The following is a 127,500-nucleotide window of genomic DNA, read 5'->3' as shown; positions in this document are numbered from 1 at the left end:
TAATGAATTGTAATTATATAAAGTCACAGAGAAAATACTTATTTGCAGTTTTTCCTTGAGGGTTAATGTTAACAGTTGCTAATGTAGGCCTGTAGCATTGATTCTATGGCCTTGCATTTCAGTCACAGCCACAGCCACAGTGTAATGCAATGTAACTGCCCAACCCCTGCTTGGATATAATCCAATGCTAGTTTCTGATATATTGCTATTACTATAGCTAACAATGGGTCATGATAATTTCCTGCCTACTACAGTCATGGACAAAAACATTGGATGCACTTCTGTCAGATAATGTCCCACTTCTCCTCTCATCATTCCACACAGAACTCCAACAATGGACTGGTCAAAATTGTAAGAAATAATTGTATTTCAAGCAGAAGTGCAAGGGGTGCAAGGGCTGACAATATTTTTGGCCATGACTGTATATTAGCTAACCGTGGTTTATGCGAATTTCTCAAGTCCTGCGGTCACCAAACAAGGGTGTCACAACATTTTCTACTCCCCTACAAAGTTGCTTACCCCGATGTCCCTCTCCACAGAAATGGAGGTCAAAGGTCATACTCAGTGAACAGCAGCCCTGCCACACCCGCAAACTCCAGGTGAGCGGACTTAAGACACATGCAGCTGGACACGATGTACACACTGTAGCATGAAACACACACATGTGTACGATGCACACCTTTTCCAGTATGTGCAAACACCCATACCCATACCCATACCCAAAACACTCTCTCTCTCTCTCTCTCTCTCTCCCCCACCTATCAGGCCTGCCTTGGGGGGTCTCCTCTCCTCCTCCTACAGACAGCACCAGGACTCCCTGGCAGCAGAGAGACAGCGTCGCCGCTCAGAGAGAGAAGAGAGACTGCAGAGGATAGAGAGAGACGAGAGAAACAAACAGAGGTACTTGTTTCAGTATGTCTTTTATTCAACTGCGGTTCCTTCCGCTCACGCCCACACATACAACATCCGGGTCGTACATGTAACATTATCAGGTCACCCCTAGGTGTAACACAGGCTACTAACATATGCCTATGTAACATCTCCTTTCCTTTAGCTGTTTGCAAATTACATGCTTGCATCTCCGTCTGCAATTCCATTGACAATAACAATCCCAAACAACAACAATAGCATTACAACATTGCATTATTTCCCCTTTTTTTTTTTTTCAAAGTCATAAGTCCAGTCGTTGTGGCGGCCGTGACAGGCGACCACTCCGTGAGTAGACACCCTGGCCTGCCGTGGCAGGATCCCCCGGCGTCGCCGGTGCCCTTGGTGTACGAGGATGTACCTCGCCGCCTGTCTCCCCCCGACTTGAGACAATCCGTGTCTCGGCTGAGGCAGTCTCCCCAGCGACCTGGGTCTGGTCAGGACTGCTCCGCTCAGGCCGTAGAATGTCTGTCTATTGCGCTTGAGCTGAGCGCTCTGCAACACGCAGATCCACTCGGTTGCGTCTGTACAGTGTGCCGTCCACATCCACCACGAACGAGCGGGGAGCGACTCTCTGGAGGCACTGGCCTCGTCGCCACCGCCCTGTGCGATCACCTGGCAGAGGCCTCATCCTAATGTGATCTCCAACATCCAGCTCTGGAAGGTCTCTGGCAGACGTGTCATAGAATGACTTGGCGACCCGCCGTTTCCACCGCAGCTTCTCTGCCACTCCGTCCACCACACGTGGTAGAAGCAGGCTGTCCGCGACGGGCAGTGAAGTTTTGAGCCTGCGTGCCATTAAGCGCTGGGCCGGGCTGCTGTCCAACCCCTGTGTGGGTGTGTTGCGCCAGTGAAGGATGGCCATCCACGCATCCGTGCCATCCAATTTCGCCCGCTTGCAGAGTGACTTGACAATCTTAACGGCCGACTCAGCCTTGCCGTTGGATCGAGGATGTCGGGGTGAGGATGTGACATGGGCAAACCCCCAGCTCGCTGCAAACTTCCTGAACCGTTCGCATGCAAACTGTGGGCCGTTGTCCGAGACCACCCTCTCTGGCTGCCCATAACGTGCAAACTGAGCTTTGCAGCGCGTGATGAGCGTGTCAGCAGACAGATCTGGCAGCTGGTCGATTTCCCAGAAATCCGAATACTGGTCCACAATGATGAGAAAGTCCTTGCCCGCATATGAGTAGACGTCCATACTCACTGCCTGCCACGGGCGCACCGGTATGTCATGCGACATCATCGGTTCCTTCTGCTGGACCCGTGCGTACTCATTGCATGCGGAGCAGTTCGCCACAAAGTCCTTTATCTCCGCTCTCATGTTCGGCCAGAAGAGCGTATCCCTGGCCCGTCTGTAACACGCCTCCCCACCAATGTGGCTAGCGTGTATGCGTTTGAGCAGCTCAGATCTCATGGCTTTTGGTATGACGACGCACTGTCCCCTGTACAATGCTCCGTCTTGAACATTCAGCTCGTCTCTGAAGGGCCAGTATTCCCGCACTGCCAGCGGAGTGTCCTCTTTAAAGTCTGGCCAGCCACTGAGGATCACAGATGCCAGCTCCTGAAGCACATCATCCGTCTCTGTGTGCTGCACAATCTGGTGGAATCTGAAAGCCGTAACGTCCAGGTGCTGCGCCTGGTCCAGCTGTGAATACCCGGCCTGGGTGCTGTTCACGGCGCACACAGCATGCTGCACGTACGGGGTGTCAGACCCACGGCACGGGGGCGTGGCCCTGCTCAGAGTGTCGCTGACATACATCTCGGGGCCCGGCTTGTACACAACATCCAGATTGTAGCTTTGCAGCTGCAGCAACATGCCTTGTAGACGTTTCGGTGCGCTCAGGAGGGGCTTCTTGAATATTGTGATAAGCGGCTTGTGGTCTGTTTCTGCAGTGATAGCCTCCCTGCCATACAGGTACTGGTGGAATCTCTGGCAGGCAAAGACTATGCTCAAACACTCCTTCTCAATCTGAGCATAGTTTTGCTCTGTCGGCGTTAGTGCCCTCGATGCAAAAGCCACCGGCTGTCCCCCTTGTAACAAACAGCCCCCCAGCCCGGTCATGCTGGCGTCGCTCTGGACCGTGACAGGCTTTGTGATATCATAGTACTTGAGGACGGGCGTGCAGGTGACCATACGCTTCACTCCGCGCACTGCATCTTCGTGTTTTGGCAACCAGTGCCACATGACGTCCTTATCCAAGAGCCTGCGGAGCGGCTCACAGACCTCCGAGAGCTTTGGCAGAAACTTTGCAAGGTACGTCACGAACCCAATAAAGCGCTGCACTGCTTTCACGTCGGTGGGTGTCGGCATTTCCAGCACGGCCCGTGTCTTCTCTGGGTCGATTTTCAGTCCCTCCGAGGACAGAATGTGGCCGTGGAAGTGTACGGCTTTGAGTTTGAACTGTAGCTTGCGTTCACTCAGCCTGAGTCCCACTGCTCTGCATCGTTCCATGAGAGCACTCAAGTTTCTGTCATGGTCCAGTTCGGCCTCGGCATCCGTATCGCCACACCCGACCACCAGGATGTCATCCGCGATCGGTTCGATGCCGGCCAGGCCCGATAGCAGCTCGTGTTGCTTGCGCTGGTAGATCTCAGGCGCTACTGAGACTCCGAAAGGGAGCTTGAGCCATCTCATCCGACCCCACGGTGTCCAGAAGGTCGTCAGACGGCTGCTCGCGTCGTCAAGCTTGCACTGTAAAAAGGCATCACGAGCGTCTGCCAACGTGAAGAGGCGAGCCTTGGGCAACTTGTACAACACATCTTCCAGCGTAGGCATATGGTAGTGAGACCTCAGCAGCGCTCGGTTGAGAGGCTTTGGATCGATACAGATTCTTATTTTCTCTGGCTTTGCGACAGTCACCATGTTACTTATCCATGCTGTCGGCTCAGTCACCGGCTCAATGTTGCCGACCTTGACATGTCTGTCCAGTTCCTCCTTGACTCTCGCCTTCAGAGCCACTGGAACATTCCTCGGCGCGCACTGCACCGGCGTCACATCAGGATCCAGCTCGAAGTGTATCTCGCCCGGGACTGACTCGATTGGGTCATTGAAGACGTCATGATAGTCTCTCAGCAGCTGATCTTTGGTGAGGGGCACAGATTGGCTTGCATCAACTGTGTGGAGTTCATCTGGAACGGTGAAGGATACGAGGCCCAGACGTTCGCATGTGCCCCCCCCGAGAAGAGGCTTTTGCTCTGTGTCGACTATTTCAAATGTGAGGTTGTGCTTTTCTCCCCGGATGACACATTCAGTGTGGAATTTCCCCAGTGATGGCATGATTTCCCCCGAGTATAACTTTAACTTGGCTGCGCTCGGGCCTAGCGCCGCTCTGGGTGACAGCTTCTCTTTAATCTTGCGGCCCATGACATTGCAGGTGGAGCCTGTATCCAGCTGACACTGTTGCCTTTTCTTATTCAGGCATAGATTCACAAACCACTTGCGCCCCTGCTGGGCCTTTGCAGTATTGACACATTCAGTTACTAGAAACAGTCTATCATCAGTGTCTGAGTCATCTTCTCTTTGCTCATCATTTTCAAGCACATTCACTTTTTTTATTTTGTCAGCCTTGCTGCCAGCCTGGCATACCTTGGCAAAGTGATTTGCTATGCCACATATCCGGCATGTCTTACCGTAGGCTGGGCACTGCTCCCTGCCCCGTTTGTGGCTGCCTCCACAGTATTTGCAGCTCCACTGTGGCTCACTCTCCGCTGGCGCTGTTTTCCTTTGATGTGCGCGCCTCTCACTCTGCCTGTCCGCGGCATTCACATTGTCCGTCTGTGCTAGCGGGGCCATCACTCTCATGTGTCTCTCGGTTAGCTCAGCGAGCCGGCAGATTTCAGTCGCTGTGTGTAACGTCAACTCACGTTCGCGTAGCAGACGCCTCCTGGTGCCCTCACTCGCAACACCCAGCACGAGCCTATCACGAACCAGCTCGTCCTTCAGCGCACGGTATTCGCATGACGATGCTCTCTCCTTAAGCCTTGTCAGGAAACTGTCTATTGGCTCATCAGCCTCTTGTTTGCAGCTTCCAAACATGTACCTCTCATAAATGACGTTTCTCGCCGGTTTGAAGTAAACCCCCAAAGCGTCCATAATCGCTTTTGGGTCCTTCTGTTCATCCTCCGTCAACGTGAGGCTATGTGTGTACACATGACGGCACTCACTTCCCATCAGCCGTCTCAGCGTGGCTGCCTTGACCAGCTTCGACTTCTCGCTCAGTCCGGTAGCGAGCAAAAAGTCCTCAAACTCCGCACGGAAGACTTCCCAGTTTTTCGCCAGATCACCAGCCATGCGCATACCATCGGGCGCGGGGATGCTGTTGCTTGCCATGGCGTTTTATTCCTTTAAGCGTCTTTATTTTATTTTTATTTTTACTTAGATCCCGCTTCTGACTCCATGTTTCAGTATGTCTTTTATTCAACTGCGGTTCCTTCCGCTCACGCCCACACATACAACATCCGGGTCGTACATGTAACATTATCAGGTCACCCCTAGGTGTCCCTGTAACACAGGCTACTAACATATGCCTATGTAACAGTACTGTAAGACTTTATTTCTCTCTTAAAATGAACTCGTGTCATGAGGGATGCTATTCTAGAGGTCCTGCAGGTGCTTGGATAGTGGTTTAACAACTATGGTTGTTGTTTTTTCTGTCTCTGTCTCTCTTTTTCTGTCACAGTCGGGACTATGGGGACAAAATGGAGGAGGCCAGGCATGCTCGTGGGGAGAGGTGAGTGTGTTCAACCTGCACACATAAGTGACACATTCTAATGCTTTGGTTCGGGATGTCGGGATCCGATGTAACTTTTCCTTCGAAAATGTTTCATTAATTTCCGCGTTGTGTTGAAAATCAATGACACATCGCTAGTCAGCTAACACAGCTTGTTCTGTGAGCCGACATGCGGACCATAGCTGTGTCAGCAGCTGGTGAAAGCGGGAAAAATATGTCCAGACTTTTATTCTGAAAAATGTAAATAAACGTCAACATTGTTGAAAATCAATGACACACTCCAAAATATTGCAATGCAATGGATTCGGTGAGTAATCCCAACTACTACCTAGTTAGTGGGTCAACAACATTGACATTTATTTACAATAAAAGTATGTACATTTTTATGTGTTGCCGACTTATTCCCGCTTTCAGCAGCTGCTGTCACATACGTTAATAAACAGATAGATACAGAGAGAGACAGAGGAAGGTATATCCAGAATAGGGCACAGTCATGTGAGCTTTGAGGTAGTATGTTTTTATTTTAGCCCATGGTTGGGGAGCTGTTTTTGCCTTATAATTGTATCATTGTTTTCAGGTGAAAAATAAATTATATCGTCCCTGTGCTTCCAGAGGCCCAGAGACACAAAACGATTTTCCTCACTTTGTCTGTCTGTCTCTCCCTTAAAGAAGCAGTATTTTAACTACAGGCTTTTGCCAGGGAGTTGATTGTGTTGGCTGCACACTGTGAGAAAACCAGACACGAGTATCCGTCAAGCTCTTCTACCCTGTCCCTAATACACACACACACACACACACACACACACACACACACACACACGCACACACACACACTCAGGATTTAGAATTAGACCCCCCTGCTCTGTTTGTCCAAAGGATTCCTATGAGAGATGGAATTGGCGCAGTGAATCCAGGAAATCCAGCTGTTAATGGCAGCCATAGCATTCATAGCCACATCTGGTTGGTGGCACCAACGCAGGCACAGTCCGTTGCTATAGTAAACGTGGCTTGCGGGTTATAAAATAAATAAATGGTCCCAGGGAGAAGACTACATATAATAGTAGGAAATCATAGAAATAATAGAAACCACAATCTATTTGGCCAGATGGAATAGGAAGTTTAACATTGGTTTCAATGGGAACACGTGCTTATTGGCACCAGTCATCGCAGTGACTTGCAGTACTCCCCATGTCCACACAGTACAGCCAGCTTCAAAATCCCTAGGCAGGATTGCCCTTGTTTGGATGTGAACAGGAAAGAGGAAGTCTGGGATTCTGTAAGGGGTCAGGGCAGTGGCAGTGACTGACAGAGATAAACAAGTTCACTTGTAATCACAGACACAGGCTGTATGTGGTGCAGGAGAACGATTCCAATGAAGCCATGTATCTGTGGTGTATTCATGCCTCATGTTTATCAGGGAACATGTGAGGGTTTGCATAGTTCTCCTCCCAGAGGGATAGGCCTGAAAAGATACAGAGTAGTGTACTACACAGACTGGCCTGCATCTGTTGGAAGACAATGATATACACACACAACCACTCAAAACCGGAGTGATTTATGACATTAGGATCGCTGATGATATCATACCAAACATACTATAAGATTATGGATGTGTTTATTTGGGTTAATCTTTTGATTTATAGACACACACAATCACAAAATGTGTGCGCACACACACACACACACACACACACTACATCTGTGTTAGTATCTAGTTTCATCAGAGCTCTGTGAAGTGGTCTGTAGTTAATGACTGTGGAACACAGAAGCACCTCACATTCGTGAGAGGAAGGAAGGGAGGGAGAGAGAGGGGGGGGGCGGGCGGAGAGAGGGAGAGAGAGAGTGTGAGAGAGGGACTCACTACTGGTCTGGCAGTTGGGCAGGTTCACCACTGGAAGGAGGGAGAGGTGGAAGAGAAGTACGGACGAGAAAGAAGAGGAGGGTGGAGGAAGGCACATCTTGAACAGGTTTAGTCTGATTCAGCTCTGATGTTCAGCCATCCTACAGCCAAGCCAAGCGAGACTTCTCCCTCTTTCTCTCTCTTTCTTTTTTCTCTCTGTTTTCCTCCTTTTTCCTTCCTCCTTCCTCTCAGTCTCTCACTCCCCCTTGTTGCATAGTTGGACTTCTGGTGATAACTTAACGCTGGAGAGGAGAGGGAGATGGTGCGTTTCTCCAGTACAGGAAACAAGTGATGATTTTGTAGAATGTGTTTTTGGAGAGGTAATGGGCCGTGGATGACGGAGAGGAGAAAGATGGGTTTATCTTGCGTGCTGAGGTGAGGGCGGATGTCAGTCTGTCACTGAGGACAAAGAGGAGGTGTGGTAGAGAGAGATAGATCTATTTGGGGCAGGAGGCTGCTGTATTGACCAAACCAGCATAGGGCATCCTTCAGAGAGGCAAGAGAAAAGGAGACGGCTGTCAGTCATCTTTTGAACACTTCTCTCTCCCTCACGAAACAGTTCTCTTTTATGCACAGTTTTCTGAACTATTTAACATTTTTTTAAACGTGTTCTCTCTAACTTTCTCCTCTCCCCTTTTCTCTCTTTTTGTCTGGCTCCTCCACTCAATCTTCTTTTCCCTCCCCTCCCCTCCCTCACCCTCCTCTCTCTCTCTTGCTCCCTCTCTCTCTATCCCTCCCTCTCTCTCAGGTATAAGCATGTGGAGAAGCTTGCGGCGGAAGAGTATGAGAGGGAGCGTGTGCGGGTATCGCGGACCCGAATTGACCTGAGTCTGACCTTAGAGCCCGTGGAGGCGTGGCGCTCCTCGTCACGCAGCAGCACCCCGTCCTCCTACGCCTCCCAGGAAGAACCCGAACCAGAACCAGACTTAGAACAGGAGTCTGAGACCTCTGTCACTCCCAACCTAACCTCAGAGACAGGTAGGAGGACAGAGAACACATACACATATGGCTTTGCGTTACAGAGGCTTGTATACCTCATGGATTTGAAGGCTCGAATGTTACTTTGACTTGAATCTTGAAACAGTAAAGGATGGCTTTATTCGGCTGGGTATGTACTACTTACAATATGTAGTTAATTCAATGAAGTGTATATTGTTTAACTTAACTTGACCAGCTGATCCTGACTTTGGTTATGTGTTCTAATGACGCATTTCAAGTGATATGGATTGTATTTGTATTCGAAGGTTGACTGGGTGTTTTTCCCTTCCATTGTAGTGTAGTTTCATTTTAGATTAGATAGCTCTGCAATTGAAGATTAGAAAAGACTCATGTCAATTGTGTGTGAGGTTGCTGTGTGTGTGTTACAGTTTGCCTGTACAGTACAGTGAGTAGAGGTTAGGAGTTAGGGGGATTTGGAATTCAAACCATAAGGTTTCTGGTTCAATTCCCAGCAGTGCACCCCAGAGCAATCATTCTTAACCTTTAATTGTTTCCGTTTGTATCTTAACATTTAAACTCAAATGCAGGTGTGAGGGAGAGGGGAAGAAAGAAAGTGTGAAATAAAGAGGAAGAAAGAGAGGAAGGATTTGGGTGAAAGGGTCAACATTTTTTTTTAAAGACCTTTTTGAATGTATGATGCAAAAACATGTGGGGTTAGAACTCAGCCTTGTATTCAATCTGAATCAATGCGTGGCCATGAGCATAGGTGCTTCAGCTGAAATAGGCCAGTGTATGAGGCCTCAGAAGTGCTCTCTGTTATTCTAGCCATGGCGACATCAGTGCATGGACTGTACTGTGTGTGTGTGTGTGTGTGTGTGCGCGTGTGTGTGTGTGTGTGCGTGCGTGCGTGCGTGTATGCGTGTGTGCGTGCGTGCATGTATGTGTGTGTGTGTGTGTGTGCGCGTGCATGCGTTCATATGTGTGTGTGTGTGTGTGTGTGTGTACTTGACTTGTGTTGATGTAAACAGCAACTTAATTCCTCATTTCCTGTTCCAGTCCTGGTCTCTGACAACCCACCTTTGTGTGCATGCCATATTGTACATGTGTGTTTTTGTTAGTGTGTGTATTCGTGCACTTAGGTGTTGATGCCAATGGGTATCGCACGCAAGTGAAAACAGAGGTCTCTTTAGATCAAAGTTTGTCATATAACACAAGTTATGTAAGGTACAGTATATAGTTACAGTGTTCTGAAAATGCAGTGTATTTCTATGCAAATGTTTATTTATATGTGTGCGTGTGTTTGACAGAGAGAAAGAGAGAGAGAAATAGAGAGAAAGACAGGAGAATGAGAATATGTGGTTATTTGTGTGCCTGTTCACTTCAATTAATCTGAATTTACCCAAAATTGAACAGATGCTGAAAATAGTAGAACCAAGGATCTTATAATTAAAGTTGTTTTCATCTGCAGAGTGTTCCCCTCTCTTCTCTGCCCTGCAGGAGAAACAGAGGCAGAGGACTCCAGCGCCAGTCTAGAACCGGAGGAGAAGGAGACGGAACCCTCTAGGCCTGAGGAGGAAGAGGAGCCCCAGCAGAAGAAAGAGGAAGAGGAGGAAGAGCAGTTAAAGGGAGTAGAGGAGCCTGCTCCTGAACAGGAAGGAGAGGAGGCGAAGGAGGAACCGGTCGTGGTAAACCAGGAAGACGGAAAGGAGGTACGAGAGGAGGAAGAGACAGAGGCAGAACCACAGCCAGAGAAGGAGAGGGAGGAGGCGGAGGAGGACAGCGGGATCTTGAGCGACAAGGAACGACAGAATGAGGAAGTGAACGAGAAGGACAACTGCTCTGCCTCCAGCATCTCCTCGGCCAGTAGCACCCTAGAGAGAGAGGAGAGAGGCAACAATGACAACGGTGAGAAAGGTAGAGGTCTTAACCACACATGTCATCAGGTATGGTATCAGACACACACGGTTTGATATCATTCCTCATTCCATTCCATTTGACAATGGACCTATCGCTAAGCCACGCCCCCTTTGAAAACTCAGACAAACAAACAACGCTTCACTGACAGTGACTGACTGACTGACCGTGATAGACATGTTTTTTAAAGATGACAAGAATATTTAATCTAGAAGCTTTTCACCATCAGATATTAGCGAGTTGATTGACCGAGTTTTCTGCCTGTAGTGACTTTTGCTGTGATATGATTGGACAATTTCTATTTTGGGGCGTGGCTTAACGATAGGTCCATTCTGCATGACAATGAGTCTGTCCTCTGATTTCTACCTCCACTAGCCTCCCCTGGTCATTATCCTGTATGACCTCACAACTAACTTAAGGTGTTACCCCGGCAATGAGATATGATGTGAAAGTGGTCCCTCTACCTCCTAACACTGTTTTTCCCCCCTTTCTCCAGGTCAGTGGACCCAGAGTGTTAAGGAGGTGGACGTCAACGAGCAGTGCAGCAACATCTTGAACAGCAAACTCTTCATGCTGGACATGCTCTACTCCCAGAACAAGAAGCCCAGCGAAGAGGAGGAAGAAGGTGCTGAGGAGAGGCAGAAGGCGATAGAGAAAGGAGAGGGTGAGGAGGTGGAGGCCAACCAGGAAGCCGATCGGCAAGCGGGCGAGGATGAGGACGGTGGAAAAAGCGGCTCCTCTGAGAATAATGAGGAAAAAACACAGGGGAACATTCGTGCCTTCGCTGAGCGTTTTGGGGACCTGGTGAAGGGACTGGGCATGCACCCCCCCACCCTGGACAGCCCCTCTCACAATGAACCCCCCATTGTGGAGAAGCCCCCACCACCTCCACCCCCACCTCAACCCCCAAAGAAGGAGTCAGACACCATCTGGGACCAGCTGCTTGCCAGCCCTCGGGAGCTCCGCATCGGGGACATCGACTTCACCGACCTGGGGGAGGAGGATGACAAGGACATACTGGACGCCGGTCTGATGGGGGGGTCACGGGACCTTTTAATCCCACCTCCCCCGCCCCCCTTCCTCCCCAACCTCTCTCACCCCCGCGCCCCCCCACCCCCGCCCCTGTTTGGGTGCCCCCCACCACCACCCGTCCCAGGGATGAGGCCGGGGATGATGCCCCCGCCACCCCCCTTCTCCCCTTTCTCCACGGCGGCCCCCGCACCCCCTCCACCTGAGCCTCTGTTCCAGAAAAAGAAGAAGACCATCAGACTCTTCTGGAGTGAGGTGGGTCACTGTAGACTGGTTTAGTGTGGCTTTAACTAAATCAAATCAGATCAAAGATTGTTTATTATTATATCAGATTATTTATAACACAAACAAGTGTGTGTGTGTGTGTGTGTGTGTGTGTGTGTGTGTGTGTGTGTGTGTGTGTGCGCGCGCATGTGTGCGTGTGTGTGTGTGTGTGTGCGTGTGTGTGTGTGTGTGATAAAGCATGCCTGTCAAATACAGAAACCAAATCACTCTCCCACTTAAGCTATGACCTCAGCCTAGACCCCTCTCATTCCTCCTCTCCTGAAAGCCCCATGGCTGGAAGAAACACCTGCAGACACCCATCCTGGGCCTATCTCGGGTGTGGGAAGCACTGTTATCATTCTATTTTTATTGTTACGTCCTGATATTTGCACTGTTGAGAGGAAGTTTACAACATAAGCATTTCATTGTACAATCTACATCCTGTATCCTGTGCATATGATCGATACACTTTGAGATAAACAGAGGGGGATAATAAGTATTACAGTCATGACAGTTCAAACGGTCAAAACAAAGATCAAAAGAGAGTTGAAGAGTCTAGTGTCTGATGTATTTTGTGCATGACCTGGAACTTAATCTACAGTAGAACTTAATCTACAGTAGAACTTAATCTTTCTCATTCTCCTGTCTTGAGATATTGTTTTTCATGGTTACATTTTTACTGAGATCAGATGAAAGACACTAAACAAAATGACAGTTTGGATTAGAAGACACCAAACTGGAAAGGGGAAGTGGCCTGATCATAATGTGTTCTTTTAATCAACATTTTGTAAGATTTAGACTGTTAGGAGATATGCTAATCATGCCAAGCATTTGGAACTGGTTTTTACAACATCCTGTGATGGTGAGTGATCAAATTAAGTGTGACAAGAACTATCAAACCAATTAACATACATATGACGTGAAGATGTTAATGCTATGTATACTGCTTTAGACTGGGTGATTTAAGGGTAACACACACTAAAAGAGGTGATTGTTCAGACCAGAGTATGGACTTGCTCTGCTGCCTGATATACATAAACAATTCCTTAAACACAGAAGTTGTCACTGCGATTTATTTTCTTACAATTCTAAAATGTTTGGGATGAATGTAAAAAATGCACTACTCTATTACTAAATCACTACCTATCATGTCTGTGAGCAGGTACGGCCATCAGACACGCCGGAGCGGGACCACAAGCGCAGTGGGGACTCTCTGTGGTCCAAACTGGAGCCCGTCAAAGTGGACACAGCAAAACTAGAACACCTCTTTGAGACCAAGTCCAAGGAGATCCCTGTCACAAAGGTAACCAACCAGACGGTTGTCCAGATGTGTGGGGAGGAGCCACTGAGTGAGGAGTCACTCAACATATTTAATGTTTCTGTCATTAGAGGGATATAGTGCATGATGGGTTATAATAATGGATTGTATTTACATCCAACTTTTACAGTATGTCACTACACTGTGTCTCAAAGCACTTACATACATACTTCACCTTATTATTTACAACCAATATAGCGCCCAATTCATGTTTATGTCAGTGCTATGAAGGCATTATGACTGTATTATGAAGGCTTGATGGCAGAGGACCTTAGGCCAAACCGTTACCTAAAGGGTTAACTGAGGTCAGCTCGCCGCTCAGTGAGATCAGACAAGAGGAGTGTGGAGACAGATCCCCTCAGGAGCGCCCATAAGTCCTGTAATAGGGAAGGTCTGGATCAGAGTGGCTGGGAGCTCAAGTCTGGCCTCTCTGGCACTTTGAACTGAAGCCACCATTGAAAGCCACAACTGTTGTTTAAGCCGTTACGATTGGAAAAACACTCCTGCCGGAGTTCCGTGGTGTACACACAGTCTGGTGGTGGTCCACACATGTTTCGATGGAAAGCCTGAGCTGTCGATTATCCGAGATGATCCAAGTCTGAGGCCCTCTGGGAATCAAAGAGACAGATTTCTCTCTGTGAACTGTGGACTTGTGTCAGGCCTTGGAGGTGGGTTCTAATGGCCTTGCTTTCAGCTTTATACTGGTATCATAGCCCACTGGCAGGGCTGGAATGACATCTCGACCCTTGTTAAGTGCCTTTAAAATAGTCAACTGGACCAAGGTTGATGGTGTTAGCGCCAGTGTTGTCGATTTGTTTTGGGAGTGCCTCAGCAGCTACCAGCACTCAGCACTCACCTTCCTCATAGTCTTCCACCTCCCAGCACCTTCCTCATAGTCTGAACCTGTCAGATTCACACATCATCATCACCAACCACAGGTCAGTGGTCATTCGAGAGAGGAGGCAACGAGAGGAGGCCATCTCAAATGATTGGGACACAGTCACGGTGGTGTCAGACTCATATCGCTAGGAGGAGAGATGTCGATGTGGTGTTTCTCTGGTTAGCAGTGTGCCATCAGGAGCAGAGACAGAGTGCGGTACAGACTGGTAGAGGCAGTAATCACCTCCATGTGGCGTCTCTCCTAGCTAGCGGCAGCGGCGGCTGGGTCTTAGCACCTGCTCTGCAGCTCTTTCATGTGGCAAAGCTGTTAGGACTTCCCTCTACTAATGGGCACGAATGTTCTCATGTTGCTCAAGTGTGGGGCTCTGTGAGTGAGGTCATGTGTACGCACACACACACGCACACACACACACACACACACACACACACTCACACACACACACATTCACACACACACACACACACACACACACACACACACACACACACACACACACTTTATAGCAATGACAATAAAGACCATTCATTCATTCATTCACACACAGACACACACACACACACACACACACACACACATTCACACACAGACACACACACACACACACACACACACATACACACACGCACACTGTGGGCGGCTATGGCACAGGAGGTAGAGCCGGCGTCTAATGATCGCAAGGTTGGCTGATCGGCGGTTTGAACCCCGACTGGCCCCCCAATGTCGAGGTGTCCTTGGGCAAGACACTGAACCCCAAATTGCTCCCAATGAGCGGGCCAGCACCTTGCATGGTAGCTTGCCGCCATTGGTGTGTGAATGTGTGTGTGTGAATGGGTGAATGAGAGGCCATTGTAAAGCACTTTGGAATAAGGTGCTACATAAGTCAAACCATTTACACACACACGCATAATACACACATAGACTCATTCACACTTAAACAAACACATACTGTACATGGCACACCCCTCGCTCTCCTTGCCACGCCTACCCTTCCGCACCACAGCTGTAATCAATTTCTTCCTGAATGCTGATCCCCCTAGATCCATACCATACCAGGCTGTAAACAGGCCCACACCGAGAGGAGGAGGAGAGAGAGAGAGAGAGAGAGAGAGAGAGAGAGAGAGAGAGAGAGAGAGAGAGAAAGAGAAAGAGAGAAAGAGAGGGGTGGGGTTGGACTCTGTTTTGTTACAATGTTTCTCGAATCTTGGTTTGCAAGTTTCCCTTCAACGACTTCCCTCCCAAGCTTACTGTCATTACTATTAGCCAATCCACTGATCTCTTGCACACCACTGAGAATCAAGTGATGCTTTGGTGATGTTGAGACACAGATGTGACCCCACTATTACTTGCAGGTGACCCACCACCGCGTACCTCCTTGTGACCTGTATGTGTCTCTCTCTCTCTCTCTCACTCTCTAAGAAAACTGCAGCAGACGGTAAGCGTCAGGAAATCATCGTTCTGGACTCTAAGAGGAGTAATGCCATCAACATTGGTCTGACGGTCCTGCCTCCCCCACGCACCATCAAAACGGCCATTCTCAACTTTGATGAGTATGCACTCAACAAGGAGGGGATAGAGGTGAATGATGATGATCATGATAATGATTAAAATGGTGATGATAATGATGATGAACAACTATAGACCGCTCATTGGTTCTCAAATTAATTGCCGTTTAATGTTTCTCTTTCTTCAGTCACCGTAGTCTTATATATATTATATATGATGTCCACAATCATGGAGCCTCCTGTTTGTTCTATCTGTGTGTCTCTCTCTCTCTCCCTTTCACTCTCTCCCTCCCTATCTCTCTCTGGTCATCTCTCTCCCATGTAGAAAATCCTAACTATGATCCCTACGGAGGAGGAGAAGCAGAAGATCCAGGAGGCTCAGTTGGCCAACCCGGATGTCCCCCTGGGTTCAGCAGAACAGTTCCTCCTCACCCTCTCTTCCATCAGCGAGCTCTCTGCACGCCTGCAGCTCTGGGCCTTCAAGATGGACTACGAGATCACTGAGAAGGTGTGTGTTGTCTGTGGGCGTGTGCAGGGCTGGTCCTAGGCATAGGCGAACTAGGTGGTCAAATGCCCCCCCCCCAAAAAATAATAATGAATTACATTTAAATAATTTATGTCTCTATGAATTTCATGTCTCTATGAAAATATGTCTCAGCCTACTGTCTATTTTTGTCTTGAAACCATTGTTGTCCATATTTTTACTGTTGAATGTGTGGGTGGTGATGAGGCAGTACTGGTGGCTTAATGTGGTGGTGGCGCCCCTAACATTTTGGGGGAGGGGCGGGGGCATCAAATCATACTCTCGCCTAGGACACCTAAATGCCTAAGACCGGCCCTGGGTGTGTGTGTGTGTGTGTGTGTGTGTGTGTGTGTGTGTGTGTGTGTGCGTGCCTGCCTGCCTGTGTGCCTGTGTGCCTTGGTAGATGTAGATGTAGATGTTCAAGGCAAAAGGGACAAATTATGGAAAGTTTGTACGCATTCACACACCAATTAGTATGAGTACTGAGGATACTGAGTCATTCATTCTGGAATCAGCACCTTGAAGAGGATGCAAGGTTCTGCACGGGGCTTTTACCATTTTAGTTTTACCAATGTATGTGTGATTCGGTATAGTTTGCATGTTCCTATACATACATACATACACGTCTCTGCGTGGTAACGACAAAAGATAACACACTAAACAAAATCTCTGTCAGATCATAAGAAAAACCTACCTTTAGTAGAAGAGCATACTCTTTTCTGGCAGAATGAGACATTTTTCAGTCAAACAAAGAATGTGTCCAGGAGGGGAAGTTCAAAGACAAAACCAGGGAATGGAAAACATGTTCTCTATCACTCTTTCCTGAGCTGTCCTGTAAATGTTACGGGTTTCCACAGGATGCAGTGTCTTTCATCTTTAAAGAACGGCAGAATTCCCGACCGCAGGTTCAGCTGAGCAGCGTTCCCCAACTCAGGAGGAGGATGTTTTAGTAGCGGGAGTTTTAATGGGGGGGAACATACCGTGCAGAATACACACACATACACACACACACACACACACACACACACACACATACACACATAAGCACTGACACACAAGCACTGACATACAAACACGCACACATGGACGCACACACACACACACAGGGATGCACAACACACACACACACACACACACACACACACACACATACCGTGCAAGAAACAAAGGATCACATAATCAGAACCACGTTTGGTAGCAAAGCCTTTAAACAACCTTTGAATGACCTTAAATAATGGCAAATGGATCATAGCAGTGACTCAGTGCACCTGTTCTAGTCTGTGGTTGACTGAATGACTCTACTCTAATGAAACAATGCTTACTTGTTAATGTGGCGTGCGTCTGTGTGTATGTGTGTGTGTGTGTGTGTGTGTGTATAACAGTTGTCATACCTGTGTGTGTCTCCTCTGTATTATTACAGGAAGTGGCGGAGCCTCTACAAGATCTGAAGGAGGGCATGGAGCAGCTGGAGAAGAACAAAACACTGCGCTACATCCTCGCCACGCTGCTCGCCATTGGCAACTTTCTCAATGGAACCAACGTGAGTCACAAACAAACAAACACACAGACACTCTCTCTCTCTCCCTCTCTCTGTCTTTCTTTATCTCTCTCTCTGTCTCTCTGTCTCTGACTTGATAGGTTTACATCATCAGGCACAGACAACGAGAGAGTTTTAGAGTTCATAATGGAAGTTTCATCGTCAAATGCTTTCTTACTTTTTGTCAACAATTGTTTCTGTCTGTGTTTGTGTATGATCCATCTCTTTAGGTTAAGGGCTTTGAGTTGAGTTACCTGGAGAAGGTTCCAGAGGTAAAGGATACGGTACATAAGCAATCTCTGCTCCATCACGCCTGTTCTGTGGTTGTGGAGAACTTCCCTCAGAGTACAGACCTCTACTCAGAGATAGGAGCCATCACACGCTCTGCCAAGGTAGAGTATCATCCAGAACTGAATGTGTTTGAAAGAGTTTCAATGTATTTGCGGCCCTTTCCTCAGCGTCCCAATAGAATTGATTGATTGATTGATTGATTGATCTATTGATCTATTGAGTGATCTCTTCATTCATTGACAAATGTGGTCTCTCTCTCTCAGGTGGACTTTGACCAGCTCCAAGAGAACCTGACTCAGATGGAGCGACGCTGCAAAGCATCCTGGGACCACCTGAAGGTGATCGCAAAGCACGAGATGAAGCCCACCCTCAAGCAGAAGATGTCCGACTTCCTCAAAGACTGTGCTGAGAGGATCATCATCCTCAAGATAGTACACCGCAGGATCATGAACAGGTAGAGGGGGAAGACAGCTAACCAAACAAGAAATGTGTGTAGCATTTGGAGGACCATGCCATGCAATGATGTACAACATGGCAGTCTAGACCTGCTCCTGTTTGCTAACAAGAGTGATTCATACAGTGTGTAGTACACCATGTACTTGGCTTTGACTAGCATGTGCCCTCTACTGCCTAGGAGGCCACATTACACCCATCCTCCTCTTAACAGTACTCTCTCTCTCTCTGTCTCTCTCTCCGTCTCTCTTTCTACACCTCCCCCCCCCCCCCCTCCACTTAGGTTCCATGCGTTCCTGTTGTTCCTGGGGCACCAAGCCTATAGTGTTAGAGATATCAGTGTCCACAGGTTTAGTAAAATCCTGAGTGAGTTTGCCCTGGAGTACCGGACCACCCGAGACCGCGTGCTGCAGCAGAAACAGAAACGTGCAGACCACCGCGAACGCAACAAGACACGGGGGAAGATGATCATCGATGTCAATGCACCTGTGAGTAATCTGTGTACCCATACTGTACATTCACAAACACATTAAGATATCGACACAGCATACTTTACAGTACACACACACACACACACACACACACACACACACACACACACACACACACACACACACACACACACCCACACCCTGGGTTCCCCAGTCCTGGTGACCATAGTCATGATACTGTAATATCTCAATGTACTCTGTATCTAACTCCTGGAGGTGTTCAACACTATCATTTGTTGGGTCTTTTGAAAAGGGTAGACCTTAAATTGCTCTTTAATTGTCATTAAATAAATGACAAGGCTCTTGTTGATTCGTTGATTTTAGTAACGGCTTGTTTCTAAGACTAGGGCCCTTAGGCCAGGATCAAAAAGCCAGGATCCATGCCGTACAGCTATCGAGCAATCATAGCAAATATCTTGATTATGTTGTCTTTTAACACTTCTTTGAAAACACAATATACATGTTCTTACTGTGACCGTTTTGGGGAGTGGTATCGTAAGAACTGCTGTGCATGTCGAGCCAGAGGGTTTTTATTTTAAATCCCAGGTGGGCATTTCTCTTGAATAAAGGCACTTAACCTCCTCCTGCCTCACTGAGTTTCCAGCTATACAAATACAATATCTGTCAGGGCATTCTCGAAGCGTTGTGATAATAATTACTTTTAGAGTAGTTCCACTTCCTGGTAAGCATATACCCTCTCTCTCTCAAAACACACATTAACCCACGTTTATAGGGGACATCATCACCCTACAGAGTTAAAAGCCTAGCACTAACCCCAGGGGGAAAAAACTGCTTGTTTCCAAAATGTTGGTTGTGACTTTAGATTAATCAAGTACACGCCCCTATAGAGCAGATACTGGGAAAACATCCATGGTGCCTTTGAATGTGCCCTGCAAATTAGGCCTTTCTCTCTAATCTGTAATTACTGTTAATAATTACTACACATAATTGAAAGCAAATGTTGCATTCACTGAGAAGGGCAGGAGGTGTGTGTGAATGTGTGTGTGTGTGTGTGTGTGTGTGTGTGTGTGTGTGAATTTAAACCTTGTTTGCAGAGTATAAGAGGGTACATCACCTGTGTCTATACAAAAGGGTCAGTTATAGGGGTGCTTTTTTGTTCCTTTCTTCGTTTTCCCCACTCTTTCGACTACTTTCTCCCAATCACTATTTATTATTTTCTTCTAATCTGCTCTTTATTCTGTACTCTCTCTCCCTTAGTCTGATGACGAAGATGAGAGTGAGGTACCACATTGTGTGTGTGTTCGCATGTGTGTGTGTGTGTGTGTGTGTGTGTGTGTGTGTGTGTGTGTGTGTTTGAGCCTCTGTGTGCACGTTAGACATCCTCTGAACCCTTGACAAAACACTGTTCTCTAACATTAATCTCCTGTCTTTTCTCACCTCTCCTGCACTGGACTGCTGTTTGGTTGTGTGCTCATCTAACATACTCTGAACAGTTGGTAATGTCCCTGCATGCTGTCGCACATCTATGTCAAACACAAACTGTGAAGCTGTGTGGAGTCCTTAGTGCTTGAGCATCCGGGACAGACTAACCGTTGTGTCTGTGAAGATCAACATAAAGTCGTACATTTTGTGTGAAATTTCTAATAGCTCTTTCACTCCCTTCCTCCCGCTTCTCTGCCCCTCTAGTGTGGAAAGTATGGTGGTGGTGGTGGTGGTGGTGGTGGTGGTGGTGGTGGTGGTGGTGGTGGTGGCGGCGGCGGCGGAGGCAGCGGCTCCTCTGGTGGTGGTCAGGAGAGTGCGCAGCCACAGGGCCTGGGACATGCTGAGGATGCTGCAGAACATGAGCACATGAAGGTCATACTGAAGACCAGCCTGCAGGGCGGCGACAAAGAGGCATCAGGGGTCCCGGGGCTTCGCGCCAGGACAAGATCACGCCCTGGTCGGGGAGGTGAGGGAGCGAGATCACACACACACACACACACACACACACACACACACACACACACACACACATACACACGCATACACACATACACACATACACACACACACACACACACAAACACACACACACACACTGCAGATAGAGGATATAGAGATATCAGTGATCCCAGGGCTGGGCCAGCAGAAGCACAAGCATCTGTGAATGGCTATAACCCTGGCCATGTCCTCTGTCCATCCTGTCTTCCGTCAGGCCGCATACAAGCGTGGACCCCGCCCACTGAAGAGGCTCAGAGCCCCGGGGATGACGCAGCAGATGAGATCATGGAGCGCATCGTTCGGTCAGCCACTCAGGGCCCGAGTCAGCCACGAGAGAGGAGGAGGTCACGGGTCAACCGCAAATCCCGTATGTCTTTATGTCGCGATCAGCCAATCATGTCTGATATTACTGTGTCACAGCCAATCATGTACGCTCCCTCTCACACCCCAAGCCCAGTCACAAGACTCTAACTGCTCTATTCCATTCATAATGCCATCTAACTGTACTTCATGTGATTCTACTCTATTCACAGTGAGGAGGACTCTAAAGAGTGGACTGACAGCAGAGGAGGCCCTCGCCTTGGGACTGTCCGACGCCTCCGAGATGCAAGTGTGACATCATCCTCCCCCAACATGCCCCACCTGACAACACGGGATTAGGATCACCATGGAAACACACCTCTGGAGACCCCCTCCCGGTCACGCTTCAAACTTCACCTCACCCTCAGATGTCCAAACAGCCATTCAGTAGCATCACAGTAGCCTGGTTATGCCGGTTTGCGAATCATGCGTTTGCTTCATGTGTCTGTGGCTGATAATAGCGTCATTGTTGTGGTGTTGTATTCTTAAGGGTCATGCGAAACACAAGCAAACACCCGTTGATGAAAAGGGGTGGAGGGTATAAAAGCTGAAAAGAGAGAAAGGGAACAGAATGAGAAAAAATAAATAATTAAAGGGATAGCTCACTCTTTTAGTAGTCCATTTGCCACCGCTAACAAAAAACAACAAATCACCTCAAATGAACTCTCTGACTAGGTTGGAAGTTCGTTTAAGGTGATTTTGCCACCAATCACTCCCATTGTTTTTTGTTAGTAGCGGCTACATTTAGTGAACTATCCCTTTTAAATTAGAGATTCACTTTACGGTCAAAGATGTAAGAGAAATGACAAAACCTGGTTTTGTGAAAAAATATATAAACTCAAGGTTTGTCTGTTTCAATGAATATTGTATTTATTTACATGTTGTAAATACATTTACAACTGTTACAGCCTATAGGCTTAAACAAAGGGAGGAGCTCACTGCAGGAAAATGTGTTACTCAAAAAAGACATTCAAATAGATCTTTATTTTATAAAAGCTGTGAAAATAAGACTGAATGAAGGATGTGAATACAGATAACGAATACAGGAATACCGTTTTATACATTTGTCCCTCAACTCAAGAATGTGGAAAAACTAGCATGAAGAATGACTAGTCACACTAATACAGAGTAATTCTAAAGATGGGTAATTATTCAATAACTGTAAGGGAGTTACTGAGGCATAAAAGCATAAATGAAAGCAGCTAGTGGCAATGTCAACTGATAGTGCCCATTCCAGGGGAGGCTGGTGGAGGGGGAAATCAGAGGACAGACTCATTGTATGGATGGAACAGAATGAGGAATGGTATCAAACCTTCCTCATTATATCCATGCATTACAATGAGCCCGTCCTCCGATTTCTACCTCCACCAGCCTCCCCTGGCCCATTCCTTCTCTCCACACAACTCTTGTAGCCCAATAGAAATCAACCTTCAGTGGCACAGTACTGTAGGACAGTTTGTGGTGACCCAAAGCAGACTGTCGGTCAGTGCTGTATTTACTGTATCTCTTCATGGCAGGGTATAATAATTATATTATAGGGTATTCATAATTAATAGGAACATGGAAGGTCCTCAATCTGATGTGTGCCTTTCATTTTAAAGGGACAGTACAGTACCTTTTCTGCCATGTCACCTTCTCTCTCTCTCTCTCTCTCTCTCTCTCTCTCTCTCTCTCTCTCTCTCTCTCTCTCTCTCTCTCTCTCTCTCTCTCTCTTTCTTGTTTTCATGTGTAGTACCAGGTACAGAGAGTGACTAGACACCCTTTCACCACTCACTGACGGAATATGACATTTCTTTGCCAGTTGTAGTTAAGGTACAAACAAACAGAAATTAGTGTTTTATTGACATTGTTTTCCTTATTTTTATTTTGAAGAAATGGTTTCACTGTTTTATTGTCTAATTTATAGCAAAGCTCTTATTCTCACACTCATCACTACTAAGACCTGAGAGCATAGACGATGGAAGCACTACGCAACAATCTCTCTATGAGCTTCAGTTGATTTGAAACAGGATACAGTTTTCATGTGTGAAATAGTAACATTCTGTAGTTCAGTGCTTGTCATTATTTTACAGCTTGACATTATTGCAAAAGGAGATGTGATTGATGAGATAATAAAGGAACACTTCAATGTTTATCTCAGATGAAATGTTTATAAATTGTAAAAAATGATCATAATAAAATAAAATAAACGTATTTTGATGGAATGCAGACGATTCTGTATAAAAATGTATAAATGCCCATGCCAGCTGCGGATTTCTTTTATGTCTAGTGTGTTTTATGTTTTGTATTATTTTTTCTAATTTTATGTAGAATAGTGTATTTTAGTCTGAAAGGAAAGACAAAGAGAAGCTATTCTGTGAATTGTAATTTAAATGAAAAAACGAAAAGCAATGCACGGCCACAATAATGTATATACACTTCTCGAGTAGAGGACCCTCACTCTGAACAGTTGATTTGGACCCCTGCTCCTTTTCTTGGTTTGGTTTAGGTGTTGAGTTTACACATATCGGCTCTACAATCTGGTCATTTTTCAGGATTGATTTGGGTTTGATAGAGCTCACTGCATCACCTTTGTCCATTTTGTAATGTTTCGGTTTCATTCTGTAGCCTAGTGCTGAACAACAATGGTATCCCTCTGCTGGAATACTTTACTTGACCTGAGCCCCAAACCCTATTTCATTTCACATGCTTCACCTTTCACCTGAAACGCTATGTATACACATCCTGCAATAAACAAACACACAAATAAACATTGTTCACTGTGTGTGTGTGTGTGTGTGTGTGTGTGTGTGTGTGTGTGTGTGTGTGTGTGTGTGTGTGTGTGTGTGTGTGTGTGTGCGTGTGTGTGTGTGTGCGTGCGTGTGTGTGTGTGTGTTGTTTGCTCTCATGTATAAATGTTGTTCATGCATAAAATGTATTAAGGTGAAAGACTGTGGTATTCGTCATCGTTGGATTGCTCCTTTTATTGTCAATGAGGTCAGCATTTATTAAACAAGGATGGATTCAATGACGGTGTGTTGTTGATTATAAAGGGGAGAATAACCTGCAAGAGAAAACGAGAAGCAACGGCAATTATACTATTGTGAATAGTATGAGCTGTTATCCTGCAGATGGCTCCATGAATAAGAATACATTCACTATTCACTCCCCTTCCATGCATTGTTTCGGTTGCTTGACATCTGACCCGGTAAGAAAGTAGGCGTGGCCAAATTTAAGCAATCCGGTAGAACCAACTGATATTACCGCCGAGCTCCCGAGGTCGGAGTTGAGTTGCCCACACAGTCTGAGTTCCACTTTCGTCTTTGTGCGCTTGCATCTGAAAACATGGCCAAGGAAATGACACTACTTTGGGGCTCAGGCTCTCCTCCGTGCTGGAGAGTCATGATCGCGCTGGAGGAGAAAAACCTGCAAGGCTACGAGCAGAAACTGCTGTCCTTTGAGAAAGGGGAGCACAAATCACACGAAGTTACGGAAATCAACCCGAGGGGACAGGTATGTGACCGGTCATCCAGAATAATAATATGTATTACAGATGATACCACATGTAGCCTATATGGGCAATTATATGTGTTATTATCGTACAACAGGCATTTGCCTATTATTTGTCTAATACAGTATATTCCTATATTATTTGGCTAATATTCTATGTAGACGATTCACTTTAGACTTGTACTTGTTGTTGTAAATCGCTTTGGATAAAGGCGTCTGCTAAATCGTGACGTTAGAATTATAAGGTTCTATCTCCATTTTTGTCAAAATTGAGTTTTTTTACATAATCTGATCCATTAGGTGTTTATTAATGCCTGGGTGGTGTTCTTTTAAAAATGTTGACATTTTTGAGTTAGTAATTCATAAAATAGGCTACTAAGGTTCCATCTCACAAAACATAATGGAATGTAAAAACTTTGACGCTCAATATCTCTGAACTACCCTAAACGGAGATAGAACCTTATAATTCTAAGCTCACGAAATGTCTAAATGTAAATAGTATTTGTTTAGACAAGACACACTCTTATAGAACAATGTCATGTTTTTGTTCATTCAAAAATGCCATGTCATACTCACCTCTGCAAATGTCCCTCCCAGCTCCCTGCGTTCAAACACGGAGACAACATACTGAACGAGTCTTTTGCAGCATGCATGTACCTCGAGGTAAGATGTGTTTCAAACCACAATGCTCTCTCTGTTTTCCCATTGCATTCATGAGCTATTCAACCTTTGCTTATGCCATTGCGCAGTGTAGGCTACCAGCTCAATTACACTACTTTGGAAATCACATACTACATATTGCTGTCCAATACCATATCATAGTACAGCCTACAGTATAATGTAGCTATGAATAGTATTTAATGTATGTGTGCTATCTCTCTTCTGACAGAGCCAGTTCAAGTCCCAGGGGACCAAGTTGGTCCCTGACTGCCCAAAAGAACAAGCCATGATGTACCAGCGCGTATTTGAGAGCCTTACACTCAGTCAGAAAATCGGTAAGATACACACAAACATTCAGAACTACAAACGCTGTGAAAGCTACTAGTGATTAGGGCTGGGACGACGCGTCGACGTAATCGACTACGTCAATACGTCGACTTGCGTAATGTGCGTCGTTGCGTCGCAAATAAACAACATGGCTGCGACCAGTTACGAGCGACGTGTCATTGATTTTCAACAACGCTTAACTCACGCTTTTATTTTGAAGACGCGAAAACGAAACCGGAAGTCTATAATATCAGAATGTGCCTCTTGTTGTCTTTCAGAGTCAGAGAGAACAGATACCAAACTGCCGGCATGTTTGCTGTAATTATATTACTTGGCAGTAGGCAGTCATCACTCAATGCTCGTCTCATTTACAGAACAGCATGGTTTGCTTGCACTGTTTGATCGCGTCATAAAAAATGTACGTCTCACATTGGCGAACATTCACACGGAACACGGAATGGCCGAACTCCGACTGTGCTGTAAAGTGGGTGGAGTGGAGTATGGACTCCGCACATGCGAATGTATATCTGTGTATAGATGTGTATAGTATGTATAGTAGTATAATCATGCGAGCTTTTATCGACAGGAGATCTCCGACACAGTCGTACATCAATGGCGCGGTTAAGGCTTATCCCTCTGAACCTGGCCGATCATTCGGTGCATCCCTACTCAAGTATTGTGATTTTCTGTCATTTTTCTTTTCCCTGTCAGTGTCCCTGTTAGACATGCCATCATTATGAACAGCTAAGATACTGTAACTTGTTGACCTCCTAACTGTCTCTCGCGACGCGCCCGCCCCACACTTTGAGAAATACTGACCTATAATAATAATAATAATAATAATAACCAGGAGGCAGGGGGGGGGAGAGAGGAGGGGGGGAGAGAGAGGAGCGTGGGAGGGGGAGAGCAGAGAGAGGGGGAGAATGTTATGAATGAGAACTTTTATATTTTATAATATTATATTTTATGTTGGACTGTAAGAAAGAGAGGATATTTTTTGTTGTGGAATATTGCCCTGCAGTGCAGAAGCCTAATATATATATTTGTACAAGAATAATTGAATAAAATACTGAAATGTTAATATGAGAAGTTTTTGACATTTATTTTGGGAAAATTAAGTGATACATTAATCGAACAGTCAAAAAAATAATCGTTAGACTAATCGTTAAATTAGTCGTTAGAGTAATCGACTAATCGAAAAAATTATCGCTAGATTAATCGTTAGAAAAAGTGTCGTTTGGGACAGCCCTACTAGTGATGCGCCTACAGTGGCCTTGAGTTTAAAGTGAGTGAAATGCAGGATTACTGCATTAGTTATGTCCTTTAAAAATTGTTTGGCTGAGCTGTTGTATTTTATCATGCTTGCGTGCATGATCCTGATGGGAACATTATAACTGACGCTGGGGTTATTCCTTAGGTGCGTTTAACTCCTACACATATCGTGTGCCTGAGGCAGAGAGACACGACTCTGCTTTGGAGAGAAACAGAGAGGCACTGGTCACTGAAATCAAACTGTGGGAGGGATACATGCAGAAGGTACACACACACATACACAATGTCACTCAAAACAAACTCAAGATCAAACTTCATTCTTATATACTTGCATGTTAACTGTGTCATAGACTAATAATGTTGGTTGTTGTCAAAATGTTCTTTCCTCTTGTCAGATGGAGGCAAGCTCTTACCTGGCAGGAAAGACCTTCTCATTGGCTGATGTTATTGTCTTTCCAGTCATTGCGCATGCTGTCCGCGTTGGGTAAGAGGGAGTGCACTCTGCTATGAATGAATGAATGAATGAATTAATCTTTTATTTCGAACATGATTTCAAAATAACAAAATAAAAACGAATAACTAATAATGAAAAAGTGATATACTATCACTATAATATATAACTGAATGAATGATTGAGTGAAGAAAGGGAAGGATAGATGGATGGATGGAGGGCTGAATGAATAGATAGATAGATGGATGGATATGAATGGTAAGAAGGATGGCTGGCTGGAAAAACAAAGATGGATGGATGATGGGGTGTAACGTGGACAGTGTGAGTGATGTGATGAGTGTGGTGGTCTCTCCTTCCAGGTTGTGTACCAAGCGTTACCCCAGACTGGGCCAGTATTACACCATGATGAAGGACAGACCCAGCGTCAAGGCCTCCTGGCCCCCACACTGGCTGGAAAACCTCAAGGGACCAGACACTCTGAAGGACATCTGAGTTAATACAATACAATACAAGCTTGTAAAGGGTCTCCTTTAAAAAAAAAGCACAAAAAGCAGACATTCACTGCAATCTATTATGTGTCTTTTCTTTATATTGCACTATATTTTCCTTTATTTTGTTTCCTATTTGAAATCAAATGAGCTCTCTTAAAACACTTTCTTAAGCACTTTGATTGTTTGTGATTTTGTTACAAATGCTGTTTTCGAATGTAACAAATCTGAAAAATTAAAGACAAATCTTAAAACACGTCCATGCCACAACAAGGTCTTGCTTTATTTGTGATTTTGTCAACAAAAATAATGCTGTTTTCTAATGCAACATTGGGGAAAACAAGGATTTCTGCCCGCATAATCAAGGAAAAAACTCTGGAGGGACTGATCTCAGTATGGTCCCAGGAGGAATTTGCAGTATTTGCGTGTGGCTATGCATGTATGGAGGACCAAGTCTGTCAAAATTAACAATATAGACACATAAATGAATGTATGAACAAATGAATGAATACACACAGTATAACGAAATACATTTCTATATTTATACATTCATTCTTTCTTTTCCACATTGTTTTCCACAGACTTGGTCCTCCATATGCATGCTGCATATGCTTTTGCTACAGTAGGCTACATACTGCCATTATTACCCAGCAGATGGCGCCATGGGTACATTCACAAATCATGTTGTGCGTGCCGCGTCGGACCTATCCTAGCGCAAGACAGGTCCATGTGGTACTACAAAACACCGGAAGTTGGTGGGTAGAATTCCACACACGTTGTCAAAACGATAGTTATTCGGTAATATTGTTGAAAGCTCCGTGTTTGAACCTGTAAAATATGGCCAACGACATGACGCTTCTATGGGGCGCAGGCTCTGTTCCGTGCTGGAGAGTCATGATCGCGCTGGAGGAGAAGAACCTGCAAGGCTACAACCAGAAACGACTGTCCTTTGAGAACGGGGAGCACAAGTCCAAAGATGTTATGGACATCAACCCTAGGGGACAGGTGCGCTTGGTTCATGGCATATTACAATGTAGCCTTAACGCATCCTGGGACGTGCACCTATAGAGAGCCCTCATCTTGAATCAAGGGTAGATTAAATGTTACTGTAGTCATTGGCAACACTGTTTTTGTCAAGGGGACTGGTGGACCAATATATATATATATATATATATATATATATATATATATATATATATATATATTAACCCAGTATTGATTTTTGAGAGTCAGTACACTGTGTAGCTTGGTTGTTGAACCATTTAAGTACACAAAGTGTTTGTTTTGGCCCGTAACCATAACACTATTTGATAGACCCACCCTACCTCATATACCAGCCTAAGTACCTATGTCTTATTTACATGGTCATTAATAGGGGGGGGGGGGGGGCAAATAACCTGCACCGTTAACCTGCACCGTTTGCCCTGCCGCTCACAACGTGGGTGCCCTATCGGGGGGAAAGCATCAACCCTTCCATAAATCTGTGCGCGTACTTATTGAATAAGTAGTTGAATGAATGGTCTTTATTGTCATTGCTATAGTACAGGTACCAAACAACGAAATTTGGGAGGGGTGGCTCCCCTGGTGCTAGGAAAGAAAAAAAAACAAAACAAAAACAGGAAGGGAAAGGAGCTGGTTTACATAAATAAAGGCTATGTACACTATCCACTATACTATACTGTACAGGTAAGACGACTAGGGTTGTCATATTGCACATAGTGTTATTGCACATTCATTTAAAGTGTCGCAGTTTGCAGGCTTGAAATGTACACAGTTGTGCCTCAGCACTACACCTGATTTTTTCAATCCAGCAGCTGCCATCAATCCGTCCAGACTGTCCAGGGCCCAGAACCTAGGTCTTTGCTGTGTTCAGGGCCTGGATGGCCCTGGGGTAGAAGCTGTGCTTCAGTCTGTTTGTCCTTGCGGCCATGGTCCTGTACCGCCTTTTCGAGGGCAGCCGGGCAAAGTGTTCGTACCCAGGATGGGTTGGGTCTCTGGAGATCTTGGAGGCCTTCCTGAGACAGCGTGTGTTGTACAGCTCTTCCAGAGAGGGGAGGGGGGCGCCGGTGATCTTCTGGGCTGTTCTCACGACTCTCTGTAGCGCATTTCTCTCCGCGGTTGTGCAGCTGGAGAACCAGTTGCAGATGCCGTAGGTGAGGATGCTCTCCACTGCGCCGCGGTAGAAGGCCACCAGTATCTCCTGCTTGTTGTGTTCCTTCCTGAGGACTCTCAGGAAGTAGAGCCGCTGTTGTGCCTTCTTGATGGTGGCTACTGTGTTGTTCTTCCAGGACAGGTCATCCTGTATGTGCACCCCCAGGAATCGGAGGGTTGAGACTAGGGCTGGGCAAACGAACAAAATTTCTTTTTCGATAATCGCAAGAATTAACGATCAATTATCGATTAATCGATAAGCTTTTTTAAAATAAAAAACTGGGGAAAAAACGTTATTTGTGTTGCTATTGCACACATTCATTCATTCACATTCAAACTAGACACTACAGTCAGATAACAATCCTCTCACAAGGCAGTGAGTAGCTTAAATTGTTTAACTTAAAAACACATTTTACGTTATAAATAAAAATCTAGAAAATAAGTAACTCACCATAGGAGCAGTAAAAAAACAGTTACTCACAAATAGGAGGATGACTGAAAACGTTAGTGTCCTTAAGAGCGTCCAGCTTAACTTAAATTTGAACTCCAGCGAGAGACTGTAGGCGGCAGGCCTACTGGTTCTTGTTCAGAAAGATGATCATGTTAACATGTTCAGGGGTGAGAGACGAACGCAATCTGGTGACACGTGGACAAACTAATTTCCATTATTATTATTATTATAAAAAATAAAAAAATATTAACGATTATCGAGCAAAATATTTTGGGATCGACCAAGATCCTTATCGATCAATTATCGATCGTCGATCATTGATGCCCACCCCTAGTTGAGACTCTCTCCACGCTCTCTCCGTCGATGAGCAGGGGCTGGATCTCAGATTTTTTCCTCCTGAAGTCCACGATGATTTCCTGGGTCTTTGACTTGTTCAGCAGCAGGTTGTTAACCTTGCACAGCTTGCTCAGCTGCTCTACCTCATCCCTGTACGCCGCCTCGTCCCCCCCCGAGATGCAGCCCACCACGGTGGTGTCGTCTGCAAACTTTACGATGGAGTTGCTGGGGTGGACGGGGGTGAAGTCGTAGGTGTAGAGGTTGTAGAGGATGGGGCTTAGCACGCAGCCCTGGGGGGACCCAGTGCTGAGTCTGAGGGCTGTGGAGGTGTGGGAGCCCACCCGCACCCTCTGGGGGCGGTCGGACAGGAAGTCCTTGATCCATGCACATATAGAGTGTGATAGTCCCAGCCAGGTCTAGTAGTTTGGTCACTAGCCTGTCTGGAAGGATGGTGTTGAAGGCAGAGCTGAAGTCCACAAAGAGCAGTCTCGCGTAGCTGTTTCCCCTCTCCAGGTGGGATAGAGTGGCGTGGAGAGTCGTCGCGATGGCGTCCTCTGTGGACCTGTGGGCTCTGTAGGCGAACTGGTATGGATCCAGGTTGGGCGGGAGGCGTGTGAGTATGTGGTCCCGGACTAGTTTCTCGAAGCACTTCATGATGATTGGTGTGAGTGCCACCGGGCGGTAGTCGTTTAGGCAGCTCACCGTGCTTTTCTTCGGGACTGGGATGATAGTTGAGGTTTTCAGGCAGGGTGGGATGGTGGCCTGGGACAGGGACTGGTTGAAGATGTTGGTGAAAACCCCGGCCAGCTGGTCGGCGCAGTCCCTCAGCACCCGTCCCAGGACGCCATCCGGCCCAGAGGCTTTCCTGGGGTCCACCGCCTTCAGCACGCGTCTCACTTCATGCTCTGTGAGGGTGAGGCTGCTGAGAGCTGGAGAGAGTGGTGTTTGTGTTGTGGTTACCTCCGTTCGCCCCTCGTCGAACCGGGCGTAGAAGGAGTTCAGCTTTTCCGCCAGCAGGGGGTCGTCCTCTGCGGCTGTGAGCCTGTTGGCTCTGAAGTTTGTCATGTGCTGAACCCCCTGCCACATGGGAAGCATTCCTCAATCTTCTCTCTGTGGTCTGCCTTGGCCTCTCTGATGCCGCGCTTTAGGTTAGCCCTGGTGGTGCTGTACAGCAGTGTGCCCTTCCCTGCGAAGAAGGCGTTGTCCCTCTCATTGATCAGTTTTTGGACCTTCCCAGTCATCCATGGCTTCGTGTTGGGGTAGACCCGGACCCGTTTGTCCACGGTGACTGAGTTGGTGCAGTTCACTATGTGGTTCAGAACCGACGACGTGAACTGTTCCAGGTCCTCATGCTCATATTCCTGCCATGAGGTGTCATTTAGGCAGATCTGCAGTGGAGCGGACCCTTCTGGCCAGGTTCTGACAGTCTTAGTGGTGATGGGAGCACTTTTCCTCATGGTAGTGTAGGCTGGGATCAGGAGGATTGACACATGGTCAGACATGCCTAGATGAGCTAGCGGTCTAGCCTTGTAAGCAAGCTTGATGTTGGTGTATACCTTATCCAGTGTTTTTTCTCCTCTTGTTGCACATTTAACATGCTGATAGAACTTGGGTAGTACTACCTTCAGGTCGGCATGATTAAAATCACAAGTAGTTGAATGGGCAATTGTAAATTCCTCGTTGAATAAGAGCGTTGGACGTTCTAACGGATTAGGTTGCGAAATAAAGTCTTATCAGATAATTGTGGGTATTGTTGACCCAAGCTCGCAAGATAATCACTTCACATTATCAATGTCATGGCCACTCAGCGAACCTTTCCTTCCAGCTCCCTACATTCAAACATGAGGACAACATAGTGAACGAGTCCTATGCGGCGTGCATGTACCTGGAGGTGAGTTGCATATACATAGTAGCTATCCTATTCAGACCGTTCTAAGTTGGTAACATAAAATGTATTTATTTCTCAGTTGACGTGATCTACTATGACTGGCTTGTTCCCGAGGCAGAGAGACATGACTCTGCATTGCAGAGAAATAAAGAGATTCTTGCCACTGAAGTCAAACTGTGGGAGGGATATCTTCAGAAGGTACACACACACACACACACACACACACACACACATACAAACTGCACTTGATTTTCATTGACTTCATGGAGTCTGATAATGTTGCTTGTTGTCTCCAGATGGAGACGGGCTCTTTCCTGGCAGGAAACGCCATCTCATTGGCTGATGTGGTTGTCTTTCCAACCATTGCATTCCTCTTCCACTATGGGTAAGAAAGAGAGAAAGCTTTCCTCCAATCTGGACAGATGGGAGAATAGCAGGAACGAAGGATAGAATAAGGGACAGATGAGTGAATGAGAGTGAGGGTTAGATGGCCAGATGACTGAATGGTTGGATGAATGAATGAATGAGTGAGTGATGTGATGTGATGTGTGGTCTCCACTTCTCCTAGGTTGTCTGTGGTGCGTTACCCCCAGCTGGCACAGTACAATGCCATGATGAAGGACAGACCCAGTGTGAAGGCAACTGTGCCCCCCGACTGGCTAGAGGAACCCCAGGGAACAGACACTCTTAAGGACCTCTGAGTCACACCCATACCCATAAAATAAAAAATAATCTATATTTTTATAGATTAATCTATATAATCAAATAAATAAAGTTGTGCACAGTATGTATGCATGCCCTACAGTGTTGTTTGTCTTGCGCTAACCTGAAAGAAAACAAGTATGTACTCCATTTTCATATTTAAAGTCAGATGTTTTAATACCTCAACATGTGTATAGTATGTGAAGAAAGTGCCTTTCACATTCTAATTCTGGATAAAATGCTTACAAAAACCCTAGCAGGGAAAAAAGATGGCTGATACTGTGTTGGTGTTCATGACAGTCAAATGTTGTCTGTCTTGAACATAATTCTTCACTCAAGCTCTTTTATTAGCAGTGTTTGCTCAGCAGAGGTCACTAGTGCTTGAGGAATCTTCTGGGTCCGTTCTAGAATGTGGGCAATGGAAAGAAATAAACAGTCCCAGGGTGAAGGCTACAGTACATATATACAGTAGTAGGAAATAATAGAAAATGAAATCGCAATCCAAAATGTGGCAAGATGGAATACAAAGTTTAACATGGGTTGTAATGGTGAAATAATGCTTTGTTCGCACTAGCTGCAGTACCCAGTATGGCCACATGGTATCACAGGCTACAAACTCTCTCAACAGAAATCTACTGACTGGTACCTTAGGATAAAACTCCTGGGGCCGGTTTCACAGACAAGGCTTAAGCCTAATCCTAAGACTAAAAAACATCTTCAATATAGATTTTACATTGAAAGTGTGATTTAGTCCAGGACTAGGCTTAAGCCTTGTCTGTGAAACCGGCCCCTGGTGCAGGGTTTCCGTTAACCGGTAATTACCGGTCTTTGTCCGGTAAAATTTATTGAAGTCCGACAAAATGAAAACTCGTCGGACATTTATGTCCGGTGAAAATAATTCCCTCTAAGCACAATTTGAATACAATTCGCTAAAGTTCACATTCTGATTCCTTCTATTTGAAAAAAGACGAATATATAGGCTATGTATTTCTTTTATTATGATATGATTTGACACCGGCATGATGATGTCTCCTAATGTGTAGGCTGCCTATGCGAAACAGCGGTTGTTTCCGGTGTGCGCTATAACTCGTGCACAATCGAGTCGAGGCAGAGAGGAGGATAGCGATGTTTCTCTCTGTGATAGTGTGATTATGCAAGCCTTTTCTGAAAGGGATGAGAACCCGATTGTTTCAGCTTCTCCCAGGGAGAAAGTGGTAGAGTTACCATCCTCCCCGAGTCCTACCATACCATCCGCTGACAGCCTATCTCTCCCGGTAACCGGCGAGCGATTGCGTGTCGCTCAAGTAGCTGATCAGTCATTAAACAAATGTTTTTTACATGCAGCTAGTGAGGAATCTGAAATAGGGGGCAACGTAGTTTATTTCCTTAACGATGGGATATTAATGCGTAAATGGTCTCCTCCTAATGCAAATGATTGTGAGTGGAATACTGTAAAACAAGTGGTTGTGCCTGTGGGTTATAGACAACAGGTGTTATCTGTAGCACATGAGAGCCAGTGGTCAGGACATTTAGGTATAACTAAAACTTATCAGCTGATATTGAAACATTTCTTTTGGCCCGGACTGAAGGCGGATGTTGCCAAGCACTGCCGCTGTTGCCATACTTGTCAGATGGCGGGTAAGCCTAATCAATCCATTCCACCCGCACCATTGCATCCCATTCCTGCTATAGGGGAGCCATTTGAACGTGTAATAATTGATTGTGTTGGACCTTTGCCTAGGACTAAAAGTGGAAGTCAGTATTTGCTCACTACTATGTGCGCTGCTACTCGTTTTCCCGAAGCTGTTCGGTTGCGTAACATATCAGCTAAACGAAATGCGTTCCCAACCAGCGAGACCTGGTTATAGAAATGACGTTGTTTTATTGATAAAAAAAGGGTCAAACTGGAAAGAGAAAATAGAAAACTCACATTAATCCCAAACAATTTAACAAACTTCAGTTAACGTAATGTGGAGTCCGTTCATTGATCGATGCTGTCTGTTCAGTTCCCAGAGGCGCCCGTTCAGCGCTGGACATATAGCGCGCATGCGAATCATGTTATATTATTATATATTGTATAGCTCGCATCTAATCGTATCGGATGAGAAATAGACATTAAATGGCATATATAGGCCGCTACACAACAGTAATCACCGCGACAAACAGCTATATTAGATTTGGAAGAAAAAAAAATATAATTTTGAAAAAAAATATTTTTATTATATTTTAATATGTCCGGAATATATCACGTTTGTCCGGTAAATCGAAATCTTCCCGGACACGATGTCCGGCGGCAATTTTTTCTAACGGAAACCCTGCCCTGGTGTCCTTTTCTTAATCTGCCCAAACAAATTCATTGCACAGATGAATGTAACATTCCCAGATAAACCATGAATCATATTGCCTTCACCTATGATTCTGTTGCCAGTTCAGTCAGTGACAGTGCTGATAAAAGGGAAAGGATTTAGCTAAACACTTCCATCCAGCCAGAGTTCAAGAACGCTGTGAGTGCAAAGTCCATTCTTTGCTTTCTGACAACAGTTGCAACAAAAGTGTTCCTGTGCCACAATAAAGAGAGACAGATAGAACAGAGAACTTGTGGGCACATCACTCATTGACTTCATCTGTCTCATGTCCTTGTTCAGCAACAACACAGTACAGTACAATGAGTTGACTTTCCCCTGTCTACTTTTTCAATGCTGTTTTATCAGTGCAAATGAAAGAATGGAGATGAGGGAGGAAAGCCAATCAACCCCCCTGGGACAGGTTAACCGTAACCCTCTGAACAATAATCAGGGCTTAAAGTTCTCCGGCACGGTGCCGGATTTCCGGCGCGGGGGGATTTTGAGCAATAAAATAAAATAAAATCACATGCTATTTTTTTACATCGTAATTTAAAGAGTCATCTTCAGCAAAGAGACAGTTCCGCCTACCAATGGTATCACATTGCTCAAGCCAACCAACGACTTCTAGCCAATCGGAGGCAGAGTAGTGGGGCGGGCCTTAAGAAGGCCATCTTCAATGGCCGACCGTGTTTGCGAGCAAAAGATCCGAGTGTGCGCGTTTATAGCTGAACATGATCTGTCTTTCACAATGGCTCAGCCACTGGTCGATTTGTGCAAGAAGCTATCAGAAGACAAAAATGCACTGATAAAGCTGTCCGTTTCCAATCAGCACGCCAGCTATTTAAACACACATGGCCTTTGTCCCGGAATTGAAAAAACGGCTGTGTGAAAAGCTTAAAAAAGCAACGTTTTCAATTAATATCGACGAAGCTACTAATCTTAACATGGACAAAATCCTCAATGTCCTTATTCGATTTTTTTTATGATGATCTGGCCAAAGTAACAACACAACACCTAGTCAGCAGGAAAGTAAACATCGCCAACTCATCAGCCCTCATGCAGGAGCTCAAAAGATATCCTGGAGTCCAATGGTCTTGACTGGTCACTAGTCATCAGTATTTTAATTGATGTAGATCTATTGATCTATTGTTATAGTGATAGTGGCTTAATAAGTGATGCAATCAGTTTGGCCTTAAGTGATTTAATCAGTTTGTTCTTTTAAAGACATCAAAATATATTATTTTATTTTGTATTGAGTATAAAACAGTATTAATGCATTTAAACATTGAGACAAGAAGCTGTCTTCTGTACCCGCTCTCCCAATATCTCAAACTGTGACCCCCCTCCCCAAGAAAAAGTTTCAGGCACAGGATTTTTTCCCACTTTAAGCCCTGGAACATGTTTTCCTGTACAGTCATTGAGTCATGTGACTACAGGCCATGTTACCATCTTACCTGGTGGAACCAGTGGATTGGTTCCTATTGGTTACGGGCCAAAACAAACACTTTGTGTACTTAAATGGTTCAAAGACCAAGCTACACAGTGTACTGACTCTCAAAAATCAATACTGGGTTAATATATATATATTGGTCCACCAGTCCCCTTGACAAAAACAGTGTTGCCAATGACTACAGTAACATTACGAATCTACCCTTGATTCAAGATGAGGGTTTATCTGCTGCTGGCTCCGCTCTTTGTCTGTGGGCTCACCGTCGTCAGTCAACGTAAGCTCTCTGGGTTGTATGTCTATCTGTCCGTTTCTCTTTCTCTCACTCTTAATTTATAGTATCTCTCTTTCTCTCTCTCTCTCTCTCTCTCTCTCTAAAACTTTACTACTATTTTTCAATAAAACGACAAGGGTTATCATACTGCTGGCTCCGCTCTTTGCCTGGGCTCTCTTTGCTATGTCTGTCAGTCCGCTTCTCTCTCTCTCTCTCTCTCTCTCTCTCTCTCTCTCTCTCTCTCTCTCTCTCTCTCTCTCTCTCTCTTTCTCTCTCTCTCTCTCTCTCTCTCTCTCTTTCTATATATATATATATATATTTATTCCCTCTTCTGACTGTGTGTGTGTGTGTGTGTGTTTTACTCTCTCTCTCTGCTCTCTCAAGATGGAGGCAGGTGAGGGCCAGGATATGTGATATATATATATATATATTAAAGAGGTCTCTCTCTCTGTCAGTTCCTGATCCACCCCTCCACTCATCATGTGTGAGTGAGCTGGAGGAAAACATTGACTTCCCGGGAAGTGATGTAACCCAAATCTTGTCCCCTGACGTGGAGCACTGTCAGTTGGCCTGCACTCAGCATCCCTCCTGCCTCTTCTTCACCTTCGTACAGCCTAACTGGACCGGAGACAAAAGGTCAGTACTGTAAACACAGACAACAAGCAAAGAGATGCAATTGGCATGGGATGTAAATATACAATAGGATGCCTCTTGAATGAATGAATGAATGAATGAATGGTCTTTATTGTCATTGATATAGTACAGGTACCAAACAACGGAATTTGGGAGGGGGGGCTCCCCTGGTGCTAGGAACAAAAAAAAATAAAACAAGAAGGGAAAAAGAGCTGGTTTACATAAAATAAAGGCTATGTACACTATCCACTATACTATACTATACAAATAAAACACTGTGCTGTACTCTATGCTATGCTATACCTATTCTAACATTTCCTATTCTCTGAACCTTATGTACCCTAGGGTTGTCATATTGCACATAGTGTTATTGCACATTAATTTAAAGTGTCGCAGTTTGCAGGTTTGAATTGTACACAGTTGTGTTTCAGTATTACACTTGATTTCAATCTAGTAGCTGCCATCAATTTGTCTAGATTGTCCAGGGCCTAGAACCTAGGTCTTTGCTGTGTTCAGGGCCTGAATGGCCCTGGGGTAGAAGCTGAGCTTCAGTCTGTTTGTCCTTGCGAACATGGTCCTGAACCGCCTGTTCTTTTCCACCATGCAGGCAGTACTTCTGCTACCTGAAGAACACACCGTCCAGGCAGCCAAACACAAAGAGAGCCATTCAGGGGGTGACATCCGGGTACTCTCTCAAAGCCTGCGAAACCACACCTGGTAGGGCCCACACCTACAACCCATTCAACATCACTCCCCTCAAACCCAGAGTCATGTTACACAGAACAGCACCAGCATTTTCAAGCAACAATACTTTCACTTTTCACTCGCACTCCTCTGGCTTAAGAATCCACTCTGGATTCTATGCACAGTTTCTTCACTCACTACTTTTAGAACTATAGACTGAAATGACACAACATGGTCCCGTAGCATCTCTTTAAGATAGAAATATGTGACAGGGTCTGATGAAAAAGTTCCCAAGTAGGGCAAGGTAATTTTTCAGTTTTTTCCAGATTATGAAAGGGATTGTAAGCTTTCAAATGATGTGTCATACATTGAAATCTGAGTTGAAGAAGTGATGCGTATTTGAATGTTGATACCCCCCAAATCAACAAACAGAGAAATTCACCCTTTTCACAGCCACTTTTCAGCAAAAAAGGAGTAGTTGAGTAGCCTGGAAAAGTCAGGTTTGGATATAGTATTGTTGATCTTCACCATCCTTTTGTCTGTCTGTCTGTCTGTTTGTCTCTGTCTGTCCGTCCAACAGACTTCTGTCCGACCAATGTGTATCATGATGTGGACTTCACTGGGTCAGACTTCAGCTCCATCTTCACAGCTGACTATGAAGAGTGCCAGCGAGTCTGCACCAACGAGCCAGGATGCAAGTTCTTCACTTACCTCACTGGAAGCTTTTCAAACGAGAAGCAAAGGTACAAAGGTTCAATTCCAGCACTTAAAGGTAGACTGGGATATGAAATCATAACTCCATAACTGCACTTCTACTCTACCGCCCCCCGAAGCCACACCCCTCTTTTCTGTCTGCCACACCCCTCTTTTCTGTCTGATCTTCTTCCCTTTCCACCCTCCTCCTACTCACTGGTCTGATAACTTCAATATCCATGTCGACCAACCTAGCTCCAACCTCACATCTGACTTCCTCTCTCTCCTTGACTGTTTCCACCTCACCCAGCACATCAACTTCCCCACCCATGTAAAAGGCCATACGCCCGACCTCGTCTGCTCTGCCTCCCTACCCATATTCACCCCCCACCTTCTTCCATTCCTACTCTCTGACCACTTACAGAAACACAACCTGAAACAAAAAAAAGTAGTCTGTGTGAGAGTGTCGTTACAACTTCTGGATTGCCTCTTGATATTTGATTGACATGGTTAAAATATTGTTTGTACTGTTGGATAAAGAAAATATGATACGAATACATTTATTCATCTATTCCTATCAAGGAAACACTCTCTCTTTTACAATAATAATACTGGATGTATGACATTATCTCCTCATAGATATAAGTGTTACCTGAAATACAGCTCCACTGTCCCCCGGCCGACATCAGTTAGATTGTACAAGGATGCCGTTTCTGGATTCTCCCCCAAAAAGTTTTCAGCCAATGGGGGAGACACAAAAGGTATACACACACCCACACCCACACCCACACACATACACACCCACACACACACATACACACACACACACACACACACACACACACACACACATACACACACACACACACACACACACACACACAAACACACACGTAAATTAATGTTCAACTGCATTTGCGTGTGTGTGTGTGTTTGTATGTGTGTGTGTATGTCTTTCTGTCTGTCTTCATCTGCGTGTGCCTGTGTGTGTGTGTGTGTGTGTGTGTGTGTGTGTGTGTGTGTGTGTGTGTGTGGGTGTGTGGGTGTGTGTTCGTTCTACAGTAGTGTGTCAGCGGCTGACTCTCACCAATACTGACATCCCGGGGAATGACATTGAGCAGGTGTTTGCTGCTTCACCTGAACACTGTCGGCATCTGTGCTCCGTTCATCCCCGCTGCACCTACTTCTCCTACCAGAGGTAGTGCGCACAATAGTGCTGATATCCAATAGCTAATACTAATAGACTCGATGAGGACCACTACTATGACGAGTACTCCAGTTCTAGTGCTACTGCTGCTACCACTCTGCTTCTACGACTCCATATACCATAGATACCTCCATCTCTGATAACTCCATCTTATTAATACTGAACACAATGGGCTCCAATTTGCTTCCGCTAAAGAGCGCTCGTGCAGAACTAGGTGGAAGCTGACATGGTCGCTCAATGGGTCATTTGGTTTCAGCAAGGTTTCAGTGAGCGTAGAGGCAGAGGGCAGGTGTCCATTGTCCTGGCCAATCAGGATTTCACTGCGAATGTCGGAATGGGTAATCATTACTTTTTGTGTTAGATAAAATGACCATGCCTGTGTACATTGCGCTACAGGAACAAGTGCTACTTGAAGCGGAACACAGATCTCATGGCAACTGAGGCGAAACAAGAGGTGGTCTCTGGGACACCGATGCGCTTCTGCCAGCTCCCAAATGGTAAGTATGTGATGGTCACTAGATGGTCATAATGTATATGTTACGGTACATGTGTGAATACGGTACATGTGGGAAAACTAGGGTTAGGGTTAGGTGCTACGTCGACTTCGTACATGCTGGCATGTCTAACCCTAACCGTAATCCTAACCCTAACCCTACCCCTAACCCTAACCCTAACCCTAAACTTAACCCTAGCACCCTAGCACCTAACCCTAACCCTAGTTTTCCCACATGTACCATATTCCCACATGTACCGTAACATATATATAAAATGTTTTACACCCTAAATGAGCTGTCTGGGGATTATTGGATAATCACTTGTTTCATAGGTGTTTCTTAAAAGACACTAGTCCATTCCTAAGGTTCCCTCTGTCCTTCCACAGACTGGGCCACAGTAGCATATGAGGGGTTAGACTTCCCTGGCTCTGACCGACAGAAAGTGCTTCTGGACTCCCCAGAGTTATGCCATCAGCACTGCGCTACAGACCCCCAATGCCAGTTCTACACCCACTACAGGTCTGTGGTACCAGCGAGACATGCACACACACTGACACTAAGTCGCTAAGTGAGGTGAATCCTGATGCAGACACACTGCCTCTCTATACTGTACTGTACGTACAAATGCAGGAGAGGATGCAGCTGTCGCGAGCACACACACACACACACACACACACACACACACACACACCTTGACAACAATTTGACAGTTTGACAGTTATTTTCTTACATCCATAAGAGTCCTTATCCCTAGCCTGCATATACACCTTCACACCCACTGACTACTTGTAACTTTACGATTATTATGTTGAAGTTGTGTTTGTGTTTGTGTGGGTGATTTTACAGGGGTGACTGCTACCTGAAACAGGTCATGACCATCCCCCTCCCTCCAAAAATGGTCAAGATGGCCAATGTAGTGTCTGGATTCTCCCTGGACTGTTAGAAGTCTGCAGCTACTGTATACACTCATAACATTCAATAAAAGATCTTTGATCAATAATGGTCTTGGGGACAGTTTCCTGAAAGCTTTGTAGTTTCATATGACTTCATTTCTCCTGACAAGCCAGCCACAAACACAGAAGTGTTAAATGCGTTAAATGAAGAACGGTGTTGGTCTCGGAGAGGTGTCGGCCTGAATTTCCAAAAGAGATCAAGTACTACTTTAGCCACGAAGTGTTCGTGAAACTGACCCCAGTTCAGTTTATAATATAGTGGAATGGCATATAGAATAAACAGATTGCATCTTATTGTGGAATTATTGTTTGTTTGTTTGTTTGTTTGTGTGTGTTTGTGTGTGTATGTCTGTGTGTGTGTGTCACCTCTCCCTCTGCTCCCCCCCCCCTCTCAATCCCCACAGCCAGTTGGTCTCACTTTCTCTCTGCCCCCTCCCCTCTCCCTTCTCTCTCTGTGCCTCAATGCCACTCTCTTCTCTACCACCCTCCCTTCTCTTGCAATCCTCTGTTTCTCTGTCCCCCTCCCCCTCTTCCCCCTCCCCCGTGGGAAAGCCAGAGCAGTGTGATTGTGGTTGTCCTTCCTGGAAGCTGTGGTAGCGGCTCTGGCTCCGCTGCTCTGAGGCCAGAATAGAGCCAGGCAGGCTCAGTGTGTGTGTGTGTGTGTGTGTGTGTGTGTGTGTGTGTGTGTGTGGGTGTGTGTGTGTGTGTGTGTGTGAGAGTTCCACAAACATTCCCCCGCCATACCGTCCGTCTGACCGCCAGCCAGCCTTGCACGAGAGCCACGCCGCTACCGCGGTTCAGCCCCGACGCCAGTCCCAAGGACTCACACACACACACACACACACACACACACACACACACACGCACACACACACACAAACACACACACACACACACACACACACACACACACCATACAACATAAATAAAACTCTTGCCACAGGACACACGCACACTCACACACTACTGCATACACTAACACAGAGTGCATACATGCATAAACAAAACACTACACAGCATGAAAACATACACACATACATGCGCACACACACACACATACACACACACACACACACACACACAGACATACACTACACATTCACAACTGACAATACACACACATACCACAGACCTCATAGATATTGTATCCTGAAGTAGATCAAAGTGTTTTCGAATAGTAAACACACACAAGTTTTCTTCTCCCTCGCCCCCCCCCCCCCCCTTCCCCTTCTTCTCTCATCCTCTTGGAGCCATTTTGGTGTAGTTAAGTACAATTATCATGATCTTCATGAGAAACAACTCGTTACAACTGTCAGTCATAATTATGCTTCTTAGACTGTTGTCTCAGTCTGTTGTGTATTCAGAACTCTGGGGTATTTACACCACACTCCACCATGTTCCTACCCTCACTCTCCCATCCCCACCCTCTCTTCTCCTTTTCACTCACTCTCATTCTTCCTTTGTGTCTTTATCTCTCATCCCTCTCTTTCTCTCCCCTTATCCCAGTGGGGGAGACAGTGGCATACACAAGCAGACAAACAGACAGAGAAGATATCCGTTGGTCGACCACAGGGTTGGAAAGAGACAGAGAGATAGATATGGTGTTAAACCTAATTATATGTTGTAGCAAATGAGAGGGCACAGCGATGGGCCTGTTTGCTTCCCCTTGGCGGCCCAAAAACACCACCCGCGCCGACCATGTTTATCTTCCGTGGCCCAGTACCGCAACTCCCATCAGCCAGCAGGAGAGATGCTCTGATACCACTGCTAGACATCACATGTATTTACAATTTTGTGTCTGTGAGGAAGCTGCACTTAGGCACAGATCTAGGATCAGATTACTCGTCCCTAACCTTATTATTAACCATTGGACAGAGGTGTGACACTGACCTCATCCTAACTCTTCTCCACTACTGCTGATGTTGCTCAAACTACAGTTTTTTTGGTTTAGCTTTTTTTCCCTTATAACCATTTATTTTGTAGCAGGGTGGATGAACCACAGAATAGGTGGAAATGGATGTGGATGAGGGAGGGATGGTTTTATGTATAACACTTAAGGGCACATTCTAAAAAACCTTCACCTCTTGCATGGATGCCACAGATGTATCGCTATACCAAGAGGACATCCTTGAGGTACAAGGGCTACATCTGAGTTTAGAAGTCGCCATCAGGGCTACCTCATCACAAGCGCGTGGTTCCAAATCCCCACTGCTACATTCATCTTTTAACCACTTTGATGATGTGTGTCATTCCTCGAAATAGCAACCTGTGGGTTGAAGCAATGACTCCCCCTTGTGGTTATGGGTAACTCACCCAGTGAGGAAAATGTGTGAGATGCCTCGCATTCTAGTCATATTTTGTCTCCATCACAAACTCACACTCACACTCCCAAACACACTCACACTTGATGAAAAGGTGAAGAAGAGACACAATCATATATGAACTTTTTCTTTATATACCATGTTTGTCAGACATTCAGTGTCAATTAAACAAAATCCTTCAAGGTAGTACAATGCATTTAAATGATTTCAATGATGAAAAAAATTCAATAGCAAAATGAGAGAAAAGCTCTGTTCATAAGAACAGTTGGAGAGGTGAAGTCTTTCTTGTGGAGAGACCCATTCTATTTCTCTACAGTAAAACTCATTGCATTTGGCTGTGTCTTCAGCCCCCTTTCATAGAGAATAAAATGGCGCGAAAATCCACCGAAAAAACCCGACATCCTATGTCAGTCGTCCGTAGCTCAAAATGTCCGCTGTTTAATTCACATTGGCATAGTATATGTATTCGTTCTCTGTGTTCTGCAGGGAGTTGTTTGGTTGTGGGTCTCAAGTGACTGAGCGATGCTGTGTACAAGTCTTTTTGTCAGTCCATTACGAGGAGAGATTGGGTGAGAAGAGTCTGATATGGCTTATGGCTTTAGAATCCCTCTCACTTAGAGACGATGACCTGCACAAAGATTGGGTCAGAAGGCACCAATCTCAAACTGTTTCTCCAAATGGCATCCTGATGACCTATTCCTATATAATGCACTATTTCTGACCAGAGCCCCAGTGCACTATATGGGGAATATGGTGACATTTGGGATGTGCATCAGAAGGCTCCTATTTCTGTCCCCCAGGCCTGTGCTGATTTAGCAGAACTCCCCATGCCCCTGCGCGGGCCCACGGGAGACCCCAGAGGGGCAAAGGGTCTGAAGGAGACTTGTGGAGGACCGGCCGAAGAGGAAGAGGAGGAGGATGAAGATGAGGAGGAAGGGGGGAGAAGAGGTGAGGCCCTTTGACCACTGGGGGTTTGATGGGCGAGTCTGTGAGCCGGGGAGGGGGCGAGGGCCGGGGGGGAGGGGAGGGAGGGCATCCTCCGCACAGACGCCAAAGTAGCAGGGGCAAGCAGTGCCCCCTGTTGGCAGCCCAGGGGGGCGAGACGCAGGGCAGCTGTAGAGGGGGAGGGATAAGCCCCCAGGAGAGCCAGCTCCCTCCTCCCCCCATGGAAGTGGGGTATGGAGGAGGCTGGAGAGGAGGGTGAGATCTGGGGGAAGGAGGCCCAGGGCCAGGGAGGGAAGGGCAGGGCGGTGGAGGGAGGTGCCTGGAGCAGCAGGGGGTCCAGCTCACTGGCACAGTGACTCAGGTGGGAGACCAGACGGGCCCCGATGGGGTCTGGGGATTCCACCCCTCCTTCCAGGGAGCTCAGGTACCGCACCACCTCGCCCACACACTCTCTAAACCCCAGGGTCCTGTAGTCCACTGCCAGGGCCCGCGCATCAAAGTATCCTGAGAGAGAGAGAGAGAGAGAGAGAGAGAGAGAGAGAGAGAGAGAGAGAGAGAGAGAGAGAGAGAGAGTGTGATGGACAACAAATAATTGATTATTAGATGACTTCAAATACACAGTGCTACAGACAGTGTTGATGCTTGCTGCTGACAAAGGAATGTGATGCCCAAGGGTCTCACCTTTGCCCCCCATGGTGTGCAGCAGTTTAAGGTGGTCCACAGTCATCTGTAGAATCTCAGCCTTCTCTAGCTTAGAGGAGCCCTAAACAATAGAGCAGGAGACAACATCATGATAGGAACATCACCAGGTGTGCTTTACCAGATTTTTTGACAGATGTTGTTAAGCTGGTTTCAAACAATGTCAATGTCTACGGTTTATTGGTTCTATTGATTGAGTGAGATGATTCATTGAGTGATGAATCAATTGTGACAGGGTCTGATAACAAAAGGAAGAAGATATGCTTGAGATGTTGATGTTGGTACATACATCAATCAAAACACACGCAAAACGGTTGCTAGTAGGCTAGTGCTAAAAAGGAACATTGCTACGAACATTTAACTGCATATTTAGCACATCACAATATGCTGACAGGACATTAACATGCTTAAAACTACACATAATTAGATGATCACACAATTCTTGCTTTTGAACATGTCCTAAAACGTAAGTTTGTTTATAAGCCATATATCACTTACCTAGTAGCCTATGGCAGACGAGACAGTGAAGCCAATTCGCAAATTATAAGTATTTATTGATACTAAATCGAGTGGGATCTTCATCACTTCAACTTTCGTAATATTATGCAAAAAAACAGAAAACATTTTTTTGGAAAAAAATACGCTTTTTGCTCATTTGCGCGACTTGAGAATTGCCGACATGCGGCCCTTTTCACCAGACCGTGTCACAATTGAGTGGTTGAATTTAAGCAGGGAAGCAGTCCTGCTACTCATTTAATGTGTATGCTATGTTGACTGTACTTATGTCAGGCTGGTTGATTGGTTAGTCTGTTGAGAGAGTCTCTCTGGATGTTGGTTACCTGTTTCTCAAAGGCGCTGGGCACCAGTCTCCTGAGCTCTGATAGGCTGTGGTTGATCCGGTCTCTGCGTCTCTTCTCAATGATCTGAACAACAGGAGCAGGGAGAGAGTAAGACAAACAGTACGTGGCATATTAATAAAGAGACCAATGGACAAACCCTGACTTTGAGATGAGTCACTTGGAACTTTTGCTGATAGACAATTCAAATTCAAGCTTGAAGTCAGACCATAGAGACACAACATCTCTACTATTTTGCATTTTGCTGGGTATGATACATTAAGGGCAATGTTTGGACTATGGAAAAGAGGATACAGTACAAGTAAATGAGATACGACTTACCCCTCTTCTCTTCTTCCGGGCCAGAATCTGAGACTTACTTCCTGGGGACATGGACCCAGTGACTGGGCTGTATCAGAGAGAGAGAGAGCGAGAGAAGAGGAGAGAGAGAGGGAGAGAGTGAAGGGGGGGGGGGGGGTAGAGAGAGAGAGAGAGAGAAGTACAGAGAGGCCGAGACAGAGGGACACAGAGAGAGGGGTACAAGAGGGATGTTTACTTTGATGTCATTGCATATTGTTGTCGTTATTCTCTCTAATACGATGCAGGGGCATGATGGCACGTCATCGCTCTCAATCTAATTTGTCGTTTGGGCACAGCGAGACACAGGGAGAGATTGTTTTGGTTTAACGTGTTTCTGGACATTAGTTTCAGTTGGATGACATGCTACGCTCCTTCCATCTTACCAAAGCATTTCGAGACAGATAATTATATATCCGGAGGGCATTGCTTTAGCTAGCAGCGGCTCCAACATGCAGTTTCTGGTCTGGGCTCTTCTGAACACAGTCACTCAATATGGATCCTGTTTGTGTGTGAGCTCTCGTTTTACATCTTAAAAGGGATTGACAACTTGCAGTCTTTTAAACAGTGCACTCTTCAGTTCATCAAAGACTTATTGCGTTTACATGAGATTCTAACATGCGGGCTGCCAGTTTTCCTGTATGTTTTTGTTTAGATTTAGGTTGTATGATATTTGTTCAGTCCTTGAAGAGAGAAGCTAGAGAGTGTTTACATGTCATGATGCAACATTACATAGATCACATTTGATCCATGCACATGCTTTTTAGCAAAAGATTTAGAGTGTCATGTACCTATATGAGTCTTGTTTATACTCTATAATAGTAATTGCAGTTTTATGGTAGACCGTCTTATATACAATAAATAACAACACTATGCTTTCCTTCAAACTACAGTCAACCTGGGTCTTCCGCTGTGTTTCATTGTACAACTTATTGTTACAGCTATATTTCTATCAGTTGAATTAATGCTGTGCGTTACATTCTTGGCAGGGTTTGTTTTGGTCATGTTTGAGTAATGAGGACAGTCAAGTTTATCTTTCTGTAGATTCTTAATATAGAACTCACATTAGTGTACACATGTTCCCATTTGTTGTTAGATCTCATGTCTCATGGCTACACTACATACAATATAAATGAAAATCCTCACCACCAATATGAAATGTGTTTTCAGAACTAATTTCGATCAAATTGGACTTTGCAAACAATCTGTCCTTTAAACCAGAAAGCACAATCTCCAGTTTCACAGTTTCCACGTCAGTTCCCAAAACGGTGATTTGTTTCCCCCTCCTTGCTTATAAAAAGCAGAGGGAAATCAAAGACTTTACATGAAACGGGACAAAAAAATGTAAAACAGCACCAAACTGGAACTATTCTGGGAGTTTAAACAGCATGTGCAAACAGTTTGTCAGGACCAAACACTTTAGCACTAAATGAAAACATCATAATAACTCTGATTTTGGAGACACAAGTCAAACAAAATCAACTTGAGTGTCAATCATTCATACTGCTTCACATGCATTCACAGGACACTGACATACAGCTATTGTATTTGTCTGTTACCACTCTGTCTCTCTCAGTCTGTCCATTTCTCGTAGGGATATGTGTCCACACATATAAGTCAATAGCACAACACAACCATAAAAGGTAACTAAATGGGTTGGTTTAACTGTCTGTTACAATCCCCTTCCATGGGCTACATGGATTGAAGATTGTCTTCCATTAATATCTGAATGTATTGTTGAGCTCTTAAAAGAGATTGACTGCTTTGGCACATTCTACTGTGTACATAGGGATCCTGTACATATGCTAAATAAACATTGAATTTATTTTATTTTATTTTATGTATTAACTCTCACGCCTATGTTGTTTCTGTATATTGAAACAGCAGCATACCACATGCCACACATGCATGTATTGTTACATTAATATGTATTGTTATCAACTCATCACATTATATTAGTCGTGTAAACAAGAACGCGTGTCTGCCGCACTACACAGTACAATTATTTAATGTGTAAACTTGACACCTGTTCAACGGTAGAGTGATTTTGAAAGCCTTGTAGTTCCTGTAAAGTATAGTACATAAATGCTTGGGTCAGCAAAATTCCATAATCTAAGGTATCCTTGCTCAGCCACCTACAGTACTGTACAACCTCAAGTGCGATTGGTCAACAATCAACACGCTAAAGTGGGATTGGTCAGTATCCTATTATTAACACAGGTGTGGGATTTTGTTCATGAGGTTTATTCAGGAGGGATGTCACATTCAGAATCACATAGAAATGTCATGTGCGGAACTGAACAGTGCACCCCCCAATGAATAAGGCAACTGATCAACATCCCACCAAAGTGGTGGGAAAAAAAGGTAGGATTGGTCAGAATCCTTGGTTGGTGGACTGTGCTCACCAGTAGTGGTCCTCCTGCCCCACATCGATGAGCTCATCTGTATCCGAGTCTGGAGAGCTGTAGTCATGAGGTCTCTTCATGTCTCCTCTTCTTGGGATGGATGAAACAGTGGATGGATGGATGGATGGATGGAAGGAGATGTGCTCGGAGGACGACGCGGAGCGAAAGAGACTGCGTTGGTCTTGTTTGGCGCTTGCGAACACGACACGCGCTGGAGACTATAGGGGCAACCTCTGGAGCCAATGCCCACCCTCTGAGCTTCTCTCTGTCTCTCTCTCTCTCTCTCGCTCTCTCTCTCTTTCTCTCTCTCTCTCTCTCTCTCTCTCTCTCTCTCTCTCTCTCTCTCTGTCCCTCTCTCACTCTTTCTCTTTTTCTCTTTTAGCCTTACTTCAAAAAATATTGTTTCCCCCGCCGTCCTTGTGTCGCCTTTGTACGTTTAACTTCTTTGTTTTATTTCTCCTTTGACTTTTCTCATTGGTTTTTTCTCTCTCTTGTCTCTCTTTTCTTCTCCTATCCCAGTGTGTCCTCAGCTGTGGCACTTGATCATCATCCAAAAGCCCATAGCTGATTTATCAACACGCTACTCAACTCCTTTATCCTATCAGTGGCATCCAACCACACTCCTTCAGTTCTCAGTTTCCACTTCTCTCTCTCTCTCTCTCTCTCTCTTTCTCCCTCTCTCCCTCTCTCTCTCTCTCTCTCTCTCTCACTCTCTCTCTATCTATCTGTCTCTCTGGTTACTATTCTCTTGGCTCCCTCTCACTGTCACAGTCAACCAATGACAAAACACGACTTTGGCACTTGGGCAGAGTTGCCAGTTTTGGCTCCCCCTCTCTTTCCCTCCCTCCCTCCCTCCCTCCCTCCCTCCCTGCCTTCATCTATCCTTCCTGACTTCCCTTCCCTCCCACCACCTCCTCATCAACCCTCCCCCTCTCTCAGTCATCCTTGCAATTAACCTCCTCTCTCTCCTCCCTCTCCTTCCTTTTCACTCTCCTTCTCAGTTCCTTTAATTACTCTTTCCCGAAAAGAACAATGAAAAAGATAGAGAGCGAGAGAGAGAGGGAGGGAGAGAGAGAGAGAGAGAGAGAGAGAGGGAGGGAGAGAGAGAGAGAGAGAGAGAGAGAGAGAGAGGGAGAGAGAGAGAGGGGCCTGTTTTACACATGCCTGTTTGCACATGTGAAGTCACACAGCACCTGCCTCCCATACACACCATAAGGTAACAACAGTATGGAGTAAGTTGAAGAGTGGTCCATTGGGAAGAAAGAGGTCGGTACATGTGTGTGAAAGAGTGTGACTTGTGCAAGCGTGTCAAAGAGAGCTGTCAGTGACAGTGTGTGTGATCAGAGGGAGACAGAGACAGGCAGTGAGTACAAGCTGTCTGAGCCATGCACCAACTAAAGTCACCATGGTCAGAAGCCCTGACTGAGTGTTTGTGTGTGTGTGTGTGTGTGCTTGCGTGCGTGCGTGTGTTTGTGCGTATGAGATCTTTCAGAGCGTAGGAGATCTAAGCGGAGGGACGGATCCTCTAGTTGAGCTGTGAGTCTGTCTGTGAGGACAGGAGAGGGGAGGGGACAGGCAGGTCAAGAGAGGAATCAGCCAATGAGTGTCTGAACAGAGGAGCTCTTCACTGGATAAGATAGCAGAGCCTATACACACACCAACTCACACACACAAGCACACACACACACACACACACACACACACATACACACGCATGCTTGCACGCACACCCACACACACACAAACATACACACACTGCCATCTCTATGACACTCAGCACTTGGTTCCGCTGCCACCGTGGGAAGAACTTTGCCATGGATATCCATGGCAACAGGAGTCCCAGGCGCCTGCTGTCAGGAGCGGTGCCTTACTGACCCAGCAGTGATTGTGTGTGTGTGTGTTTGTGTGTGTTTGTGTGTGTGTGTGTGTGTGTGTGTATAGGCCAAGCGGCATGCCCCCTTTCACACAATGCCTAGCTGGGCTCTTCTCTTCCTGCCTGGCAGACTTGGGTGTGTGTGTATGTGTGTGTTTGTGTGTGTGTGAGAGAGAGAGAGAGAGAGAGAGGGAGGGAGGAAAAAGAGAATGGAAGAGGCTTATGTTATGACTAAGATTTATGCATGTATTGTTCTTATGGGTATTCAAATGAGTGTACAGTATCTGCATTTGTTTATATGTCTGTATGTTCTATGTGTGTGTGTGTGTGTGTGTGTGTGTATGTGTGTGTGTAATGTCATCAGTAATATGTCAGAAAGGGTGCCACTGTGACCGTCGCCATGGGCTTATGGTGTGGTGTGTGAGTCAGGATGAGAGGAAAAGAGAGATCCCCCTCTCCCCCTTTCTCGGTCTCTCCCTCCACCCCCCATTCCCATCTCCTTTCATTACCAATCATTCTTTAATTCAGGTCTGGATCCAATTTCTCCCCCTCTCCATCAGAAAGAGAGAAGAAAGGAGTAGAAAGAAAATAGCCATCTATGAAGTCAGGCCACTGTCTACTCTTTGTTGTTATTTTTATCATTCCTGTTCTTCAAAGTCTTACTTTCTTCTCCACCAAATCACTCATTTTGTTGTCAATATTTTCAGTCGTACGACTTTTCCTTTTATGACACTGTATCCTCGTCAGGTTGAGTTAAGTGGCATGGAAAACACAAGAGGAATTGACAATTATTGAATGAATACATGAATAAATAGATACATATATTAAGTTAGGAAAAAATGCTTGGCAGAGGGGAAGTAGAGGGAGGGGGAGAGAACAAACAGAGTGCTGGCGCTGGATTGTTGGGGATTCTGGGAGATTTCTGGCGATCTTGGTCGGCCACTTCACTCCTCTCACTCCCCACCTCCCCTCCCCTCCCCTCACCACCTCCTCATCCACCCCCCACCCCCAAACCACAACAAGGCTGTGTCCTCTATTGAAATTAACAAGCTCATACTTTTACGATTCACACGCTCACTTGCTCTCTCTCATACACACGCTCCATATGAATGCACCCACACACAAACACACACACACACACACACATACACACATACGCATGCACGCATGCATGCATGCACGCAAGCACGCACACACACACACACACGCTCAGTTCACAAAACTACCACCAAATGAGGTTGTTATGATGTCATTTTTAGAAGAAAACATCCAATGCTCTGCTAGTATAATTTAGATGGATTTGATACTTTAGCTTCATTCCATTCTAGAACTTAGTCAGATTGCAACTTCATAGAAATGCACCGGTGGCAACATATTAAAAACGTTTGTAGCAAAGGGATTTGGCCAGCTTAGCTTGTAACATGATCATCTTGGCTTGTTACAATGTTTACAGTGCCCACTTTAGTTGCCTCCAGTGCTGCAGTGTATGAACATCTCAACAGGTAATTTAACCATGGCATTACCGTCCATTATATCACAGCATCAAAGCAATACTGTTGGCAGTGTGACGCAAAAACCCTTGAATTGATCTCTCCTACAGACATGCTAAGAATTCCCGAGACTCTAGGTATGTCTATCCACTCCAGAACCTTCTAGGAATCATCTGGACAGATCCCACTTTCCCAGGAATAGCCGGCTGGTCCGGCCTGGTTCAGGGTGTTCTTGAGATCCTCATGTATTCAGAGTGTGATAATTGTGACATGGTCCGGTGAAAAGGTCCAGATGTCTGCAATTCTCAAGTCGTGCAAATGACCAAAAAGTGTGTGTTTTCCATTTTTTGCATATTACGAAAGTTTAAGTGTTGAAGAGCCCACTCGATATAACAAACAACCGTTTTAGGATCACTAAATAATTATAATTTGTGAAATGGATTCACTGTATAGTCTGCCATAGGCTACTGTGTAAGTGATACATGGCTTGTAAACAAACTTACGTAGGACTGTGTGATCATCTAATTATGTGTAGCTATGTGTTTTTATGTTGATGTTCTATCAGCATGTTGTGATGTTCATAGCGATGTTTCTTCTTAGCAATTGTGATATGATGTGTGTGAAAAGATAGAGAGACAAGAGTCAAGATTCAAATGGCCTATCAGTGAGAGAAATAGGGATTGGGGTGAGCTTGTAGGGCGTCAAGAGGGATATATAGCTCCCTATGCCCCTTCGTCAATGAGAGAGAGAGAAGGAGAGAGAGAGGGAGGGAGGGAGGGAGTCCGCCCGCCTCATCCGGCTCTCCAAACATAAATGAAGAGGCATAAAGCTGAGGAGAGGAAGCAGAAAGGGGCCTTTGTGGCTCAGGGTAGGGTCTCTTTCATGGCTGTTCCCACAGTGCCAGTGCCACTGATGACATTCACCATGTCATACACACACACACACACACACACACACACACACACACACACACACACACACACACTGCGTCAGGGCCTCTGACTGCGGTGACTTTCGCTGGTGCCGGGCCCCAGACGGAGTGGCGAGGGCCCTGAGAGCCACAGGCAGCCATTGTGCTGTCGCCGCGGAAACCAGTCTCTTCATGTCAGACATGTTTTTCTGTTTGTTTTCTTTTTTATGTCTTTAATGTGGGCAAAGGGGAATGTTTCCCTTCTCTTCCCCCCTTCCCTTCATTTCTCTCCCTCCCGCCCTCTCTCTTTCCCTACCCACCCATCCGCATTTGTTTCTCTTCTCCCCCCACCCTATCTGATCCCCTCCCCTCGACTCTCTTCCTCTGTCAAGTTTGTCTCTCTCTCTCTCTCTCTCTCTCTCTCTCTCTCTCTCTCTTTTTCCCTGGGGATCGTCATTTGTAAAGCGTTTTAGCTGTAGACAGCCCCTATCTTTGTCGTGGTGTTGCGGCCTCTCCCTCTCACTCATTTCTTTTTTTATCTTTATTTTATGAGGTTTTGGCACAATCTGGTGCTTTTTCTTCCTGGGTAAAAAAAAACACATGCAACTTTAAAACAACAAAACCTATCCTGAAACAATTCTGCCTTTCCCACGCTAAGCCAACTTTCTTCTCAACATTAAACAAGCTCCAACAACAGAGAGAACAAGAACGAAAGAAAGAAAAGAAAAATAATCTGGTTATGATTCTAGTCTCCAAAAAACCAGTAGAGGATGCCCCACAGTTATCCAATGAGAAAAACAAATCAGAAAAAAGCCAACTGTTACTATTTTTAAGAGCTTAAAGAATGTTGTTCTGTGCCATGGCTCAAAGGCTAGCCGGCGCTCGTCCGTAATCAGTTCATTCTGCCTGAAGTCCTCCACCACATCACACACAGGACACAATCTTTTATGGGCCATGGAGAAAGGGAGAGAGAAAAGAGAGAGTGAAAAATGAAAGAGTTTAGGCTAATTCATTCTGTCCCTAAGCTCACACACGAGACTGCAGGATTTGCTTTAGTACTCTTACACTGGTTTAAGAGCAGGCTAATATTAGCAACAGAGAGGCCTACAGAAAAGTGGTTCTTGGGGGTTGATATTAGACTACTTCAAGATGACTGTCAATCAGGTTTATGGCATATAAACTCTGGTGCATTGAACCAATTTTGATTTTCGGCTTGTGTAAGGCTGGCATAAAGGACCAGATGGAATGCTGTTGTCCACATGACAGGTTGGTGGATGGATATGGCATATGGTAGGAATGAGTGATGCCTCCTGTCGGGAAGATAATGCCGTCTCCGAGTTTACAAGGAATTCAGACACCTTATGACACAGTTGTCTGACAGCCTTTCACTTTCCCAAATCCTTCTTTAGAGTGGCACCTCTGATGAGTGTTATCAGAGACCCATCCAGCCAACACCTTCAGGCACTTCAAGAGAGCAGGAATTAAGCCCCTAAAACCACCATAGAACCTGCCGTGGCTTTCCAGACAGCCAGGAGTTAATTTTAGAGTTCCTGGAAGGGGATTATGGTAAGTGTGCAGGAGGAGTGGAAGGAAGGTGGGTGGAGAGTGGGTGTCAAATAACAAGTATAAAACATCTGTTTTGTTCCAGAATCTACTGTAGGAATCTCTTTTTTTATGGCATACAGTACATTAGCATTGGCCTAGCCACGGGTGTGCCAGGGGCTGCCTGTGCCACCCAAAGAGGCAGCTGGCACGCTCACATTTTTTTTTCTTTTTTTGACCAGCGACGGAGAGCATCAACGGGAGACTAGCAAATAGAAACAATGTAACGCCTGCAGCTAATGCTAGAATATACCCCCCAACCCCCCACCCCCCCCCCGTCGACGACGAAACACAGTTTTTCTGATGCACACCCACTTGTTTTCTTCTGTCTATGCAACTGGGCTGGTGGTAAATGCATGGAATGGAATGAAAAAGGGTATCAAACAATCAAACACACGTGTTTGATGCCATTCCCTATTCCAATCCGTGCATTACTGTCCTGTCTTCTGATTTCTACCTCCACCAGCCACCCCTGCACTGTTTGATGCTAACTCATTTCAGTTCTGATGTGGGAAGGTTTGTGTGTTAAGTGTGTGTGTGTGTGTGTGTGTATGTGTGTATGTGTGCAGTACTCCTCCAATGGGAGGGTGATGGATGGATGACACAATTATGTTGAGAAGTCGTCAGTCTGCCATGTGGTGAGTCTGTGTGATAGCGCTGTATTTGGGCCTCCAGCCCAGGCCACCAGTCTGCTATGTTTGAACTTAATTACAGCGATGCCAGTCTGTCATTACAGAAAGACACAGGGACAAAACTATGGCTGGGCTTTAGGTAGGGTATTGTGATGGCAGAGGGACGTAAACACGCAGAGACACAAACAGGCTGACGGATACGAAAATGCAGGTGTGTGCAGTGAACCTGCAGTGGACACACACACACACACACACACACACATACGTCAGTTAAAGACTCACCTGTTTAGGCAGGCCGTTAGTCAGCTATAGCCATCTTATGTTCCTGTTTATGTTCTGTTTATGTTGTCCCTTCGGGGTGTTCCTCCGTTTTTGTTTTTAATCTCTTTTGATGATGTTTGATTGCGCCTTTCTTTTTACCCATGTTATCCCTTATTTTTGATGTAAAGCACCCTGTGCATCCGTGCTGAGAAGGGCGCTATAGTAATAAAGTTTTACTTACTCACTTACATAAACAAAGACAGTACAGAGTGACACGCAAACAAGCATGCAAAAACACAGGCACTCTCCAAAACGGGCAACCTTTCTTTCTCTCGCTAGCTCTCACATCAACAGACGAGCATACACATGGACGTACACACGCACGCACACATACACACACACACACACACACACACACACACACACACTCACACACATAAATTCTATGTGGATTAAGTAAGGTCAGAAAGGAAAGCCAACAACAAGCTTCCCAGGGCATGTCTACTGTTGTTCGCTCTCCCTAACAGTGACACTGTGACACTCAGTCCAACCCTGCCTCCATCCTCCTAACCTATTTACGGTCCTCTGCCACCGGAAGTTTGTGGTCTGGGACAATTCCACTTACTGCACTCCTCTTGGGCTAAATATAAGATAATAAAAAGGCTGACAGATTTATTTCTGGCACATGATACATTTCCTCCTCTGGAGAGAAAAGAAAAGACAAGGAGAAAGACAGACGTCTCCAAATGACCAAAGTACATTAAGTGGTAATTACAGGGAGAGAAAGAAGAGGTTTCCCCCCTCTTTCTTTTCCTCCACCACGACCACAGAGGAGAGTGGCGTCTTCGTACTAGAGAGGGGCGCCCCTCATATTAGCTTCTAAATGATTGGACACACACACACACACACACACACACACACACACACACAGACACACACAATTTCAATTTGATTTCTTTGAGATCCTGATACTCAAAGGCTTACAAAACATCTTGGGAAATACACAGAACAAAACAAACATACACTAACACATTGTCTCACTCTAAACATACACACACACACACACACACACACACACACTCCCCCATACAGTCCACCACCACACCACCGCACTGTGCTCTGAGTTCTTTGATCACTGGTCGAGGGTCCTCTCACTGGTGCCTCAGTCTGAATTCCTGAGATTCTGGGATAATTCAAACGTTTCACGGCACATATTTGGTCCCCCCATGAGACAGCGGCAGAGATGGAAAATGCCACCACGGTCCCCTGCTCCCTCTCCCTCCATTGTCCCTACTCTTTAATCAGGGACTCTCTGTGGCTCTCGCTGCGACCGTGATGTGTTGTCTCGGCCTGGGAAAATGCAGTCCTAAGTGCCTGTTATGTGCTGAAGCAGAGACCACAGGGACTCAGGGCTGCCTATGGTGGTCTGTGTGCCAGCTTATAAGGCCCCGAGGGTGACACGCCACGGTAGGGGTTGCAAACCTTGAGCCAGGATCCCAGGATTGAATCTGTCTACGTCTATGTTATGCATCACTGAGTTAGTCATTGATTGATCTGTAGAACAAGTCTAGGTGATCATCTGGCTGGCAGAGTTGAATGTTGAATGTTTCCATACTATATTTCAACTATTTTCATCATGATAACTGAACAAGGGCAATGCACAATGTTAATTTCCCCTTATACTGTAGGTCAGATGGAATATGTGAACATATAGTGAAATATAGTGATATGTATGTTATTGAAATGATCAGACGACCTTTCTAGCTGCATCACAGCACGCCAACGTTTTTGCTGAAAGCTCCACCTGATTTGCAGGAGATGAGCCTCCTCCTCTGGCCAGGCTCTTGTTTACAAACCAATGTGCACGCCTTGCACAAAACGAAAACATGGAGTTAGCTGAAGACGTTTTTGATGGGTGCGCCAGAACTACAGAACTGACAGGAATTGGAAAAAGGCCTGGTGCTCTGTTAATGAGTGACCAAAACAAAAGGCCCAAGTGTATCCCTTACTCAGCAAAAAAGGAAGGTCAAGGAAGCAAGGATACTTCTCAGAGTACTCAGTTCAACTTTGCCAGGCCTGTATTTTAGCACAGCCCGTCTTAGAGACTGGGTTGGTTATGACTCCATAGAACTGTTGATCAGGTCAAGTTTACAGGGATGGGGACACACCATACTGGTTTATACTGGTTTATATTTAGGGTTATGAGCATGAATGGAGTTTTATGGGGCGTCATAAATTTCATTTTCAAAAGGGGTGAGTATGGAGGCTCATGTACGCCTACCCTGCGGTTTCCACAGGCCACCACGAAGCCTTTGTGTTTTCTGGGTTTACCATGGGAAAATATCTGAAACAAATAAGTTGCCTGGTTGGTACCCCTCGGTGTAAAAAAAACGCTTCTGAGAGCTATGGATTGTGCTAAAAGGGTGCGGTGCAGTGTTAAAGGAACTGCTTGTTTACTTTCACTGTGTCCGAAAATAAAAAAGGAACTATTTTCTCTCCGGAACGAAAGGCAAATAAACATGCATTCTTTGTGTGGACAATGTGTGCAGGCGCGAGTCGTCTGTGGTCATGCAGCTGCACATTGGACACCAGGCACGTGAGGAAAGGGGCCCACTGTGGGGTTCCTCCTTTTCCTCCTCCTCCTCCTCCTCATCATCATCATCATCATCATTGCTCCAAGCCTTAACAATGGCGGCAAGATAAAAGCAGCCTGTTTTAAAATATGAACGGTGTAAATGGCGGTCAATTGCTCAATGCAATTCAATGCAATACAACTTTATCAACCTCCCTCGTTGATAAATGAAAATTATTGCTGAAGTCCATCCCATCAGCAGCAGCCTACATGCACAATTTGTAGTACAATCAGAGATTATCTAGGCTTTAGTACAACTTCATCCCGGGTAGGATTATGGGGACATACTATAGTCTTGATGATTTACATTGAAATTGAATTCAAGCCTCATAGCCCCCCAAAAAGACTTACACACAAATACCTAAGCTATGGAGCAGCACTTGTAGGTTCCAAGCCATAGCTTGTCAGACTATGGCTGTGATTGTATGCCCTCTTGTGATGATGAAGAAAACTACAAGTTACATTTTTATGAATCATTTAAACATTGTTTGTGCTGATCATGTCAGATCACAATAATTCTATTGATGCAGTTTGTGTGATCTATTGCTAAAATATAGATGGCTGATTTGAGTGTATGGAAAAAGTGAGCGTAGAGTACAAAGTATAATTTCGGAATGTCTGTTTACTACAGTACTCCCCTTGGGCCAATCAGTGTCATTGTGTAAACGCTGGATCTCGAGTCGTTTGAAACACGATTCTTCGCGTCCTACTGGAAACGTCACAGGGAAACGAGGAGAGGAATCGAGTATGAGCAGTTCGCGAACGATTCGTTCTTTCTGAACTACTTTTTACTCGAGAGCCACGATTCGTTTTCCGAGTGACTCTTCTATTTGAGTCGTTCGTTTGGGCTTGTGGTCGCAATGAATCCAGCAGGATGAATACGCGCTGCTCCGGTTCAACGGCTCGGAGGCGTGCTCTGACCACAAAACTGTCTAATTATTTCACACAGTAATGTGACTACTTCGTCCGGGAAAACTAGAACCTTCTACAATGAATCATTTGACTTTCGTTCGCCGTTTTCTGGAAGAGTGCATTATCTTAGGCTATTCGAGTTTTGGTCGCTGCTGCAACGAAGGAGTCAATGAACGACTCAGTAAAAAGAGTCTGGATCACACACTCGTCTCTCATTGGACGACACCGGGAGATCAGTGTCACACACTCGTCTCTCATTGGACGACACCGGGAGATCATTGTGGACACACACAGAGCAGGAATGATTCAGGAAGTGCTTGCTGACAGGCTACCTACAGCTTCTCGCTATCTGTCAGACACCTCTATGGCTGCCCCACTGACAGCTTTAAACGTTTAGACCAGGTAATGTATTGCATATGTACGATATGTTTATTTTGATGTCCTCTTATCGAACGATACGGGCATTTGGGAGCCGATTGTCTTAGCTAGCACGTTAGCTAGCTAGGTATTGTGTTGTGTTTACAGTCGGTTGGCATAGTCTTCACTAACCAATAGCGCTGCAGCTAGTCTGGGGTTTAACCCAAGGGGAAATTGCAATAGTAATCATTCACGTTTTTGTGTGATCCCTATTTGGACATCCAAATAACATATTAAAAGTCGTAGTATGTTATTACTTAGTATGTTATTGGATCAAGGTAAATTCAGGGGTAGAATATTTGGGGTCTTCGTGCCACATCGTCACAGAAAGAAGTGTGTATCTTTGCTTCTGAACATGCTATTTTCATCTAATTTATCTATACATTTGTAAGAATAATAATTTAAAAGAAATACAAGTAAAACAAAATAGTTATAGGGTGTTCTTTCTCGTGCAGACATCAGATATGACCTATTCTGAATGTATATGGGGGTACCCTTACCCCAACATTATCTTTTTATTTTATTTTATTTAAACAGTCAATCAAATTAGGTTATAACAGATTTATTGTCATTGACTGAACATACAGAAATGTAAATGTTTTTCCATAAAAACGATGTTGCATATCAGCATACAGATTAAAACCTTAAATGAGATAAATAAACCTTATAAACCTATAAACCTTATTAAGAACAGTATAAATAAAATATTTTATAAATGAGACCAAGCTTGAAATATGCCTTTACTGTAGGCCTACATGTAACCTTCACTCCATGTCCTCATCCAAATGTTGTGCCGACATATTCACGCACACCCCTCTGCATTCTAGGCTGCGGAGCAATCAAGTCCATTACGATGAGCGCGCACAAGCTTCAACAAGTATTGAGGAGCAGGGTCCTGGTCGGAATGGATCGGAATGAGGCATGTCTTGGATCCTCCACCCCCATTCCTCCGGTGGTAGCGAGTTTCCCATCCATTCTTGAACCTGATGGTACACTCTGAAGCTGTGAAGCATTGCAGACGACGATGTTGGTGGCAAGTTGCGAGGGTGGATAGCCGTTTGGCTGTCAGTCACTTTAGTATAGAAACTTTTCAGCCTGAGGTCATTGAGAGAATACATTTTTGCACCTTTGAAGATAAGTATCATTGCCCTTTCTCCAGCAGCAGCAATTCCATCCTTGGTAGCAGATTGTTTTTGAAAAATGCTGGCCTGTACTCTGAATGAGTCGCTTTCTCTAACCCGACACAGAGATACCCCTTTCCCAACTCCAAAGAGTCTGGATGTTGTATCACAGCCAAGCATGGCATGTGCGAATACGATGTTGTTGCTAACATCTTCACCCAACACATCTCTTGCTTGCCCAATGTTCAAAAACCTGTAACTTGACGAAGACAACTTCTTGGGCTCAGACATGAAGTGCAGCTTTCCTTGCTGATAATGGTGTAACAGAAGAATGAGGAGGTTGGTGTCGTCTCCAACAAGGACAGTTCCTTGTTTCAATGCTGCTGTCACTGCTGTTTGAACTATGAGCACATCAGCATCTCCCTGAGCATTGTGAACGTCAAACCCTGCAAGTGTTAGTCCCTCCCCAACAGGTTTATGAAATGTTGTTTGTTTTCATCGTTTGACATAAATTCCTGTTTTTTCAACCAGTGACATGGTTGATGTGAATGATGTGAACCTTCCGGCCAGTGTTTGTGTTCCTCCTTTTATGGGCACCATCCTTTGTAGATGGCTGTTAGCTGTACCCATCAAACACGATCACAACTGATTGCCCATAATGTTTTCAAACATAACCTATGTATGTTTACACTCTTGCTCCATATGTCTGTCCCAGGGTAGTCGGTGGAGGAGGGCCACTCCATCTAAAACGTACAGGATGTCTCTTTCTGGCACATCATCATGAGGGACTGCGTTCCATATTGCTTTTGCAATTTGGGGTTTGTTCGCTGGGAGAAACACTGTTTTCGTTTCGAAGAGCGCAGGTGGATACCCGCAGAGTTCATACTTGAAGGCTTCAGCTAACTAGACAGCTACAGTTATTTCGGGCTATTTGCGAGCATCTTTTTCCTGCCCTGAGTTTGGTTAACTGGCAAGAACATTAGTGTGTGTGTGTGTGTGTGTGTGAGTGTGTGTGTGTGTGTGTGTGTGTGTGTGTGTGCGTGCGTGCGTGCGTGCGTGCGTGCGTGCGTGCGTGCGTGCGTGCGTGCGTGCGTGCGTGCGTGCGTGCGTGCGTGCGTGCGTGCGTGCGTGCGTGCGTGCGTGCGTGCGTGCGTGCGTGCGTGCGTGCGTGCGTGCGTGCGTGCGTGCGTGCGTGTGTGTAACTCTTTCTGGCACATATGTGGCATATGACACCTACTAATGTAATTTCAATGCATTATAGACCTTTTCTTTACAACAAGCATAATGCTATTATGCCAATGTGCTGTGCCTATGCTTAACATAGAAATACACTGTTCCACAGGCTGATTTGTGCTAATAGTCGCGAGTTTTGACCTATTTCATATCGCATTCCTCCCCTTTGATGGCATATGATGCTATAGCTATGGCACTTATTAAACCAAAACACGCAATCTAATCCGAACAGTTGTTATTATGTAATATTATTGATGGGTTATATCATGATGTACTAACGCCGTGGACAGAGGCTGTTTCTCCAGTGTTCCCCTAGCTCTTTCCATCTTTCTCTTCACATGCAAAGATCGAGGTCCTGCACTATCAGTGCTTCAAACTGTCTCAATTCTCGCTCTGTCCCTCTCTTCCCCTTATCTAGTTCCCATATGTGGTGGAGATGGAGGTGCCAAGCTACCAGTCTAAGCTGCTATGTGAGCTCAACGAGCAGCGGAAGCGGGACTTCTTCTGTGACTGCAGCATCCTTGTAGAGGGGCGAGTTTTTAAGGCACATCGCAACGTCCTATTTGCTGGGAGCGGCTACTTCCGGGCGCTATTGGTACATTACCTGCAGGTAAGCAGAAGTGGAGGGAGGGGGGGCTCTAGTCATATAGAATATAGCCGACACAGTCCTGTCTTTGGAAATAATTGGAAAAAAACGTTTAGTTGGCCTATTTGTTTGAAGCTTTTAGATGAGATGAGATGAGAGATGAGATAACGTTTATTGCCATTATGCATACACATTAAGCATACACATATAGGAATTTGATTCGGCGTTACAGTATGAGCATTTCTACTTTTCTAAACAAATGCAATGCAAACAAACAAAACAACAGGACAGCAGTGCAGACAGAACACAACAAACTGTAAAACCGTAGCTGCCATGTGCGGCGCTATATATATATATATATATATATTTTACTCAAGTTGCAAAAAGCGTTCAGATTTAAAACATATTTTTCTATATGGCCTGTTAAAGGGGCAATCTGGAATTCAATCAACAACAAAGTGGGAACACCACCACTTTTTTTGGTAATCAGGCTAGGGCTGTGACCACTCTCAAATTCAAAGACCTATGGGTGGGATCAACATGGGTGGGATCAACATGTTTACAATTAGCTAATTACAAACAAAGGATTAAGAAATTTACATTTTCAGTTCTGATATGATAAGTCGGTTGAACTAAGCTCATGTATACGTTACATTTTTCAAGAATCAATGGCTATATATCATTCATTTAAAAGTCCAAAATGGATGTACCAACCCCAGATTGCTCCTTTAAATTGCATGATGCAGAAGGATTTTTGCTTGGTTGCTTTCATCACAGCTTTTTAAATGTATTATCCCTTCCCTGCAGGACAGTGGTCAGCGGCACAGCACAGCGTCTCTGGACATTGTTACAGCCGAGGCCTTCTCCACCATTCTGGACTTCCTCTACTCTGGCCGTCTGGACCTGTGCAGTGACAATGTCATAGAGGTGATGTCTGCGGCAAGCTACCTGCAGATGACCGATGTGGTCAGCTTCTGCAAGGGCTACATCCGCTCCTCCCTGGAGATCTGCAACAGAGAGAAGGAGAATGATAAAGAAAGAGAGAGAAACAGAGAGAAGGAGAGGGTGCAAGTGGAGGGTCCAGCGGACAGTGGCACCCCTTTCACGCCTCCCTCCAATGCCCCTGGAGCTGTAGCCTCTCCGTCTCTGGAAAGAGACAGGGGCCCCAGTTTGGAGCCCTCTCCCTCCACTGGGACCCCCTCCTCAGTGGCCGTCCCCACACCGCCTGGCCCCAGCAGGGACTCAGAGAGTGACTGTAGCTCCAGGGGAGACTTCCCCTCTGTGAGTGTGGGCAGGACAGGACACAGAGATCAGGTCAAGCCCCCCTCTTCCTCCTCCTCCTCCTCCTCCCCCTCAGGCTTGAAGCTAGCGGTGGTGCACCCCAAGATCGAGTACGACCCAGATGAAGAGACTGAGGGGTCCCCTGGTACTAAAGACCTGTCCTTGTTCACTGTCCCCCCCCTCCATCACCACCACCATGACAGGCTGATGTCCTCCAGCCCTACCCCCAGCAGCGGACACTCCTCCCATGCCTATGGCGGCTACCACGTCAAGCAGTTCATGGAGGTGCTATTGAGGGGAGGCTCCAGCCCCCACAGGGACAGAGGGGAGCAGGGCCAGTTCTTTACCCAGGGTTTGGGCCCCGGGGCTGGGGGAGCCAGGGTGGACGAAGGCTTGGGGCTGGGAGGGTCCTCCATCATGGAGATCCAAAGCGACTGGTATGGAGAGGACACAGGTAATTTGACAAGATTACTCTCTCCCCAACATCATTATGTTTGTTTCTTTTCTGTACTACTGTGGCTGGTGGCTGGTAAGGTTTACAGATTTACCCACCGATGTTAAAATCTACGCGCATTTGGCAGGTGTTCCTTTTTTTTTGCCATGTAACTTTGTCTCAAATATACCAGTAAGTCAGCTCACACTGACTTTATCACAATATTTAGTTGAATAAGCTATATAAACTTAAATACAATAAGTGATCTTAACCTAAAATAACATTACTGCTCCAGGGGAAGCATTTAAACAGTGTATTCCAATGGCTGCCCTGACTTCTTTTTTATTACCTATTGTGCTTGACCCAAACTTAGAGATATTGTCACATTTTTCTGACTACTGTAACACAATCATGATTTAAAAATGTTTCAACTTTGAAATCAAAAGCTTTTAATGGTAAGATATCCAGTTCAATCCTCTGCCATTTTTTCAAGTTGGGCATCTGTTAAGCAACTGTAATGCACACATTTCAAAATGCAATGTACAAATCTCGAAATGTAATGCACACATCTCAAAATACAATGTACACATCTCGAAATACAATGTACACATCTCGAAATACAATGCGGCTGTATTGATTTAATTTTGGCACAAATATTCTGTCTTTTTTCATTTGCATTTCGATACACGTATTTCATTTCGATGTGTGTATTGTATTTCATTGTAGCATGATCCGCCCTCCATAAGAAGTTGGCTGATGTGTTGGACTCTGCCTCCCCCTGCAGGTGACGGGTTGGTGGTGCCGGTGAAGTTGCACAAGTGCCCATTCTGTCCTTACACTGCCAAGCAGAAGGGCATCTTAAAGAGGCACATCCGCTGCCACACAGGCGAGAGGCCTTTCCCCTGCCAGATCTGTGGCAAGAGATTTACAAGACAGGAACACCTGCGTAGTCACTCTCTCAGTGTAAGATAGACAGAAAGGCTGTGTGTGTGTGTGTGTGCGTACATGTGCGTGTGTGCATGCGTGCGCGCGTACATTATTGTAAATGCGCGCGCGTACACGTACGCATATCACTACTGGCTGTAATGCATACAAAGGCTTTTACATTGCCAGGCATGAACGCATTGTTGACCTAAGCTACAGTGAGGCGACCATATCAGAAATCACATTTTCTACCGGTGTGTTTTGAAACCTTACACCTTGTGTGTCCATGGTGTTTGGCTTTGCAGTTTTTCTTTGCATTCCAAATGCCTGCCCATTTGTTGATGCTCATTTTATAAAATTCTGTCTCACACAGGTCCACCGGTCGAGCTGGCCTGTGGTGTGTAAGGGGTGCAGGCGCACCTTCACTGGAGCCTTATCTCACAGTCTGAAACGTTTCGGCCTCTGCGACAGCTGCACCTGCGTAACCACCACTCAGGACGACTCCGCCGCAGAAAACCTCGCCAACCAATCAGAGGCCATGGAACGAGGAGATGGCACTGTTTGGCCCGGCTTCATGGATGATGTCGATGAAGTGGAAGTTGGAGGCAGGGTGGAGGACTTACAGGAGAAACAGGAACATCACAGGCAACTGTCAGCCAATGAAGTAGGAGATATGGGCTGTGTCTCAGCAATCTCTGTAGCGTCCTTTTCAGGTCCCCTCTCCTGAAACAACAAGGGCATTATAGTAAATGTCTTAGGGCCAGTTTCACAGACAAGGCTTCAACCTAGTCCTCAACTAAATCACATTTTCAGTGTAAAATCTCCATTGAAGATGCTTTTTAGTCTAGGTTTAGGCTTAAGCCTTGTCTGTGAAACCAGCCCTCAATGTCTTACCAGGTTAAAGGACGATTAAATTGAGGTAGGGTGGAAATGTTGCTTTCACTTTAAGGATCCCAAAACAGGGCACATAACAGTAACTAATGGAAAACAATTACAGTTTGTGTCCCTATGAGGAGATGCCATAAAAGGTCAGGAGGAGGAGCTGCCATACAAGGTCAAACTATTTATAAGTTTCCATAAACTGTGGAATACAAAAGAACTTTGGAAAACAAATCTTTAACCTTAACTGTCTGCCAAATGCAGTAATGATTATGTGTATCATTGTACTCCCTGTGAGCCTTGGAAAGGAACTGTGTTTCATCCAACATCTCTAAATGACACTGTAAGAGTAGGTTATATGGGTGTCAAGGGTTTTTGATTGTCTTGTGAGGATAATGTCCATTGAGATTAATTATATTGGTTACATTTCAAATGCAGTATTATGATTTGTATCATGTCCCAATTTTTGGGGATTGTTTTTTTTTTAGAATCTAGCTCAGTATGAATATTTGTTGACACATTTGTACTGTTTCTTGTTATTTTGATCATGCATTATTGCTTCAGGCACTTGTTACTCAACAAGTCAGCAATATGTGTACCCCATACCATTCAGACCAAATAAAAATATACTGTGTGTATTTTCCTTTTAAATGTCCTCGGCATTGTTGTTCTCATTATTGTACAGAACAATGCTAAGGTGCTGTACAGTGATTTGCATGGAGATGTTAGCTGTGTCTTGTGTCAATGAACGCTAAGCACTATGGCCATATTTTTGCTAGTGTATGGGGTTATGATCAAGAGGTCATCTGATCAGACGAACCTGACTGGAAAGCCACTTCCAACACATTGTCTAAGTCCATCAATCATCATAAGAAAAAGAAATCGGTGCTAGGACCAGGCAATTGTCAGTCAATGCTAGAAGAATGAAGAATTACTGTTTCTTTTAAAAAACGAATTTATTGACAGTACAGAAACTCCAGGGGGTAGTGTGGACGATGAGGTCTTTGAAGAGTTTTCCATTCCTTCCTGGTATGGACTCAACCGCTGCAAGTCATATGACTACCTATGTACACACACAAGGCCATGACAATCATAAAGCGCGATGATAGCCTACAGCCATTCATAATCTATCATTCAGGAACCTGACCATGCGGACTAGTACGTGCTTAATGTTAGCGACTCCGCTACTGTTTGCACTACTCGCTGTGGTCCACGGAGAGAAGGAGCGATACACGGCAGACTGGACCAGTCTGGATGCCAGACCTCTGCCGAAGTGGTACGATGAAGCGAAAATCGGGATTTTTGTTCACTGGGGAGTCTTTGCGGTGCCAAGCTTCGGGGTGTACAGCGAATGGTTCTGGTTCAACTGGAAAGGCGAAAAGCGGGCGGCCGAAGTTGAGTTCATGAAGCAGAACTATCCTGAGGGTTTTAAATACGCTGATTTTGCGCCTGATTTCCACGCGCAATTTTTCAATCCCGACGCTTGGGCTGAGATATTTGAGGCTTCCGGTGCCAAGTAAGTATCCGTTGACTTGAAAATAATAGGCTAATATTAAATATCTCACCGGAATCTTTGGTGTGCATACACTTCATGAGTCGATAGTACATTTTTGTCTAAGTGAAGTGTATGCTCACCAAAGATCAGCCAAACTATTCATTAAGTGCATCAACCAAACTATTCATGAACACTAGCCTACTTTTAAGAGTTCGAGAGTAAAAATAATAAATAATTCTAACAGACTTATATAACAGGCCTATGTGCAGATTTGAGTCATTGTCTTCAAAATATGCATTACTAGGCCTACGCCTACCCTATTCCAATGAATACATGTACTTTAATAAGATAAGCCACACCTGCCCAGGAAAGCATGAGGAACTGCACTATACATTGGAATGATAACATAATGAAGTGTGTGTGTGTGTGTGTGTGTGTGTGTGTGTGTGTGTGTGTGTGTGTGTGTGTGTTAATTTAATTGCCAGGTATGTGGTGTTCACATCCAAGCATCATGAAGGGTTTACCAACTGGGGGTCTCGGAACTCCTGGAACTGGAACTCTGTGGACACAGGACCACACCGAGACCTGGTGGGAGACCTGACTACAGCTGTACGGAAGAGGTGGAACCCAACTGTTACTGGATCTGATAGTTGTAGTGTTTTGTTATAATGTATTAGTCTTTCACTTTCACATGAAAACACAGTAGGCTACACATGGCTCTACATGCAATATATTTACATGCCACACAATGTGCTGTCATAGGTCTTTGCACATGGGACTGTACCATTCCCTGTACGAGTTTTTCCATCCACTCTACCTGGCCGACAAATTCTCCGGCTTCAAAACCCAGGACTTTGTGTTTGAGAAGGCACTTCCGGAGCTGGTGGACCTGGTCAAGACATACAAGCCAGACCTGATCTGGTCGGATGGGGATTGGGAAGCTCCAGACACCTATTGGAACTCCACAGAGTTCCTGGCCTGGCTCTACAATGACAGCCCGATCAAGGTAAGGGAGTCTGGGGCATGTTTTTACCCAACAGGACAGTGGTCGCACATAGGTACTACATTAACCCTCAACAACCTCAATTCAGAACACTAATGGCTTTGGTTTGAATTAACGTCCTCAGGATGTAGTGGTGACCAATGACAGGTGGGGTGACGGCTGCTACTGTAAACACGGAGGCTACTTCAACTGTGAGGACAGGTACAGTACTCTCCAGATTCATACATAATCTCAACTTGGCACACATTTGTTTGTAGCCCATTAAGACTTTATGCTGTTAACTGCTGGGATGTATGTGTATTTCATATATTTCAGGTACACTCCGGGTCATATGCCCAACCACAAGTGGGAGAAGTGCCAATCCATTGATACCCAATCCTGGGGTTACCGTAGAAACATGAAGATCAGCGAGCTGCTGGACCTGCCCACCATCATAAAGGTGAGCGGTCACCGGAGGGGTCTCTCCCTCTCTTGAGCTCCAGTGTTGAACCGTGGTAGCAAAGACCTGTCAAGTGATCCCCACTCTCCCCATCTCTCTCTTCATTAGGACATGGTGTATGTAGTGGCCCTGGGGGGGAACTACTTGCTGAACATCGGGCCCATGGAGGATGGGATGATCCCTCCAGTGTTTGAGGAGAGGCTGAGGGGCATGGGCGCCTGGCTGGGGGTCAACGGGGAGGCCATCTACTCCTCCAAACCCTGGAGGGTCCAGTCGGAGAACAGCACTGTGCCTTTCTGGTGAGAGCTGGTGGTCTGGTATCAGGAGGAGGTTAGAAAAACAACAGATTAGAAAAACGACTTTAGCCAGCAGTAGTAAACGACTTAAGCCATCTCAGTAATGAAGTGGACACTGATATGTTACAGTAGCCTACTGTGATTAATGTGTGTTTGTGTCAGCTTAACAAAGATAGAGTAGAATAGAATACTAGTAGCCTTATTTTCCCCAGTTGGAACTACTGGTGTGGCATTCACATTAGACAGTACAATAAATACATTGCAGCATGTTACAAACAGTACATGGCTAATACAGACACACCGGCTACATGACTAACACTAGTCAATATTCATTTAAAAGTTGTGCTGATGCTGGCACAAAACTGCTAAGGGCTCTCTTGGTCCTGGGAGATAACAGATGAGGACAGGTTTGTCACACATTCAGCCTTCTCGGTTTAAAGGAAATAACCTGGGTTGCAGTTTTGAAAGCACATGCATACAGCTGGCTCCAAAGTTACATTTTCTGTCAGTTATTGTCGAGATTGATTCTAGGCAATCAACTCAGTAACTGGGTTAGGAGAAACACATGATTATATGGATAGCAGTACTCAGCAATACGTTCTTATGTTTATAATATTGTTATTACCACACAGCTTTTTTACAGCTTTTTTTTTGCTGCATGCAAAAGTGTCATGCACAGAGGATGCTTCGTGATAACTTAATTCACTGTCGGTGAGATCCTTGTCTTTGCTGGGTATCTAGCACATAGTGACCATGTTTATTGTAACATAGGTACACTGCTAAGGACACCTCTGTCTACGCCATTCTGCTTGCATGGCCATCCAAACAGATGTTTATTATGGAAACACCCAAAACGTCTGACGCCACCACTGTAAGTATAGTAGAGATAATGGAAATACAATTATTATAATTATAATTATTTTATCATAGAGTGGATCAATTGACAGATTGGAAATGGATCAAATGAAAACAATTGTCTCTGTCCATGTTCTTAGGTAACACTCCTGGGTAACCCACCCATGCCCCTAAAATGGGTGCCGTTAACGCCCTCAGGTTTGGTGGTGCTCATGCCTGAGATGCCAGAGTCCTTGGGACAAGGCTGGACTCTGAAACTGGATGGGGTGGAGTGACGGAAGGCAGTAATGACCGAAACTAGCAGTCACATACACTTGATGAATACATTCCTTCTCAATTCTCTATTTGTATTGAAAACTATCAGTAAATGGTATGTTGTTTTATGATTGGTTTTATTCCCTCAAATTGGAAAAATAATAATGTTTCTGTATATATTTTACTTTAAATAATAAAAATAAAAATAAATGTTTGAAAGAAGATCTCCAAAACATCCACTCTGTGCCATTCAATCTGGATGTCATTTCAATAACCAGTGTTTCTATATTCATCTTCTCTGGGTCCTTTTCCTTACCGGCCATCAGGGTAGTTTCTCTACCTCCTCCTCTTCCTTATCCGTAACCTTTTTGTTATCCTCTGAAAGGCCTCCAATTCCCTCTCATTTCCTCTTTCTTCTGTTTCAGGACCTTATTCTCCCTGCTGACCTTCATGACCTCTTGTCCTTGTCTAGCTTCATTGCCCTCTTCTTCTAGCTCCTACCTCATCATGTCAACTTTTTGACTTAAATGACAATTTATTTTTCCTCTTCAACCTTTTGTTTCTTCTGGTGAAGCTGCATTCTCTATTAGCTAGACCGAATTGCACATGGTCACACTGCTGTCCAGCAAACTCTAACATGATGTGCCACTAGTAGCAATTACTGAATGTAAGAATGCCAGCACTTTCTAGCAGTGAAGATTTCATTTACAATGTAAACACAATGTGATGTCAATGTGAATTATTATGCAAATTTGTCAAATGAAATAAATGGACATAAAAAAGGATAAAAAAACAACAACAACTTGTTATCAATAGATTATCCACATTATGGATTACGTGTGTGTGTATCTGTCTGTCTCTGTCCTGATTTTGCTTGGTGAATACCAAACAAAAAAACATAAATAGGTCTTAGCCGATATCTCTTGTCAACTTAAAACAAAGCTAACCATATAGTACTCTTTTCAGCTGTCTCCATAAGTGGCTTAGGCCTACATTTATATCGTACAAAAACAACAAGTGTCTTGAAAATAATGCTCTGTTTCTTAATTTTAATTTTTTATATATATATATTTATTTAAAATTTGATTCTAACAACTGATACAGGGTCAGTTATTGTTTTATATTCTTAACAGTCCCCCTTTGTATTGAGGGAAGAGCGGGTTTCAGATCTGTGCTTAAGCGCTTCTCCTTCGAGCGTCTTCTACCAGGAACAATGTCACGTGACTGTAGTCATGTGATAAGAACTGCATCTGAATTTATTCCACACAATAAAATAAAAAGCTCGCCTTCTGTTTACAACATGTAGGCGTATATAAATCTTTATTTATGTTTTAGTCTCAGTTTTCTGTCTTTTAGGCGCACAGGGGAATGCAGTGAAGGGAGACGTACATTTCCAAGGCAACAATACCCATCATGTTTGCTTCTGTTTTCCTGTTCGCTGCTTTACTGGTTCCCGATATCGGAGCGCGATACGCAGCGAACTGGGAGAGCCTGGATGCCAGACCGCTGCCTGCCTGGTATGATCAATCTAAGTTCGGCATCTTCGTGCACTGGGGTGTGTTCTCGGTCCCTGCGTTCGGCAGCGAGTGGTTCTGGTGGAATTGGCAGGGCCAGTCACCAGATCCCAAATATGAGCGCTACATGTCGGCCAACTACCCACCCGGGTTCTCCTATCCAGACTTTGCGCCTCAGTTCCATGCCCAGTTCTTTAAACCAGACCAATGGGCCGATATCTTCGAGGCCTCCGGTGCTAAGTGAGTTGCATTTCTAATACATTTTTTCCGTAGGCCTACCTCGAATACATTTTATGATCAATTAGTATTACTTTATTAGCATGTACGATCCACATTTCGTTGTATGGTACCTGTACTATATCAATGACAATAAAGACCATTCATTCATTAATTCATTATTTGCGTATATACATTCTTACGTCAGTGTATCAGTGATACATCTGTAATCCATTAATTATTATTTATCATATCAGGTATGTGGTTCTAACGTCGAAACACCATGAAGGGTATACCAACTGGGGGTCCCCGAACTCCTGGAACTGGAACTCCATTGACACAGGACCACACAGAGACCTGGTACAGGATTTGGGAGAGGCAGTGCGCAACAGGTAGAGGAACTAACTTGACAGTACACAGCAACAGCTTTGTACAATGGTGCATTGTGTTGAATCAGGTGAACTGCTACTCCCAAGTTCCTTATTGTTTGTTTGTTGATGATGTCTTTGTTTTTACATCTAGGTCACTCCACTATGGCCTCTATAACTCATTATTTGAGTGGTTTCACCCTCTCTATCTGGCAGACAAAAAGAATGGCTTCAAAACTCAGGACTTTGTGCTGCACAAGCTACTCCCTGAGCTTTATAACTTGATTGTAAGGTAAATAACACCCTTGTATTGCCCTCTGCAGACAACAATGCATGATTGTATTTGATTATTATGGGTACTGAACAAAATGATGTGCATATTGCTGTTGTGTTCCTGCCATAACCATATACTGTATATGGTAATAAAACCCATGACTGCACCATAAACAAATGAATAATGGTCATGGGTACACACACACACACACACACACACACACACACACACACACACACACACACACTCACCTGCAGAGCGCTACAGAGGGTGAGCTGAACTGTAGACAATTGACCATTTACTATTTACAATTGACTGTCATCTCCAAGCACATCCCATGTATACAGACTACCTTAACCTTAAGCTCACAGCCACTTTACTACTTGAACTATCTATTTTATTACTAGTTGTACTGCTAATTGTATCCTGTGTTATTTGTCACTTACTATTGTCACTTTTTTATCTTGAATTATGCCTATTGCCTTATTGTCTTGTGCTGCAATGTCAGGAACTGAAGCCTAAGGATTTTACTCTCATACACTTGTGTAACGTAACAATAAAACACACACACACACACACACACACACACACTATACTGTAACTTTGTCTGTCCTCTCCAGGTACAAGCCGGAGCTGATCTGGTCGGATGGGGATTGGGAAGCTCCAGACACCTATTGGAACTCCACAGAGTTCCTGGCCTGGCTCTACAATGACAGCCCTGTTAAGGTGAGCACTTACCAGTTACTGTAGGGATGTACACCTTGGGTAGAGCAACATTATGATATTCTTTACAGCAGCAGTACATTATTAATTAATTAGTGTTACGCCAATACACACATAATAATGTGAAACAGTACACCCATAACTAGGGATGGGAATCGATAACCAGTTCAAGTTGAGAACCGGTTCCAAATTGTTCGATGCATCGCAAACTTATGCCTCAGAGATGATCGATTCCTCTTATCAATGTTTTGCGCGTGCATTGACAGTTGCTCATTGCAAAAACTTGTGAGTCATGATGACGTCAAACTCTGGTCCAAAGCATGGCTTAATTTGACAAAAAATGACAACATTGCTACTTGTAACATCTGTAAAAGTAGCGTTAGAAAATTCTGAGCACTATGCTCTGGGAGCACTCAGAGCGCACACTGGGCGGTCTGACTGAGAAGACGGTTTGTCCGAGCGTTAACGTTAATGTTAAATTTACAATAACGTAAAATTGTTGCTTGTTATGTTATCGTTGTGAGTGCCATGTCTACAGTTACTTTGTAAAGACTTTTAACTGACTGTTCGTAATTTAAGTGATTTCAGAGCGCTCTATGGCGTTGAAACCAGGGCGCTCTGAAACTAGAGCAGAATTCAGAGTGTACGAACGCACCTGATGACAGACAGACTGTTGCTACAGATCCTCCCAGAGAAAGCAGAAATGCTATTTTTTCTGCAGAAGAATTGTTGAGTTTATCAGTTTTATATTTGTTTTCAAAGTTATAAAGGACCATTACATTTATTTTCCATTATTTAATTAATTATTTATTTATATTTATATTCAAATGTTATGTTCAGATTCAGAAAGAATCGAACCGATAAGCAGAATCGATAATGGATTCGGTATCAATAACATCTTATCAATTCCCATCCCTACCCATAACACCACTGCCATCATTTTACAACCTAGAAATGCCAGCAGTCCATTCCTCAGCAGTTCACAACACACTCTTGAGTCTGTGATTGGCTGTCATTCGGATTCTCCCTCTTCCAGGACACCATCGTGACCAATGACAGATGGGGGCAGGGGTGTTACTGCAAACATGGCGGATACTACAACTGTAAGGACAAGTACGATCCAGGGGTGCTGCCCAAGCACAAGTGGGAGAAGTGTCAGTCGATAGACACGCTATCCTGGGGCTACCGCAGAAACATGCGGATTGTTGAGCTGCTGGACCTGCCTAATATCATAGAGGTGAGGAGAGGTACTAAGCACCTTGAGTGTCTTACTGTCCGTAGTGCAGAAGAGATGTCTTTCTTCAGCCTATTGGCACCTTATCCCAGACGAGACAGCTCCGCCTCCAGACTCATGAAACCGTGATGTTTTGGCCCCTCAAGCACAACTCCTGCCCTTGCCTGACCTAGATTACTCTTCCTGCTAGAACTGATAAATTGATGATTCACTTGCTTAGTCAAATGTATCAATTGTAAGTTGCTTTGGAATAAGGCGTCTGCTAAATGCCAAAAATTTAAATGTAAATGTAAATGTAAATGTAACTCACCTCATCATTCTAAATGTAAAAGCGAATGTTGAGAGTCAGACGCCTCCATTCTCCCATCACCACCGAACATCCTCTTCCAACCCCCATGCAGGACCTGGTGCACACGGTGGCTCTGGGGGGGAACTACCTGCTGAACGTGGGCCCCACCTCAGACGGGATGATCCCCCCAGTGTTTGAGGAGAGGCTGAGGGGCATAGGCACCTGGCTGGGGGTCAACGGGGAGGCCATCTACTCCTCTAAACCCTGGAGAGTCCAGACGGAGAACGGCACCGCGCCTCTCTGGTGAGAGCTGGTAGTGCTAATAAAAATAAAGTTGTTTTCTTCAGCCCTCTTTGAATGCCTTTACGATGCATCCATCCTGGAAGGAATTACTTGTAATTGTATTGGCAGGGTTTTTATTGTTCTGTAATCAACCAAACATCAGTGATTTCCATAATCGGAAGGATGCATTTTTATGAGTGATTTTACTGAGTATTGTGATGCCTTGTTATGGAAATCAGAACAGGGGCAGATGTTGAGATGCGCTGATCTGCTCCAGTTTAGCAGAGGTCTGGTATGTTAAATCTCTCTGTTTCCTCTCCCTTGGCTCTAGGTACACTTCTAAAGACTCCACTGTTTATGCCATCTTTGTGACCAAGCCCACCCAGTACACCTTCCGCCTCTCTGAACCTCGAACAACACCGACCACAACGGTAAGTGGATAGCGGTATTTACTGTATGTATTTTGGGATCAATATTATTTATGCATGATGTACACAAACCGCCGTTGGTTGTCATGTTCTAATATGATTATTTCTGCTGAATATCACATGACAAAGCCACATCGTTTGACATGAACTGACAGGAGTGGTTCTGACTGTGATCTCAGTAGGGTTGGGTACCGGTTACTTTACATTCGGTATGTACCCGTACCGAATCGCAAAGGAGATTTCGGTACCTCATTTCGGTACTTTTCTATCTCGCCCCCTGGTGTCCGGTGTCAACTGGTGACTCGTGACGTCACATCGCCTGTTAAATTTCCACTCAGTGAAAGCAGCGAGTACGGAAGGATAACGAGAAGGTTGCTAATAGAAACTTCCGCTAGCGGGTTGGCGTAACGCGACGCTCGACTTATGGGTGCGTTCCGTAAACTCGTTCTGGAATTCTGATCACCACTCGTGGAATGCCTTCTGTCCAATCAAATGACTTGCTCCCCTTATGACGTCGGGCCCAGTGTGCGCTGCGACGCTCTCAGAGCGAGTTTACGAACGCAAGCCTTTGATTGGACAGTGCACTCCAGGATTCGACGCGTCTGTTGATGACGTAGTGCGGATGTGTGGCTGCGTCTCTGCGAGGTGGACAACATGATCGGGGATCTCCTGATATTCGGGTACTGTGTCAGATCATGTGTATATATATGTAGATATATCCTTATCCTACTACTGTGTCTGAAAAATCAGTCGTCATGATGACTCATGGACCAGAGAGGGGGAGGGGAGTAGTAGTAGCTGAGCGGCAACAGAGTTTGGATTTTGACGAGGCGGAGGGCTCCAGTTCATCAGAGTTATATTTCCTCTCGGTCTTCTTGGTTCTGGGGGCTATGCAGGCCTCTTCACTAGATCCCTTTTCTAAGAATATTCTGATGTCCTTGAGGGGCTGCCGAACAAGTGTGTACTCGTATTCGACATCAGTACCAACGATAGGCACCCCCAGCTTAATGGAGTCCCCAAGGCTCAGGAGTTTTATTTTCATTTATTTTAATTTGAGTGTATATTTAACTAATATATATTGTGCCTCAGCAATAAAAAAGTGAAAAGCTGTTTAATGTTGTCGACCGTGTTATTATTATTATGTCATTTAAAAAAATAAAAAGTACAGAATTAAGTACCGTTTTGGTACCGGTACCGTTTTTAAAGTATCGGTTAGGTACCGGTACCGGATAAAACCCAAACGGTACCCAACCCTAGATCTCAGTGGTATGACAGTGTGGAGGCCTGGAGGTTTGATAGGTCAAGTGTTATCCACTGAACTGTTGTCCTGGTACAGGTGACGTTACTGGGGAACCCTGTGCCTCTGAGATGGTCCCCCCTGCACCCTACTGGTTTGCTCATCCTCCTGCCAGAGCTGCCCCCCACCCCAGCCCAGGCTTGGACCCTCAGACTGGACGGGGTCCAGTGATCCAGATGGTACTACAACCAAAACCTGCCATATTACACAGTTTTAGCTATAATATAAGGAAGCACCAAATGTCCCATGACAACTAATTCAGATTATTCAGACCCACCATGGCTATTTACAATTGAAACATGCAAAGACTAGAGCCTTCAAAACAAGGGTACCAGAACTCTATAGATATTATGACTGAGGGGAGCACCTGTAGAAATGATCACACAACATATGGGTGAACCCTTTTGGAATCAAGTAGTCATACAATAGTCAAAACACAGCTCATATTTCACAAGTTGTACTTACCTCAAGTGCCCAGAGGAATTAATGGAAAATCGACTTCTGTTCTATTCTATATTTTTTGTTTTAGTCATTTCACACTCTCTAGAATAGATAAAAGGTTTTATGGTTGAGTGATTGTTTGTGATTAGTTATAATGAGAGGTTGGTTTTGAATGAAGAAGGACGTTTGTTTTCCCCAGGCTTGTGAGTTACTTTCAGCCTGCTTGTTAATTTCACTGCTGAATAACCTTTGATTGAAAGATTGATGTACTGTATTATGGGAATTATGATTGAAATAAATGCCACTCTATTTTTGTATGCTTTTTAAAAATGGCCAAATAAAGGAATATTTCATTAACCAGTGAGTGCTCTTCTGGTGCAAAGCACAAACCGAGGCACATTTAAAAATACTTTTTTTTTTAGCACAATTAGGATACTGTAATTACAGCTGGATTGAACATTGAGTTATGGTTTTAGAGAAGCAGACAGCCTCTGGGCAATCAAACACCACTCTAATTGTTGATATATTGTTCTATTCTGAATCCGTGGTGGACATATGCTCTCTAAACATATTATAGGCCTCCAGCACCTGCCATATAAGCAGTTTTCACATCAGTCATGGTCAACATTCCCTTGCAAATGTCCTGTAGCTATCTTTTCATGACTTTCTGAACCACCTTGGCCATTATGCTAGCTCTGTTAACTCATTATCAGCCATGCTAACATACAGTAAGCCATAGTGTGCAACGGTCACATGGTTTCTCATCCTCTTGTGCTGAGTCATATGAGATCAAAAATAACTGTACGCAGCGGCTGCACTACAATGAGATGGAGGTCATGAGTAATGCAGACATCTGAGGAGCTCTATCAATCTTAAGACATACAGACATACTGAATCACATCTTTTCAGCTCTATGCATATTTTAAAAAGATCCCCCTTTTATTATTGTCAAAAGTTAAATGTCTTACAATTTAAAGATACAAACAAAACCACCTGAAATGCATTATAAAACCTACCACAGCCTTGTTTGAAAGTCAAGCAGTTAAAAGTGTTTTATTCACATTTTTATTTTGGCCTTGTTATGTGAACCAGCTAAAGCAAGCCATTGAGAAAAAAACTAGTATACTCGACAAGGAAGATTGGTTTGAGAGGAGGACACTTTCTATCAATGTGTTCCACTGTCCTCTCTCTTCTGTCAATCTGCCTGGTCTACACCCTGATTACTTGCATGTGCAGCTCCCATGTGACACTACTTGGATTGCAAATCATCTACAGAGAGAGAAGACGGATGTAGAGAGCAGTGGCGACTGGTGGTGATACTGAGTGGGGGGGCCAATGCATTTTCACAATGGGCCACATGAGAAACCGGGACTATTGTGGAGGGCCGGACCAGTAGGCTGAACTTAATTCTGCTCAATATTACTTTTATCGCTTTATAAAAAGCAGTAAATGATATGGTTTTGACTAGCTGCTACTGGTAAGAATACATGTTATGATAAGGCTATGAAAATGTGGAGTAGGTCAAATATAGAAGAGCAAGAGGACTCATTTAAACACAGGGAAGTAAATGCAGCTATATTTTTGACCTTTTGCAACATCAGTTTGTGCCTATTATTTATTAACATTACATACATACAAGATTACGAGTCACAGTGAAGTATTTCTACCTTCTGAAATGAGCTAGGACTGGTGATATCAAGCGAAAGGTTCTTCATATACAAATCTGCTGACATACACTTGTGATCACTTTCTTTTTCAATAAAACGAGCTATTAGATATTCATGACTTTTTATTTTAATTTTATTTTGATTCTGCAACTTTTTTTCCGGACTTTTATTCTATTATCAGCTATAAAGCCCAATGCACACGGCGTGCGATTTTGTCGCATGACAACATTCGATTCTCAATTCACACCACCGAAGTGAGTGGGTGTGAATGGAGAATCGAATGTTGTCGTGCGACAATATTGCATCGCAATGCACGCGGCGTGCGATGCGATATTGTCACACTCGATTCTCTATTCACACCCACTCACTTCGGTGGTGTGAATTGAGAATCGAATGTTGTCGTGCGACAAAATCGCACGCCGTGTGCATTGGGCTTAAGCCTACAATATCAGAAAAGGTCCGCTATGCACTACTAAACGTGGTCCAATTGTAACATCTGCCAACAACTCAATTGGTGCTTGGGCCTACCTTATTTGAAGAGAAGCTCACATTGCCTTTCTAGGACGCAAACAGGTTAATCACCATGTCATTGAAGTCCGGTGATTTTTGGATGTAGTCCAATTGCCGCTTCACTTCACTACTCTTCTCCCCCCTACAGTCGGCCTGCCCTCACTGTACTGCTATTGTACTGCTACGCCCTGTCATTGGTCAAAAGTCAGCCTGATAAGTCAGCCTGATTTTTCGGGAAATCATGGTGGCGCCAAGACACCTGTCAATCACGATGTGACAACAATGATTGGAAGATGATGCTAGGAGTTTGGGCTGTAAAAAATCTGCCCATTTAGATATATCCTGAGTTTTTTGTGACTATTCAGTGCTGTTGCTGCTCTAGGTTCCACCAAAATCAATCAGTTCTAAGGTTTAACAATTATTATATATGAATTATATTATTCAACAATTATTATATTTTAATATTTCTATAATTTAATAACTTTCTCATATTTATTGTAAAAGACAGGGGGGGGGCTTAGCCCTGCTAGCCCATTGATACCAGCCGTCCCTGGTAGAGAGAGAGATGGGTAAAGTTAGTGCCTAAACTACATTGAAATGGAGTCAAAGTCAGGGAATTGACTAAAAGAAAGACACAAAGACACGTCATTTTTCATTTCACTCGCTAAAAATAGCTTTATAATAATCATATTAATAAGAATAATAGCCATTAGAAAATGTTTACAACGTTGACAGTGTTACATTCTGTGTTGGGTAAACCACGTCACAGTGTGCCATCTCTCTAGGTTCAGCGCTAGCAGATGTGGATCTAGACACATCTTTTCAAATTGATCATTGATAAATAATATGTACAAAATAAAAACCACAACAAACAAAATCATGATGTACACTTTCACTGTGCAACACCCATTCCCATTGGTTGGCAGTGGCACATATTTAGGCTCCACCCCCATATTTTTGTCTCGCCAAATCAGGATGGGTGTTTCCATGCATCTCTGTATCTATTGGTGGGATAGACAGCATGTTCTTTTTTTATGGCGTCACTATTGCTATATGCTCCTGTCAATCTACTGATCAAAATAAGATCATCAAATGATTCCAAAAGGAAATTTAAAAATGATAAACGTATTCCAGGTATGTGTGTATATATTGTACCTTGGCACTGTATAAAGCTGCAAGTGTATGCATATAAACAGAACATAAATGAGGGTCAGCACTCCAATGAGCTCAAAGACAGAAAAGCTCTCTGCCTCAGCCCATCCGTTTCAGAAATATGGTTTCAGTGAGAGAATGAAAAGAGAAAAGTGAGAGAGAAAGTAAAGTGGACACTAGAATAGTACACGACTGTATCTGTTGAAGTCCAGCTCTCCTGTTCTCCCCGGAGACAGAAAGGAGAGAGCAACCCAAGAGCTCTGCATGTTATATAATCCCATGGAAGAGCTCTTTGTTGATGATCTACAAAAAAAACAAAAAAAAACTGTCTTGCCTTCCTCTTTCTGTTTATCTGTCTGCAAACCTCTCATGCAACTTTCAGAGGAGAGACCAGATAGTGGTTGATTTTTTTCTAAAAAACACTTTCCGGATTTCCTGTTCCTCCTTTAAAGTAGCAGCGATAAAAGACTGATCTGCATTGATAATTATTTGTACTGTACATTACAAACTCGCCCTTGAATACAGAATAAGTTACCCCATAGCTATAATTGAAATGACAACACTATTCATAATTATGACAGTGATAGTAATAATCAATAGTAATTGTTGGAATAATAATAATCATACTACATAATAATAATCATAATAATAATAATCATAATAGTATTTGTAATAACAATACATGTAATATTAATAAGAGTTAAGTTCATTTGCAACAGGTATTTACATATAAGTAAACTTGAGAGTGTTTGGGTACTCGTAATTACACAGTAATTGTTCAGTTGTCGCTGACCCATGTGGTTCCCTGTGTGTCAGGTAGTGGAGGAGTTTACTACAGAGCAGGAAGTCGAAGTCACAGTGCAGTTACGCGCACGCACACACACACACACACATACACACACACACACACGCACACACACAGACTCTCTCTCTCTTTCTCTCTCTCTCTCTCTCTCTCTCTCACACACACTCACACTCACACTCAGTCACACACACACACACGCTTCTTTGCTACTAGGACACAATTGCCTCCCACTTGCTCCGGTACAATTGAGTTACAGAGAGATACAGTACATACACATTGGCTACTATTAAGTACTTCCTCTTGCCTTTCACTTCTAGAGTGTGTCGTGTACCTGTTTCAGTCAAAGTCTCTGAGACACTGAGGCTAGACCATGGCCACCACAGCTCTCTCTGCTCATTGGGAGAGTGTGGATATGGCACTCCGTTGAAAGGGTCTGTCGTTGTGTCTAGGGTCCACTGTTGTGTTGTCTGAAGAACCACTGAGGAAATGTTTCAAATTCCTGGGTAAGGGTATGAGAAACTGCTAGAAATTGAGGTACGCAGAGTTGGACCCCCTGATCATCCGTCAGGCTGTCTATGTTGAACTTTGTGTCCAGAGTTGGCTATCGTCCCAGAGTGTCTCTTGAGTGTCGGACTGAGTTGGCTTGACACCTGGATGCATGACCCAGGTGCAATCATTACAGAGAGTCTCTAAGCTCCTGCTCAGTCTGCTTGGGCAAAGGGAGTACCGGCAGATCAAACACACAGTCCACACTGTCTATGGCAAATGCACACAGCAAAAACGTGTTTACAATGGACCTGTTAAAGGCAAGATGGCCAGCTAACACCACAATTCATTTGGGTTTTGCTACCTGCCATTTAAGTCCCCGGAGTGAGAGACAAGGAAAGGGGAACGAATCGAGGCAGTACTGTGTCTGACGGGGAAAAGTAGTTCATGCTACTGCAGATGGACACCAGACCAAAGTTCTTGTTGAGTCTCTATGCTGTAAGGTGTGTCCATGTGTGGGGCTGGGCGATACTGAGGGTAGACTAGAGAGTCCTTCACAGTGGAAACAGGAGCAGTTCTTTGTGCTTGTTTCAAGAGGGTTGCGTCAAAGCAGATAACGAGACAACAAATGAAATGAATAATGGCTTTTCATAAAAAGGAAAAAGCCCAGAAAGATATTTGTGTCTGCTAAGGATTTTACTGTGTGGTTGATAGATGATAGAGTCCTGAATTAGTTCATCCTTTATGGGGGCATCATAAAAAAGCATGCAGGATTACAATAACATCCAAAGGAAAGCTTGAGGCCTCCGCCTGACCCAGCCAATTTACAGTAAAGTGTGTGAATGTGTGTGTATGTATGTGTATGTGTGTGTGTGTGTGTGTGTGTGTGTGTGTGTGTGTGTGTGTGTGTGTGTGTGTGTGTGAGAGATAAAGAGTAATTCCTGTATAAAGAAGATTCTACTTCGATGCAATAAAATATTTTTTTCTTCTTTTTTTAAATAAAGTATCATCATCTCCAGATAGGTCTACATATTTGTATATAATTTTGTATAAACCCCCACACTTAGCTGGTTAGGCACATGGATTTGCTTCTAAAAGGGGGGGGGGGAATAAATAACCCTTGCCAGTTATACCCTGTGAACTAGACCATTCTCTCATATTCATAACACTTGAACACATCTTTCTCATGTACCAAGTCTGGATATGCCACATAGCTGTAATATCACACAATGCTATATAATATAATACTGTATTTCACACCGTGTATTTCACAATACTGTATTTCACCTGCCTGTTTACATATATTCTGTACTCATAGTCTCTACTAATCTAGAAATGTACATAACATTATAAAATATACATCTCCCATTAAAATATTCAAATTTTAGCCTATTCCATTTCAGATATTAAAAAAGAAAGCCAGGTCATGCTAAGAGAATCGTCTGGTCTCTTTTCAAAATTGAAGATTGGAATTTGCTATATATTGGGCAGGAACACAAGTCCCCTAGCACACACTGCAAACACAGCCCTTTGTAATAACAAAAGTCATCCTCAGGGGAGTGCAAACACACACACACACACACACACACACACACACACACACACACACACACACACAAACACACACAGGGAGATAATACAGTCTAGATTTAAATGGTTTTCAAATCCATAGAACTATCCATAGACCCCTCTCAAGTCTTATGACGTCCATGCTACAGTGTGTTCAGAGAAACGGTCTCAATCATATTGTATACGTTCTCCTAGGAAACACAGAACATGGGCAACTAGCAAAACACATCTATTTCCTAGACCCTAGTGTGTTGGTCCTGAGTTTGTCACCCTAGTATCTAGGGCAACCAACTCATCAATAATGATGTTGTTACTACACATACACCATGTGATCTTGATTCAAACCACATACAGCATTGGCTTGTCATCTCTGTGTTTCCACCCCTAGTTCTAGAGAGAGAAACATGAAACGAATGTGGTTTCCGCTAACCGCTTCCTTGGAGGAGGATTAGAACCCAACTCAACTGGATTTCACTGTCTAGGCTACAGACAACTAGGCTTGGCCAGGGAGATAGAACAGGAGAGAAGCCCAACAAAGGACAAGCCTTATGTTTGGTCTTCTTTAGTGAAGGATCATCCCTCTCTCAGTCGGTGGGGTGTGAAATCGGGAGATTGTCCTTCGCACCTCTGAAGTAAACCATGAGGCTTGGGGGAGTGGAGGAGGCCAAGGGGAGGCAGGTGGATCCTCTGGAGACTTTGGCAGCTCACTGACTTCAAGACACTCTATTGGCCCTCTGGTTGGGGATCCGTGCGGGGATCCACTTGGCAATTCATTCAGTGATCCGTTGATTTGAGCATCGCCGCCAAACAGTGTGGTGAAAGACCTCAGCTCGCTCCCAACATTTTTAGAAGAGTCAAGCGTCTTGGAGTGTTTATGGTTGAAGAGTCATTTGTGCAAAAGGAAATACAGTCTGAATCTCATTTCATGGCTGCTGCGAAGGCCAATTCACTCTTGCCAGTCTCCACTGACGAGGGCTTGAGTTCTGACGGTGAATTTCCCAGTTTGACCACACAGGGGTGCCATTGTGTCACGGTGAGGAGGGGTCCGTCTGTAAAGTCTCACTCCACTAAACTCACCCCCCCCCCCAACCCTTCACACACACACACGCACGCACGCACACGCACACGCACACGCACGCACGCACACACACACACACACACACACACACACACACACACACACACACACACACACACACACACCACACACACACACACTAAACAAAAAAACACTTACACTTCAAAAAGAATGTATAAAAAGCAAACAGCTTCAGGTTTTGTTTGTGATGCTGTCTAGCTGTCAAGTCTGCGCTGCTCCAACTACAAAGCTCCCGTTGGCAAACACGACCGTGCACACTATGTACAACAACACACACACTCCTTCAAACAGTCAGCACTGTGGATAGATAGATGCCCGTGCCAAGAGGAAAGACATCTAGGAGAGAACGTATCCTTAGACGGGTGAGGGGAAATGGAGGCATCCATAGCTGATCGAACATCGGCCTTGCCAGAGGATGGTTTTTATTGAGGCAATCTCTGAACCCTTGGAAGGGTCTTGGGCAATGATGGTAGAAACTCGATCCTGAATTGCCTTCAGTGGATGTTAATAATCCGTGTTGAATCTGGGTAGATTTAATTGAGCATACGGCTGAGCTTTGGGGGGACATTGGGAATCCATTTTGAATGGTTGCCTGTTCTCTCCTCACAGGAGTAGTTGAGGTTTGTTCAGGTGAAGCCCTTATTTCCTGTAAAGGAGGAGCGCTAGGCAGAGAGATAGGCACAGACATGCTACTACTGCGTGATTACACCAGAGAAGAGCTGCCCTTCTCGCACGTCTTCGCTTTCTCAGCCGAAATGAAAAGAAAATCCTCTGTCAATTTGATTTGAAAGTGGTGTTACAGTTACTGTCTCCAACGTTGTTTTAGAGTCACCATTTTGGCTTTAAATGTTTCTCTGTTAGTCTACTGGTGAATCAAAGTGACAGGGAACAAAATGGCCCCTGTTGCCCCACTTTCCCCTTCTTTCTAACTAATGGAGGGCTGAGGGAGGTGGAGGGGGGTGGGGGGGTGAGTGGAATGGGAGTGAGTTTAGCAATAGCAAGTGTCTGAGGGCTGGGGAGTGTATGAGGATCCAGTAGAGAATAATTCTTGGGAGGGGGGTCAGGAGGGGGGGTGTGTCAGTCTTGTGGGTGGGGGGGGGGGTTGAAAGACAGAGCGAATGAGGGTTTCTAACAATCCTGCCAGCGTGGTGGTGTTCAGAGTCGGGTCTGGGCTTCGGGGATGTAGATCTCGATGCTGTCAGCGCTCTCCGTGGCCGAGTTCTGTCTGAACGAGGCGGTCCGTTTGGTCTGCAGCAGCCTCCGCCGGGCCTCCGTCCTCTGCCGGTCCCCCAGGTCCAGAGACTTCTCCCTCACAGGCAGGGTGCGCCCCCCAACCCCACGAGGGAGCACCAGAACCCCTCCACTGACCACACCTCCACTTCCTCCGTCCCCCACACTGTCGGCACGAAGGTTGCCACTCACGCCCCCTGCTGGCTTCTTTGGTAACGGAGGAGGAAGCTTCTTGTCCTCCTACGGGGGGGGGGGGTTAGGGGGAGACGGGATGGGTATAGAGGGACGGAGAGGTGGAGGAGAGGGATGGAAAGGTGGAGTAGAGGGATGGAGAGGCGGAGTGGAGGAACGGAGGAAAGGTGGAGATGTAGAGTGAAGATAGTGAGGAAGTGCATGGGATAAAGGAGAGAATGAGGGGAAGGCGTAAAAGGAGGAGTGGAATTGTGTAGAGACAGTAAGAGGGCAGGATGGGTTGGATTCATGTGTACATAGAGGTAGAGCCGTGTTCAAGCACATATGAGATACACAACCAAAACAGAGACATCAACACAATAGGATCATATTCAGTCCCCCCCAAAAAAAAAACATGGATTGATATGTGGAGGAAGACCAGGAGAGGGATACGAGACAATAGAGAGAAGGAAGAAAAAAGACGTTTTGTTAATGATTTCCAGATGATACTTCAGATGATAGTTACAATGAAAGTAAAATAGCACTATCCACACAGACATTATATTCTTATATGTATGACATGTGGCTAAAATGGCTCAATTGGCTGGTGCAGGGTATTTGCAGTGGTAGACTACACATAACACTGTGCAATATTTAAACTGTAAGTTACTTTACATAAAAAGTGCTTATTGACATTTTTTTTCTCTTATAAATAAAGCTTTACAGCACCATTTTGGCTCAAAAGTCAGTCAGTTTAGTTCCTTTTGCAGTTCTGCAGTTTCACAGTGAGCGCAGGCTGGCACGGCAGCACCATCTGTGCTACTCTCCTACACACTGCCATCTTGGCTCTCGGGTAGGGATGAGGGGGGCGAAGGGCAGAGCAGACCACAGTCTCGCTCACCTTCTTGTCAGGCAGGAGCCTCCAGGCAGAGTCCTTGAGCCTCTGGAGGTCCTGGAACTTGATCCTGATGTCCTCCATGTTGAGCTGGAGCAGGTCCCAGAAGCCAGCCAGGTCCTGAGTGCTGGGCTGGGGGTATGCCGACGGGTCCTGGAGGGTGGGGGTGGAGCGATGGGGAAGGGAGAGAAAGAAAGAAAGGGGGGGGGGGGGGGGGGGGGTGGGAAAAAAAGGAGAGGTGAAGAGGAGGTGATATTCACAGTAATTAACAGCCAGTTAGCCCTAACAGTTGCTATGGCTATAAGCTAATGAGGAATGAACAAATAAAGACCCCCCCCCCCCCGCACACACACACACACACACACACACACACACACACACACACACACACACACACACACACACACACTCACCACACTTTGTTGGCACAGGCGGAAGAACTGCTGGACCTTCTGAGACATGAGCATCTGGGCACTTCCCACTGCATTACGGATCAGCTCCAGAACTGGGACGAAACAGGAAACAGACAGGTCAGTGGGAAGGAAGTAGGGATAAAAAAGGCTCTGTGCTTTTGAGCTCTAAATATAGAGTACATGGTAAATATACAAGTACATGGATGACAGTGTTGTACAGGTTGAACAAGCTCTCCTCCCTTCCTTGTCCCCTTCCAAACTCACTCTCTTCCGGCAGCTCGTTCTCCTCCGCCTCCCTCTCCATGTTCTGGCACCATCCCTCCATCCTCTCCACCTCCGCCTGGAGGAGCCTGAGGAAGAACTCTCCGTCGCGCAGGCAGGGCGAGGCGCGGCCAGAGTCCGGCAGGCTTCGGGGTCCCTCCAGGGAGGGGGTCCCTGCGCCTCCCCAGCCCCGCTCCGAGGTGAGGGGTAGGGGGGAGTGGGCGCGTGGGGGCAGGTGGGGGTGTTGATGGGGTCGGGGGTCAGCTAGGCAGGGTTCGGTGGAGTAGCCTCCCTGGATGTAGTCCTAATAATAATAATAATAATAATAATAATAATAATAATAATAATAATAATAATAAACCGTTGTTGTATAGCACCTTTTTTAACTGTTTCAAAGCGCCTTATATGAAGAGTAAAAGCAATGAACATAATCATCAAAAAGAAAAAAAAGGTAACAACCATGATATCTTTCAGGTCTTTCACATCAAGTGCCTCTCCTGACACCCAAGGACATAAGGACAATATACAGTACATGAGAGAAGTCCAACACATCATCACAAACCAAATATCACTGCAACAAAACACACACACTCAACACAGAGGTATCACCAGCAATTGCAGGAAATGGCTAGGATCAAAAAAAGTAAACCCAAAGCCCTGCTAAGAGAGCCGGTCTCTACCTCTCCAGAGAGAGAGAGAGGGGGAGAGAGAGAGTGAGGGGGGGAGGGGGAGAGAGAGGGGGAGAGAGAGGGAGAGAGAGAGAGAGAGGGAGAGAGAGAGTGAGGGGGGGAGGGGGAGAGAGAGGGAGAGAGAGAGAGAGGTAGTAGGATTTGAATAAAGGGGTTTTGTCAGCCCACCTCTCTGTAGGCCCATTGGCCCTGGGTGTGGACTGTGCGTTGGTACTCAGAGTACTGCCCGGCCGACTCTGGTTCCGAGGAGTGTCTCTGGAAGGAGCAGCCGAACTGGAGGCTCTTGTCCTGTGTTGGCACGGCAATGGTGAGCCCCGGGAAGCCCTCTGGGTCCAGATCAGCCTGGACGCTCGCTGTCACACTGTTGGAGCGCTTGAAACGAGCTCGTCTGACACAGGGGAGGAGAGGGGGGTTAGGGTTAGCCAGTTCATGATCTTATTGCTATAAGGAATCTGGAACCATTTTCTCGCTTAACATCAGCGGGAGACTCTCCCTCTCTGTCATTTCTCTCTCTCTCGTTCTCCCTCTCTCTCTCTTTCTCTCTCTCACTCTCTCTCTCTCACTCTCCATCCCAGACTGACTGAGGTATGTCTGTGACTCAGACTTCCTCCTCTCTTCATATCTCTCTCTTCTTGTTGGTGTCACACTCTCACCCTTCGCCTCGGTGATGGAGGGTATAATTAGGACCAGGGTTACGTCACGTGTGAAATACATACTGAGTGTGTGATGTACAGTAGTAATGCGTGAGCTTAGAATTATAAGGTTCTAGCCCCGCGGTCTAAGCATTAGCCTCTAGTGCAAGCTGCCCACCGGGGACTGGGATCGAATCCCTGTCTCGCCAGACCCGGATATGGCCGGGGCTCACAGGGAGCGGCATATTGAGCGGCCGCTCCCAAGGGGGGTATAGGACTATTTTCCGGACAAGGATCCGTCGCGCAACACCGCCCCCGTCTGGTGCTGGAGTAATTAATTAATTTAATTAATTTTGCCATTTAGCAGACGCTTTTATCCAAAGCGACTTACAATTACGAATTACAGGGACATTCCCCCTGGAGTAACTGAAGGCTAAGTGCCTTACCCAAGGGCACACTAGTAGTGGTGTGGCTTCAGGCGGGATTTGAACTCACAACCTTCCGATCCCAAGTCCAACTCACTATCCACTAGACCACCACTACCCTCTGGTGTCGGGCTCGAGGAGCCAGACAGCTAGTCTGCCTGGCGATCTCCTCTGGGGCTGCCGGCCACGGGGTCGTGCGGCGGATCCTACGCAATAGGCAGGGGATAATTGGATGCTAGGTTGGGTGCAATTGGATACCAAATTGGGTGAAAAAGGGATACAAAATAAGAAAAAAAGAAAAATTAAAAAAAAAGAAAAAAAAAGAATTATAAGGTTCTATCTCCGTTTAGGGTAGTTCAGAGATATTGAGCGTCAAAGTTTTTACATTCCATTATGTTTTGTTAGATGGAACCTTTGTATTTGATTAATTACTAACTCAAAAATGTCAACATTTTAAAAATAACACCACACAGGCATTAATAAACACTTAATGGATCAGATTATGTAAAAAACTAGAGATAGAACCTTATAATTCTAACGTCACGAATGGTTACCGTGGTCTCCTTTACAGTATCAGAGGACAACCACAGAGAGGTGGAGTGGCTCTGTTCTGGTACCTTTTATCCTCCTCCACCTGGACCCCTATAGAGTGGACCTCCCTCAGAGCCTTGCCCTCCACATCCGAGTCCGACAGAGTATCCGAACTGTCCACCTGTCACACAAACAGGATCAAAGGTCAGGTTGAGGACAGGAAGACAGACACGACTGTCCATACTCTGTGCACTGTCCTAAAAAAAAAGTTGAGATTTGACTGAACATACAAGAAGATGTGTCTTCATATTTTGAGACAGTTATCTTCTTCATTTTATATATGCCATTTAGCTGACGCTTTTATCCATAACGACTTACATTACACTGAGTGCATACATTTTTCAGTATATACAGTATGGTCTCAGTAAGAATCAAACCCAAAATCTAAGCATTGTTAGTGCCATGTTCTACCAGCTGAGCCACAGAGGACCTCATTAGCAGCAAAAAGTGGAAAGTTGTTAGCAGAAACAATTTTTGTATAATAATTATTTAGAAAATATAGAGTTCTATAGTTTACCCCCCACCCCAAGCTCCACTCTCACACCCTCACCTGGACAGCAATAGAAGGCCTCCACTTCCGCCCGCGCCCCTCCTGTGTGTGCTCCTCCTGGCTTCCTCCTCCTCCTCCCATCTTAGTCAGGACCATACTGTTCTGGGGCAGGGAGGCAGACTTCCCTAGACTCCCCCCAACCCTCCCCTCCCTCTCCCTCCCTCCCCTCGAAGGCCCCTCCAGAAGGCTGTCTGCCGAGCTGCTATGTTTGGGCCGTACCGAGACCGTGCCCCCTCCACCTCCGTAGGGCACCAGCTCCCGGGACACCCTGGCCCCGTCCAGGCTCTCAGCTGAGTTGCTGTGCTGACGGGACCGGCCAGGGCCTGTGCCTGTGTAGTACCCCCCTCCCCTGGAGGTCCGACCAGAGGGACCCTCGGAGCCGCCCAGGTCCACGGAGTTGCTGTGCTGCTTGGGGCGTCCGAGGACAGGCTGGCCGGTGTTCTGGAAGTAGGCGTCCTGGGTGGACTCTGTGCTGCTCTGGGCCCGGACAGAGATCATGGGCTTGGACATGCGGGGAGGGAGAGGGGGAGGGCCACCCTTACGGTAGGGAAAGACTAGATAGACGGGGAGGGAGAGAAGGAGGGGGATAGAATGTTGGTTTGTTTGTTTGTTTATTAGGATCTCCATTAGCTAATGCCATGACATTAGCTAGTCTTCCTGGGGTCCGATACAAAAATCATATTTGAACAATTGTCAACATTATATACATACAGACAATTGTAAACATTGTATACATATGTAATACATACATAATAAAATATGGGGAAGGGAGGGAGAGAATTTGACTTGTCACACTTAGATATATTGACAAAAGTCATATGAAAACCCAAAGGAGTAGCCTTCCAGTAGGGTTAGAATGGATGGATAGATAAGGGGGACTCCCCTCTCTAGGGGAGAGAGAGATAGAGAGACTGGGGAGAAAAAGAGAGAGGAGGAAGGATAGGGAGAGAAGGGATGAGGGGGAGAGAGAATGAGAGGAAGGGAGTGAGGAGAATAGAATAGAGAGAGGGTGGGTGTGATAGAGTATACTGTAGAGAAGGAGAGAAATTGTAAGGAGACCTGTCATTTTTATCACCAAGCTTTAACCCTCCATTTTAGAAACAGAGGACATGTGGTATAAGATGAAAGAGAGAGCGAGAGTGAAAGAGAAAGAGAGGAGATGAGAGAGAGAGAGGGTAGGGGTAGAAAAGGGATACATATTCAGTATATATACAAAATACCGTCAAAACTTGAGGAGATAAAGCAATTTCCTGAAAGGAATATTGAAATGAGAAGCCATGAGCACACATGATCCTCTGCAATGGATACAGCCATGATTGTCTTGCTGCACACACACATGCACACACACACACACACACACACACACACGCACACACACACGCACACACACGCACACACACACACACACACACACACACACACACACACACACACACACCCTTGAAAGAGGTGATGAGCCTCACTCAAAAAGAGAAACTATCAGCTATCAGCATGTGTGTGTGCGTGTGTGTGTGTGTGTGTGTGTGTGTGCGTTTGTGTTATATGACACTTGGGGGGCTTTAATAAATCTCTAGGGGATTTACAGGTCTAAGCCAGGAAATAAGAGTCCTGTTAAGCACTAAGGATAGCACCGAGATCCTCACACACACACACACACACACACACACACACACACACACACACACACACACACACACAGGAAGAGGAAAGGAAAGAGTGTGAATGAGAGAGAGAGAGAGAGAGAGAGAGAGAGAGAGAGAGAGAGAGAGAAAGCAATCAGTGAAGGAAAGGAAGACCAGCAGGAGACAGTGAGCTATGATCATAATCATAAACATTACAGTCATCGTTACTGAGACAGAGGAGAGACAGATTACACAGGGGAGGGGGAGATATGGAGAGAAGAGATACAGAGAGGGGCCATAAACACTGGCGCTGGAATGGCTATGAGCGAGAGCAAAGTCATAACCATTAATTAGCTTCTGCTGAAACTCATCGGGTACTTGTGGTCTCTCTATTATGTGTACGACGGCACACGCAGAGCTACGATGCTGCCTGTGGCCCCGTTTGACATGGGTTCGTGTCACATAAGGCAGGCTACTTTTTCATAACTTAAGGTTTTCTCCAGTTTCCATCCTACTCCTGCTCCCACCCACCGAACCCTCTCGAGGGGATATGTGTTATCGACTGTGCGGCGGGTCTCTGGAAAAAGACAGTTGGGTTATTTTGAGGTGAAAGCCATCCACGTATCCTGTTCTACTGTACGACTCACCGGCTCCGCCTTTGATGCCGCCCTGGGGGCCAGACATGGAGAAGACGGACAGGCAGTCGTCGTCTTGGGAACAGCCAGCCTGGATGGCGCGTACGTAACTATGGCTACGAGTCCGGAAGCACCCGGGCAGGTCCAGAGCTTCTACTGCCTGAGATTCCATCTCTCCAAACATGGTCTCACACACCGCCTCGAACTGGCGATTCAGAGTGTCACCCAGCTGACGGAAAGAGAGACAGAGGTCGGTTATCTCACACACACACACACACACACACGCACACACACGCACACACACACACACGCACACACACACATGCACACACTCCAGGCGGGGTTCTTACCTGTGCACTGGTCAGAGAGCGTGTGTAGCTGCGAGAGCGGGCATGGCTCTTGGGTGTAGTTCGGCTGTTAGGGTAGGAATCTGTACACTGCTTACAGGAGTACCTGTAAAACAGACACACTAATCAGCTTAACACACGCACACACAGACACACACACACAGACACACACACACACAGACACACAGACACACACACACACACACACACACACACACACACACACACAGACACACAGACACATAGACACAGACACATAGACACAGAGACACACACACACACACACACACGCAGGGGCGCCATATGGGGGGAGAAAAGTTAGGACGATTCTAAGTCGGCCTGTGACTGACAGGTGCCCGTATAAATGATATACACCATGCAAACACACACACACACACACACACACAAACACACACACACACACACTTACTTAGTGGTGGATGATCGCTGGTCCATGCTGACTGAGCGTCTGAAGGCCTCTCTCTGGGCGATGATGGTGGTCTTGGGCGAGGCTTTGGGACTGGCGTCTGAGTCAGCACTGTCATCATCCCCCATGGCCTTAATGTAGCTGCCACTTCGCATGCGCCTGCACGGGATCTCCCCCCCACTGTCTGACACCCCCCCACCGGGGTAACCTGCCCACTCATCCGATGGGACCTGACACACACACACACACACACGCGCGCGCACACGAACAAGAGAGCAATAATCAGATTATAGCCACACATCATGATGTCATGAAGATGATATCTAATAGGTTAGAGTTACTTACTAGAATGACTATCGATCTACACGTATTGGAGATAATCCAGGTTTCTCTACAATTGAATTAGAGATCCTTGACCTAAGATTGTATTTCCCTTCTCATCTCAATCAAGGGAGTAGGATGACATTGTCTAGTGAAACTGATCTGAGGATCAGAGTTGCTTTGTTCCCTCTAATAGTTAAGGAAGCTTAAGCTGATCCTAGAGCTGCACTTAGGGCCAGTTCAGCTTCTCATCATCAAGGCAGATGAAGACACTCAATGTTAATATCACTGTTCAAATAGAGAGCTAATGATTAGTCAGTTAGTTAGATACACATGCACACACATATAGAGGCACACATACACACACACACACACACACACACACACACACACACACACACACACACACACTCACACACATGCACATGCACACATGTACATACAGGCACTCCACACAAGCACACATTCATGCCTCACATGTTTGTGAGAATTCTGAGAGAAAGATATAGATAAATAGACAAAGAGACTTACAGAAAGAGAGAAACTCTGACAGCTTGAGAAACACTAACAGAGAGAGGAGGAAAACTTGAGCATGAATGAATGAATGAATGAATGAATGAATGAATGAATGAATGAATGGTCTTTATTGTCATTGCTATAGTACAGGTACCAAACAACGAAATTTGGGAGGGGTGGCTCCCCTGGTGCTAGGAAAGAAAAAAAAACTAAAAAAACAAGAAGGGAAAGGAGCTGGTTTACATAAATAAAGGCTATGTACACTATCCACTATACTATACTGTACTGTACTGTAGCAGACATACAGACAGACATACAGACGTACAGTCAGACATACAGACAGACATACAGACGTACAGACATACAGACATAGACGTACAGACCGACATACAGACATACAGACATACAGATGTACAGACGTACAGACGTACAGACGTACAGACATACAGACGTACAGACATACAGACCGACATACAGACATACAGAAACACATACATACATACAGACAGACAGACAGACATACAGACAGACATACAGACATACAGACACACACACACACATACAGACATACAGACAGACATACAGACAGACAGACGGATGGATGGACAGACAAAGACTCATAAAGACAGCTAGCCAGACAGACAGACAGACACACACACACACACACACACACACACACACACACACACACACAGACAGACAGACAGAGTCACGGACAGAGTGACAGACAGAGAGACAGAGTGACAGAGAGACCAATAGAAAGATTGATAGACCACAATAAACCTGCAGGCTGTACCGTAGGTCTCAGACAGAAGTACTGCAGGGTCATCAGTGAAGAGAGGATGACAAACATCATTCTACCCCATATCTCATCATACTCAAGGGTCACTCTGTTCAGTGTGTGTGTGTGTGTGTGTGTGTGTGTGTCACCTACTGTCCTACAACTCCACCAACATGATGTGACTTTAATAGCTAATACTCAAGGAGTGACAGCAGAAGCTTGAGCTGAGAGACCCCGTTTATTAAGCTGAGAGACCCCCTATATTAAACTGAGAGACCCCCAATATTTCATCATCTCTATCTGTCTATCCTTCACATACAGGGGACTGTCTTACTGGGTGTGCTTTGAAAGGTCACCAACAAAGTGACGATTCAGCCTAATCCCTCTAATCCCGTCTAGCCTACCTCTGTCTTTCTGGATAGATCTCCTTCTCTCAATATCGCTCAGTATCTTTCGCTTCCAGTCTTTCTGTATTTGTCGCTTTCCATTTCTCTCTCCTCCCTCTCTCCTCCCTCTCTCTCTGTGTGTGTTAATTTCTTGTCTCCTTATCGTCCAACACAGATATGGCTTAGAGAGAGACGGAGACACAAGGAGGGAGAGCAGGTAGAGGAGGTTCCTATGGGGTCACCGCATGAAAGTGGATAATCTCTCTTTCTTCCTCTGTCTGTGACCAGTCTAGACAATACACATCAATGAATTTGACTCAAAAACCTAATCCGTTTAGCGCTGTTGGTCAATTTAGTCCAAATCCTTTGTCTGAAATCCCATTTTCCTCCAAGCGGGGTTGATCTCTTCAGTTGAACTCTCTAACTGTTTCTCTGATGTACTTATCTGTTAAAGAGTTATTGACAAAGACACCTACATGAGACCAAAAGAAGAGCCCTAATAACGGTTATTGAATGTGAAATGAGTACCGTATTTGTGGTAGAATAACTACTAATCATTCCAAGAGTGAAAACAAAACAGCTTTTAGTCACTCTGCCGTGTGCTCCCTGAAGAAACAAACTGAAGAACAAACTCCCTGAAGAAATCAAACAGGTCCAAACTCAAAAGATATTTATGCTAGTTATGACAATAACACTTCCATCCATGTGTTTCCATTCATTTTTATTATCTTATTACATTTTTTCTCCTCTTGATGTATCTTTTCTTTTTTAGTCTTTTTTTCTGAGTGGGGAAATCCCACTCATATTTTTCTTTTTTATTGACAGATACATTAGATATTTAGACAGGAAGGATGGGTGAGGGAGAGAGAAGGGATGACATGCAGGATATGTCCGCGGCCGGAATCGAACCAGGAACCCTGCGGTTACATGGTCAACGCTTTACCCGTTACGCCACCAAGCGCCCCTTGATCTAGCTTTTTAATGCTGTATGTAAAGCACTTTGAATTGCCCCTGTTGTATGAAATGTGCTATAGAAATAAACTTGCCGTACCATATTCCACCCTTGCTCAAATTTCATCGGGGTTTAATTTTGTCCACATTTTGGCCCTCCTAAAGTGATTTTCTAAAAAATGGTAATGTTTTAAACAAGGTATTGGGTTACGGTCTGCTGAGTTTACGGTCTGCTGAGTGTTTTTGTGGTTTTATCTGCAGACTGTTTGATGTCTCCTAGCGTGCCTCCAGGGAGCCCCTGAGGATCAAACACGCTGACTACAGCAGATGCCAGCCTGGTGCACTTTCTAAAAGTGTCCCTTAGAAGAGGCAGTGCCCCCAGGTACCTGGAGATGGGAGGGATGGGAGGTGAAGGGGAGTTCAGTATGGGTGATTCAGCCAGTAACGGATGGAGCCAGTGTTACTGGACCCCAGCTGGACATATCTGACTGATGCTGAAGCTGAAAGAGTACCTGTGACTGGCAGTCAAGCAGTGGGATGTGTGTTTGTGTGTGTTTGTGGTGTGTGTGTGTGTGTGTGTTTGTTGTGTGTGTCCGCGTATGCGTTTTACGTTTAAGTGAATAAGAGAAATAGGCACACAGAGACAGAGAGAGGGAGAGAGACAAAAGTGAGACGGGCAGTGCAGGGGGGAAGGTTGAAGAGAGAGAGAGAGAGTGAGAGTGAGAGACAGCGAGAGAGATGAGAGACAACGTGAGAGAAGTTGATAACCTCTGTGTCAGTCATCATCAGATCAGCTCAGCTCATATCAGCAGTAATGATGTGGACTGGTTCTCTCCCAGAGGAGCATGCAGTCAGTCTGTACTACTTCCTGCCAAATCCACTCAGCTGTTCTCATTCTGCAAGTCATTGAGTCTCTCACTTTCTCTCACTTTCTCTCACTTTCTCTCACACACGCACACGCACACGCACACGCACACGCACACGCACACGCACACGCACACACACACACACACACACACACACACACACACACACACTCTCACGCACTCACACATTCACACAAACACTCCCGTCACCCACCTGCAGGTAGTGAAATGTCCTCTCCTTCAGCTTGCTCTCCAGAGGGACCAGGGCCTTATCGTACCCCCCTCCCCCCCTGGCAGACGGGTACACCTCCCTGGCCTGGCTCACTGTCATCGCCGACCACGTACTCCTCTTCAGGGAGTGCCCATGGTGCCCGCCCTCCCCCCCTGCCAGAGCCATAGTGGTACAGGCCATGCACTCCCCCGGCCCTGGCCCTGGCCCTGGCCCTGGTATAGTCCCTTGTCCTCCTCCCTTGGGCTTCTTGAGGGTCAGCTCTTTGATGGCTGCGTCCAGACTTTCATGCCCAGGAGGGTACCCCCCCCTCCCCCCTCGACCTGCCCCTGGTCCCCCGGTCACCAGGAAGCTGCTGTCACTGTCCAGGTTGTCGTCAGAGCTCCACCACCCCGCCGTCCGGCTCCGGTGGCGCCTCCCGGACTCGTGGCGCGAGTCCCCGCTCTTACTGCGCTCGCGGGACTTGCTGCGTCTCGCCGAGCGGGACTGGTGGCCTGAGTAGTGCCCCCCTCCTTCCTCTCCCCCGCTCCTGTGCCCCCCTCCCCCTCTTTCGCTCCTGTAATCCCCCCCTCCTCCGCCGCTGCCGCCGCCGCCTCGCGTGCCGTTGTATTCGCGTTTGGAAGGGGCCTCCAGTGAATGGGATTTCGCGAAGAGCCGCTGAACAGAGTGCACCAGGTGGCGTATACGCGACGGACTCTCGCTGCGCTGCTCGCCCCCCCCGCTGGCCGTCCGCTGGTACTGCAGGGTGTGGAAGCCGTCCGGGTGGAAGGGCAGCTGCTTCTCGAACTGATCCAGCAGGTTGGGAGGGATCCGGTGCATTTTGCCTCCGTGACCTCCGGCGGAGGACAAGCACTCCTCGCAGGAGTCGTACGCCTGCTGGGACGGGTGCTGGCTGGGGTGGGAACGGGGGAAGGTGCCCCCTCCGGAGTGGGCGTGAGAGTGCCTCTCCAGAGCTAAGGGCTCAGGGGGACCACCCGGGGGGTAGTAGGGGTGGGCCCCATCATTGTGGCCCTGGTAGTGTTCAGAGAGGTGGGGGTGAGGGTGGTAGTCTCTCCCGGGGGGGGGCTCCAGGTCCTCGGGCATGCAGTGGCAGGGGCCCCCTCCTCCAGAGGAGTGTTGGGACAAGCTGCGGCTGACATGGTAGCCCTTCATAGGCGCCGGGGCGTGGTGGGCCGCCCGGGCCGACAGGGGGCGCTGTGGGCGCGACAGGGCTGCGCCGGACTCACCTAGCAGGGGAGACCAGAAAAAAGAGAGGGAGAGAGAAAGAGAAGGAGAGCGAATTAAACAACCAGATCAAATTTAGGTCAAAGAAATGTTTAACACAATGCTTTTTCTCATTACCATTTTTATTGATTTTCTCCATTTATTTTTCACAAGACAAACAATGTGATCCCGTAGCCCAGCAGCTGTAATAACAACCAGGCAGACAACAATCTTCTTTTCATTAATTTCAAAGGTTGCGATCCATCTGTGATGATGAGTCAGAGAACCTCTAGCCTCTCTCTTTCTTTCTTTCTTTAGCTCTTTTCCCTCTATCCTTCTCTCTATCTTTCTAGTTATTTTCTCTCCTTTCTCTGTGTTTTTACCTGCTCATTTCTCTCTGTTTGTGTGGAGAATGAAGATCTCTCTCTCTCTCTCTTTATGTGGAGAATGAAGATCTCTCTCTCTCTCTCTCTCTCTCGCTCTCTCTCTCAGCCCCCCTTAAAGGGGTCTTATTTATTCACCAGTTTCAGATGATTTATGTGAGTGAAAAACACTGTACCGATCAATACACACCACATCTCCAACTACAATAGAATTACCCAAACCTACTCTGATACTATCTTAATGTGAGTCAAGACCAAGGGAATAGAGAATAGGTGTGCAGGAGATGCAACACAATTCACAATAGCCAAATGATCCATTCTAAACCCATTCCAGTGTTGTCTAAAGTTGAGTAAAGACATGGGAGGGGAGGAGACCAAATATGGAAAAGTCTTGTGTCTTATCTCATTCCAGTTCATATGAGGAAAATAAAACATGCAATATCCTACTGTAACTATCTAAACTCATTCTACCACTATCTAAAGATGAGTCGAGATGAGGGAGGAATTAAGGCGAAGATGTTTCATCTAAGACATCCAAGGAAAATTGTAAGCCGCTTCGGATAAAAGCGTCTGCTAAATGGTAAAAATGTCAAATATGGTAACCCATTCCACGACTGTAACACAAGTTAAGATTGAGAGAAGGTGGGCATTTCTATCCCCTCTCATCATCAATCTTCCATTCTTCCTGCAACTTCCCCTGAGCCCGCATACACTACAAGATGTGGGAGATGTGAGAGTTAAAAACACAGCATCAACCCAGTACATCATTATGCATTTGTATATTTCTATCTATCTGTACACTTGTAAATGTATCAATTATCCATTGCAAGAGCCTTGCAATTACAAGAGTCGCTTTGGATAAAAGCGTATGCTAAATGTCAAAATGAAAGAGCCTGTATTCATATAAATAATGACTAAATAATGATGTGAACATGTTTTTACAGTTTCGGTTTATCTGCATACCTTCAAATGAAGTGTCACCGCCTGGAGGATCTACCACTAGATGTGTATGGTGTATTCACCTGGTTGTGTGCATTAAAAACGAAAGTCGTCCTCTACATTTTTGCATTGGAATTATAAATCGCCTCCTTAATTGACTGAATTAAAATGGAATGAATTCATCCTGGATGTAGCTACTCAGCTACAGTAGAGTGTATGGAGTCTGGCTGTGTGCATATGAGTTGTGTGAGTATATTCACGCCATTTCAAAGAGAGAGAGAGATGGCGACAGATGATGAGATAATCAGGAAATAGAGCGTGGCCTGTTCTCCTTGATTGGCTGAATGAGAGCCGCCACCCAGGAAGCGCACAGACTCCCATCCGTGTCATTGGTGTAGCCGTGACGACAAGCCTTTTAGAATGAGTACCATGCAGTGGCCAGTTCTCTCACAACACTGCCACCTGGGTCGCGCTGGAGTCCCTTGTTTTCATCAAACAGTGTGTTTGTGTGTGTGTGTGTGTCTGTGTCTGTGTCTATGCCTTTCCTGATGGAGTCGTTGCCTATGTACGTGTCTATGTACAAATTTTTTGAGTGTGTGCATGTGTTAGTGCGGGTGTAGTCCTTGTGTGGGTGTGTGTTTGTGACTGTGCTTGTTTGTGAGGAGACAGTCAATTGAGCAGCTCAGCCTGCTATGCCTCGCGGGGGTGAATCCTACTCTGCCCTGTTCATGATGTCATCTCCAGAACGGGCTGTCAGTTAGAACGTGTCAATCACTGTCACTCAGCTCTTCTCATAGCACTCTACACTCACACGCCGTGACACCTGCAGAATAGAAACGAACAGAGGAGGCGTGGAGGAGAGAGAATGGAGGAAAGGAACGTGGCATCTCTCTCTCGCTCTCTCTCTCTCTGTCAAAGCATCCCTCATTCTCCACACGACTCCCTCTCTCTCCTCCTCGACGACTCTGCTCTTGACCTACTTCTTTCAGTCTCCCGGTAGCTGCCTCTCTCCCTGCCTGTCTCCCTGTTCCCACCTGTCTGCCAGCTTGACGCTCTAGCCGCATGCATCATTTCTGACTGTACAGTACCGGTTGAATGGGAAAGTGTGTCCAAACTTTTGACTGGTACTGTATATCTTATACGCTGTTGTATAGATGTGTGGACATGTGTCTGTCTGTCCATCTGCCATCTGTCGGTCCAAACATGCACATGCACACATACACATATGCATGCACGCACGCACACACGCACGGACACACGCACACCTGGGTTTCCGTTAACCGGCAATTACCGGTCTTTGTCCGGTAAATGTTGTTGAAGTCCGACAAATTGAAAAGTCGTCGGACATATTGTCCGGTGAAAATAATTCCCTTTGAATACAATTCGCTAAAGTTCACATTCTGATTCATTCTATTTTAAAAAAGACGAATATATAGGCTATGTATTTCTTTTATTATGATATGATTTGACACCGGCATGATGATGACTCCTAATGTGTAGGCCGGCCTATGCGAAACAGCGCACAGGTGCTGTCATGTACTTATACTACCACCCTGTGGGGCATCCGGGTACTGCCTAGTATATATGCATGACGTCTTATCCGTTTCCGTTGTTGACTAATAAAGTTATCACCACTACAGTAAAACGGTCTCCAGCTCCTGCTTGCTCTACTATATAGAAAGTATATTTAGTTATACTAACATACCTAGTTAGGATATAACAAGTGGCGACGAGGATCGGCGAGACTTACGTGTGTTTTCGTCGGTTTAGTAGAGTTAGTAGAGTTAGGAGACGTTACGACGGAGCCAGGCTACCAAGGGATGCTAACAACATTAGCATTGCTAGCACCGGCAGTGAAAGCGACGCATGTCTGACGGCGAACAGCGGCAGCCAGCTGAACCAGCCCAGCCTATCCCAGCTGTTATTATGGCGGGGATATTGGGAAGCATCGGCCCCTTTGAGGAAGGTACGGAGCAGTGGAACTCCTACACTGAACGTTTTGAGTACTTTGCAGCAGCAAATGGCATTGCAGGGGTGAAGTTGGTGCCGACGTTTTTGAGTGTCATGGGACCTAAAGCATATAATTTGCTCCGTGCACTAGTCCAGCCTGACAAACCTGGGACTAAAAACTATGCTGCTATTGTGAAAACCCTGTCAGAGCACTTTTCACCAAAGCCCCTGGTGATTGCGGAGCGGTTTCGCTTCCATAAAAGGAACCAAGAGGAGGGGGAGTCAGTAGTGACATTTGTGGCTGCCCTTAGAAGGCTGACAGAGCATTGTGAATTTGGCAATGTACTGAACGACACCATACGGGACAGGCTCGTGTGCGGCCTCAGGAGTGAGGCTGCCCAGAAACGCCTCTTAACTGAAAGTGCACTCACCCTGGAAAGAGCTATGGAAGTGAGTGTGTCCATGGAATTAGCGACCAAGGACGCTCATCAGCTCAGGGAGAGCGGTAAGCTGCACAGAGTCTCCGCAGAGGACAGAGGTACCCAGAGCAAATGTTACAGATGCGACAAGAGTGGACATTTGGCTGCTGAGTGTTGGAGTAAGGATGTGGACTGCAGGAAGTGTGGAAAAAAAGGTCACATTGAACGGGCATGCAAAAGTAAGGGACTGATTAAAAATCCTAGTCTGGACAACAATAAGTCAAAATACAGATTCCAAAAGAGACAGCCTGTGCATAGAGTACAACCTAGCCAAGCTACGGCTAATCTCAGCAGCTCATCAGACGAGGAACCTGTGTATGTCCTGTCAGTAGTGGGAGGTGCAGGGGGTTATTTCGAAACTCCACTGCTGGAGGGGAAACCAGTGCGTATGGAAATAGACACTGGGGCAGCAGTCTCTCTTATATCGTATGCTGTCTACAAAGAAACCCTGCCGCATCTGCCACTACAACCAACGAAACTCAAACTGAGAACCTACACCGGCGAGTCAGTGCCAACCAAGGGGGTCATCCATGTCACAGTCCAGGTGAATGGGCAAACCGCACACCTACCACTGTACGTCGTGGGGGGCGGCTTGTCATCTCTGCTAGGCCGTTCGTGGCTGGCGAAACTCCGACTGGACTGGCCCAAGGTTCACATGCTGAACAAAGGGGAATCCCCTCTGACTGCTATCCTGAACAAACATGCGGAGGTGTTCAAAGAGGAACTTGGAAAAATGAAGGACATCATAGTCAGTCTGAACATCAAGCCAGACAGCAGACCCAAGTTCCTGAAAGCGAGACAAGTCCCATACGCCATAAAGCCAAAAGTGGAAGCTGAGCTGGAATCATTGGTCAAGAGTGGGGTGCTGGAGCCCATCAGTCGAAGTGAGTGGGCCACTCCCATCGTACCAGTCATTAAAAAAGATACTTCGGTGAGAATCTGCGGAGATTTTAAAGTCACCCTGAACCCTGTGCTAGAGGCTGAACACTATCCACTCCCTCGCATAGAGGACCTGTTCACAGGCTTGGCTGGAGGACAAAGATTCAGCAAAATCGACCTCAACCAAGCCTACTTACAGATGCAGGTCGACGAGAAATCTAGAGACCTACTCACCATAGTCACTCACAAGGGCCTGTACCGATACTGCAGACTACCTTTCGGGATTACGTCTGCACCGGCTCTCTTCCAGCGTGCGATGGAGCAGATACTGAGCGGCTTAGACGGGGTCCAATGTTATTTGCATGACATACTCATCACTGGAAGGACAGAACAGGAACATCTGGGGAACCTGGAGGCCACTCTGCAGCGACTGGAAGAATATGGATTAAAAGTTCGCAAGTCAAAGTGTGAGTTTTTCCAGTCTTCCGTCGAGTATCTGGGTCACGTGATTGACGCGGAGGGCTTGCACAAGGCTCCATCCAAAACCAAGGCCATCGTGGAAGCACCAGCACCTCAAAATGTGAGTCAACTCCGCTCTTATCTGGGGCTCCTCAATTACTACGGGAAGTTTATCCAGAACCTGTCTTCTCTACTGCGACCCCTACATCAGCTGCTGTGCCATGGGCAAGCCTGGGTATGGACTCAACAATGTGAGGCTGCGTTTGAGATAACGAAACGGGCGCTGCTGGAATCTGACGCCCTGACACATTTTGACCCCGCACTGCCCCTACAACTGGCGTGTGATGCCTCCCCATATGGGGTGGGAGCAGTTGTTTCACACATCATGCCCAGCGGGGAGGAACGGCCAATTGCATTCGCCTCCCGTACACTCAGCAAGGCTGAGAGCGGCTATGCACAAATAGAACGTGAAGCACTGGGGATTGTGTTTGGAGTAAAAAAATTTCATCACTATCTCTTTGGGAGAAAGTTTGTTCTCCTGACAGACCATCAGCCCCTCACAACAATCTTCGGGCCCCACACCGGCATTCCATCCCTGGCGGCGGGAAGGATGCAAAGATGGGCCTTGTTGTTGTCTGCTCATGACTACGACATCAAATACCGCAAGTCGGAGATGCACGCCAATGCGGATGGCCTCTCGAGACTACCCCTGCCTGTGGTCCGTGCCGAGCCGACACGGACCGGCATTTTCTACTTCAGTCAAGTTGAGGAAGCGCCCATCACAGCAGCTCAAGTGAAGAGACACACCCGGAATGACCCTGTATTGTCAACGCTGATGGATGTACTGATCACCGGTAGGAGGGGAGACCTTCCCGAGCTCAAGCCCTACCTCACAAGAAGGAGTGAACTGTCTGTGCAGGCAGGATGTCTCCTCTGGGGACGCCGGGTGATTATTCCGCCTGTGTTACGGAAAAGGCTACTACTGCAGCTACATGAAGGACATAGTGGGATGGTCCGCATGAAGGAGCTTGCGAGAAGCTACTTTTGGTGGCCTGGACTGGATGGTCAGATCGAGGAGACTGTGAAAACATGTACGTCATGCCAGCAGGTGCGCTGCATGCCGCAGCCAGCTCCCCTCCATCCGTGGGATTGGCCGGAGGCACCATGGCAGCGAGTTCATGTGGACTTCGCTGGCCCGATGGAGGAGAGGATGTTCCTGGTGGTGGTTGATGCCCACAGTAAGTGGCCGGAAGTGGCGATAATGAGATCGACCACAGCAGAGAAAACCATCGAGAAACTAGGAGAGATGTTCAGTCGATTCGGGTTTCCAGAACAGCTGGTGAGCGATAACGGGCCCCAATTCGTCTCACAAGAGTTTGAGAGATTCCTGGAGGCAAATGGAGTACAACACATCCGCTCTGCCCCCTATCACCCATCCACAAATGGATTAGCAGAGAGATTTGTTCAGAGCATGAAAAACGGCCTGAAGGCCTCACAGGGACAAGGATCTCTCCACCAGCGGCTCAATAGGTTTCTGCTGTCATACAGAAATATACCGCACTCAACCACTCAAGTCGCGCCGGCAGCACTTCTCATGAAGAGACAACTCCGCACCAATCTCGACCTTCTGAAACCCCCAAAGACCAAAGAGACTGTGCACCTGAAACAACAGGCTCAGGTCAAGAGACGTGAGCAGAGAGCAAAAGAAAGGACCTTCCGGCCCGGTGACCGTGTACTGGCACGTAACTATAACAACCGAGCTAAGTGGACGCCTGCTACAGTCCTGGAACAGACCGGGCCGGTGTCTTATACAGTGCGGACCAAGGATGACCTAGTCTGGAGGAGACACACCGACCAGCTTCTCGCGGGGTCTGCAACACCTGGGGAAAACACACCAGTGGTTGCTGCTGAGCCAAGCAACCGGGGCAGCCCAATCCCGAGCACACTCATCCAGGATACACCAGGTACAGTGGAGCCTGTTGACTCTGGATCCACTTTCACCGCTGTATCGGAGACAGAACGGTCGCCGTGTTCCACACCGAAACCTGTTCCGGATACAGACAGTGTAGTTCTGCCGGATGGCCGTACTACTCATCGCCAGTCACAGAGAGAGCGGCGACCGCCGAAACGCCTGGATCTGTAGTAGGGATGTGACAGACCCTCAAGAATGGGGCATAATAATCCCCTGGGTCATGTCAGGGTTTGAGTAGTCCGTAACTCATTCCCTTAGAATAAGATGAATGGTTTATAACTAGTTAACAAAGTGATCTTGTTGTTGTGATTGGAGTTCTGAGCGATTGTTAATTTCAAGGGTTTGTTAGTGAGCCTACTTGTTCATTAAGTGGGGAGGAGTTGTCATGTACTTATACTACCACCCTGTGGGGCATCCGGGTACTGCCTAGTATATATGCATGACGTCTTATCCGTTTCCGTTGTTGACTAATAAAGTTATCACCACTACAGTAAAACGGTCTCCAGCTCCTGCTTGCTCTACTATATAGAAAGTATATTTAGTTATACTAACATACCTAGTTAGGATATAACAGGTGCCACATGGGATTGATGCCAGATGGGATTACAGTTTAACCAGTCTATTACCGCTTAAACACAGTAGCCCATTCGGCGGTAACCCATGCCTATCTGGCAACCCTGCCAACCCGTCCACCATAGTAATACGGTTTCTTGATTTCCCATCTATGGGTGCGTTCGTAAACACGCTCTGGAAATCCGATCAGCACTCGCGGAACGCCTCTCGTCCAATCGAACGACTCGGTCGCTCTGTGACATCGAAGCCAGTGTGCGCTCTGGCGCTCTCAGAGCGTGTTTACGAACGCACCCCTAGAAGTTTCTAGCCAGCTAGCTGAAGCTGCTACACACACCAGAGCCATGGCGACCGAACGGCAAGTTAAACAACATACTATAAAAGTGACATTGTTTTACTCATTACTCATACATTTGTTGTCATTCAGTTATACAGTTATGTTCTTCCCATTGTCATACTCCCGAGCTAAACGAAATGCCTTCCCAACCAGCGAGACTTGTGTTGATGCGAGAAAATGACGTTGATTTATTGATTTTTAAAAAAGGGTAAAACTGGAAAGAGAAAATAGAAAACTCACATTAATCCCAAACAATTTAACAAACTTCAGTTAACGTAATGTGGAGTCCGTTCATTGATCGATGCTGTCTGTTCAGTTCCCAGTGAGGCGCCCGTTCAGCGCTGGATTTGACGCATGGCATAGCGCGCATGCGTCAAATCATGTTATATTATTATATATTATATAGCTCGCATCTAATCGTATCGGATGAGAAATATACATTAAATGGCATATATAGGCCGCTACACAACAGTAATCACCGCGACAAACAGCTATATTAGATTTGGAAGAAAAAAAATTATGATTTTGATTTTTTTTTTAATTATTATATTTTAATATGATGACCGGAATATATCACGTTTGTCCGGTAAATCGAATTCTTCCCGGACACGATGTCCGACGGCAAATTTTTCTAACGGAAACCCTGACGCACACACACACACACAGTTCCATCCATTCCTCCATCTATTCATCCATTCCTCAGCCAGGGGTGAATGCTGCTCTTTTTTTCTTTTTTTTACACTTTCCTACTTACAAGCAAAAAGGACCCCAACTCAATCCTATCTCTCTTTCTCCCTTCCCATCTTCATCTTCTCAAACTCTCTCTTTCATCTCTCTAAGTCTCCCAGCTCGACCGTTTTTTGCACCTATATACGTTATTTCTGTTGGAACGGCTGATTGTATCTTATACAATAATGTATAGTAAAAAAAAAGTCAAAAGTCACTTTATTGTCCCATCACTGGGACATTTGTATTGGGCTTACACCCCACAGCAGCCAACAAAGAGCAACAGACAATACAGAATGTTAAAACACAAACAGAAGGCAGCCCTGATTAAGACAAGAGTGGAAATAAAACGATAAGCAAGATATGTTCACATTCATTAGATGTGTATAGACATCTGTGTATAGATGTGTGTATGTATCTATCTGTCTAGCCATCTTCCATTTGTCTGTCCAAACGCGCACGTACACACGAACACGCACGTACACACGAACGCGCACACACACACGCACACACACACACACACACACACACACACACACACACACACACACACACACACACACACACACACACACACACACACACACTGTGTATCATCTGACATGAATCTGTTTTAGAACAGATTAGATTAGTCACATCTGTTGGGGATTTGAGTTGCTGTTCACTGAAACATTCTGTCTGTGTGTTTAGCTGAGAGTGAAGTTTATTATTTACCGAATTTAAAGCTTGAGCCATGCCTGTTTAAATATGCATCGAGTCGTGCCTGCTCCTGACCCACTTAACCAACAGCTGAGTCCCGATCTTGGCTCTACGATGAGTCATAAGGTCAAAGGTTAGAAGTTACAGGTGATTTCAGAATGAGGCAATATATATTATAGAATAATAATATCAGACAGCAGTGGTTCACCATGTGGACTCCCAATTCTAACGTCCCCAACAATGGCTTTACTAATACAGGTCTTTTCACCAGCAGACAATGCCCAGTGACAATGGAGGACATCATTAGGAGAACACTGCCACAGTGGCAGGCGTATACAGAATCCAATGGGTTCTGCTCGCGGGACCGGTGGTATTGTGTGGGTAGAGCAGCTTTGTTAGACTCGCATTCAGCGAATCAAGTCCAACAGGCTGGAAACACAAGAATGCATTCACACAAAACCTTATGGACCCGCTGTTAAATACTAATAATGGAACACCTCATTCTGCCCGCCACCCCATGCAGCTCCATACAACCGAGTCTAAAGATTAACTTATGAAACATTGGACTATTCAGCAGAAGCACAAAAGGAATAATAGTACACTACAAAAAAAAAATGATTATGGAAAGGGAAGAAGTGTTCTCGCTGACACAGCTATCTTTGGCATACACGTTCCATGGCAGGTGATTCGGAGGGAGGCATTTTAGCTCAAATTTTGTTCACAATTGTATACTCCCTACCTACCTTGATATAGAGTATTGTATTAGTGTTGAAACAAGGCTTATAGAGGGAGGAGATATCATCCAGTAAAATAGGGGGAGAGAGAGAGAGAGAGAGAGAGAGAGAGAGAGAGAGAGAGAGAGAGAGAGAGAGAGAGAGGTGGATGGATTCACAAAAAGAAGAAACAGTGGTGATTCTTTCCAGGTGAGACCAGAGCCACAGACTTACAGAGAGGCAGGGGGCACAGACAAAAGATAGAGACACACACACACACACACACACACACGCACACGCACACGCGCACACACACACACACACACACACACACACACACACGCACACGTAAGTACAAACATGCACGCGGTCCTTGCTGTGAGTAGTTTTTTTTTTCTTGGGCTACCTGGTGACAGTCACGCTGTGACTCATCTATAGAGAATCAGAGGAGATGGTGATGGAAAAAATGGAACATTTCAAGGGGACTCAAAGACACCAGGAAAATCACATTCTCACATAAGTACCTGTGTTCTATGTCTCTTTTCTGGACGGGATAAATAATGGCTTTAGGCTTTAAAAATGCAATGCTCTTCGTATGGAGGACCTACTGTCTGCACTAACATGTATTTTGGATGAGGACTCTATTTTGACACAATATTAAGTGTTGCAGCACTGCATTCAGAGAGAGAGAGAGAGAGAGAGAGAGAGAGAGAGAGAGATGGCCACATCATAGTGGAAATAGATAGAAATAGATAGATCATAAAGGGAAAACGAAAGACGAAAGAGGCCTTAGTGGCCACCCCCCTCTCCCCTCCTCTTTGCCCTCTTCCCTAATCTATCATGCTCCACTCCCTCCATCTTATCTCCCTGTCTTCCCCATTTCCATTGTATATCCTCTTTCCTTCTTCCACCTGTGCGCCACAGAGAAAGAGACAAACCACATGTGTGTGTGACCATTCAGGGAATGGAGGGAGCGTAGCCGTACGCGTTCAGAGTGTTAAACACAGCCTCATATGATTCCTGACTGGGATCGAATGAGATGCAAAATACAACCAACGGTTAGCTAAAAACTCACTCATTTAGCCCAGAATGTTGTTTCACCTTGAAAAAACATACAGGAAATATAAAGATTAAACAAGGACAGAGATGAAAGGGACAGGAGATGCAACTCACTCTCCCCTCCTCTCTCACTTAGGCTCTCTTTCTCTCTCTGTCACTCTTTCCTTCTTTTAGTCTGTCTTGCTTTGTATTTCCTCTCCTCTTTTAGTCTTTCTCTAACTCTCTCTCTATCTTGCATGCATGCACACACGTACGCTAACACTTCGTACAGGGAAAGTATGGTAATCTCCGTTTTTAGAAACCCTCTGACACAAAGTAATGTTTTGGGGCTTTGAAACAGCATGAGTACTGAGTTTTCTTTGAATCCTTTTGTTTTTGGCTGACAGTGCTTAATTCATCAGTATTAATCACGCCCCCCAACAGCCTGCATAGAGAGACAGACGCTGCTCCCGCTACAGCTGTTACCAAACATCTTTATAGGTGCAATCTGGAATTCAAACAACAACAACAAAGCAGGCTCCCCCACCACATTTCTGGTAAACAGCTTAGGGATGGGGCTAGGAGAAATGTAACCACTCTCAATTTCCATTGACAGAGCTTTGGATGAAAGGATAAAGATCGTTTTCTAAAATGATAGTTTTAATGATGTTTTGAAGCTATACAGAGTGTGTCGGTCCTCACTAAGACCAGAAGGAGAGCACACATCACAACAATTGCACCTGACATGTCTATAAAATATACACCAAGTAGGTCTCTGAAGTCCTCTGGCACTGAACTTGTAACGGTCCCTAGAGCCAGGACCAAGAGACATGGGGAGGCAGCGTTCTGTTTTTATGCCCCCAGCCTCTGGAAAACCCAAGACTGGCTGAAAATGTGGGAATTTGTAAGCGAGATCTTAAGACATACCTATCATGTAGCTTTACTTGTGTCATAATTAAATCTTCTTGATCTTAAACTTTTTCACTGTTTCTCTTTTTATTCTCTTTTTTCATATATTAACTGTCTTGTTTTGTTTTTTTGTTTTGTGTAATAATAATTATAATAATTTTGCCATTTAGCAGACGCTTTTAATCCAAAGCGACTTACAATTACGAATTACAGTGACATTCCCCCTGGAGTAACTGAGGGCTAAGTGCCTTACTCAAGGGCACACTAGTAGTGGTGTGGTTTCAGGCGGGATTTGAACTCACAACCTTCCGATCACAAGTCCAACTCACTATCCACTAGACCACCACTACCATCCCTTGTGTACCATTTACTATGAACCATGTTTGACTAACTTGACGTCATTGCATCGTTGAAAATGAATGGAGTAAAACCAGCTTGTATTTGGCGTTTCGGATGCTTTTACAGGAATGCTTTTACAGGAATGCTTTTCAGTACCTTTACCTCCCTGCCGTTGCCTACTGTCAGTGTACGCAACCATAGAATGTTATCAGGTCATTCCACATACTATATGTGAAACAGGCGGTTCTCTTGTAACCCAGTGTGAGTAACCGCCTTACTTCACTAACCATTTCTCCACATGTTCTTGTAAGAATCCTAGGACTATCAGAGGGTCAGTGGGTCCATGGTAGCGCCAAGTCTTTTTCCATATTCCTGAACTCACTTATAATCTGAGTTGTGTATATTATTTCTTTGGCCAATGAATAAGACACACCTACTGTTGTAGGTTCTAGTCACACCTAGATGATCATTAATTGGTGCTGTATGACATAGGCACTTATACAAGCAACTCTCTCTCTCTCGCTCGCACGCACGCACTCAAGCACGCAAGCACACAAGCACGCATGCAAAACAATTCCAGTGTTGCTAGGTTACTACGTGAACTAGATTACTCCATGTAGAGCATATTTGCATAATTTCTTCTTAGTGGTCCATTAGAGAGTGAGAACAGCACAGCCGTCTGTTCAGATCGAAACAAGGGTTCAGCCTTAACACGCCTCCCCTATGATGTAGGGATGCTAGGACTTCAACGAGTTTAGTTGTGTGTGTGTGTGTGTGTGTGTGTGTGTGTGTGCGTGTGTGCATGCATCGCATATCGAACATAAGCATGTGTATTGTCTGTACAGTACATGTGAATGTCATGTGTATGGACATTTGCATGTTGTAGATCTATGGGGTATAGCCAGGAGAGCTGGTCCAGCAGCTACTTGGATGCTATGGTATGGTAACACTATGAGCTATACTAAGCCCCTACCTCCTCTCTCTCTTCAGCGTTCTCCCCCTCCTCCCCCCTCCTCCCCTGTAAGCCACACACAACAATAACAATAAACACAGCAATGAGCAACTGGACATATCAGCTGATTACATTGAGCTCTGGGAATGTGTCAGATATGGAAATGTTTTAATAAGTCGAACTGAAATGACATTTTTTATGCTTTTGTTATGTCAGAGTTACAACAATAAACTGTCATAATAAACCATACAATGTTTCAATGTTCACTTTCAAAGTAATTGGTTTCAAATCAGCTTCCATTCATTTATAGATTTTCCACTCCACCAACTGTCCATTCCCATAAAGACACTACACGCACACACAGACACACACGTACACACACACACACACACTCACAGACACACACGTACACACACGTACACAGCATGCACGCACGCACGCACACACACACACACACACCCACACACCACAAACAGTGACAAAAATCACAAAATCAGGACAGAGGCTCCCCCCGTCGCTCTTAGCAACTGAGGCACAGCTGTGAAGAAAGGCAGAGAAGTGACAAAGTGACAGCAGTGAGGAAGGTATGTTTAGTGTGCTGGTGTGTGTGTGTGTGTGTGTGTGTGCGTGTGCGTGTGTGTATGAGTGCATGTGTGTTCACGTGTGCGCGTCTGTGTCGTCTCATTGTTTAACGTCACCCCCGCTCTCTAGTCTCACTGATCTGTATGTGTATGCTTGTTTAGGTGAAGGTTACCCGCTGGTGAGAGTCTGCTAGCACGACCAGGATGCAATGAGCACTATTGATAACACCTGGTGCCACGTGTATGACCAGCTGAGCCATTGATGCCAAATGACTCTCTATAATGTACATAGTGGCAGGCAGCATTGGAGGAGAGGAAGAGGTCGAGGAGGGTTGAAGGGGTTAAGACGATTGTTGGGCTGGAAGACTCTGAGCAGGTGCTCTACCTGCTGTTCTGAATGGCTTCAGACCCTTCGGCAGGGGTCGGACTGAGTTCACATACATGAAGGCTACATTAATGCTTTGAGCCACACAGCATCATTCTTTATGTGACCTACAGGATTCCACAATATGTTGTAGGCATGACAACAGCTGGGGAAACATCTGACCCCAGTCACAAATCCGAGCAGAGAGAATGCTCGGTTTCTCATTTATAAATAAAAGTGGAAACGTGAAAAAACATCCAAGCGTCTCGGGCTTTGTATCGGGAGCGAGATGAGCGATGCGTGTAATTCCATTACAGCTCCAGTTATGCACCGGGCTGCCAGACAAAAGTAATCTATTTCACTTAGAGATGAATTTATCACTCGACTCTGTGGCTGGGTCTCGTTATCGAGAGAGAGAGAGAGAGAGAGAGAGAGAGAGAGAGAGAGAGAGAGAGAGAGAGAGAGAGAGAGAGAGAGAGAGAGAGAGAGAGAGAGAGAGAGAGAGAGAGAGAGAGAGAGAGAGAGAGAGAAAGAAAGATCAATTGTACACTGGCACAAATCTGACTCTCACCCATCCTTCGATTGGAATCACACACTGCACACACACATCATCCATGTGTTACACATACAGTAACATTGACATTCACATTCAATGAGTGATTCGGATTTCTGTAATGAATGTGATCCTATGATTTATAGGCTGGATTGCGTCGAGGCGATGCAGAAATCTGAAAAACACAATGTGTCCTGGCCCCCTCCTTTCACAAGGTGGTCAGCCAGGCCCTTTTCACACCTGACTCTTCCGACTTCTATCATCAAGATCACAAGGAAGAGGCCTCATTCTGATCATGAACATAAGTGTCACACCTACACCTGCCCGTTCCATGCGTTCCATATCCATATCTCTTGTACCCACATTGTATTCAGATACTGTATGTATTCTTTTCCTGCGCGTTATATTCCAATAGGCCTAGTCCTTGTTTTTGTTTTTTTCCGCGGGGGGAGCATTTATGAATCGCTGCCAAACATTTTTCTTCCACAAGAGACTTTTATTAACGGTGACATCCCCAGTCACACTGATTTAAGTCTATTAGGCTGACACTGCACAACATACGGTCTTATTCATTGAAATAAAGGGCTTCATATCAATAGCATTCAGATGAATAAGCTGCTACATCTCTGTCAAAATGAGTGGAAGAAAATGCTCTCTTATTTGCCGAATTAAAGATAGGCATAAACACTGGAAATCATTAACAGGAACATGTGAGGTCACAGCTGCATGCTCAATAATTGCATATGATGTAGCCTAGGATATTATTTTTCACAATAGGGAATTATTTCTGGATTTATTTCAGTATTGTTTTCCTTGCCACCCGATTAAAACATGGTCCGTGGATTAGTTATGTATGCATAAGCTAGATGGTGCATGCTGCCATTGCGCATGCATCTACAGGGCATGCATCTACAGGAAAGGGCACCTACCTGGATGCACTTTTGGTGGCCTGATTGTGATTGCACTGACCAGAGATCAGAATGCAATAATGTGTGCCTGCCAACCTCTGGAGTGGGAGAGACAAGTGACCTGTCTGAAAAAAATAAAACCTGGCTAGAATGTTCCGCAGTGCAGATGCAGGCCGTATTCAAGTGTCAGGTGTAACATGGGCCTCAGATCCTCCAACTTGTTTTTGTGTCTAGATCTGTCAGTGACTGTACACATCTTCATTGTATTGGGATAACAGAAGTCTGATGTCGGTGTCAAGTGTAGACGGTTGCTATTGTTACATTTTGTTACATTTGCCAATAAAGCACATTTGAATTGAATTGAATCGTGAGAGAGTGAGAGTGAGAGTGAGAGTGAGAGAGAGAGAGAGAACAATAATAATAGAACACCCAAAGAGTGCAATCAAATTAATAAAAAGGTTCCCCCATTCAATTAAGTTTCTATTGTTGGTTCCTGTGCCAGACGTGGTGTCTGTCAGAACAGCTCTTTGACCACTTTTCTAGTCAGTGAGAGAAGAGATGAGAGTCAGAGAGTTAGATAATTGGTTCTGATATTCCACAAGGAATACCCAGGGACATGGGGAGAAGAAAAGACTATTCACAAGGCGGTGCATTGGTTCTTTTTCAACAATTATTCAACACTTCCTTTATGAAGCTCAACCAGATGACAGAGAAAGAGAATGGGAGAGAACAGGAGAGAGTCCATAAAAGACAGAGAACATTCATTTGATAAGGGTTACGAAAGTTACTGGAGGTAGACTCCAGTTCTATGAGTGGAGCGGAGCCCCGTATCATCCGCAAAAGTGTGGACAACCATCCGCAAAAATGTCTGAGTCAGACAGCATCGCGGAAACACACGTTGGGGAACATTGTCCCCGATCCACGCTGCCCGCGTCTGCCTCTCTCCGAGACAGGGAGGTAAGCTAGGAGGAGCAACGGGGTGAGGCGACCAGTGCCTGCTTGGCGTGCTCATCGCAGAGGAAGACGAAGCACAGGTCGTGCTTGGCGGTCGCGGCGTCCATCTGGGCACACTTGTGATGAGCCCTTCTTCTGGTGGGACTGGGGGAGCCATCGAAGGGAAGGATCTGGCGGGTTCTCCGGCAACTTCGTATTCTTCTTTCTTCTCGCTTCGTCTTCATAAGTGCTTCTAGGCCACCCGTGCTGAATTTTTGGGGAGGACGAGTGACAGGTGTCACACCCTTATGTAGCACCCATAAGGGGCGGAGACATTTAAATCTTCAGCCAATCCCATTTCCCTTTTTTACCCCTACCCCTTGTTTTGGAGTGCCACTCGCTTTTCGGCTTACCCCAAGGGGTAGTGGTTGAAAATCTTTCCCAATGAAATGGGATAACCCTTCAAGACCCTGATACGTCATCAGGAGTATCATTGAAAGGCATTGACACTTGCAATTCATTCACAACTTAAGTTTCACGCTATCAATCGATCAAACAAGTCATTAAAAAACGCTTCATTGTCAGACCAGTTCATGACAGAATAGCGGTGCTCTGTAGGCTAGCAACCCGTGCTCCTACCCTGCCAGTCTGCACTGATATTAGAGGACCAGTAACAACAGTGTAACAACTTCACAGCTGAACTTTAGAAAAGTTACATTTCTGGCGTCATATGCCATCAAAGGGAGGAAATGTGACATTGGAAATGATGTCAAAATGCAGGACTGTCATGCAAAAATTTGGCTTAAAACATGTAACGTTAGATAGCTAACCTTAGACACACCTAGACACAATGTCATAATAGCGATTTTTTTGTTATGCTTGTTATAAAAAAAAGGTCTATAATACATTGAAATCATTTCATTTGTGGTTTTCTTTTTCTGCGTGTCTTCCTGATTGTCTTCTTGCCGATGATTCGCAAGGCATTCCGGGATTTCTCATAACATTTTGTTTGTGGCTACGTTCGTGTGCATCTGAAAAGACTCTGTTTGGAGGGCTATGCAGCCCTCCCACTTAGCCCTACCCCTACACAATAGGGGAATTGGGACACACCTACCACTACAAAATGGAGGGGTAGGGCTAAAATGTGGGGTCAAGGGGTGAAATTCAAGGGGTGAAATGGGATTGGGCCTTTGGCTACCGTTAGGTAATGGGGTAAACCAATAGGAGCAGAGCTCCCCTATGGGAGCTCCATGAAATAGAACAGTGATAGTGCAGCCAGCTCTATGCCATGAGTCAGGGTATGAACAGTGTGCTGGGGGCTGAGTGGAGGGGGAGGCTATCATGGGTGTCAATGATGAGAGGCTCTTCGAAACAGCCCTGATTACTAGCCTCAATAACAAGCCAGCCACCTGCAGAAGCAGTCCTGTTCTAGGGGAAGAATGCTTCTCTGTTGGAAAGAGTCTGTTGACATGTATACTGGAGCTACAGAGAGTGTGTGTGTGTAGGTGTGTGTGTGTGTGTGTGTATGTAGGTATGTGTGTGTGTGTGTGTGTGAGTAGATGTGTGTGTGTGTGTGTGTATGTGTGTGTGTGTGTGTGTGTGTGTGTGTAGGTGTGTGTGTGTGTGTGTGCATGCATGTGTGACTGTGTTTGTGTCCTCTCATTGTTTAATGCCACCACCACTCTCTAGTTTCACTTGTGTGTGTATGTTTGTTTGTTTGTTTCTGTGTGTGTATGTGTATGCGTGTCTATGGGTGTGTGTGTCTCCCTGCTCCACTGAGCCAAAGGAGGCTGTCAATCAGCAATCAGCAGAGGCAGCCACGAGCCCTCAGCAACATCAGTAATCAGAGAGACAGACGGATAGAGAGAGAGAGAGAGAGAGAGAGAGAGAGAGAGAGAGAGAGAGAGAGAGAGAGAGAGAGAGAGAGAGAGAGAGGGAGGGGGCAGACACATATACAGGCAAAGTTGCAAAGAAATGTGGTGTCTTGGGGATGCTATGACTGACAGGTGATAGGTGGGGAGAGTTAAACATGAGCGTGAGATATTACAGGAAGAGTGCGGATGGAGGGACAGATGGACACAGCGGAGGAGGACAGGGGAAGGAATGTTTGTGGAGGGAGAGGGGGTTAGTGAGGAATGCAGATGGAGGGAGAGTAGGAGAGGATAGGGAAGAGTAGAGATGGCGGGAGGAGGGGTTAGAGTACGGAAAGGTGTCTAAGGAGAGTAGGAGGAGAGGATAGGGGAAGGAGGGACAGGGAGGAGGGCACTCCTCATTTTGGAAAGTGCTCTGTAAGGGACTGGTCGTTAATTATAATGAGGGTTACATGGAGGGATTTGGGGGACGGTCATGCATTTCCAATTTCAGTCAGGGGGAAGGTCAAAGTGGTTTTCAATACATTCAAGGGGACGGTCATGCATTTTCCAATATTTCTTCGGATTCCTCTCCCCCCTGTGTAATTTAGGATACCGCACACAGATTCCCTATTCGATCTGGACTGCAGCTTGGGGCATAGTCTTGTCTTGGAAATTATTGCAAATTCAGCCTGTAAGCTGCCCCACAGCTAAGCTATGTGGCCATGTGTGTTGCAGTGATGTCTTAATGCTGTGAATTCATCCGTATCTTAAAGCTGTCAATTTCAGCAGCATGGGTAGTACACAGTCTTCAAGTGTCAAATCCCAGAGATAATCACACTCTGAGTCTTACCCCCCTCTGTTAAAGCCTAGCCTACATGTACATTTCATTTAGAAATAGCCCCGGTACCTGGGACTTTGTCATCTGAAAAGTCAGGTATAGCCTGTTGGTCAGGTATAACTTGCAGTTGGCGGACATGATGAGCCGCAGTGATAAGCAACTGATGAAGTTTACCAGCACACAACTAGATCAAATAAATTGGAAGATCAAATAGATTGGAAAAAAAGCGAAGGAAAAGAGTTTAGTAAATGGCATGATTGTCGGGCGTTGGGGTTAAACTAAAGTTGGGTGATTATAGGCACATGAACGTCAAAATACCTACTGGGTTCTTTAACCCCTTATTTGATTATAATTCCTTACATGGAATAGCCTACACAGCCTTCACTGAAGAAATGCTAACTCAATGAGGCACATTGAAACAATGACACATTTGCTTGATCTGAATGTTGTGCACCACAACCACTCTCCAGGTGTAATATGTGCTCTTGATGGCATAATTGACACAGGATATCTGTTTATTGTCATTGTCACTCCTCAGTATCAAGCAAACTGCTGTTTAAAATTGTTGCAGTAGAGTTGCATGAAATATCACATGTTCCTGGGAGAGAACTCCCAGACCGTCCTCTCAAATTAGGATTAAGAATTATTGCACAGATTATTCCGTAATGGCTAAAAAAGCCTTCTCTGAAATTACGTCACTGTGGATGCTTTATTTGGATATTTGTTTAAAGGGACACTTTGTCATGCATTCCGGGACATTTGTTGTAGGGGGAGTGTCAAAGTGTAGATTGTCGGCTTTCAAATGATGTGTCATACATTGAAATCTAAAAATAGTTGAAGAAGATATGCTTATTTGAATGTTGGTACACCTCAAACCAAATACCAGAGAATCTTGTTCTGAGTAAAAACACACATCCAGTAGCCTATGGCAGATGATACAGTGAATCCAATTTGCAAATTATAAGTATTTAGTGCGTCAACACTTCAACTTTCGTAACATGCAAAAAAAACTGATTTTTTATTTTTTAAAGAAGAAGCTTTTTGGTCATTTGAGAACAATTATTCATTTGGAGACTAGGTTGTTTTTGCTTCGGGGAGGGCCTTAAAATGTAATATTTTAGAAGGCCTGATTTCCTTCCGTATCCCCCATCATAAATAACGATCAGTGTCTCTTAGGGTTCATGGACTTGTTAGTTCTGCCTTTCACATGGAACTGATCTCTAATCAGACTGGAGAGCTTGTCAGCGCAAACTCTAATCATCTAATTAACCACGATCAAAAATAATAACCACATTAGGGCTTCTCATCTCAACCTACAGGAGAGGTTCAAGCCGACACGCACGCGCACATGCACACGCACACGCACACACACACACACACACACACACACACACACACACACACACACACACACACACACACACACACTATCTTTCTGTAGCTCTAACTGAGTTTGACTAGCCATGACATGTTTTTTTGAAATCTACGGGCACAGGCATTGGCAGGATGACCCCACTAAATTCTGAGGCCACCATGAAAGTGGAGCCTTTTCGGGGTCCTTCTCATTGAACCTGATACACTGCAGCCAGCTGTGGATGGGCTAGAAAGGAAGGAGTAGCTAAATCAAATAAAAGACAGAATCAAAAAGCTGATGGGGCTAGGAGAGAGAGAAGAGGTTTGAGAGTGCTGTCTTCGTCTCATTCGTTTGTTCCTTCCCTTTAGGATCCTTGAAGATCAGAGAACTGCCTCTCTCTTTCATGCGTTTGTCTTTGATGTTCACTGTGTGTGAGACATGGCTTCAAGGCTTTCATCTGCTGGTTACTGCTATAGCCAGCTCAGCCTATCTAACTCTAACTAAAGAAATAATCTACAAATAGGGTAATTTAGCTGACTATGTTACAACCAAATGAGCATTCAGGACCACTTACATTTGCATGTAAAGCCTCATCCACCAAGCCTCCACTAAACATAGACAACTCTGTTACATACAGTATAGTGTACATAACACTTTCATCACTTTCAGATGACCAAAGTCATCGGAGAGAGAGGACAGTGAAGACGTCTAAGAACAGTCATGGTGCTGATGCTGCTAAAAGTGAAACAAACTTTTGAGAGCATCAGCTGTGTGTGGTGGACAACACCATATTGGCATGTTTAGAGTACAATAAAGAGGTGTGTCTGAAAGTCCAACAGTGTGATCGGAAGACAGAAGGAATCAGAATAGGCTGACCAGATATTATAAGTAACATATCTACTATATGGCCATAGCTTCCTATTGGGTATGAGTTTTCTTTTCTGAGTGGGGCAGTCCCACTCATATTTTTCATTTTATTGACAGATACAGTAGAGATTTAGACAGGAAGGATGGGTGAGAGAGAGAGGAGGGATGACATGCAGGATATGTCCCCGGCCAGAATGGAACCGGGGACCCTGCGGTTACATGGTCAACGCTTAACCCGCTACGCCACCTAAGCGCCCAGTAAAGCACATCTTTAAAAAGCACAACAACATGTACTCTACCTTGGCTACTAAAAATGCAGTGTCATGATGTTCAAGTGATCATCCCTCTCACAAATAATCTTTGCAGGCAAGTCTATGGACATACATTGGAGTTGGTGAAGACTGAAGCAAGGCCCAAAAAAGTCAAGGTCACACAATGAAAGTCCTGAACAAGATCAATCTTTCCCAAATCAATTTCATACCACCATTCACAGTGGCTGCTGAAGATAAGCAGATAACGGTATGACTTCTTCTGGATATTAATCCTTTTGTGCAGATTTGAGGGGCTAAATTTAGCATGAGATGAGAAAAATGTGAATGCTAACTCAATGAGACCTTGAAAGTCTGATTCAGTCAAGGGAAGTGAGTGCTGCTATTGTCAAACTGAATGGATCCTAGCTCCCACTTGGATGGACACTACTACTTCATAGAAACGTTATGGGCTCTCCATAAACCTGTCTACAGAGCATAGTGGCTTCCATACACTCAGCACATTAATGGACTTGCTATGAGCGTTCATAACAACATTTCACGGTACATCATAGTGGACTATAGTCAACATGCATTGCACATACTATACAGGCATGGTTTATGAAATGGTTTATGAATTCCATTTTTATTTAACCTTTATTTAACCAGATAGGTCAATTGAGAACCATTTCTCATTTTCAATTTCTATTCCACTAAAAAAGTCTTTACATTTCCTATAACAGGATTCATTAAGCCACAAATGAGTGTTTAGCTAGCTAACTGACCCTTTGTGTTTGATAGTACTACTTGAGGACAAAGCCATTTAAAAACAAATGCATTACACTCTATTCAAATTGACACAGCTCAAACATTCCTCAGCCAATCAGAAGGAATGGCCAGTACAATCCATTTCATCAAGACTGTGGTCTATAGAATGGGTTACTGACACCGCAGGGCCGGTGGTTATCAAGCCTCTCAGACTAGGAAATAGCTCAAAAGGGCTCGGAAAAGTGTGTGACACTGTGGGGAGCATGCAGCGTCTGGCTAGAGGAGCTTACAGGACTATGGTGGAGTGTGGGTGGTGGGATAATTGGACGCCAGCTAACACCATCACCATTGGCATTTAGGTTGTGTGTTTGCGCTCTTCCTGAGCAGTGACTCGGGAGCGAGCGGGAGGAGTGCAACCGACGACTCCACACGCAATGAAAAGGGCCCGTAAGCGACGGCCGAGAGAGGAATCGAAAAGGGTTGAGAACCGGTCGCGCTGCTGCGTTTTGTACATTCTTATTTGAACTCATTCTATTCCAGCACACCAGGCAGGACGTTTGCTTTAGTTGATTGTAATAAAAGGGTGACGTCCCAACTAAGGTGTGTTCCGACCTTTCTCTGTGCCTGAACCTGCTACAGACGCACATTACTTTTACGCATATGAATAAAAGCAAGTCATCCAGAATCGTAATAACTCTCAAGTATTTAGAGACCTCTGAGTCCTCAAGGTGGTCCTAACTTGTTATGAGTAGGTTATGAGTTCTCTGATAAACAACCCCCCCCCCCCCACACACACACACACACACACTTGACTATGACTCTCAGGGCCCTATTATGCACTTCTTAACTTGCCGTCTTAAGTGTTAATTAAGACGCACCGCCAGGTTAAGACCTACCGCCACCCTTATTATGCGCTTCATACGCGCTACTGCTATTATGCAGGTGTCGATAGGCGCCCACACATAAGACGTAAAACTCCCGTGCATATATTGCTCATTGTGGGAGTGTTCATATGTTAATGAAGTGCACTAGGCGCCCCTGCTATTATGCGATCTGACTTTGCTCCTATCGCTAAGAAGTGGTTTGAAAAGTTCTTAAGTTTAGACTTCATGCACGTTTTGAAACACGAGCGCGCCTCCGCGGTTTGCGCATGCATGTGGGCACACATGAACACGCACGTGGCTCCACGGCAAGACGTCAATTACGGTCACAGTATAAATGCTTTATTTCAGAAGGGAGAGGCAGAGAAGCGCGCTGACCTCCTTCTCAGGACTTCCATAATAGCATAGCGCTAATGACTCAACGCAGCCGGTTCTGAAAGGGAATGGCACCTGGCACGCTGATTGGGTTGATTGAGAAGACGCCCAAAACACACCCATGACTAATTTCTTTGCTTAGCGCCGGGTTTTAGGCGCCCACTACAGCACGCATAATAGCAAAGTGGCCTTGACCACGCCTCCACGTCTTAAGTTTAGATCTACCGCCTCGTCTTATTGATGAAGTGCATAATAGGGCCCTCAGTATCCCCCCCTCACCTTGGGATACTATGGATATGACAATGGAAAAGGCCTATACTATGATGGCAATGACAATACTTGTTGGCTGCTCATCCCTGGTTAATGTGATCACTCTATTACCTTTGCACTACTGATGTTTACATTACCACCTTTGTACTACTGTATATTGCACATTGCACATGTCTCCTGATGCTTCTTTTATACTTCTGCACATTAGATACTGTACATAAACTACCTCACTGTACATAGCTCATAACTGTATATTGCCCATATACTTGCCCAATACTACCTCTGCACATACTGTATATTACATAGCTACCTATCACTACCTCTTGTTCTATTTATATCATGCCGTTATATCACTATTTGCACTTCTGGTTGGATGCTAAACTGCATTCCGTTGTATTGTACGTGTACTCTGCGATGACAATAAAGTTGAATCTAATCTAATCTAATCTAATGAGTTACCAGGTCTTTTTGCTCACCCTGAAGAAATACAAATAATCCTTTTTTTTTTTTGCAACAGGGCCAATGCAGCAGTGCAATAGTGACGATTTTAGATTTGACCAGAGACAACATTACCAGCTCAATAACTCCAACATGACTGACAGCACAACACATTATCATTAAGTAGAGTTATCACTCCCTGATCCCTAACCCCATCACACACTTCAGGAGCATGGGGTTGGATGACCAGGTGCCTCAGATGATTATGTTTATGTTGATCTACTTACACACGGTATGTCACTTGGCCACCAGCTACACAACACATGTCCCTTTAACAACCCACTTTAATTGGGAACCCACTTCACTGTGACTGCCGTGTGTTAGCAGTAGGAGATTGACAATGTGGTAATTGTACACAGTGTAATAAAAAGAAAAACAACTAATGTGGTTAACATAACTGTAATGTGCTATCACATGAGTGAATCTGCAGTGAATTCCTCAGTCTGTAGTGCAATAGAAATAGAATGGTTTCATCTAAGGTAGCAATCGAGGAATCAACAAGCCGGATATCCTCACGACCATCATCTGTCATCTGTTGAATTGATTATTGCTGATTATCAACTCAATCCAGTCTTCAAACAATGACCCAACCATGACAAATTATCTGTGTATCTTATGTGAGAGCTGTGGCTGATCAACGTCAACAACCCAACAACAGTGACAACAATCCTAAAGAGAATTTAATGAGGATTGACACACACACACACACATACATACACGCACACACACACACACACACACACACACACACACACAAACACACAAACACACACACGGAAGAGGACTGCAGATGAGCTCCATGGCCTTTCAATTACCATCCCTCTCCTCGTGCCCCTCTGTCTCTCCTCAGAGAGGAGGGCATGAAATTGAATTGCAGAGCACATCTGTCCAAAAAGCAGCTAGCTACCTACTGTATGTTGGTACAGTCCATATGTTGCTGTTCTTCTGGCTACTCTTTCCTGCTACCTGGCAGTGATTTAATATGAGCCGTGCTGTGCCTGAATTTGATTACTGTGTTAGTTATTTATCCTTTGGGTCATACAAACATGATGAATTGTTGATAAACATGATGAATTGATATGATGCCATTAAAGAAGGGCACTTTGTGAGTGGCGGGGCAAAGGGGCAAGGTGTAGGCTACATGCTCCAGGTTTAGTACTGTTCAACGCAAGATAGGGTGAGGTCTGGTTGTCTCATCATTAGGCTACAATTCAATATGTTGTATTTTTTACGTTTTATACAGTGGGGGAAACAAGTATTTGATGCCGATTTTTTAGGTTTGCCCACTGACAAAGAAATGAACAGTCTATCATTTTAACAGTAGGTTTATTTTAACAGTAAGAGACAGAATATCAACAAAATCATACTACATAGTGTATTCACATAGGCTAAAGCAACGTTTAAACCTTAATTTGGATGAATCTGAACAATCACAATAGGCTGTGGAGAATAACCTTTAGAATAACAATAGGCTTTTCAATCACAATCACAATAGGCTTTTCAGTGAGACATAACTACAGATCAGCTGTTCCACTGAAGATTGTTCGATAATAAAGATCACACTTGTCTTGAACTTACCCCTCCAGGAGTTTCTGAATAGGATGGAGTAAACACCGTACTGGAGATGAAATGATAATTAGCCTCAACCCACATTGGCACGTGGCCTGTCTGAAATCAGCATGTTAACACACGAACACACACACGGGCACGTACGTACGCACGCACACACGCATGCACGCACACACGAACGCACACACGCACACACGCACACACGCACACACACACACACACACAGTGGGAGATGCTCTGGCTGCTAGTGCTGCCTGGAGGACAACACTGTGCTCCATATTGACAGCCTGGTCCTGCCTTTACCCAAGAGGCCTTGGGGCAGCCCAGGGCATCACATGATCTGGAGGCCCACAGTTGGTGATCTAGTTTCACAAGGCGGGACATATGGGATCTCTCCATTATTCATACTGGAGGGACCTGGAATGTTCCATGCTCTCTGTCACTACGTGCCTCTCATGTGTCAGCCAGATCAGTCTGAAGTATCAGTGATGTAACGTATTTTAGGGTCACACTGGGCTACATGAGGGGGATGTACAATAGCACTGTCTCTGTGTATATGGATGCGCCTGTTCCATCGGTTTCAGCTGTTCACATCCAACATAATATAATATTATACCAAGTTTTTCAAGTGTGTCACAGATTTTCGTTGTGAGCAAAAATCATTATTCACCCACGTCACGTGTGTGCACCTCTGTCCACACAGATTAAGAAACCAATGATAACCAAAAAAGTTGCATTGATGTAAGAACGGCCAGAGTTAAAAGACACAAGATAATTCAACAACCTATCAGCCTATCATTTTTTAATCCTGTATGCGAGAGGCTCTACATAGAAGAGAGAGAGAGAGAGAGAGTAACCCAGATACGAGTAGGACTGTATAACTACACACATCTCTCTGTAGCTATACAAACACAGGGGATGGGAATTCATACAGTATTCCCTTATTATAGACTTATTTTACAAGTCTGCACCGTACAGATAGGAGTGGGAGTTTGTAGACACATACACTATGCACATACACACGTAGATTGGCACCCTCCCAAGGATTCTGTTTACACGCACATGCACACACACACACACACACACACACACACACACACACACATGCATACACACATGCATGCACGCATGCACACAGGCACTCTTGCATGTCATGCTTTCGTGTGCAAGCCAGAACCCAAGACTAATACAAAGGAGATGCGAGTGAATTAGAGAACATTATCCGAGTGAGATACGGAACAGCAGTAGCCTAAACGAGTTACGACAGTAACCAAAGAGCACAAGGATGGAGAGAGAGATCGGTAGAGAGGGGGAAGGTAGAGGCTAATTGAGAAATTGACTAATGAGAGAGGAGAGAGTGAATGATAGAGAGAGAGGGAGAAAGAGAGAGAGAGAGGGGGGGGGGGGAGAGGCTGAGGGTTAATAGAGATAATAAATCAGGACTGAATCAACTCTGGTCAGAATTGTAAAATGACAACACACACAAGTGATAGATACCAAACGAAACCTAACTGGACAGTTGTGAGCTCTCAGAAGCTGCAAGACCATTCTGTGTGTTGGTAGTACAGAGGTAGCTTCATTGACGCAGGCGAGAATGTTCAGGATGAATAAACCATCAGCTCACCCCCTGTTTTCTCTGTAAGTGCAGCCATGCTCGGTTTAAACATGGTTTCGATTTCATAAGGGGTGAATTAGGGTGAACCTTCAAGTTGTTGTCATGTGTTGTCGATTCTTCAATTTA

At 45.4% G+C, this 127,500-nt stretch overlaps 8 protein-coding genes and 1 pseudogene across 12 annotated transcripts in view; 7 read left to right on the top strand and 2 right to left on the bottom strand.

The window, feature by feature from the left end:
• Window positions 1-21,279, top strand: part of LOC308158178 (FH1/FH2 domain-containing protein 3-like) — a gene marked incomplete at both ends in the record, with an annotated part of 60,450 nt that extends 39,171 nt beyond the window's left edge. The window contains 17 exons of the mRNA XM_080531775.1: window positions 540-599; window positions 766-900; window positions 5,610-5,660; window positions 8,309-8,538; window positions 10,156-10,413; window positions 10,910-11,697; window positions 12,869-13,009; window positions 15,342-15,500; window positions 15,753-15,935; window positions 17,371-17,490; window positions 17,718-17,879; window positions 18,042-18,232; window positions 18,515-18,719; window positions 19,941-19,959; window positions 20,449-20,631; window positions 20,878-21,030; window positions 21,197-21,279. Of these exons, the coding sequence (XP_080387901.1) occupies window positions 540-599; window positions 766-900; window positions 5,610-5,660; window positions 8,309-8,538; window positions 10,156-10,413; window positions 10,910-11,697; window positions 12,869-13,009; window positions 15,342-15,500; window positions 15,753-15,935; window positions 17,371-17,490; window positions 17,718-17,879; window positions 18,042-18,232; window positions 18,515-18,719; window positions 19,941-19,959; window positions 20,449-20,631; window positions 20,878-21,030; window positions 21,197-21,279 (3,121 nt within the window). The remainder of the gene's footprint in view (window positions 1-539; window positions 600-765; window positions 901-5,609; window positions 5,661-8,308; window positions 8,539-10,155; window positions 10,414-10,909; window positions 11,698-12,868; window positions 13,010-15,341; window positions 15,501-15,752; window positions 15,936-17,370; window positions 17,491-17,717; window positions 17,880-18,041; window positions 18,233-18,514; window positions 18,720-19,940; window positions 19,960-20,448; window positions 20,632-20,877; window positions 21,031-21,196) is intronic.
• A 3,002-nt stretch (window positions 21,280-24,281) lies between these two features.
• On the top strand, window positions 24,282-27,967 carry LOC308158900 (glutathione S-transferase A-like). Its single transcript, XM_080532614.1, has 6 exons — window positions 24,282-24,515; window positions 25,110-25,175; window positions 25,402-25,507; window positions 26,917-27,035; window positions 27,167-27,255; window positions 27,582-27,967. The coding sequence occupies exons 1-6, from the start codon at window positions 24,348-24,350 to the stop codon at window positions 27,712-27,714; spliced, it is 681 nt and encodes a 226-aa protein (XP_080388740.1). The 5' UTR covers window positions 24,282-24,347; the 3' UTR covers window positions 27,715-27,967.
• Window positions 27,968-28,475: 508 nt separating this feature from the next.
• Window positions 28,476-33,343, top strand: LOC308158901 (glutathione S-transferase A-like; annotated as a pseudogene). Its single transcript, XR_013938029.1, has 4 exons — window positions 28,476-28,715; window positions 32,474-32,734; window positions 32,833-32,921; window positions 33,105-33,343. The product of XR_013938029.1 is annotated as a glutathione S-transferase A-like (transcript).
• Window positions 33,344-37,185: 3,842 nt separating this feature from the next.
• Window positions 37,186-42,256, top strand: LOC308158971 (coagulation factor XI-like). Its single transcript, XM_080532691.1, has 9 exons — window positions 37,186-37,307; window positions 37,760-37,940; window positions 38,545-38,654; window positions 39,202-39,364; window positions 39,954-40,075; window positions 40,377-40,512; window positions 40,918-41,018; window positions 41,402-41,534; window positions 41,862-42,256. Exons 1-9 carry the CDS (start codon window positions 37,247-37,249, stop codon window positions 41,956-41,958), a joined length of 1,104 nt encoding a protein of 367 aa, XP_080388817.1. The 5' UTR covers window positions 37,186-37,246; the 3' UTR covers window positions 41,959-42,256.
• A 2,805-nt stretch (window positions 42,257-45,061) lies between these two features.
• heyl (hes related family bHLH transcription factor with YRPW motif like) lies at window positions 45,062-49,611 on the bottom strand (the record flags this gene model as incomplete). The annotated part of the gene is made up of 5 exons (XM_080530687.1): window positions 45,062-45,738; window positions 45,916-45,997; window positions 46,773-46,856; window positions 47,112-47,178; window positions 49,532-49,611. The coding sequence occupies 5 exons, from the start codon at window positions 49,609-49,611 to the stop codon at window positions 45,062-45,064; spliced, it is 990 nt and encodes a 329-aa protein (XP_080386813.1).
• A 13,436-nt stretch (window positions 49,612-63,047) lies between these two features.
• Window positions 63,048-67,086, top strand: zbtb8b (zinc finger and BTB domain containing 8B). The gene is made up of 4 exons (XM_080531261.1): window positions 63,048-63,224; window positions 64,008-64,935; window positions 65,699-65,877; window positions 66,212-67,086. The coding sequence occupies exons 1-4, from the start codon at window positions 63,051-63,053 to the stop codon at window positions 66,563-66,565; spliced, it is 1,635 nt and encodes a 544-aa protein (XP_080387387.1). The 5' UTR covers window positions 63,048-63,050; the 3' UTR covers window positions 66,566-67,086.
• Window positions 67,087-67,858: 772 nt separating this feature from the next.
• On the top strand, window positions 67,859-71,803 carry LOC308158645 (tissue alpha-L-fucosidase-like). 4 transcript variants are annotated; one of them, XR_013937466.1, is made up of 9 exons: window positions 67,859-68,233; window positions 68,698-68,832; window positions 68,975-69,218; window positions 69,340-69,416; window positions 69,531-69,654; window positions 69,763-69,953; window positions 70,722-70,821; window positions 71,004-71,175; window positions 71,486-71,803. XR_013937466.1 is itself a non-coding variant. In XM_080532327.1 (8 exons), exons 1-8 carry the CDS (start codon window positions 67,866-67,868, stop codon window positions 71,058-71,060), a joined length of 1,296 nt encoding a protein of 431 aa, XP_080388453.1. In that variant the 5' UTR covers window positions 67,859-67,865; the 3' UTR covers window positions 71,061-71,803. The 4 variants fall into 4 exon arrangements, 2 of the variants coding, with proteins under 2 accessions (XP_080388453.1, XP_080388452.1); XR_013937467.1 differs by having other exon boundaries at window positions 70,946-71,175; XM_080532327.1 differs by having other exon boundaries at window positions 71,004-71,803.
• Window positions 71,804-72,340: 537 nt separating this feature from the next.
• Window positions 72,341-78,454, top strand: LOC308158647 (tissue alpha-L-fucosidase-like). Its single transcript, XM_080532329.1, has 8 exons — window positions 72,341-72,814; window positions 73,048-73,182; window positions 73,313-73,450; window positions 74,053-74,158; window positions 75,192-75,392; window positions 75,791-75,981; window positions 76,292-76,391; window positions 77,725-78,454. Exons 1-8 carry the CDS (start codon window positions 72,474-72,476, stop codon window positions 77,854-77,856), a joined length of 1,344 nt encoding a protein of 447 aa, XP_080388455.1. The 5' UTR covers window positions 72,341-72,473; the 3' UTR covers window positions 77,857-78,454.
• An 8,115-nt stretch (window positions 78,455-86,569) lies between these two features.
• dlgap3 (discs, large homolog-associated protein 3) lies at window positions 86,570-99,564 on the bottom strand (the record flags this gene model as incomplete). The annotated part of the gene is made up of 11 exons (XM_080531023.1): window positions 98,338-99,564; window positions 94,306-94,532; window positions 93,879-93,981; window positions 93,541-93,757; window positions 91,272-91,825; window positions 90,748-90,842; window positions 89,242-89,461; window positions 88,388-88,688; window positions 88,124-88,215; window positions 87,717-87,863; window positions 86,570-86,884 (listed from the first exon to the last, which is right to left on the bottom strand). The coding sequence occupies exons 1-11, from the start codon at window positions 99,502-99,504 to the stop codon at window positions 86,570-86,572; spliced, it is 3,438 nt and encodes a 1,145-aa protein (XP_080387149.1). The 5' UTR covers window positions 99,505-99,564.
• Window positions 99,565-127,500: the final 27,936 nt, after the last annotated feature.

Source organism: Nansenia antarctica, assembly GCF_963989245.1.
Source record: "Nansenia antarctica genome assembly, chromosome: 5".
Classification (NCBI taxonomy): Eukaryota; Metazoa; Chordata; class Actinopteri; order Argentiniformes; family Microstomatidae; genus Nansenia; species Nansenia antarctica.
This window is presented reverse-complemented; position numbering and strand designations above follow the sequence as displayed.

Bases quoted from the DNA above. Each gene is read 5' to 3' on its own strand.
- LOC308158900 (XM_080532614.1), top strand. From the start codon at position 24,348: ATGGCCAAGGAAATGACACTACTTTGGGGCTCAGGCTCTCCTCCGTGC. The intron at 25,176-25,401 runs GTAAGATGTGTT...CTCTTCTGACAG, and splicing joins CAGCATGCATGTACCTCGAG to AGCCAGTTCAAGTCCCAGGG. The intron at 25,508-26,916 runs GTAAGATACACA...GTTATTCCTTAG, and splicing joins TACACTCAGTCAGAAAATCG to GTGCGTTTAACTCCTACACA.
- LOC308158971 (XM_080532691.1), top strand. From the start codon at position 37,247: ATGAGGGTTTATCTGCTGCTGGCTCCGCTCTTTGTCTGTGGGCTCACC. The intron at 38,655-39,201 runs GTAGGGCCCACA...TCCGTCCAACAG, and splicing joins AGCCTGCGAAACCACACCTG to ACTTCTGTCCGACCAATGTG. The intron at 40,076-40,376 runs GTATACACACAC...TTCGTTCTACAG, and splicing joins CAATGGGGGAGACACAAAAG to TAGTGTGTCAGCGGCTGACT.
- zbtb8b (XM_080531261.1), top strand. From the start codon at position 63,051: ATGGAGGTGCCAAGCTACCAGTCTAAGCTGCTATGTGAGCTCAACGAG. The intron at 64,936-65,698 runs GTAATTTGACAA...CTCCCCCTGCAG, and splicing joins CTGGTATGGAGAGGACACAG to GTGACGGGTTGGTGGTGCCG. The intron at 65,878-66,211 runs GTAAGATAGACA...TGTCTCACACAG, and splicing joins TGCGTAGTCACTCTCTCAGT to GTCCACCGGTCGAGCTGGCC.
- LOC308158645 (XM_080532326.1), top strand. From the start codon at position 67,866: ATGCGGACTAGTACGTGCTTAATGTTAGCGACTCCGCTACTGTTTGCA. The intron at 69,417-69,530 runs GTACAGTACTCT...CATATATTTCAG, and splicing joins TACTTCAACTGTGAGGACAG to GTACACTCCGGGTCATATGC. The intron at 69,954-70,721 runs GTGAGAGCTGGT...ATTGTAACATAG, and splicing joins AACAGCACTGTGCCTTTCTG to GTACACTGCTAAGGACACCT.
- LOC308158647 (XM_080532329.1), top strand. From the start codon at position 72,474: ATGTTTGCTTCTGTTTTCCTGTTCGCTGCTTTACTGGTTCCCGATATC. The intron at 74,159-75,191 runs GTGAGCACTTAC...TCCCTCTTCCAG, and splicing joins ACAATGACAGCCCTGTTAAG to GACACCATCGTGACCAATGA. The intron at 75,982-76,291 runs GTGAGAGCTGGT...CCTTGGCTCTAG, and splicing joins AACGGCACCGCGCCTCTCTG to GTACACTTCTAAAGACTCCA.